Below are 144,179 nucleotides of genomic sequence, written 5' to 3'. Positions count from 1 at the left end.
ATTGCATTTGTTAAGTTAGTAACATGGTTGTAAAAGTGAATCTGGATTCCCCATTGACTTTGCTTGTCAGAGGACCGCAAAAGGGGATCACGTGACCCCGGGACATTGTGAGCATCATAAATTTGATCCAGTGGCAGAGGAGGATTAGAACCCAGGTTTCCCCATTCTTAGTTCCAAATGAATCTCATTCTAAAAAGTCACTACTTGACCCCTTTGATATTTTGGCAGTAGTTTGGTTCCTTTTTAAGACTTCAGTCACTTTCCAGAATTAAAGGTTGCAAAATGTATTTGGGGAATGTTGGAAAAACCTCCCCCTTAAATGTAACCCTTATTTCAGGGATGGGTTTCAAAAAAATTTATTACCGGTTTGGTGGCCCTGGCTTATTTGGGGGGCGTAGCTTATTTTGTGGGTGTGGCTTGGCAGTCATGCAACCAGGTGTCAACCTCTGCCTTGCTGCTGCTTCGGCTGCCATTGAAACGGGGAGGGGGGGCATGGTATTTGGGAGGGGAATCATTATGATGGAATGAAATTGAAAAAGAGTTAATATTTTGTATGAACACTAGAGGGAGCCAAGAGAGAGAGTTTTAGAAGAGAACTGTATAATCATTTAATTGGTTAAAGAAAAACAATGTTAGAAGTTGATTGGTTAAATGTCATAATTCTATATAAGGTAATAGTTAGGGCGTTACTGTCGCTGACTGGTTTGTGACCGCCCCGATCAGGCTAGCTGATATGGGAGTAGGAGGAGTTAGGGAGGGTATAACTGCTGTCTCACTTTCATTGTGGGTGTGGCTCTCCTTTGTGACTCAGGTGAAGTCAGGGTGAGACCCACCAACGCTTTGCAAACCGTTTTCAAATTAGCTTTGATTTTTGATAATAAAGAGAATTTTATTACTCTACTCCGAACCTCGTCTCCAGAATTCTTTTAAATTCTGCAAACAAATTGGGGGCTCGTGTCCGGGATCCAATCTGCGTTGGGGCTCTGAGGGGTCCCCCTCAGGTGCACCCCTTTCCTTTTTTGAGAGGAGGGGAACCACCCAGAGGACTACGTAGCTTTTGGAAGCCCGTAAAAATTGTGTCATAGACGAACAGTAGGAGGGGAGTGAATAAAATAAGAAAAAGCCTGAAGACAGACCGGATAACTCCTGCGCGCGGACCCTGGTGAGTACTGGTTTTGAAAACACCAGAGCACAAGACCCAGGGCGGTCAGGGAGTGTGTGAATGTGAGAACTGGCAGCGGGGCTGGGTATAAGTCCTTTTGAGGACGGAGTGAGTGATGGGGATATTGTGAATATCCGGAGACGGTGATGTGTGGAATTGAAAAGAGCTGCTGGGAGGGACACAGAAGCACACACTTAAGGGAGGGCTACCTACCCATATAAGAGATGGGGGGAAATACAAGTTCAGCTGAGAAAGGAACACAGTGTGTAAAGAAAATTAGAAAGAATCCTAAGCTTAAAATTGACCCGAATGGCCCATTGGGCCAAATGCTGGCTGGATGGGGGTCCCCACCTTATAATCGGGAAATTTTAAGATTAGGATTGACTAAAGAAAATATGGTAAATTTATGCTGTTTTATTTGGTGGCAAGATGATAATGTTGAGTGGCCGCGGGACGGCTCTATGAATTTCTTTAAATGCCGTAATCTATATGATTATGTGAAACAGAAAAAGTGTAAACATTTGGACAATGAGTTAGATTATGCTCTGCTCTGGAACCCGGACCTTTGGCCATCAGAACGTATTCTGATGGTGAAGCCCGGAGAGCAGGAAGAAGAGGAAGAAGCCCCAAAAAGGGATTTGTTGAAAAATATCCCTCCTCCGTATAATCCAGTTCATATCCAAAATCCCCCACACCCGGCTAATGCAGTAACTCCCCCATTATATCCTGGAATGCAGGGAGGGATAAGCCAATTTACCCCAGGGCAGTGGCCTGGTTCTCCGATGCCCGTATTAAGTCCACAGGGAGGGGAGAACCCAGTTTGGACTCCTAATTGTCACACACCCCCCATCCCGTCCTTAATGCCATACTCTCCGGGGGTTGATGAGAAAACAGGATGTTCAAAGGACAAATTGGATAGTGCAAGGAAGAATTTAATAAACCAATTGGGTGAAGAGGAACAGGTTAAGCAATTTCCTCTAAGAGAGACCCCGAATGGAGTAAATGCCCAAGGGGCCCCAATTATAACATATGTACACGAACCGCTAAGGGCAACGGAGGTTCGGGCATTTAAAAAGGAAATGAAAAACTTCATTGAGGATCCATTAACAGCTAGCGATCAATTGGATTCCCTATTAGGACCTAACATATATACTTGGGAAGAAATACAAAATATAATGGGTATTTTGTTTAGCCCCGAAGAGAGAAATTTAATCAGAGTAGCCGCCATGGCAGTGTGGGAAAGAGAAAACCCTGTGGTGGCGGGAGGGAATCAAGATAGAGGAGATACTAAATATCCCCTGGTAAAGCCAAATTGGAATAATAATGAAGCAGAGGGGAGAAGAAACATGCAAGATTTAAGATCAATAATTATAAAGGGGATGAGGGAAGCAATACCAAGAACTCAGAACATGGCTAAAGCCATGGATATAGAGCAGGGAAAGGAAGAAGCACCAGCTACATTTTTGCAACGTCTCAAGGACGGAATGCGAAAGTATGCGGGGGCGGATCCTGACGATGCCCTAAATGTACAGATAATTAAAATTCAATTTGTAACTAAAGCATGGCCAGACATTGCAAGGAAATTACAAAAGAGAGAGAATTGGGCTACAGAATCTTTAGAAGTTTTGTTAAAGGAAGCGCAGAAAATATATGTGAATAGGGAAGAGGAAAAAGTAAAAAGGGACGGACAGAGGACAAGTCGAATGATGGCTATAGCAGTAAGGGGGGCTATGCAAACACAGCCCGAGCAAGGAAGGGGGCGGGGCTGGGTGCCACACGGACGAGGGAGAGACGATACCGGACTTAGAGGGAAGCTCGGAATGAGAGGCAGAGGCGGAGTTAACCGAGGAATGATGAGAAGGGGAACAATGGGAGAAAGAGGAACTTGCTTCCATTGTGGCAAGACAGGACATTTTAAGAGAGAATGTCCCACTCTGGCCGGGGAGGAGCAAATTAACCGATTGATGGAGGAAGATGAAGATATATATTAGGGAAGTCAGGGGCCCTTCATTAGGAGTTCCCGCCGGGAGCCCTTGATAAATTTGGAGGTGGGAACCCAGGAATATACCTTCTTAGTGGACACTGGAGCATCTCGCACCTCTATGTGTGTGATGCCAAAGGAGGGAAAAATTGATGATCAAGCAAAAATAAAAGTTAGTGGGGTAAAGGGGGAAGCTTTTAATGTGAAGCAGTTAGAACCAGTGAAAATAAGATATGGGAAAAATGAGATCCGGACTCTAAAATTATTGTATGTGCCTGAAGCAGGAATTAACATCATGGGAAGAGACCTGATGTCTGCCTTGGGAATTACAATAAGCTTTGACAAAAGTGAAACAGTTTATGTTCTAACAGAAGATAAAGAACAAAAGATCGACCCTTTAGTGTGGGTGCAACCGGGAAATAGGGGCGGGTTAGAGATAGAGCCTCTAAAGATAAAATTGAAACCCAATAGTGAGGTAGTAAGCCAAAGACAGTATAATATTCCGATGGAAGGAAGAAAAGGTCTTCAACCAGTGATAGACCAACTAATAAACGACGGATTATTAGAAGGAACTATGTCACCTTACAATACCCCTATATTGCCTGTGAGAAAACCAGATGGTACTTACAGGATGGTGCAGGACCTGAGACTTTTAAATAAAATAGTAGAAACCAGACATCCGGTGGTCCCAAATCCCTATACTATCTTGAGCAAAATACCTGTAGAACACCGCTGGTTTAGTGTAATAGATTTAAAAGATGCTTTTTGGTCCTGTCCTTTAGACAAAGACAGTAGGGCTCTATTTGCATTCGAATGGGAGAACCCTTTCACTGGGAGGAAACAGCAGTATCAATGGACAGTGTTGCCTCAAGGGTTTACAGAATCTCCAAATTTGTTTGGACAAGTATTAGAACAGACCTTAGAAAAGTTTAAGTTACCAAAAGGAATAAACATGATCCAATATGTAGATGATCTTTTAGTGTCAGGCAAGAAGAAAATAGATACCGAGGAAGGAACAGTGGCTTTATTGAATTTTTTGGCCCAACAGGGTCTGAGAGTAAGTAAAGGGAAACTTCAGTTTGTAGAACCAGAAGTAAAATATTTGGGACATTTAATTAGTCAGGGCTCAAGAAAGATCAGTGCTGAAAGAATTCAAGGGATTATAGAACAACCAAAGCCTAAAACGCAAAAAGAGTTGAGAAAGTTTTTAGGATTAATTGGATATTGTAGGTTATGGATAGAAGATTATGCCAAATGGACCAAAGGATTATATGAACAGTTAACTCAAACAAAACCATTTAAAATTGGGTGGACCAAGAGGTTGGATGAGGACTTTCAGAGACTTAAGCACTTGTTAGTCAGTGCCCCAGTCTTAAGTCTTCCCAATTTAGAGAAACCATTTCACCTTTTTGCGTCAGTGGAAGGAGGGACAGCCCTGGGGATTTTGACACAAAGTTGGGCAGGGCAAAAGAAACCAGTAGCATATTTGTCCGAAAACCTTGACCCTGTAGCTCAAGGATGGCCCACATGTATTCAAGCCATAGCAGCAGTAGCGTTATTAGTAAAGAAGAGTGAGAAAATCACAATGGGAGGGGCGCTAATTGTAAGCAGCCCACATCAAGTGAGAACATTGTTGAAACAAAAAGCTGGGAGGTGGTTGACTGATTCAAGGTTGCTAAAATATGAGGGGATGTTACTGGATCATGCTGACTTAGTCCTGACAACTGACTCAGCATTGAATCCAGCCCAATTCCTCAATAAAACCAGTTCATCTGAAAGTGAAGAAATTGAACACTGGTGTAGTGAAATAGTAGATTTAGAAACAAAAATCAGGCCAGATTTACAGGATACCCCTTTGGAAAAAGGAGAAAGATGGTACATTGATGGTTCTTCACGAGTGGTAGAAGGGAAAAGACAAAATGGATACGCTATAATCCAGGAGGGCACATGGGCTCTTCTAGAAGGGGGGAGATTGCCAAACCATTGGTCTGCACAGGCAGCCGAATTGTATGCCTTGAAAAGAGCTCTCATATTGGGGGAAAAATCAAATTTAACGATTTACACCGACTCTAAATATGCGTTTGGAGTGGTGCAGACCTTTGGGAAGATTTGGAGGGAAAGGGGATATGTGACAAGTCAGGGAAAGGACCTGATCCACCAGCAATTAATCGAGAAGGTGTTATCAGCCCTTGCCCTGCCCCATAGAATTGCTGTAGTGCATTTGAGAGCACACCAAAAGGGAGATGAGGTTGAGAAGAAGGGAAACAGGTTGGCAGACCAGGAAGCTAAGGAAGCTGGTATGAATGAAGTTATTGAACAAATTAAAATTATGATTCCCCATGTATTTGAAATGAAGGAGATACCAATTTTTAATGAGAAAGAGGAAAACAAAATTAAACAGATGGGGGGAACGAAAGATGAAGATGGGAAATGGTGGTTACCAGATGGGAGACAAATTCTCAATTACCCCCTCATGAGACAAATCTTTGAAAGACTACACGAGGGGAGTCATTGGGGAACTCAAGCCTTGATTGATGAAGTATTAAAAAAATATGCAGGAGTAAAAGTCTATACGGCAGCACAACAAGTAACTCAAAAATGTATAATTTGTCAAAGGGTAAATAGAAATCAATTAAGGGAAAAACAAAAGGGAGGGAGGCCTTTAGCGCTCTATCCTTTCCAAAATATACAAATAGACTTCACCGAAATGCCACAAGTGGGAAGATATAAATATTTGTTAGTTATTATAGATCATTTGACAGGATGGGTAGAAGCCTACCCATGTTTTGATGAAACTGCTAGAACTGTTGTTAGATTATTATTAGAACATATTATACCAAGATATGGGATTGTTCAGAGAGTTGATAGTGACCAGGGAAGACACTTCACGGGGAAAATTACTCAAGGAGTGGCTAACGTATTGGGAATAAAATGGGACTTACACAGTCCATGGCATCCGCCCTCTAGTGGGAAGGTGGAAAATATGAATGGAAAGATTAAAACAATGTTGACAAAATTGTATTTGGAAACAGGAGTGAATTGGATAAAAGCGTTGCCGATAGCCTTATTTAGAATAAGAACACAACCCAGGAGGGATGTGGGAGTCTCACCTTATGAAATGTTATTTGGAATGCCACTAAGGAATGCTGGGATACGAATGGGGAATTTACCTAGTAAAGACAAAGGATTGATACAATACTTGCAAATACTGTCCCAGACTTTTGACTCTTTCAGGAAAGCGGGCTATTTAATACAGACTCCTCCATTGAGCTTCAAAGTACATTCCATTGAAGTGGGAGACCAGGTGTGGATAAAAACTTGGAAGGACGATTCCCTAAAGCCGAAGTGGGATGGACCATTCCTGGTGTTGCTGACCACAGACACTGCCATCCGGACGGAAGAAAAAGGCTGGACCCACTACACCAGAGCGAAGAGAGCCAACTTGGAGGAGTCGGAAACTTGGAAGGCCTTTCAGAAGGAGCCATTGAAGTTGGTGTTGAAAAGGCAGTAATTCTTCTAAAGGAAAAGGCCCGTGAGTTCTTGGCTTGTGACCAATGTGCTGGTTCTGTTCTTGTCCGTGTGAAGCCTGCTGCTGTTCTCATTGTCATTACTGTGTGCTTTGCACTCACTGCAGGATCCCGTGTGACATTGTGATAATTGAACAGTATCTTGAGGAATATTTTTCCTATACCAATCCTTCTCACACTGAACTCCGTATCACACCAACAGTACAACAAGCTATTGACAATCCTTTTTATAACCACTATCACCAAGGGTCTCTTGACCCCTCTTTTGATATCTAGTACTCAAGATGAAAATCCGTCCGGAACAGGTCGTTGGCCGGTCATATGTTCCCAGAGTACGTCAGCCCCGATGCCCATTTTTCAGAGGACCTTCGCCTGGACAGGAAATGGGATTTTGGGACTATTGGGCTCCTCGACCATCTTGCAAGTATTTCCTGTTGCATTTTCTAGGCATGACAATAATGATGGGTGTGTTACTTTTGGTGGTGTGGGGAGCATGTGAATATCAAAATAAGGAGGGAATAGTAGAGGATTTCTATGGACCTCCCTCTAAACAGAATCGCTCAAAAAGAGCGATCATTCCATACTTCAATGGGGAAAACTGTAATTCTCAAGGGATATGCATCTACCCTCACAATACATACGGAGAAGCCAATACACAAGTTACCTTAACTTGTTACAAAAAGGCAATCCAAAATGTGAGAGGTATTTCACACCTGAAAGAGAATGGCTGCTCTTCACATATTAGAAAAAAAACAGAAGTAACTTCAAGAGCAAGTATAAAATTTCCCCCGGTTAGTGAGTGGTTTTTAACATTATTGAGTTATCAACAAGAGATAGGAGGAGACAGCTCTCACCACCTTACAAAAAGAGAGATAAAAGAGGACATTTGCACAGCCTGTTTACAAAAAACCAAACAAGGCACAAAAATTTCCATGACATCATTGTAAAGACTGAAGCAACAAAATTGACAAATCAACCTGTAAAGTTTTTTTGGAGTTATGAGCAGGAGATTGCTAAACTTAACGATCTACCTACACCTCCAAAAGCAAAAAATATGTTTATTAATTTGGCTCAAGAAGTTGCTACAGAACTTACCAGAAATAAAAATAATCAGATTAAAAGAAATAAACCTATGGGATTTTTAAAATGTTCTAATGAGTGGGAAAATAGCACTTGGGTTTCACAAACTAATATGACCAAACCTGAAAACTCATTGCTGGAAGTAACTAAGTTACGAAAAATAGGTAACTGGAAGGATGATGAGTGGCCCCCTGAGAGAATTATTGCATATTATGATCCTGCGACGTGGGCACAAGACGGTTCGTGGGGATATAGAACGCCTATATACATGATAAATCGCATTATTAGATTACAAGCTGTATTAGAAATAATTACAAATGAAACTGCATTGGCATTAACTAAGCTTGCAAAAGAAAGTGTATTGTCAAGAACTTATATTATGCAAAATCGTTTAGCCTTAGACTATTTGCTTGCTGCCGAAGGCGGAGTGTGTGGTAAATTTAATCTTAGTAATTGTTGTATACAAATTGATGATTCTGGAATTGTGATAGAAAAAATAACTCGAACTATGATACAAACTGCACATGTTCCTGTACAAACTTGGAAAGGCATATTGGACACTGATGGTTGGCTTGGAGGTATTTTTAACAATTGGAAACAAGCATTGTTCATGGTTGGTATAATTTTTATTGGATTAATGATGCTACCATGTTTAATTCCCATAATAAGAAATGTTGTCACCTCCACGGTGGGAAGCATAATACAAGCTCAGCAACATGAAAAGTCAATGATGGTATTAAAAGAAATTGGGGATCAGATCCAATTATTGGAAAGTATGAATACATTCCCTATGGAAAGTACAATAATAGAAAGAGAAAGGTTGAAAGAAATAAGGGAAAATATTAAGAAAATTGCCATATAAGAGATGGGGGAATTGATGAAATGAAATTGAAAAAGAGTTAATATTTTGTATGAACACTAGAGGGAGCCAAGAGAGAGAGTTTTAGAAGAGAACTGTATAATCATTTAATTGGTTAAAGAAAAACAATGTTAGAAGTTGATTGGTTAAATGTCATAATTCTATATAAGGTAATAGTTAGGGCGTTACTGTCGCTGACTGGTTTGTGACCGCCCCGATCAGGCTAGCTGATATGGGAGTAGGAGGAGTTAGGGAGGGTATAACTGCTGTCTCACTTTCATTGTGGGTGTGGCTCTCCTTTGTGACTCAGGTGAAGTCAGGGTGAGACCCACCAACGCTTTGCAAACCGTTTTCAAATTAGCTTTGATTTTTGATAATAAAGAGAATTTTATTACTCTACTCCGAACCTCGTCTCCAGAATTCTTTTAAATTCTGCAAACAATTATGTGCTGGAGGAATATTCTAGAAGCTGTCCTGACCATCTCATTGCGCATGTGGAGGAAGGGAGTTTCCCGCCAAGGTTGATTGTCCAGCATTCCAACCTGATGATGGTTTTTGAAGATATCTCCCACCTGACAGTTGGGTGAATTATAATTGGACTATGGACTGGGGTGCCAAGGAGAAGTGATTGACCTATACATGATATTCTTTGCTTTCGCGCCCAATTAACCAGACTCAGCTTTGCTTCGCTACTATTCGTTTGTAATTAGTAAAAGTACACTTAATTTCAAACAAATGGAGTTGAGTGGTTTTCTTTCCTGATTATTAAATGAAGCAGCACCTGACACCAGGTGGGAGTGGCTTGGCAGTCATGTGACCAGGTGGGAGTGGCTTGGCGGTTATGTGCTGGCTGGGAGTGGCAAAGTCGATGTCACTGAATTATTTGATCCAATTAATGACCTACAAAAATAAGATATACAAAAAGGAAATTTATTATTTCGTGCACTTACTACTTAAGAATAAAATAAGTGCACAAAACAATAAAACAGCTACAAACTTACAGAAGATGACTGTCCTGCCTGTCTTCAAACATTACTAACCACACCTTGCTCCAATGAATGACCTGCACAAACAAGAGATACAGAAAGGAAGTCTTTAATTGCATGTAATTACACCTTACATAAGAATAACAGAATGAAAGAGATACACTCAAGTACTTACTTGTGTTATTGATTTTGTGGTTGAAGATGTTTCCACATCATTCTTTCATTTGCTGCCTCCTCAGTTGCACTTTTCTTACTCTTCACTTTTGGATGATTGACTATGTGATGTTGTGCGTTGAAACATTTTTTTAACGGAAGGAATTTGGTCCCATTTTTTACAGGTATGCCAATCACACTAATTATCATCAAATTGCTAAGGTTTGGAATAGTTAGATGGGTTATTTGTTCTGAACATATGAGATTCATTTTTGAGAACCCCCTTTCCACCTTTGCTGAACTCACAGCAATTGTCCTGACAATATCTCTAGCTTTTTTGATACTGTCAGGAATTGTATAGTTCTTTGAATCTTTTAGTACATTTTCCACAAAATCTCTGTAGTCATTCAAATTAATTTCATAATTAAACATTTCGCCAAATTCAATCAATTCTTCCTCTGCTTCTGGCCATGGAATGACTACATCTTCAATGTTCCAGTAATCTGGGTCCAAATAAGTGAGAAATCGTAATTGGCTCCATTTTTAGATGTTCGCACTCCATCAGCCTTTTCTTCAAATTGGTGATGATGCTTTCCAAAAGTTTTTCCCAAGGAAGTGCAACAAATCATTGATTTTCAACAAATTTTATATTTTGGAAGGCTTCTGAAGTTATCATTCCGTCAACCTTTTTTTCATATGGACCCTTTCCCTGTCTAACCATTTAAAATGCTTTAATTGATCTCAGCACCATTTTTTTTTGGCCTTGATGATGTCTGTGTTTCTCCCTTGCAGGGCATTTGACAGAAGAGAAATCTCATTTAGAACATCAATCATGAGGGCCAATTCAGTCAAAAAATATAAACTTGCAAGACGGGCCGCTATACCTGGATATTTTTCATTTCCCAGAAAAAACTGATGTAGTGCTGGATAAGCATGCCACACAGCTATGGTTGACCTTAAACTACAGGCAGCCCATCTTGGTCCCAAAACTCTGCTAATCTTCATGATTTCAATGCCCAGTTGTTCAGAGATTTGGAAAAGTTCCGTCTGGCTTTGTGAAAGATGGTGTGTATCTTGTCAATGAATATTTTGAAGTGGTTCAGTTGCTTGATCTCCTTTATGGAGTCATCCAGCACAAGTTGGAGGCAATGGTTCAAGCAGTGCCAGATTACAATGTTTGGGAACTCTTTAGCTATTCTGCTGCTGACTCCAGATTTTCTCACAAGCATAACGCTGGCACCATCGGAGCAGAATGCTATTAAATGCTTTTGCAGATATTCCATGGTAAACCCAACTTTATGTAAGCTTCCCATCACTGAAGACCATATGGTCTCCACATCTTGTTTGTCCAATTCCACCAGCTCAACAAAAATGGTTGTTGGCTCATCTGAATCCTCAACTTTTACAAAAACTATCACAACTGGTTTGCATGATAGCGTTGATGCTTCGTCAATTATCAAACCCACTTTCAGATTCTGTGCAATAATGCTTGGTAAACATGTTGGTTTTAATTTCTTTTGCAATGATATCAACTATTTTCACTGCAGGTCTCCGTGAATGCAATCCTACTCCCAGATCTACTCCAAGTGCACTTGGCAATTCTACCTGTCCCTCAATGTCTGAGAATGGTTTACATCTTTGTACCAGGCTGTGCGAGTAGTAGATAAAAGTTTTGCAGTTTACCTATCTACTGATTTTGTTATAGCATCCTGCTCCTGTTGTTTAATATTGTCTCTGCAAATGGTGTGAGACTTTGATTTTAAATGTTTCTTTATTTTTTTCCCTTGAGAGATGCTTGTTGCACCTCCTTATGTGTCCCTTCTGCCTCAATCTGGAAATGTTTCCATTCTCTGGAAACATGAACGCCTTTCTCTAATGAGTACCCATCTTTCGCGCAGTACTCACAACCTATCATTTTGTCTGAAACTTCCAGCCCATCATACTTAAGGTGACCAGATTTTCAGATTGGTAAAGAGGGACAGCTTTGACGGGGGGGGGGGGGGGGCGCTATTTACTATTATTTACAAAAATAGTATTGTAATATTTTTTTATTTCAACATAACTACAATTTACAAATATAATACGTTTATTTACATTTATATTTATTAAATATATTGAGAAAAAATATGTATAGTACAAATATAATACGTTTATTTACATTTATATTTATTAAATATATTGACAAAAATTATGTACAGAATAATTTTACTCTTTGGCATATTTCTCACTTGAGTGAATTTTTTTTAGTAGATTGCTGTCATTGTTTAAAAGGTCATGAAATTTTTCACACGAATTTGTTAAATTATATTTGACACATAAAATGGCTTTCAAAGTCTCAACACTTAATTGTGATTTTTCTGATGTCCACACTTGATTTACCGTAGAAAAAACACGTTCAGTCGCAGCATTAGTTCCTGGTAAGGACAGCGCATATTCCACAATTTTTAATACATTATTTTATGAAATATGGTTTGTTTGAAAATGATGAAATATTTCTAGCCATTTGTTCTCTATTGTCATTTTTGCAAGATTCAACCTTTTCCTTATTCATATATTGTTTTAAATATGATACCTCAGTAAAAAGATTAGTTTCAGAAATATCACTATTTGGGAAATTTTGATTAATATGCTCGAATGATTTTTGCACATCATGCCAATCAAGTTCTTTTTTTAATGCAACCCAATTAAAATGTTCAATATCATTATAATGTACCGTCCACTCTTCTAAATAATCTACGCAGTTACTATAGAACTTTTTAACATGATTCATGGTGTCTGCATGATTTATTGCACCTTGTTCTTCTAGCTGCCTATTACTATTACGGATAGTTATGGGAATAAAAATATTTTCTAACCGCTCTTGACACTGAAATTTTAAATTATTAAGTTCATTTGCTACTTCGATTACCGAAATGTTGTCACCTTCAATAAGTTTTATACTATTTTGAAAAACAGCTGCTTGATTGTGTACAAACTCTAGCCAAATTTTTGAAGATTCTTTTTCAAAAAACTCTTCTAAAATTCTAGGACTGTGATAGAAAGTAGGACTTCAAAGGATCGTATATTTGCAAAATTCTTTTGACAGCTGGCAAAAGAGCTAACCAGCGCGTTTTACTGTATCCAAGTATTTTGCGATATTCGACTTCCGCATTTTCACAAAATTCTTTAAGCATTTCAACGCGCACAGTGTATATATAGAAATAAGAATATATTTTAACTATAATATTTTCCACATCTATGGGCAACAAGTCAGCAGCTGTTTGAATGGTGTTATGTATTATGTGCGCTGCACAACCAACACCAATAATGTTTTGATTAAGCTTTTTGTTTAATTTATAAAAAATATTATTTGTACCTCTTCTCGCTTTTCCTCCAAAATTTGCATTCGTATTCTCTCCACAATATGCAATTATTTTGTGTTTTAAATTGTTTTGTTCCAAAATATTAACAATGGAACTGAAAATTATTTCAGAAGTTTCACCAGGCAAAGAAACAAAATCTAAAATTCTAATTTGTATTCCAGTTCCCGAATCAAAAAATCTAATAAGGGTTGGAAATAATTTGATATCCTTATGATTAGATGCATCAGAATATATGGATACAAAATTAATTTTCTCTAGATTTTTGTTTAATTCTGAAAATGCATATGGGGAAAGCACATTACGGACAATTGCCTCGGATTTTGTTCTAGCACAGGTAAATTTTTTGTTGAATAACTTTTTGACAACTTGTGATGTACAGTCCATAGATCTGAAGGAATGATTGTGATTAATAGCATGAAAAGACATAAGTCCTTCTGCTAATGCTAATTTCTTTTCTTCGTCTGCATATGTTGGTTTACGAAAATATTCCTGCATTCTGGAGGAAGATGCAGCAGCATTTACATATCTTTTATGTTTCTGCATCTCCAAGTGCTTTGTAATATCATGCCTCCCACCGTGCGAAATAGAAAATTCACCATTACATTGCTCACATCTTACTATGTGATCGCTTTTGGTTTTTTTAAGAAAAGGAAATTCACTTCTTAGATCATCATTGAATTTGCATCCTCTTTTCTTACTCATTATGTTAATAATCTAAAAAAAATTAAAATTATATGATTTTATACGATATAAAATTCAACGAGGGTGAAACACACTAAATCTGGCAAAGCTGCCTTGCACCAACCTGGCCTGCCCATAGAATAGCAGCCACTTTGAGACACATAAACCTGGTCTGAACATATTGCATCACAAAGAAAACTTTTGCAAAAAGGAACATTTCTTGTAGTAAATATATTTTATAAACAATTTAAAAATAAAAATCCCCCCAAAATAATAAAAAAGGTATTCTATAAATAAAAGAAATCCTTAAAAACCATTGTTAAGTATTACACCAGCAATAATTTATACTGTCACCATTTCAAACTATTCCACACAGAATAAATTGAAGTAAAATCATTTTAAAAAATTCTATACTCAATACTTTGAAATGGACTCAGGAGTCATGATTGACACTGATTGAATTTGCACTTTTAATAATCAGGAAGATACAATGGCATTGAAAAAAGTGAGTGATGACCATTTTTCACACTTAGCGACCATCAGAAATACGAATCTGTTGCCAAAGATCAACATTTTGATCGCGTGACCATGAGGATGCCACAACGGTCGCTAAGTGTGAAAATGGTCGCTAAGTGTGAAAAATTGTCATCAGTCACTTTTTTCAATGCCATTGTATCTTCCTGATTATTAAAAGTGCAAATTCACTCAGTGTCAATCATGACTCCTGAGTCCATTTCAAAGTATTGTGCATAGAAATTTTAAAAATGGCTTGTTTCAATTTATTTTGGATAGAATCTTTTTTTAAATAATCTAAGACAATTTAAAAAAAGAATCAACACAGAATAACACTATTTTAAAAAATCATATGCACAATAAATAAAATATTATTTTAAAATACATTTAAAAAAAAAAACCCGGCTCACTTACCAGCAGGCAGGCAGAGTCAGCAGATCTTCGCAGCGATGGATGATGGAAGCACACAGGGAGCCTATATACGCAACTGCAGTAACAATGACAATGATGAAGGATTGGATTGAGTTAAAGAATAAAAGAATTCTGATCTTAGAAGGCCATGACCTGCAGGCAGGCTGGCATAATTTCTTATGGAATGACAAACATAAAACGCACAAATACTTTCAAAATCATTTAATTAGGAGAACTTTACTGCAACAATGGCTCAAAATCAAAAAAATCCACTATGTGAAAACCCCAAAGTGGCTATCACCAACAGAAAGAACGACACACCCAAATTTTACAGATTGGAACAAAATTCTAAGATACAGAGATCTAATTGACAGACAGGGAAATTTAAAAACAATTGAAGAATTGGCAGATCAGAATATGAAAGGTGATTGGCTAACCTACCTCCAAATTAAAACTAAATACAATAAAGACACTAAAATATATGGTATTGAAACAGAACCACACGAATTGGACAAAATTATCCAGACAGAAAGATGATAGGGAAAATATACAAATTCCTCTTGAAGTATCAAATGGAAGAGGAAATTGTAAAAGAACCAATGATAAAATGGGCACAGAACTTTGGCTATAACATTGAACTAGACAAATGGGAAAAATTTGGGGGAATAAATTTAAGAATGACACTATCAATCCCATACAAGGAAAACCAGTACAAAATGCTTTATTATAGATGGCATCTGGCACCGTCAAGGTTGGCCAAAATTTCAACAAATACCTAGTTAAATTGCTGGAAATGTGATTCAATACATCATGGCACATATTATCATTTATGGTGGACTTGTGAAGAGGCAAAAAAATTCTGGAAAAGGATCAAAAATTGGTTGGAAGAAATAACAAAGGTTAAGTTAGATCGGAAACCTGAACTCTTTCTATTAAGAATTATACCGACGAAATACAAAAAAGAAATACAATATCTAATATTACGTATACTTACAGCAGCAAGGATAGCTTTCGCCCAGAAGTGGAAAAATAAACTAAACCTAAATGAAGAAGAAATAATAAGAAAAATTATGGACTGTGCCGAAATGGATAAATTAACTAAAGAAATACAGGGAAAAGAAAAATCAGAATTTTATTGGATATGGGATAATTGGTATATAGTTGGATGGAACAAAGGAATCACAGACAGTGGTCACATTGGTTTTGCCCCATTTTATGACCTTCCTTGCTATAGTTGTTAAGTGAATCACTGTTGTAAAGTGAATTTGGCTTCCCTATTGAGTTTGTATGTTAGAAGGTTGCAAAAGGTGAGCATATGACCCTGGGACATTGCAACCATCATAAATATGAGCCAGTTGCCAAGGGTCCAAAGTTTGATCACTTGACTGAATGGATGCCGAAATGGTCAAAAGTGTGCAAAACGGTCATAAGACATTTTTTTCACTCCCATAGTAACTGAATGGTCATTAAATGAAAGGTTGCAAGTCAAGCACTATTTGTATTTATTGGAGCTGAATTTGATCTTAATCTGGTTGTTGTAGTGTTGAAAGTGGGATGGGGGTATCAGTCTGCACCTTTCAAAGATTGTTTCTCAATTCTTATATTTGAATATTCAAATTTTCAATATTATTGAAATATGTCAATAAAGATTCTAAGTCATCCAGGTGTCTGAAAGCTGAGACAATAGCAAAAAATAAAAAAAATAAAAGTCCAGTTGCCATGATTCAACTTCCAGATATTATTGAAACATATTATTCTGATTCAGATGAGAATCCTTTTTAAAAAATACTGTATTCACTTAAATTTTTCCCTTGGGGGAATATTGAAGGTACATCTCTTACAAGATATTGCAAAAATAAATAAATCGTGGAATAGAAAGTCAGCTGGTGAAGTTTGCCATTTTATCTACTTCTGTAGAACCCCTTTCTGCCAGGGCTGCCAGGATACCTAAAAATAGGAGTTGTGACTTGTCGAAGGTGGACTAGTCTGTCATGATGGCAAAGGCAAACGGCTGTGGTGTTGGAGCTTGGACGGGGAGGAAGAGGAGGAGGAAGAAGAGGACTCGCGGCGTGGTCGCTTCCCACCACTGCACAGGAGCCGCCACGGGAGCTTCTGCTGGGCGGCAGACGCTCCGGACCCGAGTGGAAGTTCTCTGCGCGACTGAAACGGCCGCCGCCGCAGGAGAGCAAGGCGGCGGGCGGCCATTTCACCTCGCATTTAATTAGTTGGCCTTTGGGCATTTTGATTCCCTCACATGCAGTGATTTTGCCCCTTTTTATGGATACAGTGGCATATTTTTCCATGCCAAACTGCATTGAAATATCGGTGCTGAATACTCGGACTGTGTTTGTCAATGATTGGATTTCTATTTCTGACTTTCCATAGAGTTTCAAATCATCCATATATAGTAAATGCGAAATTTTTTCAGCCTCTTTGGCTGTTTGGTAGCCTAATTTCATTTTTTTTTAAGATTACTGATAGTGGGATCATTGCGATGATGAAGAGAAGAGGTGAAAGTGAATCACCCTGGAAAATTCCTCGCTTGACATTAACCATTCCGTAGATCTCATTCCCTACTGCCAACTCAGTTCTCCACTGTTTCATCGCCTTTTCAGTAAAGGATGTAATATTTTTGCTAATGCCAGTTGTTTCTAAGCATTTTATGATCCAACTATGTGGCAGTGAGTCAAATGCCTTTTTGTAATCAATCCAGACCGTATTCAAGTTCGTTTTTCTGTTCTTACAATTTTCTAATATCATTTTATCAATTAGGAGCTGATCTTTTGTGCCCCTGCTCCTTCTTTTGTTGCCTTTTTGCTCTACTGGCAAGATGTTGTTTGTTTTCAAATAATCCATAATGTTATCTGCAATAATGCCTGTGAGTAATTTGAAGGTTGTTGGCAAGCATGTTATTGGTCTGTAGTTTTCAGGTATTGTTCCTTTAGTTGCATCTTTCTGAATCAAGTATGTTTTTCCAGTTGTCAATCATTCATCAATTTGACCACTTTGTAAAATTTCATTCAGTTGCCTGGCCAACATTGCATGTAAACTGGTCAGATATTTGAGCCAGAAACCATGTAATTGGTCATTTCCAGGTGATGTCCAATTCTTTACTTTTTTTACTCGATTTTTGACCAACTCAGTTGTTATTTCTAATACTTGCATTTGTTTGTTGCCAATGCCTTTCTCAAAGTCATGTATCCACTTTGTTTCCTTATTGTAGTCCTTTGCATTTTCCCACAATTCTTTCCAGAATTCAACTGTGGCCTGCTTTTCTGGTTTTTCACTTTTGGTGTCACCATTCACATTAATACTTGGATAAAAACGCCGTTGGTCTGATCGAAATTGCTGATTTTGTTTATATTGGAAGATTCGTGCCTCATATCTGTTATCTAATAGCTGTTGCTGTTATCTGCTGTTTTACAATCTCTACAGCTTCATTGATGTTTCTTGTATCCAATCTATATCTTCTGATTAGCTGATCTATGATTTTGCTGTTTTTAAGCTGTTGCTCATGCATGTTCTTTAAGTTGCTAGCATCTGCCCTTAATTTTTTTACTTTTTGTTCTAATCGGATTTTCCACTTTGGCTTTGATGCTTTTTCCATTGTGTGACTAGATGCTTTGATTTTAATGCCTAGTTCATTAGTGACTATTACAGCTGCACTGTACATTAGCTGATTCGTTTCTACGATGGATCCTGATTCAATTGGTTTTTTTTACATATTTTTATTTCAATTTCATAACATACAATCACATGTATACTATACATAGCCAATATCATATAGTATTAAATAGTGATTACATCATTTCCTCTTGTCCTCAACGCTCCAAAAAGATTAACACCCATTATTAGCTCTTCTACTCTCCCTACACCTCTTTCTTCTACCTCTCTCTTATTTCCTATCTTCCCTCCCTCTTCCTTTCCTACTCTATTTCCCCTTCCTTTCTCCTTCTTCTCTCTCTACATTCCACTCCTCCTTATCCTCAACCTCCTCATCTTCCCCCCTTACTCTCTCTCCTATCCCTTCCTTCCCACTTTTCTTCTCCCTTCTGCTTCCCACTCTTCCTTTCGTTGGTGTATTTCCGCTTCCATACTACTCTATTTCCTCTTCCTTTCTCTTTCTACTCTCTCCCCTTACCACTCCTCCTTATACACCTCATCTTCCCCCTTCACCCTCTCTCCTATCCCTCTCTTCCTATCTTCTTCTCTCCTCTACTTCCAACTCTTCTATATCCTGACTTCCCTCCATCATTTTCTACTCTACTTCCCCTTCCTTTCTCCTTCTCTTCCTTTACCACTCCTCCTTATACACCTCATCTTCCCCCTTCACCCTCTCTCCTATCCCTCTCTTCCTATCTTCTTCTCTCCTCTACTTCCAACTCTTCTATATCCTGACTTCCCGCCATCATTTTCTACTCTACTTCCCCTTCCTTTCTCCTTCTCTTCCTTTACCACTCCTCCTTATACACCTCATCTTCCCCCTTCCCCCTCCCTCCTATCCCTCTCTTCCTATCTTTCTTCTCTCCTCTACTTCCCACTCTTCCTCTGATTCACTTAATGTGTTTTGGCATCTGAGCAAAATCCCTTTTGTGTTGATGGTATTTATAATTCCATTTCAATATACTTAAAAAAAATAACAGTATACATGTACAATCATCCAACATCCCTCCTCCAGCTCAGTAAACTCCACTCCCTCCCACCCTCCCCCCAAGCCCCTAACCTTCCCCCTCCCTGACTTCCCAGAACCAATACAAGGTATAAATCTTTAACAAAAACAGTTTAAGATATACTTAAGAGAAAACGTAGAAAGTTAATAACATCTTTGAATTCATATTAGCTCCTCCTTGCTAGGCTAACTAAAAATAATTTGTATCGTTTCTGATCTTAGTCATAAGCTATCTGAAATTTCCTAGACCCATATTTATTTTGAATATAGTCAGTCCATTTTTCCCAGCCTGGTTTATATCTCTCATTTGAGTTATCCTTGAGATATGCAACTATTTTAGCCGTCTCTGCTAAGTTTGTGATCTTCAATATCCATTCCTAACTAGTAAACAAATCTTATTTCTTCCAATATTGCGCCACCAACAATCTAGCTGCAGTTATCAAATGCAAAGTCAAGTTGATCTCTACTACTGTAGAGTCAGTAATTATACATAACAAAGAATAGGTGGATTTTTTTTGAGAGAGAGAGAGCATTTTACATAATCCATCATATTTGTGTCCAGAATACCTTAGCCTTTTTATAAATCTACCATGTAATGTTTTTTTTCCCAACCCGTAGCAAGGCATTCCCCAGAGCATGACCATTAACGTTCTCATCCACCTCTTTATTATACAGCAAACAAGCAGCCATATACCAAATCAAACCCTTCAATACTGAGCACTCCATTTCCTGCTAAATTAATCCAATCGCTTAACATTCCATATTAGGGATTTAGTTACCATCCTTAGCCCCCTGAAACTTTTTAATAGCCATCTGAACATCTTGAAATTTAACCTTTGGCCTAGCTCCTCCCACTGTTTCTGATGTAACAACTGTATGCTCCTGAACGATGGCTTGTGTTCGTTGCTTTCTTAATTCCTGTTCCATTCGTCTGGTAACCACACGGTTTTGTCTTTGTTCTTTAGCATCTTGTACCTCTGAAAGAACAAGTTGATCCTCCTTTGTTAAAACTTGAGTGGCTTGCTTTCCATCATATCCTTCTCTTTGTCTAGTTCTAGAGGAAGAGAGTTGTCCACCCATCAGTACATTGGTGTAGAAATCTTGAGCTTTCCATACTGTATTGAGGTGATGTCTTTTTCCAAGATAGCTAAATGTGATGACAGTTGGTGCGTCCCATCTAAACTGTATCTGGTGATTTTTGAGCTCTTCCACTAGAAAGGCATAATCTTTCCTCGATCTCAGCATTTTAGGTGGTATCTCCTTCAAGACAGTCACCTCCCAACCCCAGATTTGAAGCTTATTTTTGTAGGATTCCTGTAATATCGTATTTCTCGCATTTCTAGTGGCGAAGTGGATCCTGATTCAATTGTTGAAAGCACTGCATTAACCATTTTCATGATAGGGGCCAAAATTTTCTTATGGACAGTTTTTAATAATGGTAAACGTTGCCTTTCTTCATTAGACAGAAAATGCTCCATGATCTTGTCCTTCAATTCTTTTTGTTTTTGAGTTGGTTCATCAGTTGGTTCAATGATAATTGGTTCTGGTGGTAGTGTTGTTATTTCCTCTCCGATAGCTTCTTCTGGGAGTTCTACTACAATGTCTTTAGTTGTGTCTTGAGTATCAGTTATTTCTGCTTGTGATGTTGTTTTTTTAGTTTTGCAATTTGCCTGAATTTCCTCAAGTTCAACTTCACTAAACACTTTATTCCGTATAATAAATCGCTTTTGATCTGGTAGTCGTTGTTCACTCACATTTGAATCAGGATATTGTTCTTTCCATAATTCATACATTCGCTTTAAATAGCCTCTTTTTTCTGGCTCTGAGTTGTAATAGGGCCATTATGGCACGATTTTCATCTGCACTATATTTTTGTCGTTTTGTTGGCTGGTTTACTTGTAGCCCACTTGTCGACAGATGCCCAGGGACCTCAACATCCACCGTGGCCCTTGTTGACCCGCGCGACGACCGATGCAATATAGAATTTTTATTCGTTTCTTTCACCATGTTGTATGGGTTGGCGGGTTTTTTATGGGGCCAGGTTGCCAACCTGACCCCAACCCTCCTCCTTTCTCATCCGGGCTTGGGACCGGCAACGGCAGAGTTATTGTTGTTGTTTATTAATAATAATTATTGAGTATTATTTATTATTATTATTATTATTATTATTATTATTATTAATCATTATTATTAACATCCTTTATGTATAATCCAAAGGGCTTGCTAATCTTCCTTACATGGGTACCATTCAATATTCATATCCAATTATACTCATCATTACACTACACACTGTATAGATTAGTAACATTTTCAGTTATTTATTTAAGCTATATCTATTATCAATAAATTTCACTACGTTTAACTAGTTTTAAATTATATTCTTCCATCTATCAACCTGTATATTTCCAATAACAAAACAATTTCATATCTTCTGCCATTTGTGGTGCCAATCCTCTAATCATCTTCTTAATCAACTTTGTATGGACTTCTTTACCAGATCCTTGCTTGTAAGATCTCTCATATAATCTTGATGCCCTCTTTCGGTTTCCTTATTTTTACTTAACCAAGGAGCTGGAAAAGACTCCTTGCAGGGTAGGGCTGAAGAATTTGTTCAGTATCTACAGGATAAAATTGCTCAGATCTGGACAGGCTTAGACTCTGACCGGGTAGATTCGGGCGAGTCGACGGGGATGAATCTTGTGGAGACCATCTGGGATGAGTTTGATCCTGTGACCCCCGAGGGCATGGAGCTTATCTTTGATTGTCAGCAGTGTTATCAATGCTTTTGCTAATAGAATTTCTTATTTAAGTCCATAGATTCTTTAGTTTTTTCTTCTTCTATATCTTCTATATCTTGCCCTCTGGAATAAATTTCCTCTCCATTTAATTCCTCTTTCAGTATTCCATTCTTTCCATTTTCAGGAACAAACCAATTGCCATATATATCAGCAGGTTTAATCTCTTTATATTCATTTTCCACTTTGGTTTTGTTGAGTTTCAATCACCCTGTTTTGCATTTGATAAGCATCCTCAATTTTTTCATCATATTTTATTGTTATGTGCTCTAAGTATTCCAGTTTTTTCTCTATTCTTTCATATATATTTGATAATTTCTGTATTTCTAAAAGTATCTTTTGCAAATTTGAGACTTCTATTTTGTTTTGAAGTTGTGCCATTCTAACAAACACAGCTGCTCTAGCTTGGAAGGTTAATAAGATTAAAGCATAGATTCACAAAAATGTTGTTTCCACTATTTTTCTGATTAGAAATATACTTCAAAGGGACATCTGTGTGCTTCCCTTCTTATCACTCTCTGTAGCCAAGCAGTAAAACCTTGTGGTGCCAAGTCAAAACAAACCGTGAAGAAGAAAAAAAGTGTTCCATTTTGAATACCCAAAATTCTGGATTCCATCTATAATTTCTTGGCCCCTTCCTGGCCTCTGCTTCTCTCTTGGCCTCTGCTTTGGCCTCACATTGCATTTACTGAGTTTCCAGCTAATTCAGATATATGTGTTTTTTTGTGTTTTTTATTCTTTGAGTAGTTGTAATCCTAATTTAGGGTGAGAGCTTTCTGCTCCCAGGTCCCAACAAAATGGTAAATATGATCCCTCTAAATATTTGAAATTTCACAAGTCACTCAAAGGTCCATAAGACTTAATAATCAATTGCTGGGAATGGCCAAAGCCCTCTGCTTGATCAGCCCCATCTGATCTGTCAGAACCCCATTGCTAATCTCAGAACCCCCAAATAAAATCATGCTCAGCCCATCTACTTTGAGGAATAACTCTTTCAGATGACTCCTGTTCACAGGTCAAAAGCCTTCCAGATTACATAGTTATGTAAATTATGAAAATTAATGTCCCATTGAATTACAAATAATTCAAATGCACAATTGCAGCACTTTTGTCCTTTCAGTCCATTTTTTCTCTGTGGAAAATTTATGGCCCATATAAAAGAGTTGACATATGAAAAAAAGATTCCTCTATGTTTTAAAACAAGGGTCCTCAAACTATGGCCCACGGGCCGCATACAGTCTGCCAAAGCTATTAATCCAGCCCACACAGGACTACAAGGCTGCCTTGCCCATATTGCCCCACCCACCCACCAGCTCCCATTCTTCGAACGGGCGCAGGACTTACATTTGTGAGCCCCGTGGGCTGGAACTGGAAGGTAAGGCCAACATTTTTGGCCTGCAGAGACGTTCTGGAGGTGGGGAAGGTGAAAAACGGGATGCACAGATGCCTCGGGAGGCCAGGCTGTTTTAGCTCATTTTGGGCCTGCAGAACATCCAGAAGATAGACAGAGGGAGAGAAAGAGTGAGAGAATGATACACAGAGAGAGTGCGGGAGGGGGGGAGAGACAGAACGAGAGACAGAAAGAAAGACAAGAGAGAGAGAGAGAGATTTCTCAAGCTCCTTGGGGCTGAGGAAAATTGCTGCAAAACTGAGTTTGCTGAAGTGGACCACTTGACTCCTAAACAACTGAAAAAACAATCTAGTAAAAAGAAAAGTCAGCCAAAATAGCAACATGGAAACAAAAGCAAAAAAAAAAAAAAAACACTCCCAGGAGCAAAACAAATTGGTTTAATATTTGTGCTTTTTTTAATGGACTGTTAAATTGGCCATGCCCACCTAGTCACATGACCTAGTCACACCCACACATTGGAATCAATGTTCCCAGTCTTGCTTCTCATTCTCATCTCAGCTCCAATCTAGGAAACAAGGCCTTCCTGACAAAATTTCCTGACAGTGAGAGGAATTAACCAGAGGAAAGGAAGTTGCTGTCAGAATTTGTGGGTGCTCCCTCACTGAAGGTTTTCAAGAAGAATCTATAGACAGTCACTTGTCTGAATAGTATCAGAACTCCTGCTTAAACAGAGGGTGGGACCCAATGGTGGGATTCAATTTTTTTTTACTATCGGTTCTGTGGGCATGGCTTGGTGGGTGTGGCTTGGTGGGCATGACAGGGGAAGGATACTGCAAAATCCCCATTTCCTCCCGAGCAGCTGGGACTCGGAGCCATAGATAAAGGTGAGGCCAGTCAGAGGTGGTATTTACCGCTTTTCCGAACTACTCAGAATTTCCGCTACTGGTTCTCCATAATGGGTCAGAAGCTGCTGAATACCACCTCTGGTTGGACCAGAAGACCTCCAAGGTCCCGTCCAGCTCTTTTATTCTGTTGAATCTGTTAAACCTTGTCAGGGCTTTAGAAGTGTGGATCTGTTTCATTAACGTCTTACGAATGTTGAATAAAGCGATGTTGCATTCTTTAGAATTTATTACCTTGAACAAAAGTGGAGATCAGTTCAAATACATTCAACTGAGTTGGTTACCATTTTATCAGTAAATCCCATGTCCGTATGTCGTGCTAGCTGTAAAGTTGCTGTGGCATTTCTGCCTGGAGATTGTTTCAATGTCTCAGCCAAGCCTGCAGCCAGAGACATCTTAGTGACTTCTCTCAAGTACCAACCAATCTAATCTGTTTGAGATTAGCTAGTTCTGTCAAGCATAGCTTTCTATTTTATACATCAAAAGGGTGGGGAAGGGGTTACAAAATTTTGGGAATGTTAGATCTCTACTACTTACAGAACTACCTAGATGAGCAGAGTTACTCCATAGCTGCTAAGATGAAACTGTGTATGACTAAAGAATTTCAGTGCCTAGAAGACGCCATAGATTTTGAACCCTTAAATACAGTACTTTTGGTATATTTGATTTGATTTCATTTCATTTCATTTCATTTATATGCCGCCCTTTTCCCCAAGGGGACTCAGGGCGGCTCACAATTCAAATCAGGGAAGGGGGGTACAGACAAGAAATAAAAGACGGAACATAACAATACATAATTTTAAAAAACACACAGCAGTCATACCATTCGAGGCGGGGGGCAACAGCTCTTTAGCCCCAGGCCTGTCGGAACAGCCAGGTTTTAAGGGCTTTGCGGAAGGCCTGGAGGGTGGTGAGGGTTCGAATCTCCACGGGGAGCTCATTCCAGAGGGTCGGAGCAGCCACAGAGAAGGCTCTCCTTCGGGTAGTCGCCAGTCGGCATTGGCCGGCGGATGGAATTCAGAGGAGGCCTAATCTGTGGGATCTAATCGGTCTATTGGAGGTAATTGGCAGCAGGCGGTCTCTCAAGTACCCAGGTCCAATACCATGAAGGGCTTTATAAGTGACAACTAGCGCCTTGAAGCGTATCCGAAGACCAATAGGCAGCCAGTGGAGCTCGCGGAGGATAGGTGTTACGTGGGTGAACCGAGGTGCACCCACGATCGCTCGCGCGGCTGCATTCTGGACAACCTGAAGTCTCCGAATGCTCTTCAAGGGCTGCCCCATGTAGAGCACGTTGCAGTAGTCCAGTCTAGAGGTCACAAGGGCACGAGTGACTGTTGTGAGGGCCTCCCGATTCAGATAGGGACGCAACTGGTGCACCAGGCGAACCTGGGCAAATGCCCCCCTGGTCACAGCCGACAAATGGTGTTCGAAAGTCAGCTGTGGATCCAGGAGGACTCCCAAATTGTGAACCCTGTCTGAGGGGCGTACTTCCCTAAAGGTGTTTCCTTATTTGTTATTTTTATTTCTTTAGACCATTTTTATTGCTGCCTATCTAACCAAAGTGATTTTAAGTGGCTTGCAGAAGGATAAAAACAATAACACAATTGATAGAAAGCCAGAACCAATAACATAGCAAGTTGCTGGGGAATATATGATTCTACTTCTAGTCCATAAGTTTATTTATTGTATTATTTTTATTTTATTTACTGTATATTCCTTGTTTATAATTTTGCAAATAACTCAAGGCAGCAAGCATATTTAATACTTCCTCCTCCTCCTCCTGGTTTCCCCCACAACAACCCTGTGAGGTGGGTTGGGCTGAGAGAGAGCAACTGACCCAAAGTCTCCCAGTAGACTTTCATGGTGGGACTAAAACTCAGACTCACATGATGATCAACCCAAAAGTCACTCACATTTCATGACTAAGGCAACACTATGGTAGCAAAGCCACAGGACTCTAGGCCTTCCTGTCTGAAACACTTGTGGGACCTGCAGGCTTTACCATTGGTGAGAGGCAGTGATGTGCGGTGAGGTTTATGGCTGGTGAGGCAGCAATTTTTTTAGACTTGTGGATTTCAACTCCCAGAATTCCACAGTCAGGCATGCTCAGTTCCGATTTAAAGTGACAGACTAGATGGTTCTGCCCCAGGCACCTGATGGACCCTGAAAGGTTCCTGATGGAGCTTGGGACTTTTCCTGAATCCCTTGCTCACAACTTGACCAAAGCCCTAGTGGAAGCCTGGGATAGGGCGGCCACTGGGGCTTTGGATCGTGTTGTGCCTTTGCGGCCTCTGACCCGGTGTCGATCCCGGATAGCCCCCTGGTTTACCGAGGAGCTCCGGGAGATGAAACACTGGAAAAGACGCCTAGAGAGTGGTTGGAGGGCCAGCCGGTCCGAATCTGATCAAACACTAGTAAGAATTCATATTAAATCCTACTTAGTGGCGATAAAAGCGGCAAAACGACAACATTTTTCCACTCTTATCGCGTCCGCAGATAACTGCCCGGTCGCCCTGTTTAGAGTGACCCACTCCTTACTTAACCAAGGAGCTGGAAAAGACCCCTTGCAGGGTAGGGCTGAAGAATTTGTTCAGTATCTACAGGATAAAATCGCTCAGATCTGGACAGGCTTAGACTCTGACTGGGTAGATTCGGGCGAGTCGACGGGGATGAATCTTGTGGAGACCATCTGGGATGAGTTTGATCCTGTGACCCCCGAGGGCATGGACAGGATTATGGGGAGACTCAGTGCTGCCACTTGTGTGCTGGACCCGTGTCCCTCTTGGTTAGTCTCGGCTACCCGGGAGGTGACACGAGGCTGGCTCCAGGCGATTACCAATGCTTCATTGAGAGAGGGGTTCTTTCCCACCGCCTTTGGACTTTTTTACACTTTCCCAGGCCTCGCAGGAGGGAAAAGAGAGAATGAGGAACTCTCCCTCCCAAATCGTTATTGGTCCCAGCCACTTGAACTTGCGCTAACCACCTTTGCAGAATTAAGAACTGCGTTTTTAACCTGTCTGTTGAGTGCATGAATGTATGGATGAAGAGAGAATGTACCCACTTTTAAATTAACTAATTTATTATATTATTGTATTCTTTTTTTTAATGATTATGATTATGGGGTGTGTATGAGGAGTGTGTTTGTGTGGTACATATGATAGGACTGAGAGTGCGGCCTAGAGCCCCCTCCACTGAGTGCAGAAGCAGAAGGGTATGGGGGCCCAGATCTGCCTCCCATCCTAGAATGAATGGTACGTGCGGCCTGCCAGGAAGAATGGGGACCATGGGAGAGGGGGTAGTGTCTACGGGGATGGGGGAGGGTCGGAGCATTTCGGTTACGACTGATGGGAGCTGTAGGGCTAGCCATTACTGGGGAAGAAGGGCTCGCTACATAACAGCGATCCCTTGTTCTGGCCCCTCAAGCTCAACTCAAGGACCTGGTGACAGAGGAGATCAGGGCCCTGGTCTCAGGTTGCTGTTGCTAAATGCCATGTCTGTGGTAAATAAAGCTCCCCTCGTCCGGGACTTAATATTAGACGAGGGGGCAGACCTGGCATGTATTACTGAAACCTGGCTGGGCCAAGAGGGAGGAGTCCCCCTCTCAGAAATGTACCCAGAAGGGTTCCAGGTGCTCCACCAACCGCGACACCAAAAAGGGGTGGGGGAGTGGCAGTTATTATCCGAAGGTCGTTAGTTCAATTCAATTCAATTCAGTTCCTCGCAGGATCCCTGCCCCAGAGATTGTGGGGTGTGAGTCTCTCCTCTTGAAGTTGGACCTAGGGGCTCAATTGGGCTTGTTTCTGACGTACCTACCTCCCAGCTGCGTCACAACAGCCCTGCCTGCACTCCTAGAGACAGTAGCCGGGTTGGCGGTGGAGTTCCCCAGACTAATAGTACTGGGGGACTTTAACCTGCCACCTCTAGGTGAACACTCTGATGGGGCGCAGGAGTTCATGGCTTCCATGACAACCATGGACTTGACCCAAGTAGTTCAGGGTCAGACTCATAGAGCAGGACACACACTCGACCTAGTATTTCTCTCGGGGCAGTGGAGACGTGATCTTGAATTAAGGGGAATAGAGATCTCGCCCTTGTCATGGTCAGATCACTCCTTGCTGAGGCTTGACTTTGGGATACCACTCCCCCATTGCAGGGAGGTGGAGCCGATTAAGTGGTTCCGCAACTGGCGCCTGATGGACCCGTTGGGATTTCAGAAGGAGCTTGGAGAGATACCTGACTCCTTGTCCACAATCCAACAGAATCCTTAGTTGCTGCCTGGAATGCTGCGGCGGCTGAGGCACTGGATCGGATTGCCCCTTTGTGGATCCAGGAGGGCACCTTGGTTTACCGAGGAACTCTGGGAGATGAGGCGCCAAAAGAGACGCCTAGAGCGATGCTGGAGGGCTAGTAACTCCGAATCTGACCGAACACTATTAAGAGCCTTCATCAGGACTTATTTAGTGGCGATACGGGCGGCAAAATGTGTACATTTTTCCGCTCTTATTGCTTCCACGGAATCTCACCCAGCCGCCCTGTTTAGGATAACCCGCTCCCTCTTGAAAGGTGAGGATGTGGGGGAACCCCTACAGGGAAGAGCTGAGGAGTTCGTTCAGTTTCTGTCAGACAAAATCACTCAGATTCGGGCAGACCTAGACTCCACTTGGGCAGTACCAGCGGAGATGCCGAGGGAGAGTCTTGATCAAACTTCCTGGAATGAGTTAGAGCTTGTCACTCCTGAGGAAGTGGACAAGGCCATGGGAGCGATGAGTGCCTCCACCTGTTTACTGGACCCGTTTCCCTCCTGGCTGGTTTTGACCAGCAGAGAGGTAACACGAGGCTGGCTCCAGACGATTATGAACGCGTCTTTACAGGAGGGATCTTTCCCGCAACCTTTGAAGGAAGCGGTGGTAAGACCCCTCCTCAAGAAGCCTTCTCTGGACCCAGCTATTCTTAAGAACTACCGTCCTGTCTCCAACCTTCCTTTTTTGGGGAAGGTTGTCGAGAAGGTGGTGGCGCTCCAACTCCGAAGGACCTTGAATGAAGCGGATTACCTAGATTCCTTTCAGTCTGGTTTCAGGCCTGGGTACAGCACTGAAACCGCTTTGGTCGCACTGACCACACTCATGTGGTCATGTATTACTGAATGACCACACTCATGTGGTCATGTATTACACTCATGTGGCATGTATTACTGAAACCTGGCTGGGCCCAGAGGGAGGAGTCCCCCTTGTAGAACTGTGCCCAGAAGGATTTCAGGTGCTGCACCAGCCGAGAGCCCAGGGAAGGGGTGGGGGTGTGGCCGTTGTTATCCGGGAGTCGTTAGTTCCTCGTAGGGTCCCTGCTCCGGAGCTTGTTGGGTGTGAGTCTCTGCTGATAAAGTTGGACCTCAAGGGTCAAGTGGGTCTGCTGTTAACGTACCTGCCTCCCAACAGCGTTGCAGCAGCCCTCCCCTCGCTCCTCGAGTCGGTAGCCGAGCTGGCAATTGAGTTCCCTAGGTTGATGGTCCTGGGGGACTTTAATTTGCCTTCGCTCGGTGAAAACTCTGATGGGGCGCAGGAGTTCATGGCTTCCATGACAGCCATGGGCTTGACCCAAGTAATTCGGGGCCCAACCCATTCGGCGGGTCACATGCTCGACCTCGTATTCCTCTCGGAGCAGTGGATTTGTGACCTTGGTCTGAGGGGTAACGACATCATACCCCTGTCGTGGTCAGACCACTGCCTACTGAGGCTCGACTTCCGGAGACCAAACCCCCACTGTAGGGAGGAGGAACCGACCAGGTGGTTCCGCCCCAGGCGACTTATGGAACCGCTAAGGTTCCAGACGGAGCTTGGGGTCATTCCTGATACTTTCGCCCACAGTCCGGTAGAGACTCTGGTTGCTGCTTGGCATTCGGCAGCATCAGAGGCCCTCGACCGGATTGCGCCACTACGGCCCCTCCGAGGCGGCGGATCCCGGAGACCCCCTTGGTTTACCGAGGAACTCCGGGAGATGAAGCGCCGGAGGAGATGCCTAGAGCACCGATGGAGGTCCGATAAGTCCGAATCGAACCGAGCAATGGTAACCACCTGCACCAAGGAATACACCAGGGCACTTAGGGCAGCGAAAAGATCTCATATAGCCACCTTGGTTGCGTCCGCTGAGTCCCGCCCAGCCGCCCTGTTTAAGATAACCCGCTCCCTATTAAATAAAAGGGAAGCGGGGGAACCCTTGCAGGGCAGAGCTGAGGATTATGCCCAATTCTTAGCGGACAAAATTGCTCGGTTTCGGTCGGACTTGGACTCCATCCCCGCAGTTCCAGCTGAGGCACAAGAGGATCAGGTGGAACATCTCTGGGTTGAGTTTCAGGATGTTACCCCCGGGGATGTGGACAAGGCCATGAGGGCTGTAAGTGCCTCCACCTGCGTACTGGACCCGTGTCCCTCATGGCTGGTTACTAACAGCAGTGAGGTGACACGAGGCTGGATCCAGGCGGTTGTGACCGCCTCTCTTCGGGAGGGGAACTTCCCCGCCGCACTGAAAGCGGCGGTGGTGAGACCCCTCCTAAAGAAGCCATCTTTGGATCCAGCTGTTCTTAATAACTATCGCCCAGTCTCCAACCTTCCCTTCCTTGGGAAGGTTGTTGAGAAGGTGGTGGCCTTTCAGCTCCAACGGTCCTTGGAGGAAGCAAACTATCTCGACCCCTTCCAGTCAGGCTTCAGACCCGGTTACAGCACAGAAACCGCTTTGGTCGCATTGACCGATGATCTCTGGAGAGCCAGAGATGGAGGGCATTCCTCCATCCTGGTCCTCCTTGACCTCTCAGCGGCTTTCGATACCATCGACCATGGTATCCTTCTGCGACGACTGCGGGAGGTGGGAGTGGGAGGCACCGTGTTGCGGTGGTTCTCCTCCTACCTCTCGGACAGGTCGCAGTCGGTGTTAGTGGGGGGGCAGAGATCGTCCCCTAGGCCCCTAACATATGGGGTGCCTCAGGGCTCGGTCTTATCCCCCCTACTATTCAACATCTACATGAAACCGCTGGGAGAGATCATCCGCAGGCACAGGATCAGATACCACCAATATGCGGACGATACCCAGTTGTATCTGTCCGCCCCGTGCCAACTCAATGAAGTGGCAGACGTGATGAACCGAGGCCTTGAGGCCGTTATGGACTGGATGAGGGTTAACAAGCTTGTGCTCAACCCAGAAAAGACCGAGTGGCTGTTGTGCTTCCCTCCCAAAGATTCGATCAATATTCCATCACTCAGGCTGGGGGGTCAAATTCTATACCCCTCAGAGAGGGTTCGCAACTTGGGAGTCCTCCTGGATCCACAGCTATCGTTTGACCACCACTTGACGGCTGTGACCAGGGGGGCATTCGCCCAGGTTCGCCTGGTGCGCCAGTTGCGACCCTACCTGAATCGGGAGGCACTCACAACAGTCACTCGGGCCCTTGTGACCTCTAGGCTGGAATACTGCAATGTGCTCTACATGGGGCTGCCCTTGAAGAGCATCCGGCGACTTCAGTTGGTACAGAACGCGGCCGCGCGAGTGATTGTGGGTGCACCGCGGTTCACCCACATAACACCTATCCTCCGCGAGCTGCGCTGGCTACCTGTCGATCTCCGGATGCGCTTCAAGGTGCTATTAGTCACCCATAAAGCCCTGCATGGTAGTGGATCTGGATACTTGAGAGACCGCCTCCTGCCAATTACCTCCCTGCGACCAATTAGATCACATAGATTGGGCCTCCTCCGTATTCCATCGGCCAGCCAGTGCCGGCTGGCAACCACAAGGAGGAGGGCCTTCTCAGTAGTAGCCCCGACCCTTTGGAACGAACTCCCCGTGGAGATTCGTACCCTCACCACCGCCCAGGCCTTCCGCACAGCCTTGAAGAACTGGCTAGCCCGTCAGGCCTGGGGACAAGGATAGCCGCCCCTCCCGAATGATGAATGTATGTTGCTTATTACTTTTATTATATGTGTCTATGTTACTGTTTGTATTCCCTTCCCTGATTTTATGTGAGCCGCCCTGAGTCCCCTCAGGGAAAAGGGCGGCCTACAAATATTAATAAAATCTAAAATCTAAATCTAAAAATGACCGATGATCTCTGGCAGGCCAGGGATAAGGGACATTCCTCTATCCTAGTGCTCCTTGACCTCTCAGCGGCCTTCGATACCATCGACCATGGTATCCTTCTGCGATGGCTGGAAGAGGTGGGAGTGGGAGGCATCGTTTTACAGTGGTTCTTCTCTTACCTCTCCAACAGGACGCAGTCGGTGTTGGTCGGGGGGCAAAGGTCGATCCATAGGCCCCTTAAATGTGGTGTGCCACAGGGTTCGGTCTTGTCCCCCCTCCTATTTAACATCTACATGAAGCCGCTGGGTGAGATCATTCGATAGCACGGGGTTAAATACCATCAATATGTGGATGATACGCAATTGTATCTCTCTGCCCCGTGCCAGCTCAGTGTAGCGGTGGACGTGATGTGCCGATGCCTGGAAGCTGTCAGGATCTGGATGGGAGTGAACAAACTTGCACTCAACGCTGACAAGACTGAATGGCTGTGGATGCTGCCCCCGAAGGATAGTCCAGATAGTCCATCCTTGATCCTGAGGGGTGAGAATTTACACCCCTCAGAGAGGGCCCGCAACTTGGGGGTCCTCCTGGATCCACAGCTGACATTGGAACACCATCTGTCGGCTGTGACCAGGGGGGCCTTTGCCCAGGTTCGCCTGGTGCATCAGTTGCGGCCCTATTTGGATCGGGAGGCACTTCAAACGGTCACTCACGCCCTTATCACCTCAAAGCTTGACTACTGTAATGCACTCTACATGGGGCTGCCCCTGAAAAGCGTTCGGAGACTGCAACTAGTCCAGAATGCAGCCGCGCGAGCGATATTGGGTGTACCAAGGTACACCCACGTTACACCTATCCTCCGTGAGCTGCACTGGCTTCCTATTGGTCTCTGGACACAATTCAAGGTGCTGGTTATCACCTTTAAAGCCCTACATGGCTTAGGACCAGGATACCTGCGAGACCGCCTACTGCCACATACCTTCCAACGGCCGGTGAGATCCCACAGTGGGCCTCCTTCAGATGTCGGCTGGCAGCTCCCTGGAGGAGGGCCTTCTCTGTGGTTGCTCCGACCCTTTGGAATGAGCTACCACCAGAGATCCGTACCTTGCCCACTCTCATGGCCTTCCAAAAAGCTGTTAAAACCTGGCTGTTCCAGCAGGCCTGGGGCTGTTGACCTCATTGCTGGGGTCCAGCCCCAATCAGATTGGGTGCATGTGTGATGTTTTTAAATTGTTTTCCTTTATTTTTTATTAATTTCTCTTCTTTTCGCTTTGTAAGCCGCCCGGAGTCCTTCGGGATTGGGCGGCCTATAAATTTACTAACTAACTAACTAACTAACTAACTAACTAACTAACTAACTAAATAAATAAATAAATAAATTGAAGGAGGCGGTGGTGAGGCCCCTCCTTAAGAAGCCTTCCCTGGACCCAGCTTCTTTAGCCAACTATCGTTCGGTCTCCAACCTTCGCTTTGTAGCGAAGGTTGTTGAGAGTATGGTAGCACGTCAGCTTCCCCAGTCCCTGGATGAAGCTGCCTACCTGGATCTGTTTCAGTCGAGTTTCAGGCCCAGATACAGCATGGAGACGGCATTGGTCATGTTGGTCGATAATCTCTGGCGGCCCGGGACAGGGGCTGCTCCTCTGTCCTGGTCCTATTAGACCTCTCAGCAGCTTTTGATACCATCGACCATGGTATCCTACTGCAACAACTCGAGGGGTTGGGAGTGGGGGGCACTGTTTTACGGTGGTTCTCCTCCTACCTGTCGGATCGGTCGCAGTTTGTGTTGACTGGAGGGCAGGGATCGACTCCAAGCACGTCACTTATGAGGTGCCCCAGGGCTCGGTTCTCTCACCCCTCCTGTTCAACATATATATGAAACCACTGGGTGAGATCATTCGTGGTTTTGGGGTATGGTATCATCAATATGCTGATGATACCCAACTTTTCATCTCTACCCCAGACCACCCAAACGATGCCCTCGACGTGATGTCCCGATGCCTGGAGGCTGTGCGGACCTGGATGGGGAGGAACAGGCTCAAGCTCAATCCCTCCAAGATGGAGTGGCTGTGGTTTCCGTCATCCCAATTTGTGCATCTTGTTCTTTGATGATGGGGGGAGAAATTTTAGCCCACTCAGAAAGGGCCCGCAATCTGGGCGTCCTCCTGGATACGCGGCTTAGTTTAGAAGAACACCTGACGGCCGTGACCAAGAGGGCCTTTTACCAGCTTCGCCTGGTACGTCAGTTGTGCCCCTTCCTGGATCGGGATGCTCTGTGCGCAGTCACTTATGCCCTCGTCCTTTCTCGCCTGGACTACTGTAACGGTCTCTACATGGGGCTGCCCTTGAAGAGCACCCGGAAGCTTCAACTGGTCCAGAATGCAGCTGCGCGGTTATCATGGGGGCACCTAAGTGCTCCCATGTTACACCCCTTTTAGGCGGCCTGCACTGGTTGCCGGTTGTCTTCCGGGTGCGATTCAAGGTACTAATCATGACCTTTAAAGCGCTCCATGGCTTAGGCCCAGGGTACCTGCGAGACCACCTACTGCCACCGGTAGCCTCCCATCGTCCAGTGCGATCCCACAGAGTTGGCCTCCTCAGGGTGCCGTCGGCCAGACAGTGTCGGCTAGTGACCCCCAGGGGGGAGCCTTCTCTGTGGGAGCGCCTTCCCTCTGGAATGAGCTGCCCCCGGAGCTTCGTATAATCCCCGACCTCCAGTCCTTCCGACGCGCCCTAAAATGTTGGCTTTTCCAGCAAGCCAGCCTGGCCTGAACAAAATAAAATTAAGTATTAATCACTGTCAATTTTAATTCGAATTTTTTTAAAAAAAAAATGTATTGTCAATTTTAATTGGGTTTGGGATATTCCATTTAATTTTTTTTAACTTTTATATTATGTGTTTCTTTTCATTGTTGTATGCCGCCCTGAGTCCTTGAGAGAAGGGCGGCATATAAATCTAATAAATCTCAATCTCAATCTCAATTTGTTTTTTCTCCTTTGCTAAATAAGTTTCCTTCTTTCTTTTTCTTTTTCTTCTCCCTCCTTCCTCCCTCTCTCAAACACACACACACAGTTGTACCAGGATTCAGAAAATTTAGGTTGTTGAGAGTGTGGTAGCATGTCAGCTTCCCCAGTGCCTGGATGAAGCTGCCTACCTGGATCCGTTTCAGTCGAGTTTCAGGCCCAGATACAGCATGGAGACGGCATTGGTCGCGTTGGTCGATGATCTCTGGCGGGCCCGGGACAGGAGCTGCTCCTCTGTCCTGGTCCTATTAGACCTCTCAGTGGCTTTCGATACCATCGACCATGGTATCCTACTGCGACGACTCGGGGGGTTGGGAGTGGGGGGCACCGTTTTACAGTGGTTCTCCTCCTACCTGTCGGATCAGTCGCAGTTTGTGTTGACTGGAGGGCATGGATCGATCCCGAGGCGCGTCACTTGTGGGGTGCCCCAGGGCTCAGTTCTCTCACCCCTCCTGTTCAACATATATATGAAACCACTGGGTGAGATCACCCGTGGTTTTGGGGTATACACTTTCGGTGTGACTGCAGAAGTCTCCCAGCCTCTGTTTCTTTGCCAGCCACTTCCCGGAAGCAGCAGATGTCTCAAGGCCACCAAAAACTACTGGAGGTCTCGAACACGCCAAAAAAGCCACTGCTGTTGCCGCCCTGTTCTTCGCACCAGCAGCACAAGCACATCGCATTGCCTGCTACACCGTTCTGCTCGGAGTTGCCCAAGCAAGTTCCTCCGGCGTAGTCCCTCCTTGTTGAAAAAGCTTATATTATATGATCAAGCAGTGGGCGCAAATAGGCAGAGAAGTTGAAGCAGTAACAGGTTTCCCCTTCCTAGGCACAAACCTTTACAGGGATGATGACTATAGCCTTGAAATAAAGAGAAATCTCTTGCTTGAGAGAAAGGTGATGACAGATTTAAACAAAAGTGTAGAGAGACAGCCTTTTGACAACCATATACATCTTGCAAAGCAGTGACTTTCCCTCTTGTAAACTGTGACATCTGGACCCCAAAAAAGATGGGGGGAGAATTTATTTGTTTGTTTCTTTGTTTGTTTATTATTTGGTGTATGGCAAATACATGGACTTATAGTTCAAATGTTAATGCCCAGTCCACCAGCCATTCAAGGACAGGGTGGTCTCTGTTGAAAAAATCAGACTTTGGGCCTGTGTAAACTCTTGGTGGACATTCAGACACAATGTGATGGATATTTTGTCGAGGAGCACCACAGGCACACTGAGAGGTAGAGACAAGACCCCAGAAACATTGAGTCCTGGCAGACACCATGCTGCATACGGATCCTGTTCAGAGTTGACCATTGCTGGCGAGGAAGGTCAAAACCTGTGACCTTCTGTGTAGAGTCATCTACGTAACTACCTGTATCTGGGCATTCAGCAGCCCATTTGGCTTTCCACTATGTGTTGATGTCAAAGTTGTTAGACAGCTGTTGAGTGAGTGCCAGAGAGGGCTTCCTGGATTTAAGCCCTCCAGGGGGAAGAGGGAATGATCAATGCCCACTGCTCCAGGAATCCAAAATTAGTGTTCCAAGAAGATGTCAGTCATGGGTTATAAACTTCATTTTCAACACAATTAATTCCTAAACAGATTTAGGAATAACTCATTGTTTCTGGTTTCTTCATGAAATATCCCTCCCAATGTCAATAAGGCCATAATTACATCAAAAAAATAAATTATAGAAAGTTTATTTACAGTACATTTCTAAGTGTTGATAAAATTATCCTCAGGCAGCCTTTCCTTGGTGCTGTAGATCTTAACACACCACCTGGGAGGCTGCAAAAATATTAACATATATATTTTACAAAAAAATAGTTGAGGTCAATAATAATCCTGTTATGATTTTATTGGATTTAAATTCCATTGTAGTGGGATACAGTAAAGTGTTGTAATGACAAGTTGACTTTAGTTAATTTATTTTTGACTGACAAAGTCATTAGATCAATGTCATCATTCCAAGCCAAGAGAAGAGGCATTATTTCATTCAGAGCAGAGCAACAAAACTATTCTGTAAAGAGAGAGCCTTAAACAATACCTTTTAAATAACGGCTGGTCCAGTGGAGAGAAGCCAATGATCAGATCATTTGCCAACCACAGCCATTCCTCAGCATAACAGCTGTCCTAACCTTCAAAGGATTTCCTGGATAACAAGAGACACAAATGACTGACCCACCTGAAGGATTGTCACATAAAAAATAGTACAGATTTCTTTGATATTGCTTGGGAGAAAGATGATGATAGATGTTGACAAAAGTTCAGAGACAGCTTTATGAATTAGCGGGTTTAAATACAAGACCACAGAAATGTGGAGCTGGAAAGATCTTTTAATGGAACTTTTTAAAACATGAAGGAAAACCAATTAAACCATTCTGGATGAACTGTTGTCCAGATTCTTATTAAAAATCTCCAGAGATGGTGAATCTATCATTTAAGCCAGGAAATCCAGGTAACTGCAACTTGTACCCATGCAATATCTAAAAGCCACAGCACTTCCACAAATACAGTCAAAAAAATATGGATCAGATATGTAGATAACACTGTTGGAAAAAATAACCATCTGATTCAAGCCAAGGTGGCGCAGTGGTTAAATGCAGCACTGCAGGCTACTGCTAGATCAGCAGGTCAGCGGTTCAAATCTCACTGGCTCAGGGTTGACTCAGCCTTCCATCCTTCCGAGGTGGGTAAAATGAGGACCCAGATTGTTGGGGGCAATATGCTGACTCTCTGTAAACCGCTTAGAGAGGCCTGAAAGGCCTATGAAGCGGTATATAAGTCTACTGCTATTGCTATTGCTATTGATTCAGTTCCAAGTGGGGAGAAAAACACTGGAAACAGGAGGCTGATTGGAAAGATAGTTTATTGATGAATATGTTGCAAAATTGATGTTGAGACTCTAGAAAGGTGCAGAGAAGAGCAACAAAGATCATTAGGGGACTGGAGGCTAAATTGTAGGATGAAGGGTCACTGGAACCGGAAATGTCTCATGCTATGATGGCAAACCTATGGCACACATGCCACAGGTGGCACGCAGCACCCTCTCTGTAAGCATGTGAGCTGTCACTCCAGTTCAGCTCTGCCGAGCATGCATGGACACCTCCCGCCGGCCCCCTGCTGCTTGGGTCTCTACCTGGGGGCTACACAGGCATGTGTGATGGGTCATGGGGTGTGCGGGGGGCGCATGCACATGTGGGGACGCGTGTGCGGGGGGTGGGTGAGTGCATGCATGGGGGGGACGCATACACATGCCGTTGTATTTTGGGGGCTCGGGGGCACGCATGTGCTTTGGGCACTTGATCCAGAAATGGTTAGCCATCACTGGTCTAGTGTAACAAAGAGAAGGACTAGGGGAGACATGATAGCAGTGTTCCAATATTTGAGGGGCTATCACAGACAAGTGGGGCTCAACTTATTCCCCAAATCACCTGAGGGCAAAACAAGAAGTAATGGATGGAAGCTTAACAAAGAGAAATCCAACCTAGAACTAAGAAGAAATTTTCTGACAATGAGATCAATTAACCAGTGGAACAGCTTTCCTCCAGAAGTTGTGTGCTCCGTCAATGGAGGGTTTCAAGAAGAGATTGGACAGCCACTTGTCTGGAATGCTATAGGGCAGTGATGGCAAACGTTTTTGTCCATTCATGCTGAAATTGCATGTGTGTGCGCAATAGCATGCAGATTGGAATTGGACTTGGAAATTGGAATTGGAAAAGTTTATTTATAGGCCGCCCTTTTCCCTGGGGGGACTCAGGGCAGCTTACAACTCTTAGGGAAAGGGGATACAAACAATGACACATAAGCACAATACATAATTAAAAAGAACACAACATTCATACCATTCGGGAGGGGATGGATTACAATCTTTAGCCCCAGGCCTGACGGGATAGCCAGATTTTAAGGGCTGCGCGGAAGGTCTGGAGGGTGGTGAGGGTACGAATCTCCACGGGGAGATCGTTCCAAAGGGTCGGAGCTACTACCAAGAAGGCTCTCCTCCGCGTGGTTGCCAGTCGACATTGACTGGCAAATGGGATCCGGAGGAGGCCTAATCTATGTGATCTAATTGGTCGCGAGGAGGTAATTGGCAGGAGGCGGTCTCTCAAGTATCCAGATCCACTACCATGAAGGGCTTTATGGGTGGCAAGTAGCACCTTGAAGCGCACTCGGAGATCAACAGGTAGCCAGCGCAGCTGGCGGAGGATAGGTGTTATGTGGGTGAACCGAGGTGCACCCACAATCGCTCGCGCGGCCGCATTCTGGACTAGCTGAAGTCGCCGGATGCTCTTCAAGGGCAGCCCCATGTAGAGCACGTTGCAGTATTCCAGCCTAGAGGTCACAAGGGCACGAGTGACTGTTGTGAGGGCCTCCCGGTTCAGGTAGGGTCGCAACTGGCGCACCAGGCGAACCTGGGCAAATGCCCCCCTGGTCACAGCTGACAAATGGTGGTCAAAGGTCAACTGTGGGTCCAGGAGGACTCCCAAGTTGCGAAACCTGTCTGAGGGGTGTAATGTTTGACCCCCCAGCCTGAGAGATGGAACACTTGCCAAATTAGTGGGAGGGAAACACAACAGCCACTCGGTCTTATCCGGGTTGAGCACAAGCTTGTTAGCCCTCATCCAGTCCCTAACAGCTTCAAGGCCCCGGTTCATCACATCCACCGCTTCATTGAGTTGGCACGGGGCGGACAGATACAACTGGGTATCGTCCGCATATTGATGGTATCTTATCCCGTGCCACCGAATGATCTCGCCCAGCGGTTTCATGTAGATGTTAAATAGTAGGGGGGATAAGACCGAACCCTGCGGCACCCCATATGTTAGGGGCCTAGGGGTCGATCTCTGCCCTCCAACTAACACCGACTGCGACCTGTCCGAGAGGTAAGAGGAGAACCACTGCAAAACAGTGCCTCCCACCCCCACCTCCCGCAGTCGTCGCAGAAGGATACCATGGTCGATGGTATTGAAAGCCGCTGAGAGGTCAAGGAGAACCAGGATGGAGGCGTGCCCCACACCCACAACGCAATAGGGCCCGTCCATCTGCGCATGCACACCAACTACCCCCACCCCCACGAATGCGCGCAACCACCTCCCATGCATGGGGGGAGTTTTTGCTCTTCCAAGGCTCCAGGAAAGCCTCCAGAGAGATCCTCTGGCAGCCAGAAATGAATTGTTTCTGAACTTCTGGTTGGCCTGTTGGGCCCGTTTTTCGCCCTTCCCAGGCTCCAGAGGCTTTCCTGAATCCTGGAGAGGGTGAAAACGGCCTTTGCCAGCCCTGCAGAAGGCCAAAAATCAGCTGGCACATGCATGCGCACTAGAGTGGACAGCTTGTGTGCTGGCAGATATGGCTCCGCATGTCACCTGTGGCACGCATGCCATAGGTTCACCATCACAGATATAGGGTCTCCTACTTGAGCAAGGGATTGGACTAGAAGACCTCCAAGGTCCCTCCCAGCTCTGTTATACTGTATTCTAAATCAATTTTATAATGTCAGTAGCTTTCTCTTTCTTCTAAACTTTAAGAATAAAAGTTTAGCCAAAAACCGGGTCAAACTAAAATTTCTGTGGAACTCTACTGCCATCTTGTGACGTATTCTGAGGTATTTATTGTAACTTGCTAGATTGAAATGTATTGTGTATACACAATATGAAATAATTTTCAAAATATAGTGCTTAGATTTTTTTATGCTAATTTGTGCTGTTACAGCTTTTCCTGAATGCAAATTTTACAACCGCTTTTGCAGAATAAAGCATGTCTTTTAACTGGACAAACCACTAAGATGTTCTACTTAGGAAAAGCCATTCAGTACAGTAGTAACAGGGAACATTTCACCTGCAGATTCTTCTAAAACAGGGATGTCAAATTCAATTTCATTGAGTTTATAGTTGACCTCAGGGTGGGAGGTGGCCATGGTGGGCCTCACTGGTGGGTGTGGTGGGCGTGGGTACGGTGGGTATGGCCAGCTCAACATCACTCGTGACTGAGGGTGTCTGTGGTGGCCCGGATGGGGCTGGGGGGATCCATTGTCTCCAGGAAGATGAGACCAGGACAAGTGCCTGTCCACCAGAGGAGCCTTGCAATCCCTCTCAGGCCATGCGAAGGACCCCTAGATAGTGGCACAGGCTGCTGGGAGCCCTGCGCAGTGTAGGGCACATGCCTAGCCCTGCCCAGACTTCCCCAAGGGGCCGCCCGGCTGCGCTTACTTCCTCCTCGAGGCTGCTACTGCTGTGCTTGCTCTCCTTGGCCAGGCTGCTCTCAGTGTTTGCTGGAGGGCAAAGTGTTTGGGTAAAACTTCAACCTGCCTCACTGCTATAGCTTGTAAAGGCTAACAACTATATAGTGGAGCACAGGGATGTGTTGCTGCCGGCAGCGGTTTGCTTTATGTGCTTTGCGCACACCCAGGGTATGGGGCCAAGCCAGCATGGGGCCAAGGCTGGAAGGGAGAGAAATTTGTGAGGCTTTGTGAACTACGTAGGACAGAGCAGCCTCCCCTCCCATTTGTTAGAGATCCTAGCCCTATTCAGAAGTATTTATGGCTTGATACAATTAAAAATAGCAAGTTTTTCTAGACCCAAAGTGTGGGAAGTTGAGAAATTGCCAGGTGTGTGTGTAATTAATTGGCAGCAGAGTACGGGTGGGAAGTTGAAATGGCGACTGCCAGTGAAGGTTGTGTGCTTCGGCTCCTCTCCAAAGAGGGACAATGGGTTTTGACAGTGTGGAGCAAAGACTTCAAGTTGGTGGAAGTGCTATGTTGCTACTGTGTGGTTGGTCTTGCTTGTTCTGACTACTGCCGGGTGCAAAAGAGTCAGGCAGGTAACGGGCAGGTACGAAGGTTGTGTGCTTGGGGATTCGTCCCCTGGTGTAGTGAGCTCCGGCAGGCTGGATACTATTAAATCACTTCAAGTATTGTTAATAACTGGAATATTGTACATTTGAACCAGAGGTGAATCGCTCATGGTACATACCAGTACAGGCATACCGGTAGTGAAAATCAGACGTATGTTTGCATACCGTTGGCGATGACAGTCTGGCCATGACCCCATGACAGAACAATGAGGATCCCCTAGCCTGTCACTGCTTGCTCCCCGCGCACGCCCCATCACCGCTCTCTCGCCTCACCCATACGCACCATGCTCCCCCACCCACCTACTTCCTTTGCCTGCCCAGCCAGCGGGACTGCAGCCAGCAAGTCGCAAGGGTGGCAGTGGTGAGCGGTAAGTGAAGCAAGCGCCAGCCAACATCCCTGCCTCTTTCCTCCGTGAGCACTGCCAGGGAGAAATCAGGGGGAGAGAGGGAGGAGAAAGCCAAGCTTCTGCTAGGGATGGCCTTCTCCCTCTCTCCCCCTGATTTCTCCCCACTGCAAACAAGGAGATTGTCAAAGAGAAGGAAGCGCGGGGGCTTCTTCCAACTGCAAATTTTAGATTTTAGATTTTAGATTTTATTAACATTTGTAGGCCGCCCTTTTCCCTGAGGGGACTCAGGGCGGCTCACATAAAATCAGGGAGGGGAAGTACAAACAGTGACATAGACACATATAATAAAAGTAATAAGCAACATACATTCATCATTCGGGAGGGGCAACTATCCATGTCCCCAGGCCTGACGGGCTAGCCAGTTCTTGAGGGCTGTGCGGAAGGCCTGGACGGTGGTGAGGGTACGAATCTCCACGGGGAGTTCGTTCCAAAGGGTCGGGGCTACTACTGAGAAGGCCCTCCTCCTTGTGGTTGCCAGCCGGCACTGGCTGGCCGATGGAATACGGAGGAGGCCCAATCTGTGAGATCTAATTGGTCGCAGGGAGGTGATTGGCAGGAGGCGGTCTCTCAAGTATCCAGATCCACTACCATGCAGGGCTTTATGAGTGACTAATAGCACCTTGAAGCGCATCCGGAGATCGACAGGTAGCCAGCGCGGCTCGCGGAGGATAGGTGTTATGTGGGTGAACTGCGGTGCACCCACAATCACTCGCGCGGCCGCGTTCTGTACCAGCTGAAGTCGCTGGATGCTCTTCAAGGGCAGCCCCATGTAGAGCACATTGCAGTATTCCAGCCTAGAGGTCACAAGGGCCTGAGTGACTGTTGTAAGTGCCTCCCGATTCAGGTAGGGTCGCAACTGGCGCACCAGGCGAACCTGGGCGAATGCCCCCCTGGTCACAGCCGTCAGGTGGTGGTCAAACGATAGCTGTGGATCCAGGAGGACTCCCAAGTTGCGAACCCTCTCTGAGGGGTATAAAATTTGACCCCCCAGCCTGAGTGATGGAATATTGGTCGAATCTTTGGGAGGGAAACACAACAGCCACTCGGTCTTTTCTGGGTTGAGCACAAGCTTGTTAACCCTCATCCAGTCCATAACGGCCTCAAGGCCTCGGTTCATCACGTCTGCCGCTTCATTGAGTTGGCACGGGGCGGACAGATACAACTGGGTATCGTCCGCATATTGATGGTATCTGATCCCGTGCCTACGGATGATCTCTCCCAGCGGTTTCATGTAGATGTTGAATAGTAGGGGGGATAAGACCGAGCCCTGAGGCACCCCATATGTTAGGGGCCTAGGGGACGATCTCTGCCCCCCCACTAACACCGACTGCGACCTGTCCGAGAGGTAGGAAGAGAACCACCGCAACACGGTGCCTCCCACTACCACCTCCCGCAGTCGTCGCAGAAGGATACCATGGTCGATGGTATCGAAAGCCGCTGAGAGGTCAAGGAGGACCAGGATGGAGGAATGTCCTCCATCTCTGGCTCTCCAGAGATCATCGGTCAATGCGACCAAAGCGGTTTCTGTGCTGTAACCGGGTCTGAAGCCTGACTGGAAGGGGTCGAGATAGTTTGCTTCCTCCAAGGACCGTTGGAGCTGAAAGGCCACCACCTTCTCAACAACCTTCCCAAGGAAGGGAAGGTTGGAGACTGGGCGATAGTTATTAAGAACAGCTGGATCCAAAGATGGCTTCTTTAGGAGGGGTCTCACCACCGCCGCTTTCAGTGCGGCGGGGAAGTTCCCCTCCCGAAGAGAGGCGGTCACAACCGCCTGGATCCAGCCTCGTGTCACCTCACTGCTGTTAGTAACCAGCCATGAGGGACACGGGTCCAGTACGCAGGTGGAGGCACTTACAGCCCTCATGGCCTTGTCCACATCCCCGGGGGTAACATCCTGAAACTCAACCCAGAGATGTTCCACCTGATCCTCTTGTGCCTCGGCTGGAACTGCGGGGATGGAGTCCAAGTCCGACCGAAACCGAGCAATTTTGTCCGCTAAGAATTGGGCATAATCCTCAGCTCTGCCCTGCAAGGGTTCCCCCGCTTCCCTTTTATTTAATAGGGAGTGGGTTATCTTAAACAGGGCGGCTGGGCGGGACTCAGCGGACGCAACCAAGGTGGCTATATGAGATCTTTTCGCTGCCCTAAGTGCCCTGGTGTATTCCTTGGTGCAGGTGGTTACCATTGCTCGGTTCGATTCGGACTTATCGGACCTCCATCGGTGCTCTAGGCATCTCCTCCGGCGCTTCATCTCCCGGAGTTCCTCGGTGAACCAAGGGGGTCTCCGGGATCCGCCGCCTCGGAGGGGCCGTAGTGGCGCAATCCGGTCGAGGGCCTCTGATGCTGCCGAATGCCAAGCAGCAACCAGAGTCTCTACCGGACTGTGGGCGAAAGTATCAGGAATGACCCCAAGCTCCGTCTGGAACCTTAGCGGTTCCATAAGTCGCCTGGGGCGGAACCACCTGGTCGGTTCCTCCTCCCTACAGTGGGGGTTTGGTCTCCGGAAGTCGAGCCTCAGTAGGCAGTGGTCTGACCACGACAGGGGTATGATGTCGTTACCCCTCAGACCAAGGTCACAAATCCACAAACCCTACGAGGAACTAACGACTCCCGGATAACAACGGCCACACCCCCACCCCTTCCCTGGGCTCTCGGCTGGTGCAGCACCTGAAATCCTTCTGGGCACAGTTCTACAAGGGGGACTCCTCCCTCTGGGCCCAGCCAGGTTTCAGTAATACATGCCAGGTCTGCCCTCTCGTCTAAAATTAAGTCCCGGACGAGAGGAGCTTTATGTACCACAGACCTGGCATTTAGCGACAGCAGCCTGAGTCCAGGGTCCTGATTACTTGCGCCATCTGGTCTCGGAGTGGGACTCATAGGGCCGGAAGGAGGGATCTCTGTGATGTAGCGAACCCTCCTTCCCCGGTAATGGCCTGCCCTAAAGTCCCCGCCGTATCTGCCCCTCCCTGTTACGACCGTAATACCCCGACCCTCTCCCGTGTATCTAGTCCCCTCAGCCACCCCCATGGCCCCCGCTTCTCCCGGCAGGTCCTCCGAATCAGACATACTCATTCACTCACCCAAGCAGTCCCCACAGAAAAGTTAAAACACATAAAATACAATGATAATAAATGGTAAAAGTGGGATCATTCACTCAACCACATACAATCCCATGCACTCATCATACCAGATAAAAAAATTGCGCGGTTGAGCGGTTGTGCGAATTGGTGAAGGCAGGATCTTAGAAATTTGGCCTTCTCGTTAACAAAGTCTAGTGGGAGTCCAATAGAAAACTGTATATGGTCCAGAAAAGTATATGGCCAGAAAGAAGTACCAATAGTGGCCACTGGAGGGAGTCCAAGTTCTTGGCACACTGCCTCTCTGGTGTAATAGTGCTTGATGATAATAAAGGTATTTGATGGTCCAGAAAAATACCAGTAATGGCCACTAGAGGGAGTCCAATTTCCCAGCCAACACAGCACTCCTGAGGCAGTGATGATTGCAATGGTAGCAGCTGATGGTAATGGCTGCCGCAGGGAGCCCGTAATTGAGTTCTTACAGCTTTACTTCTAAGCCAAGCAGGCAGATGGTCAAGCCGTTTAAAGTCCTGCAGAACCAGCGGCGAGATCGTAGTAAAACGCCGCTTCAAAATACAGGGGGGGATATCAGCGAAGCTATAGCGGAGACAGGAAACCAGTTCCTCTGCCTCCCGGTCCCAGTCCCAGTCCAGTCCAGACATCTCTCCTGGACCTCCCACCCCCTCTTCGGGGCATAAACCAGCCCCACGATGTTGTTCAGTCAGTGAGGGGGTTCGGCACCCTTCCAAACAGCGGGGCCAAAGCCTCCGCCTCTCGCACAAAGCCGTCGCCGCCGCTTCCCAGCTGTTTAAAAAGGCCGATGCAGAAAGCCACGCCAGGGGGGATATCGTCGTTCCGGAGCTGTTCCTGGAGCCACTCAGAGGCGGCCCCCTCCCCAAACAACCACCTCCCTGGGAGGGCTGAAGGCTGGCGCCCAAAAGGAACCCCTCCGTTACCATGTTAGGGGTCCTGGGCGCCGCGGTTAGTGTCTTCTTATTCTCAGGCATTCGGAGCGGCGGAATTCGGCAGCCATTCTATTCTCACGCATGCGCACTTATTTGCCCCTGCTCCTCTTCCTTCCTCGGCTGTCAAAGAGAACAAAGCACGGGGCTTCTTCCAACTGCCGAGGCCTCAGTTCCTCTTCCTTCCTCGGCAGTTGAAAGAAGCCCCCATGCTTCATTCTATTTGACAGCTGCCTTGTTTTCAGTGGGGAGAAATCAGGGGGAGAGACGGAGGAGAAGTCCATTCCTAGCAGAAGCTCAGCTTTCTCCTCCCGCTCTCCTCTTGATTTCTCCCCACCCCACTGCAAGCAAGGTGGCTGTCAAAGAGAATGAAGCATGGGGGCCTCTTCCGAGGAAGGAAGAGGAGTGGAGGCCTCGGCTGTTGGAAGAAGCACCCGCTCTTCATTCTCTTTGAGAGCTGTCAGTGGCAGAGAAGAGGGAAATTGTCTCTGTGTGTGTGTCTGTCTGTGTGCGTGTGTGTGTCTGTGTGTGTGTGTAATGCAGGGGTGGGTTGCTCCCTGTTCGTACTGGTACGCCAGAAGGGGTTCGTCAAATTTACTGTACCTTTTAGAACTTGTTCATCCGGTAAGACAGTACCAGAATGCTCTCTCCTGCCTGCCCCCCTCGCTCGCTCACCCTGCCTGTTCCATCGCCACTTGCTCGCTCACCCTGCCCGTCTGCACCAAGCTTGCCCCACCCACCGCTCACTGATTGGCTGGCTGACCAATCGCCACACCTCTGAGAAGCAGTGAGGAGGGGCTTTCTCGCACACTTTCTTTCTTTCTCCAAAGGCGTGCGAGAAAGACCCCCTCCCCCCATTCCCCAAACGTGTAAAGGAAGGAAGCTGCAGGCTAATTTGCCTCGGCTATGCTATCTCCTTTCATTCTCTGTCGCCCTACTTCACTCGTTTGGGCTGTAGAGAACAAAAGGAGATAGCGTAGCCAAGGCAAATGAGCCTGCAGCCTCCTTCATTCCTTCCTTCCCTCAGTGCCCACCAAAGCATGTCTCCTGCTCGGTCCCCCTCTACGTGCCTGCCCGGACTCCGGCTTCAGTAGTAGCGAGCACGGGGCACGGGGCAGCTGGTGGCGGTGGCTACTGCTCCTGGACTAGCTGTGGGTTGCGCTGCTCGGCGGGCAGCGCCCTGACTCCCCCGCAGCCGCTGTGCCACCTCAGCAGCAGCACCTCCCCCTCGCAGAGCCGAGGCGGCGAAGAAGATCGAGAGACATGGAGCCACAGACTCCCCCCTTTCCCCCGCCCCACAGCTCACTTCCTTGGGTGGGACCAAGGCGCACGCAGGGTGAGTGGAGTTTGCGACCAACTTTAAAGTGAATGGGGCTGGTTGTGACTAAATGGGACAGAGAACATAGAGGGATGCAACTGGGCATAATATCTGATTCTTGCGGTGGCTGAAACTTTATTACAGACTCAGATTATAAGGCTTGCTGGCTAGGCACCTATCTACAAATTCCCCACACACTTAGTGATATGACAATGTTCAAGAAAAGTTTTAGTACCTTTCTTCCTGCTGTTTGACAGAGTATAATATACCACATGTATCTGCATGCATATTAATTTTGAGTGTCACTGAGTTTAGAATTTATTTTAAAGTTCCTGATATACATACACAATTATTTTTTTCCTGTTACATTAACCATTTGTGGTTTATAGGACTGGAAACATAAGATTGGTGTCACTTAATAATTTATATGTAGTATGTGGGAAAGTTATAAACTTTAGTCTATCCTTTTAATTGCTAAAAGCCTACTGGGTATGTTTACTACATTATATAGTCTAGTTATGTTCAGTGTTATTTACTAACTATATATAACAGGAATGGGCTGTTTCATATGTATGTGTATGTATGTATGTATGTATACATACTTACATACATACATACATACATACATACACACACACTTCCCCCACACAAGTTCAAATTATTGTTGAAGAGAATTACAATACCTCCACAGTGTAGAATACCTCATGGAACTAATTCAAAGCTATCAATTTTGGTCTATTATTAACACTGCAAAATGTGTAAAAAGAGAATGGGATGAAATGAAAGTCTACCCTACCCGCAATTTTGATAAGGATTCCTGAAAAAGAGAGATTAAGACTCAAGAAAGAAATCTGCTCATAGAATCGTATTAAGTTTTTTTTTTTAATGGGGAAATGCTAGATATCATAGCTGTGTCCTCTGCTATTTGTTATTTTATTTAATGGCTTAATGCACGTGCATTATTCTAAACCATGGGTCTCCAACCCCCAATCTGTGGACTAGCATTGGTCCATGGCATGTAAGAAACCGAGCTGTACAAACAAGCAAAGCCCCATCCACAGCACACAAAACCACACTTTCTGGTCTACGGAAAAACCTCTCTCCATGGAACTGGTCCCTGGTGCCCAAAAGGTTGGGGGCCACTGTTCTAAACCACATTGAGGAAGTTTGCAATAAAGGCAATGATTGAATACATAACGTTTAATGTAGTGTCTCTTTTTATGATTGACTGATGATGTGCCATCAAGTCAGTATTGACTCTTAGGACGAATAGGCCTTCTTTTGGATGATTTTTCCTCCATCCAAAACTCCTGTAATTGAGTCCATCTACATAGTTGCTGATTATCTTCTCTTTCCTTTCACCTTTTTCAGCATTATAGACCTCTAAAGAAAGCTAGGTAGTCACATAATGTATCCAACATGTGATAATTTTGATGGTGCAGTGATTAAAATGCAGTACTGCATGCTAACTCACTGCTCAATTCAGAAGTTCAATTCTGAGTGGCTCAAAGTTGACTCAGCCTTTCATCCTTCCGAGATTGGTAAAATGAGGACCCAGATTGTTGGGGGAAATATGCTGACTTTGTAAACCACTTAGAGAGGGCTGTAAAGCACTATGAAGTGATGTCTATGTGCTATTGCTATAATTTAAGTGTATGTCATTTGAGCCTTGAGTAAGAACTCTATAGGCATTTGTTCTACAATCTTTTTGTTCATTTTATTGGCTACCTTTGATGCTATTCAAAAGCATCAATACTCTTTTTATCTTATTTCCTCAAAGTCCAACTTTTGCTTCCATAGAGCATCACTCAGCATGATTCTGATTATTGTAAATATAGACATACAGATATCTGAATGCATTTTCCAGGGCCTTCATTTGTATCCAAGTGCTCTACTTTTCTTTTACTGTTGATAGTCAATCCTATAAAGTAGAAACTATCCAGCATCTTTACATCAAGTAGTCTATTTACTTACATTTTTATTTACTATGTACATTTTAATATTTCATACTGTTATATGTACAAGTGAAATTTTAATTGCTGAAAATGGTCATGGGTCAAAATGAAATTGGCAGCAATATTCATTTTGTGGTTCTTATTCTATCTACACTAACTCTATTAGAGCTGCCTTTGGCAGGGAATCTCATTCCCAATTTCAGTGGTGAGCCTAAATATTATGTATGTGAGTTTCACTGAAACCTGCCTTTTAAAAAAGTAATTTATTCATTTATTTAAAACTATTCATCTTTTTCATCACTTAAACAATACCAAAATATGTTTTTAGGTGGTAGGAGCCAGGATTATTTATTCATTTTTATTTATACTCTGCCCTACTTCGTCAGAATACTCAAGGTGGTTTCTAACAATCAAATGAAAATTAGAGTTAACTCTATCATTTTAATGTTTAATTAAAAAGAAAACAGTTCTAAAAATATTACAACTGAATTTAATATTCACTTTCAATAAAGTATAGAAAATATTTGTGTGTCTCTGTGTGTGTATGTTTTTAGTTTCACAATGTGAGTTAAGGCCTTCCCTTCTGTTTGACTTCTTTGTTGCACTTTTTTTCCACTATAAGTGGAATATTTTCAAAAGATGGAAAACAGGGTGCCCAGTTCTGGGGAGACTTGAGATTCTTTTCAAAAGAAGCTGTAAATTATTTAGTTGGCTCAATGTCACCAGGAATATGAGAACTATTTCTATTTGTCTACTTGGTATAACCAAATATATATTTAGATTGATAATAGACATAATATACATTGCCATGAAGAGTAGGATTACTATTTCTCTCCCACTATCCATAAATTAAAGGACATTATTTTATTAATATTATATCTATTTGGATAGATAAATAGGTCATGAGAGGTTTGATTGCTATAAAAAATTATTTCCCACAGTTTTTTCCATTATGCTATCTATTATATTGTTACAGGTATATATCAACCATTGCATGTTTACAAGAATTTTATCCTTCCAGATTTCTCTTTTACTTGAGGAAAAGAAAAAGGGAAATATATTTTTCCTTAAGGAATGGTAGACAGGGAAACCAGATATCAACCACTTCCTGCCTTTAAGAGGGCTTGCAATATTCTATGAATGGTTGACCCATGTATGATCTTGATCATGCGAAGGATTTGTTTTGGTTGTCTGCTGTAGCCAGCTACCTACTGTGAAAATTCCTATTCAAGGGAATTCTTAACACTCCTTAAAAGAACATTAATTTGTGGTAGAAGTTTTTGAAGAAAGACTTTAGCTTTATATCTAGAGAGAGAAATTGCTCTGCAAATTCATATTTCAATTTTTAGTCCTTTTTTACTGTATGGTTGAAGTGTTCTTACATTTGCTATCTAAATATATTAGTGTGTTTTAAGTAATTAGAGTAATGTAGAGTAGACCTAGGAGCATATAAGGGAATATGGAGATAATCTAGTCCAACCCCTTCCCAAAGCAGGAGTCCTTCCTTCTCTTTGAGAGCTGTCAGTGGCAGACATGAGGGAAATGGTGTGTGTGTGAGAGAGAGGGGGGGGAGAGGGAGAGGGAGAGAGAGAGAGAGAGAGAGAGAGAGAGAGAGAAAGAATGAGAAAGAGAAAGAGAAAGAAAGAAAGTTGGAGAGAGATAAGAAAAAAATAAGTGGGGGAGAGAGAGAGAGACGAAGGAAGGAAGGAAGGAAGGAAGGAAGGAAGGAAGGAAGGAAGGAAGGAAGGAAGGAAGAAAGGAAGGAAGAGAACTTATGATCACAATTGAGCCCAAAATTTTGGTTGCTAAGCAAGAGCATTGTTAAGTGAGTTTCACAACATTTTACAAGTTGGTTACACCCACCTGGTCACATGACCACCAAGCCATGCCCACAAAATAGGCCACGCCCACAGAGTAGGTTGTAAAAAAATTGAAACCCACCCCTGGTTTGAACATCTTGGATGCTACAAAATAAATAGAATGACAAGGGAATATCTTAAACTATAATTATTATCCATTAAAATCTATTGGCAATCCTACTCCAATGGATTCTGGGCACCATATAAAACTATAAAACTGCCCAGTCTTTTTTTTAATTGTTAATTTTTATCCTGACGGGGAGAGAGGGGTATGTTTGTGTGAACTCAGCAAATGTACTCAGCACTCCTATTTTCCCCACAACAACACTGTGAGGGAGCAAAACATTTGAGTCAACATGGCTTTGCCTGCATACCAATTTCAGGCCACTAATTCCATAAACATTCCTTCTACATCTTTCTGCAAAGGTGATTTACATGTTTATTCTCTGCAGTGTTTATAGGTTCAAAATAAGAAAAATGTAACAGTGCAAAAGTATGCACGTAGCAAAAAGAGAAATACACAGCACTGCTTCGCAAAAACAGTTGGTTATGCAGGCCGCAAATAAGCCTGTCTCTGAGATGGACTTCCAGATCAGGGAAGTCACATTGGTGCGAAGCGCTAAGGTCTGCCACAAACTCTGCTGCAGATTCCCAGGATCTCTGTTCTCATTGCTTGAATGCATGGCGCCAGGCAATGGCCCAGAGTCTAGGCTCAAATTTTTCCTTTAATTGTTTCTTGAGGTCTGTGTAGGCCACCGTCTCTACACTTGCCAGTACTACCAAGTTCTCCATATTGGTGGAGATAGCATCAAGGAATGGGTTGACCTGGTCTGCTTAGCTGATTGGACTAAGTCTGTCAGATCTGTGAGGACACGCCTCTGTTTCTAGGACTTCCCAGCTTTTGACTCAGTCCCTCACCGAGGACAGACATATCAAACCTTATCTGTATTTGAATAGCTGGAAAAAGATCACAATAGGACTTGAATTAATGAGTAATTGACCCAGCTGATTTCAAGGTAGAGTCGCTGGGATTTCTTCAGCTGCAAGAGCCTCTGAAGGGCCTCATCTACTTGTCAATTGGAGGCCCTGGAGCTTCACACTCCATTTTGACTACCATTTTGACTATTCTATCATTGCAGGAGCCTCACCTCCTTGGCAAACAACTTCAGTTGTTATAATGAGGAGATATGCACTCTCATTTCTCAAGACGAGGCTGTTGATAGACTGTATGAGCTTCACGCTCTTTCTTGACTGAATTGTCGCCGTTCCAAGTGACTAGGGCCTTGTGCCATTTTGACAACTGCCAATTCGGCCGTTAATAGGCCATAGGAGCTTCAAGCTCCATAGTTAACTGGGTAGAGGAGCTTTGTGTCCTATTTCTCGCAAACAAACTTTGGAATTATGGACCCTTGTGCTCATTAATGATTTACACAGGCTCTTAAATTGTTGCCTGGAGCTTCGCGCTCCAACTTTGATAGCTCGCTGCAACAGCAGCCATCTTGGGAGCTTTGTGCTCTGATTTTATTTCCTCAGAAGGTAGCGGTCATGAACATAGCTCCGCGCCGCTAACCCAGGGCTGCACTGGGCATTGGAGCTTCTGCACTCTGGACTGATCACCACACAGAGTCTGGTGAGTATGGCTGTAAGTGGAGCCTCACACTCCTGAGTCTTTCAGTTGGTGAGCCGTGCTAAGAGTAGCAGTCACAAGCATTGCTCCGTGCCACTAACCCAGTGCTGAACTGGGCATTGAAGCTCCTGTGCTCTGGAATAATCACCCACAGAGCTTGGCATGAGTGTGTGGCTGCAAGTGGAGCTTCTCGCTCCCGAGCCTAATATTGCAAACCATACTAGGGGCTTCTGCAGTGCTATCTGACAGAACCTTAGCACTCCAATTAAGACTCCAGAGCAGTTCAGCGGTGAGGGTGGAAATAGAAGCTCTTAGCTCCACCTGTGCTATATCACCCAGGAGTGCCATCTGCCACAGCAGAAGCTCCATAATCCTTCCTCCATAAACCGGTCTGATTCAAGGAAATGGAGCCTGAGGGCACCAATGCTCTGACAGTTGTGCACAGGTACCCTACCTATCCAAGGTCTTAAACTCACTCACCGGGCCTCCCTTTGAGCCTTTGAGATCGGCCACCCCGCATTTCCTTACTGTTAAGGTAGCATTCCTGGTGGTGATCACGCCAGGAGAATCTCAGAAGTGCAGGCCCTCTCTGTGAGGGAGAACCTATGTATCTTCCACCCTGAAAGGGTGGTGTTGTGACTGGACCCCTCCTTTATTCCCAAGGTGTGCACCGGGTTCCACCGGGCACAGGAGCTGATTCTTCCCAACTTCTGCCCAGGTCCTACTCAGACCCTGGAGAAGAAGTGGCACATGTCAGGAGGGCTCTCCGTGTTTATATCAAATGGACATCATCTTTCAGGAAGTCGGAGTCCCTCTTCCTGTCTTTCCAGCCATCATCTCGGGGCATGGAAATAATTTCCTCAACTATAGGACATTGGTTAAGGGCGTGCATCACCAAGGCCTATGAACTGCAGATCCTGCTGTTACCTGGGCGATTCGCCATTCACTCCACCAGGAGTGCAGCCATGACTGCGGTGTGGGCAACACAGCCCTCCATGGAGGTCTGTTGAGCAGCTACATGGTTCTCTCCCTCCCCCTTTATCAAGCCTTATAAACTGGACATCTTCACCTCGGCTGAGGCGGCCTTTGGCAGGAGGGTGTTGCAGTGTCCACAGAGAACAAGGGCCTGTAGAGCAGCACATTGCCCACCCATAAGGACAAGCCAGCTTTGGTATGTCCCATTCCTGGATGCTATCTCCACCAATATGAAGAAGGGGCGTTGGTCTTACCTGATACACTTCTTCTCATATGGTGGAGATAGCATCCAGTCCCACCCTGAAGACTGTCTGATCCTCGGTCCACAAGGGGAAGAATTTGAGCAAGAAATGTTGAGTCTGTCACTTCGTCTTTGGCAAAAGCTGGGAAGCCCTGGCAACAAAGGCATGTTATCACAACTCTGACAGACTCAGTCCAATCAGCTAAGCAGACAAGGTCAACCCATTCCTGGATGCTATCGCCACCGAATAAGAGGCGTATCAGGTAAGACCAACACCCCTTTTCAGCTATATCAAATGTGGCTTGTCCGCAGACACATAACAGGGTTGCTGCCTTCAGGCTGTCGTCCATGACCTAGTTAGCCCGGAGATAGTTGTCCACTCAGGAGACATATGAGCTCCACTGTTCCGGGTGATTAATATTAAACTAATTGAGTTTTCCCAGTTTAGCCATTTTGAGAAGGCCCCTGTGGTGCTGGTTAATGCCTGTACTGCTGTGGTTGGAGCTGGGCTGCATGTAGGAGTCCTAGGGACAGATCCCTCAGGTGTGTCTGTGCCTCCAGTGTGTCTTACTGGCAGGCAGGGAGGGAAGCGTGGTCCCACCAGGGCTCTTTACCCGGTCTGACACACAGTTATTTCAGCGTGCCTCCAGTGTGGCTTAATGGCAGGTGGGTTCTGTCGGGGCTCGATACCCAGCCTATCACGCAGTGAGTTCAGTCTCTTGGTTAGCAGCAGCTCTCTCCTCTGCAGCATCCCATCCTTGTTACCACAATTGTGTAGTGGGCTTCAGTAGGCAAGAACAGACCAGCATAGATACAACAGCATTTGTTGACTCAAAACTGGAACTGAGGAACTGCAGGCAAATCCCTGTAATTTATACTCTGGGCCTTAACACATCACAATAATTGAAAAAGACCGCCCAAATACGAATGTTCCAAGTTTCCCTCCAAAACAGTTGAAGTTAACAGTTTTGGTCATCTAAAGGTTAGCTTCACTTTAGCATGGCTTAACACAACTTATATATTCAATACATAACAAAGTGCACATGAGTTATCTGTGGGGAAGGCCATGTGGGGGCCTAGTGATGTAACAGGCGCCAAAGGCCTCCCCAAACAACTAAGATACCTCATGCTTCCCCCTCCCTGCTTCACCAGACTCACTCACCTTGTAAAGATCTGCCTCCTCTTTGTGTGAGGGAGAGGAGAGTTACTAGAAGCTCCTGGTGTGAAAATGTTTGCAGTGCCTATCTCCTGCTCCTCGGCCCTCCCCCAACTCTTTTCCACCACTAACTAGACACTTTTCGCCCAGAAAACTGATGGAGATTGGAAGCTCTATCTGCTTGCAAATGGGGTGTTTGGAAATTGAATGAATCACTTTAGTCTCCGTCAGTTCTCCATCCGGGCAAAAAGTGTTTGTGCACCTATGGGGCATTTGGAAACAGAGCAAATGAAGCTTCTGAAAAATGTTTTGGTGCCTATGGGAACCTTAATCTGCTTGCAAATGGGGCATCCAAATCCCCAATAGGTGCCCAAACACTTTTGGGAAGCTTCATCTGCTTGCAAACAACAGATGAAGCTCCCAGTCTCCAACTGGGTGAAAAGTGTCCCGGTGGTGGTGGAAAGGAGTTGGAGAAGGGAGGAGCATGTATAGACCTCAAAAATTTGAGGGCAAACTCCAGCTCTGACTTAAACATCTTCCTAGCTCCCTCTAGTGATCAGAATGTTATTTATTTATTTGCTTTTTTCTAGCCAATCAGAATTCATGATTAGGATTCTATGACTATCACTACATGTTGTATCTAATGATTTATGATGAATGTATTTTATGACTGTGATCATGATTTATCACTCACTTGTATGTACACTGAGAGTTTACATACTAGAAAAAAATTCCTTGTGTGTCCAATCACACTTGGCCAATAAAGCTATTCAATTTTATTTATTTCTATTTCTATTATCTATTTCTATTCTTGATGATGGAGTTAGCTACATGAGACTCAAACAATCCAAAACTTTTTGTTCCCAAACACAAAAGCTGTCAGGAGGAGATTCGAGATGGAATTTCTTGTTAAAAACTTGTAGGTTTTTTGCATTTTTTTTTAAATTGAGTATTTTGGGTGACTGTGTGTTTTCAATCCTTGTTTGTGGACTTATTCCAAGGCATAGCTTGGAATTGAAAGCAGGCCCATTAAAGTGAATGCCAAGCTGTCTTTGAGCTAGCAGGGGTCCCAGTCCAGACAAGTGCTGGCTAGAAGCGGGGAAGCAGAGAGACAAAGAGGAGTAGGTAGTGGCCCTTTAACTCCATTTCATTTGAACTTTCCTGTGGCTGGAAATTGGAGTTGCTGGCTGGAAAGTGGGGGGGGGGGGAAGCAGAGAGACAGAGAGGAGTAGGTAGTGGCCCGCGCCATAAACCAAAATAGTAATAATACATTCTGGATTAGTGCGCTTGAAATTGTTATTTTATTTATTTCAAAATGACCAGTTTAGTTCAATGTAATAGCTGTCTTCCACCTGTATTTTGCAGTACTCTTTTCAAATTTGGATACTATCCCCTTTGTAAACAAATTACTAGTCTACATAGACAGATTACCTATGTAGAATCTCTAATCTGTGCTCTCCAAGCAGAAATTAGCTTTCTAATTCAGCCATTCTACTCTATGGAGATGCCACGCTATCAGCCTGTCCTACCGCAAAGATCCTGCAGGAGAAGAGCTGTCAGCTTCTGCCTTGCTGTTGCTTCAGCTGCCATGAAACGGGAAGGGGGGGGCTTGTATTTGGGAGGGGTTAATTGATGTGCTGGAGGAATGTTCTAGGATGTACCAGTCGTTGGGATTGCGCATGCGTATGTGTTTCCCGCCTGCATCAACGGCCTCGACATTCCATCGTCCGGCCTGTCTTTTTGAAGTTATCTCACACCTGACATTTGAAGGACTTATGATTGGACTGGAGCTTTGATCCTAAGGGGGGGGGAACGGGTTATTCTATATATCAATTGCTTTCGCGCCATATTAATCAGACTTTGCTTTGCTACTGCTCACTTACCATTTATAATTAGTAAAAGTACTTTTGATTTCCAACCCATGGAGTCTCTTAGCCTTCTTTCCTAATTATGTAATGGAGTGGGGCTTGACAAGAAGCAAAGTCTGATTATAAAACCCCTTTCCAGGAGATTTACATCTACCGAGAAGGGAAATAATGTCTTCTCCGAGCAGAGAGGAGGAGGGGGCCGTTGGAGGGGCGGATTCCAGTGAACTAGGACCTCCCGACCTTTCTTTACACGAGCCCAGCCCGCCTGACCGATCCTTGCACGAAGATTTATTTCAACTGCAAATTTCCAGCCAGCCTGAACCTTCCCCCCCACCCCGATGGTCAACTTCGGTGGGACAAAGAGAGACAGAGACAAGCTGGAATGCTGGACTCACCCAAAGACCACCCCGACAAACTTCGCTGGAGCCGGGTGCCGTGAGAAAACCCCAGACGAGTGAGTTCCCTGACTATTGGAGCCAAAGGTACTTTGAGGAAAGAAGGGGGGGCCATGAAGGAGAATGGAGAAGCTACCAGCACCAGGGGCCCATGAGAAAACCCCAGCGGAGTGAATTACCTGATTATTGGGGTCAAACATATTTGGGGGAGAGAAGGGGGGAGGAGGAAAGAGACTGGAGAAATTGGCAACGTTACCCACGCCCGACATCTCCCCCTCCCCCTCGGCCTGCTTCGCCCCCTGCGGCTAGAGGTGTTGCTGATCAAGGAGGCCCTCCCCCCCGAAGACATCGGATGGCTAAAATCCCTCCCTTGCCTGTACGTTATAATGGTGGTTCTGCTAGCCTGCCCTCGTTTCTTATGCAGGTGTTTAACTACATGGAGATTTATGGCCGGGACTTTGAAACTGACACCATGAGAGTCAGGATGATTCTTTTGTCCTTAGATGGTGAGGCGGCTACATGGTCAACTGCGTTGCATATGTCTGCCTCTCCCCTCTTGGGGAATTTCAACCGCTTTATGGAGGCTTTCCGCCAACGTTTTGATGACCCGTTAACTGAGAAGCGGAACAAATTGAAGTTTTTAACCTTTGAACAAGACGATAAACCTGTCGCCCAATACATCCAGGAATTTCAGTGTCTTTCCCAATACATGAGAGGTTGGGGGGAGGACGCCCTTCTGGACAGATTTGCTGAAGGACTGAATGAAGACATTTATCAGCAATGTGTCAATCGTAACCTGCCGAGACGTTTAATCACTTGGTTTGAGCATGCAGCGGACGCTGAACTCGACTTAACCCGTCTCCGTTATGCTAAAGAGGAAAGAAGGAAGCGGAAAGAGAGGGCTGCCAAATCCCTCCCCCCTCCAACCACTCAATCGCTCTTCAAACGACGAGGTGAAGCAAGGGGGCCCCCTTCTGGCTTCTCCAGGCCTGTAACATGCTTTCGCTGTGGCAAACTCGGGCACATCGCCCCCGAATGTCGTGCTAAATTACCCCTCTCTGCCCAACCCCCTCCCAAACGTGAGGAAAAGTCTGCCAGAGGCCCTGAAAAGAAGAAGAAGGAGACAGCTTTCGCTGGGGAATCCAACCCCCCTCCGTTTGCCCAGCCATTAGAGGGAGACGCGGACGCTAACTCCTCTTCTTCGGAGGACTCCGATGACGACACATCGCCTCACTGGGTGAGTTCAAACAAGGGGCCCCTGCTAATCCCTATTGAATTAAAAGTTCCTCCTGAGGGGATACCTGCCACCCTCTTGGCTTTACTTGATTCAGGCTGTTCCCGGTCCATGATCAATCCAGCCATGGTGGAGAAATTAGGCCTCAAATTGCGCACTTTGAAAACCCCAATTGTATTTTGCCAAATAGACGGCTCCATTGCGGGGGGGGGCGCCCATTTTTTACGGAGCCTTTGGAAATGAGGATGGGTACCCATACTGAATTAATCTCTTTTGTGGTCGCTCCGGGCATGGACAGGCCACTCATTTTGGGCATCCCATGGCTTCGAAAGTGGAACCCTCACATAAATTGGCGGACAGGCCGCTTACGCGTTCGCTCGAAGGTGCCTCCAGTGGGGGAGGGCTCTCCGGACCAACCTGCCGTCACTGACGTTCCTGAAGTAGCCGCTAGAGGGCAGGAGAGGATTGCAGGAGAGGAGAAAATTCCGAAAGAATATCTGGATCTTCAGGAAGTCTTCAGCGAACAATCTTCGGACATTCTGCCCCCCCACAGGCCTACTGATTGCTCCATAGACATTTTACCCGGGGTTAAGCTCCCTAAACCCCGGATTTACTCCATGTCGCCCAGGGAAATGGAGGAGATGCGTTCTTTCATTGACAAAAATTTGAAACGTGGTTTCATTGAACCAGCCCGACCCAAAGTGGCTGCCCCTGTACTGTTTCGTGAAAAGAAAGATGGTTCTCTTCGCTTATGCTGTGACTTTAGAAACCTTAACGCGGTCTCTTCTCAGAACCTCTACCCACTCCCATTGATGAAAGACTTGTTGGCGCAACTAGGGAAGGGCCGCATCTTCACAAAATTGGACCTGCGAGAAGCTTACTATAGGATACGTATTAAGGAAGGGGACGAATGGAAGACTGCTTTCAACTGCCCTCTTGGTTGTTTCCAGTTTCGGGTTATGCCTTTTGGCCTCCAGGGGGCTCCTGCTGTGTTCATGCAATTTATTAATGAGGTCTTGCACGATCATCTGTACAAGGGCGTTATCGTATACCTGGACGATATCCTCATTTATACCCGCAGTTACGACCACCACGTCAATCTGGTACGCACTGTTTTGAAAAAACTCCGTGCCGCTGACCTTTATGCCAAATTGTCTAAGTGTGAGTTTCACCAAACTAAAATTGACTATCTGGGCTACCGCATCTCCCCTGATGGCATTGAAATGGACCCTGAAAAGGTGAAGGCGGTCACTGAATGGGACGCGCCCAGAACTCGTAAGCAATTGCAAAAATTTTTGGGGTTCGCCAATTTCTACCGTCAATTCATTCCCTCTTTTGCTAACATTGCTCTCCCTATTACTAATTTGCTCAAGACGAAAGGCGACCCGAAGCCTAAACCCAATAAGCCTTTGGACTGGAACATGGAATGCCAGGCGGCATTCGAGAAGCTTAAACGCCTTTTTGCCGCTGAACCAGTTCTTAAGCACCCTGATCTCGACCAGCCTTTCGTCGTCCAGGCTGATGCCAGTGATGTCGCCGTAGGGGCCGTTCTGTTGCAAGCTAACGACCAAGGTAACTTGCAGCCTTGCGCATACACTTCCCGTAAACTCACTGACACGGAGCGGCGTTGGGCAGTTTGGGAGAAGGAGGCTTTTGCGGTCCGTTGGGCCCTCGCGACTTGGCGCCATTTCCTGGAAGGCGCTAAACACCCATTTGAGGTTTGGACTGACCACAAGAACTTGGAAGCGTTGTGAACGCCTCGTCGTCTCTCCCCCAAACAGATGCGATGGGCCCAATATTTCAACCATTTCAATTTCACTCTAAAGTATATCCCGGGTGGAAAGAACTTCATGGCAGATGCTTTGTCCCGATTACCTCAATATAATTGCTCTAAACTGAGTATCGTCCAACCGCTCCTGGCAGCTCCGGTACTCACACGTCAACAGACCCACGCTCAGAAGGAAGTGCCTCAAGATCTACTTTCTGACCTTAAAAAAGCTCTTCCTCAAGACGACTGGTTTCTGGACCATCGGGACGAGTGCACCATGAGGGACGATCTACCGTGGATTGGTGCTAAATTATACGTCCCCGCTTCCCTACGACTTGTCGTCCTTCGTCGCGCTCATGACTCCAGATTGGCGGGTCATTTTGGTTTCGTAAAAACTTTGCACCTCGTGAAGAGACAGTTCTGGTGGCCCTCTTTAAAAAAGGACATTGAACTTTATGTGGCCAGTTGCCCTGTTTGCGCTACCGCCAAAAAACCGCCGGGGAAACCGCAGGGGCTTCTCCAGTCCGTCGCTCGCCCGGTTGCCCCTTGGAAGGAGATTTCTATGGACTTTATTGTTGAGCTTCCCGAGAGCCAGGGACATACCGTCATCTGGGTGGTCACTGATTTGTTTTCCAAGCAAGTTCATTTCGTGCCTTGTCACAAAATTCCTTCCGCCAAGACATTGGCTAAACTGTTCCTTTCCCACATCTACCGTTTACATGGGGTTCCCGACCGTATTATCTCCGATCGTGGGGTCCAATTCACATCTACTTTTTGGAAGGAGTTTCTCAAACGCATTGGCTCCGCCCAGGGCCTTAGCTCCGCCTACCATCCTCAGACTAATGGCGGCTGTGAACGTACTAATTCCGTCCTTGAACAATATTTACGTTGTTTCATCAATTATCAACAGGACGATTGGGTTGACTTGTTACCACATGCTGAGGTGGCCTATAACAACTCGGTTCACTCCAGCACGGGGTTTACCCCTTTTCGGGTCGTTTACGGCCAGGATTTTGTTCCTATTCCCGAATTGCCTACGGCCCAGCCTCAGGTTCCTTCAGTTGCGGACTGGAGTGAGCGTCTCAGTCGCATTTGGCCTCTGACTCTTTCCACTTTGGACGCTGCCCATAAATCCCATAAGAAGCAAGCCGATAGGAAACGCTCTCAGCCCTATGAATACCACATTGGGGATTTGGTGTATTTGTCCACAAAATTCTTGCACACTACACAGAAATCAAAGAAATTGGGACCCAAGTATGTTGGCCCTTTCCCTATTGTGAAAGTCATCAATCCTGTTTCTGTTCGTTTACAATTGCCCAAACATCTCAACCGAATCCACCCAGTGTTCCACATCAACCTCATCAAGCCGGTTCGGGTGTCCCACTTACGGCCCCCGGATGACCCTCCGCCTGCTCCGTTGCTGATTGATGGGGAACGTCATTTTGAAGTTCGTGAAATTCTTGATTCCCGCAGGCACCGTAATCGCATCCAATATCTGGTGGCTTGGAAACACTTCCCCCCATCCCACACGGAATGGGTTGATAAATCCCACGTTCGTGCTCCCCGCCTGCTACAGAAATTTTATGCTTCGTATCCCGACAAGCCTTGACTTTTCTCCCCTCCCTCTTCTTTTTGTGTTTTGTCGTTTGTCTGTTTTGTTTGTTTTTCTTCCAGGCCTGACTGCCTTTTTTCCGGGGGACGGCCGGATGTCAGCTTCTGCCTTGCTGTTGCTTCAGCTGCCATGAAACGGGAAGGGGGGGGGCTTGTATTTGGGAGGGGTTAATTGATGTGCTGGAGGAATGTTCTAGGATGTACCAGTCGTTGGGATTGCGCATGCGTATGTGTTTCCCGCCTGCATCAACGGCCTCGACATTCCATCGTCCAGCCTGTCTTTTTGAAGTTATCTCACACCTGACATTTGAAGGACTTATGATTGGACTGGAGCTTTGATCCTAAGGGGGGGGGAACGGGTTATTCTATATATCAATTGCTTTCGCGCCATATTAATCAGACTTTGCTTTGCTACTGCTCACTTACCATTTATAATTAGTAAAAGTACTTTTGATTTCCAACCCATGGAGTCTCTTAGCCTTCTTTCCTAATTATGTAATGGAGTGGGGCTTGACAAGAGCAGTCTGGACAACCATGGGATCTGGCAGGGTGAGAGCTGTGACCCATAAACACAAAGCTTTTGCTGTGACCCATAACAGATATAGCGCCCTTGCTGACCCTAATGGGGAAACTAAAGAGACAGGTCAAGGCAGAAACTTTCTATGCAGAATATTTCAGAGAAACGGCTGAGAAAACTGGAAAAGATGAATTAGTGGCACAACTACTGGAGGCACCTATAATCGAGGCTGAAAAAGTAGAAGGAGCTGTAGGCGGAATTGATAAAGAAGAAGGTGCAGTGGAGGGTGTAAGTTACAGAGAACGAGAACCCAGATCTACTAGAGCTATAAATCCTGTATATAAAGTATAAACATGGAGGAAAGAAAAATGGTTACAATCAATATTAATGGACTTAACTCAGCAATTAAAAAAAAGAAAATATTTCACAACTTAGAAAAGTTAAAACTTGACATAATCTGCCTACAAGAAGTACATATTCAAAAGAGACATGAACACCTACTAACACAATCAAAGCTTGGGAAAATGTTTACTACACTGGTGAATTGCAAGAAAAGAGGAGTGATCTTCTATATTAAAGATAATATTCCAGCTAAATTAATCTATGCAGATGAAGAGGGAAGAATTTTGATGGTGGAAATTATGGATATCAAAAAACACTTGTAATTGGAATCTATGCTCCTAATGAAAAGCAAGATGAATGTTATAAAAAATTGCATAAAAGAATCTCGGATTTGGACTATGTTGATATTTGTATGATGGGAGATTTCAATGGCATTGTAAACCAGAACATGGACTACAAAACACACAAAACAACAAAGCTAAATAAAAAACTGCTTCTGAAATCCTTCTTCAGGATGATAGATGAAATAAATTTAAAAGATATATGGAGAGAAATAAATACTAAAAAAGAACAATATACTTTGTGTTGTGACTCAGCAATTCTGCTGAGAGTTTTTTCGGGATACAAAATTCAGTGTGGTGATTCAGCAGTTCTGCTGAGAGTTTTTTCGGGATACAAAATTCAGTATGCAGCTGGGGCTTGTGGGAGGAGGTTTGGAGATAAAAGGAGAGATGCTGCCACGCCCCAATCACTGGAGTCAACGTTCCTTCGTGTGTTCCGTGTTTGGTAAAAGATTGTTTGATTACTAATCGTGATTTATGCCTGTTACACTTGGACAAGTGCTTTGGTGTTTCATGTAAACCTGATCTGTGAAGACTGCGGAAGACAGTAGCGTTTGTAAGAGCTTTTGTTTGAATTCTTATCGGAGTTTTGTGTTTATGTTATTTTCTGGGCTCGAAGACAGTTTGAACTGAAAACTGATAAAGACAGAAGTCCTTTTAAGTTTGTCTGCCTGCGTTTGTTAACAAGCCGTCAAGGGGGGGCGGGGTCAGAACAGATTGACTCCAGCCCAAACAAGCCTTAATCTCAGTAATTATGGAACAACTCATGGCGGAGAACACATTAATGGCGCAGCAGATCGCAATGTTGTCGGATCAAATTGCGCAGTTGCAGAGAGCTGCAACACCCCCCCCCCCAGCCAAGGAGGAAGTGCCCAATTGCCCTGCCAGATAAATATGATGGGCATTTGGCCATGTTTGCAGCATTCTTGGGACAATGCCAGCTGTTTATTAGCCTGAGAACGGAGGACTTTCTCACTGACCGGACAAAGGTGGGATTCATTCATTTGCTTTCAGGCACGGCTGCCCGGTGGGCCACGCCCTTGTTAGTGCAACAGAGCCCTCTGCTGGATGACTTTCAGGGCTTCTGCCAGCATTTCAAACGGATGTTTGAAGATCCGATCAAAGGGGAAACAGCTGCCAGAAGTTTGAAATCCTTGCAGCAGGGTACTGGGTCATTGCAAGAATATGTGTCTGAATTCAGGCTACGTAGCCAAGATTCCACATGGAATGAACCTGCTTTAATGGACATGTTCCAAGATGGATTGTCTGAGGCCTTGCAGGATGAACTGGCGAGGGTGGACAGGCCACCGATGTTCGATGCATTGGTCCACCTGTGCCTCCGGATAGACGCCCGGCTGCAGAGGCGAAGGCCTCACCAGGTATTCCAGGAAACCACCAGCATGCCAGTTCAGCAAGAGACTGCAGTGGACTGGGAGGAGCCCATGGAGTTGGGTGCTGTCCGACCTCGGGTGTCACAGACAGAGATGGACAGAAGACGTGCGGAGGGATTGTGTTTTTACTGCGGGGATCTTGGACACTTGGCAGGGAGCTGCCCCAAGAAGAACAGAAGGGTTGCACGGACTGAAGCCGTCCCTCAGCAACGCACGATCAAGTTGGACAACCAGCACATTGGTGCGGCCGTGTTATCGCATTCGCACAGGATAGCTTGCGTTCGGGGGGTGTGGAGTCCCAGGGAGGAGGCCCTGCCGAGTCACATAAAGAACTCCGACCCTGTGAACTCGCTTCCACCTCGGACCATTTGTCATCCTGGGAGCATGCAGTCTCTGGTACGGGATACGCAGTGGGGTGACGACTGGGTGGAGCGACAAAAGGCGGAAGTGAGGCCGGCGTCCCCATGGACTTTGGAAGGGGACCTTTTGAAGTGTCGGGGCCGGCTCTATGTTCCCGCAGGGCACATAGGTGCTCTCGCAGATTCATTGCGTGTCTGCAGCAAGACATTGGGGGTTTGTTCGGACATTGCACCTGGTCTCCCGTCAATTTTGTTGGCCCCATCTGAAAGATGATGTACAGAGGTGCGTGCAGTCCTGTGCCCAGTGTCATTGGGCCAGGTCTACCAGAACTCCACCGAGATTCCAGTCTTTGTCGACTACGGTTCCCGCAGCACTGGACTTTGTCTCTGGGTTCCCGGTGGGGTGCAGGGGTCTTGAACCATGTTCTGGGGAGGCTGTCACCAACCCTTCTGGGCCACACCCTGATCATCGAAGATGGGGGAAAGGCTCTGCAGGAGGGGATTGCGTGGTGGCTGCTGGGTCGGCCGTGCAGAGGGTGGAGGACCCTGGACAGGGTGTTAAGGCTCGGCCAAAGTCGGTAGACGTGCCAACAACCTCCGACGGAAAGAGGGCTTGTGGGTTGGCCTTGCAGAAGGTGGAGGACCCGGACAGGGTGTTCAGGTGCGGCTGAAGTCAGTAGAGCTGCCGTCAACCTCCGACGGAAAGGGGGTTGGTGGGTCGGCCTTGCAGAGAGTGGAGGACCCTGGACAGGGAGTGAAGGCTCAGCCCAAGTCGGTAGAGCTGCCGTCAACCTCCGATGGAAAGATGGTTGGTGGATTGGCCTTGCAGAGGGTAGAGGACCCAAACAGGGAGTGAAGGCTCGGCCGAAGTCGGTAGAGTTGCCGTCAACCTCCAACGGAAAGGGGGTTGGTGGATTGGCCTTGCAGAGGGTGGAGGACCCTAGACAGGGAGTGAAGGCTCGGCCACAGTCGGTAGAGCTGCCATCAACCTCCGACGGTAGGAGGGGTGGTGAGTTGGGCTTGTGGAGGGTGGATGTTCCTGGATGGGGTGTCGACGCTGGGAAGGGCGGAAGGAAACATGGTGGCCACCGGATACCAAAAGAGTTCCGATTCAAGGGGGCTATGCCTCCAGAGGTTTGGAATTCATGAAAAAGGCACCAAGGGAAATGGGTGCGGGTCATCTTGGGGACACGTCATCCCGACCATCGGACCCCGGGGAAAAGGGCCCTGCGGTGGGGGATAGTGTTGTGACTCAGCAATTCTGCTGAGAGTTTTTTCGGGATACAAAATTCAGTATGCAGCTGGGGCTTGTGGGAGGAGGTTTGGAGATAAAAGGAGAGATGCTGCCACGCCCCAGTCGCTGGAGTCAACGTTCCTTCGTGTGTTCCGTGTTTGGTAAAAGATTGTTTGATTACTAATCGTGATTTATGCCTGTTACACTTGGACAAGTGCTTTGGTGTTTCATGTAAACCTGATCTGTGAAGACTGCGGAAGACAGTAGCGTTTGTAAGAGCTTTTGTTTGAATTCTTATCGGAGTTTTGTGTTTATGTTATTTTCTGGGCTCGAAGCCAGTTTGAACTGAAAACTGATAAAGACAGAAGTCCTTTTAAGTTTGTCTGCCTGCGTTTGTTAACAAGCCGTCAAGGGGGGGTCAGAACAACTTTCTATTCAAATAGACATCCATCATTCTCCAGAACTGATATGATATGAGCCTCAGCAGAATTGATTTGCAATGTGTCAGCATCACTTCATTCAGTAATCAGGAAAGAAAACCACTGGACTCCATTTGTATTGAAATCAAGTGTACTTTTACTAATTATAAATGAACAGTTGCAAAGCTAAACTGGTTAATTAGGCGCAAAAGCTAATAATATAATGTATAATTCATTCCCCTCCCCTTGGCATCCCCGTGCACAGTCCAATCATATTTCCCCCAAATGTCAGGTGTGAGATAACTTCGAAAGGCATCACCAGGATGGAATGCTGGACCGTTGGCCTTGGCGGGAAACACCCCTCCTCCACATGCGCAGTAAGGTGGTCAGTTCAGCGACTAGAAACTTCCTCCAGCACATCAATGATTCCCCTCCCAAATACCATGCCCCCCCTCCTTGTTTCAATGGCAGCCGAAGCACTACAAAGCAGAGGCTGACACAATGTACAAGAAATTAAGATTTAAACAAGCACTTGTGCAGAACATAATCCAATTACAATTAAATGGAAAGGCCAAAGAATAAGATCTAGATGGTCACTAAATAATACTATATTGAAAGAAAAGAACTTTGTACAGAAAATGGAAAAAGAACTAGCCTTTTTATTTAAATAAAATAGAAAAGAAGATACATCAGTGCAGAATCTTTGGGATACAATGAAAGCTGTCACTAGAGGTCTAAGAATAGACTATACAAGGAAGAGGAATTCAAAGAAAAGACAAACGCATAAAGCTCTAGACAACGACTATAAAATACTTGAAAGAGAGTTACAGAGATTGCCACAAAAAAAGATGTTAAAATAAAAATGGATATAATTAAACATAAAATGGATCTATTGGAAAAGGAAGAACTGGCACAAAAAATTAGAGGTACTAAACCGAATTACTTTGAAAATGCAAATAAACCAGGCAGATGGTTGTCATATAAGCTGAAAAAAGAGAGAGAAGCAAAGAAAATATTCCAATTAAGAGATGAACAAGGACAAATTCAGTATGGAAACACTGAGGGGAAAAAAAATATATAAGACTACTATGCTAAGCTCTATGAACAAGAGAAGGTGGAAGAGGGAGGAGTTAAAAAGTATTTACAGGATGCTAATCTTCCCCAGATATCAGATGAAACTAGAACAATGTTGGAAAGTAAAATAACAATGATGGAGCTAACGGAAGCACTTAAAAAACAAAATAATGGAAAAGCCCCAGGTCCGGATGGATTACCTGTGGAATTCTACAAAACATTTGAAGAAACCTTGACTCTCCCACTCTTAGAAGTCATGAATGAAGTAATATCTGAGAATAGAATACCGAAATCATAGTCAGAAGCATGCATTGCATTGCTACCCAAGGAGGAGACTGATTTAACACAAACTAAGAATTATAGACCAATTTCTTTATTAAATTCAGATTATAAGCTATTTGCATCTATACTAGCAGAGAGACTCAAAAAATACTTAAATAGCTTTATCCACTCAGACCAAAATGGTTTTTTACCAAAGACATAAATTAAACACAATATGAGAATGATTTTGAATACTTTGGAATATTATGAGGCTCATCCCGAAAAACAAATGGCTTTGATGTTTCTTGATGCACAGAAGGCTTTTGACAACGTGAATTGGCAATTTATGTTTCTACAATTGAAACAGATGAACTTTGGTAAGAAATTTATCTAAACCATACAAATGGTATATCATAAACAAACAGCAAAGATAATGGTAAATGGAGAATTGACAGATTCTATTGAAATAACATTAGAAGTTTTAAATAGAAAGATTAGAGAAGAAAAAGAAATAAGAGGAATGAAAATTAAAAAAGAAGAATACAAACTACAAGCGTTTGCAGATGATTTGGTTTTTATTCTTGAAGATCCACTAGAAACAGCACCCAAATTGTTAGAGAGAATAGAGGAGTACGGAAAAGTAGCAGGCTTGAAAATAAACAAAGACAAAACAAAGATTTTGACAAAGAACATACCAGCAAGACAAAAGGAAGAGTTGTCAGAAGCTTTGCAGATTCAAATCACAAGCAAGGTTAAATATTTGGGGATATATTTATCATCTAGATGCAGTACTCTTAAGAACAATTATACTAGACTAAAACAACCAATTGCGACTGACTTGATGAAATGGGAAAACCTACAACTATCAATGATAGGAAGAATCTCTACAATTAAAATGAACATCTTACCTAGTATTTTATACTTGTTCCAGAAAATCCCAATCAGATTGGGTAAGGACTTTTTTCAAGATCTAAATAAAATAGTTTTGAAGTTTATTTGGCAAGGAAAAAAAGCAAGAATAAAACTCAAACTGTTACAAGATGCTAGAGCTAGAGGAGGATTGGGCTTACCTGATTGGGAGTTATATTACCAAGCAACAAATTTGATGTGGATTAAGGAGTGAATAACACTAAAAAACTCTAGATTATTGAATGTAGAAGGTGATGATTTACTGTTGGGATGGCATGCTTTTTTATGGTATAAGGGAACTAAAGCACATGGTTATTTTAGAAGACACTATATAAGGGAGGCCTTGTTATTAAATTGGGAAAAGGTTAAAAGATTACACTACTTAAAAATTCCAGTCTGGATATCAACAATTGAAGCATTTTCATATCCAATAATATATAAAAAGGAACAGTTAGATATGTTGAAATACTGAATGCAGAGTGTTAACTCAAATCTATCCAAGAGTTGAAACAAGAAGGAATAGAAATGAATTGGTACTCATATGTACAGATACAATCTAGATATAATGAAGATAGAAAATCAAAAGGTTTTTACAACAAAATGACTGAGTTAGATAAAATTCTAACAGGTACTGATGAAAAAGTAATTAAAAATTATATGGATATTTATTAGAGGTTAAATTACAAGAGGAACAAGTTAAAGAAACCATGATAGCTTGGGGGGGGGGACTTTGGGCATGGGATTGATTTAGAGAAATGGCAGAAATTGTGGTCTCAAAATTATAAAATGACCATGTCTACTGCATATAGAGAAAAATTGTATAAGATGTTTTACAGGTGGCATCTACCCCCAACAAGAATTGCAAGAATGTCCACGAATAAATCAGAAAAGTGCTGGAAATGTCATCAGATACCGGGCTCATATTAGAATTTAGAATTTACTTTATTTGTATGCCGCCCTTTTCCCTGAAAGGGACTCAGGGCGGCTCACAATTCAAGGGGGGGGGGGAACAAACAAAGTTACAAAATATAAAGACCATACACAGTTAAAAAACACAACAATCATACCATTCGAAGTGGGGCTGCAAGTCTTTAGCCCCAGGCCTGTCGGAACAGCCAGGTTTTAAGGGCTATGCAGAAGGCCTGGAGGGTGGTGAGGGTACGAATCTCCACGGGGAGTTCGTTCCACAGGGTCGGAGCAGCCACAGAGAAGGCCCTCCTCCGGGTAGTCGCCAGTCGACACTGGGCGGCTGATGGAATTCGGAGGAGGCCTAGTCTGTGGGATCTTATTGGTCTAGTGGAGGTAATTGGCAGTAGGCGGTCTCTCAAGTACCCAGATCCAATACCATGAAGGGCTTTGTAGATGACAACTAGCACCTTGAAGCGAATCCGGAGACCAACAGGCAGCCAGTGCAGCTCGCGGAGGATAGGTGTTACGTGGGTGAATCGAGGCGCACCCACGATCGCTCGCGCGGCCGCATTCTGGACAAGCTGAAGTCGCCGAATACTCTTCAAGGGCAGCCCCATGTAGAGCACGTTGCAGTACTCCAGCCTAGAGGTCACAAGGGCACGAGTGACTGTTGTGAGAGCCTCCCGGTTCAGGTAGGGGCGCAACTGGTGCACCAGGCGAACCTGGGCAAATGCCCCCCTGGTCACAGCTGACAAATGGTGTTCAAAAGTCAGCTGTGGGTCCAGGAGGACTCCCAAGTTGCGGACCCTATCTGAGGGGCGTACTATTTGACCCCCCAGCCTGAGAGATGGAACACTTGGCCAATTAGTAGGAGGGAAGCACAGCAGCCACTCGGTCTTATCTGGATTGAGTACAAGCTTAACCCCCATCCAGTCCCTAACAGCCTCGAGGCCCTGGCTCATCACATCCATCACTTCATTGAGTTGGCACGGGGCGGACAGATACAGCTGTGTATCGTCCACATACTGGTGGTATTTTATCCCGTGCCGTCGAATGATCTTGCCCAGCGGTTTCATGTAGATATTAAAAAGGAGGGGGGACACGACCGAACCCTGCGGCACCCCATACATTAGGGGCCTAGGGGTCGATCTCTGCCCCCCAACTAACACCGACTGCGACCTGTCCGAGAGGTAAGAGGAGAACCACCGTAAGACAGTGCCTCCCACCCCCACCTCCCGCAGTCGTCGCAGAAGGATACCATGGTTGATGGTATCGAAAGCCGCAGAGAGGTCAAGGAGTACTAGGATGGAGCATGACCTCCATCCCTGGCTCTCCAGAGATCATCGATCAACGCGACCACATGTGGTGGACTTGCATTGAAGCCAAAAGATACTGGACTAAAATTCACATGTGGTTGGAGAAAATGATACACAAACACATCTTAAATCAGAGATTTTTTTTATTGGGAATTATACCAGAAATCTATAACAAAGACTTAAAATATTTGATTGTGAACGTTTTAACAGCAGCTAGAATTGTATTTGCAAAAAACTGGAAAAATGAAACAATACCAAAACAGGAAGAAGTTATTCAAAAAATAATGGAGTGTGCTGAAATGAGTAAATTGACATTTGAAACTAGAGAACAAGAAGATGAACAATTTTATAAGATATGGGACTTGTTTTAACAGTGGCTGGGGGAAAAACCTAGAAATGAAAAATGTTTTACTTATGTTTTAACTGAAGGAGTTAAGTGATAATACAATTATGCTGTAAAATAGATTAACAACGATACAATGAAAGGCTGATATATATATATGAATTGAATACTTTAGAACTTTTTGTTCTAAAATGGATAAGGTTAACAATGAATTTATGTATACTTGATAGAGGATTGGTGATATAATGTATAACTCTAAGTATATATTATAAAGATATCTTCTTGTTGATAAATAATTTTAATAAGGTAATAATTAAAAATTGGTATATGTACGAAGTGACTATTTAGAATACCTTGTTGAAAAATGAAGGAATAACATCTTTGTTTGAATGTATGATGTACAAGGACAATAATGAACATAAGCATACTCGATAGATGATTGGTGGGATTATACATAATTGAAAACAGTGATATACAAATATAAATGGTTGGTAAATCTTTTTTATATCGGGATATGTGCTTATATAAAGGTATATTGTTAGTAAACAGACAATCAAGAATGTAAGGGAATTAGGTTTATTGAAAAAAAATATTAATCGTAATTGAATATATGTTGTATAATGAAAGTGAGGTATTTAGTTATATTAGATGAAAAATCTGTGATTGTAAATGTAATTGAGAATATGGATGCAAAAACACTTGTAACCAAACAACATGCTGTATCTAATGGATGAGAATTTTTTTATATTGTTTTTTTATGTTTAAAAATTAAAAAAATTGCAAAAAAAAGAGAGACAGGTCAAGGTAGTTGTGATAATGAGGACTCAAATAAGCAGGGGATCGTGGTCCAAATGAAGAACTTACTTCGGAAAGTCGAAATGAGGAACCAGGTATCACACATCAGTCGCACAAGAAGAGCAAGGTATGCAAAAAGAGAAGTCACCTTCTGGTTGGTGATTCAATCATAAGGAATGTAGCAATAGCAATAGCAGTTAGACTTATATACCGCTTCATGGGGCTTTCAGCCCTCTCTAAGCGGTTTGACAGAGTCAGCATGTCGCCCCCACAGTCTGGGTCCTCATTTCACCCACCTCGGAAGGATGGAAGGCTGAGTCAACCTTGAGCCGGTGAGATTAGAACCGCTGAACTGCAGATAACAGTCAGCTGAAGTGGCCTGCAGTACTGCACCCTAACCACTGCGCCACCTTGGCTCCTTTAGGAAAGGATATGGAGGTTTTAAAAGAGATCAGGTGTCTGCCAGGTGCTACTGCCAGCAGAGACAAGAGGCGCATTCTTAAGATAGTCAAGAACGCAAGTAAGGACTGTGATGTTGATGCTATTATACATCTTGGCACAAATGATCTGTCCCAAAAAGACATACTTTCTGTGAAGAATGTTTCCAGAGCTTGGGGTATGAACTTAGTAGTATAGGTGGTAGGCTTATCTTTTCAGAGGTTTTACCAGTATATAAGGAACAAAAAGGGAAGGGCCAGTGTGTAGCAGAGTTTAATGTGTGGCTAAAGGAGTGGTGCAAAAGGGAAAGCTTTGGTTTTATTCGTCATGATGTCTGCAGCTGGTCCAATGAAAAACTGGAGAAAAGAGATGGTTTGCACCCATCCAAGAAAGGGACTGAGTTACTTGGCATTAAATTCACAGATTTTCTGGATAAACATTTAAACTGAACAGCGTGGACAGAGAATTAATTGATACAGAACATTTCTGTCTCCAGCAATCTAAAATTCATAGGGTTATCAAGTGCATGTTACACAGATGTTTGTGCGGGTAAGATTATCACTCCCGCTGTCAAGCAAAACCAAGCATTTAATAGTGAGTGCCATACCATGTGCATGAATCATACAAGTGGCAAGAAAATAGGGGCAGTCAGGTATAACACAGATTATGTAGACAGTAAACACAGGGTCAATCAAAATGGACTCAAATGTCTATACACCAATGCACAGAGTATGAGGGTGAATTAGAAATTCAAGTAAAAGAGGGCAGATACGATATTATTGCCATTACAGAAACTTGGTGGGATGAAACTGACAAATGGAACATACAGCTAGGAGAATTTAGGAGAAATAGACCAAATAAAAGAGGAGGTGGAGTTGCACTATATATAAGAAATAATTACCTCTCTACAGAAATAGAGCACAACAATGATGAGAACTATCTTGAATGCATTTGGGTCACTATTAAAGGTTGTGGGGGGAATTACATTGCCATAGGTCTATACTACAGGCCACCCAACCAAGCAGAGGAAGTAAATGAACTTTTTGCTAGTCAGCTAACTAAGGTATGTAGGAAGCACACAATAGTAGTGGGGGATTTTAACTACCCTGACATCAACTGGGAAACAAACTCTGCACCAAGTGGAAGATCCAACAGGTTTCTAACAAACCTAGCAGACAACTTTGTTTCCCAAAAAGTAGAGAGGGGAACAAGGGGATCAGCCATATTGGACTTAATTCTCACTAACAAGAGAGGAAATGATAGAAGGTAGAAGATAGAAGATTGAAGCCACAGGAACCCCGGGGGCAAGTGACCATGCAATATTGGAATCCAACATTATGAAAACACAAGTAGTAGAACAAAGTCAAACTAGAGTCTTGGAGTTTAAGAAAGCTAATTTCAATAAACTTAGAGAGAGCTTGGGAAGAATTCCATGGATGAGAATCCTCAAGGGAAAAACAACTCAAGAAGCTTGGGAAATTTTGAAAAATGAGACTACAAAAGTCCAGTTTCGCACAATACCAATGAAGAAGAAAAATAACAGCTCTCAAAAGAAACCAGCATGGCTGCATAAAGAACTCTCTGACAAATTGAAAGACAAAAAAGATGTATATAAAATGAAAAGGAGGGGACATAACTAAGGCAGAATATCAGCAAATAGCCTGAGCATGTAAAGATGAAGTGAGGAAAGCTAAGGCTCACAATGAACAAAGGCTTGCCACAAAAGTAAAAAATAACAAAAAAAGCTTCTTCCAACATGTTAAAAACAAGAAAAAAGTTAAGGAAACAATTGGTCCATTGCTGGGAGAAAGTGTCAAGAAGGTGACAAGCAACAGGGGGAAAGCAGAACTATTTAACTCATGTTTTGCATCTGTCTTTACACAAAGGGATAAAACAGTCCCACCTATCAAAAACAGCATCATAAAAATCAGATTAGGAACACAAGTTGAAATAGGGAAGAAAATGGTAAGTGAGCACCTGTCTACCCTAGACAAGTTCAAATCACCAGGACCGGATGGATTACACCTCGGGGAACTGGCAGACGAGATCTCAGAACCACTGAACTATATCTTTCAGAGATCCTGGAGCACCGGGGAACTACCAGAGGACTGGAAAAGAGCTGATGTGGCTCCCATCTTCAAAAAAGGGAAAAAAACAGATCCAGGAAACTACAGACCTATCAGTCTGACCTCAGTACCAGGAAAGATTCTGGAAAAGATAATCAAGCAACGAATTAGTCAACACCTAGAAGCAAACAAAGTAATAGCCAAAAGCCAACATGGGTTTGTCAAAAACAGATCATGCCAGACTAATCTTATTGCATTCTTGTGACAAAATTATTGGACCAGAGGAATGCCGTCAATATAGTTTACTTGGACTTCACTAAGGCATTTGATAAGGTAGACCATAACCTACTACTAGATAAAGTAGAAGAATGTGGGTTAGACAGCATCACCACCAGATGGATTCGTAACTGGCTGACCAACTGCACTCAATGTATAGTCCTCAATGGAACTGCATCTTCATGGAGGGAAGTATGCAGTGGAGTACCCCAAAGCTCTGTTTGGGCCCAGTACTCTTCAGCATCTTCATCAATGATTTGGATGAGGGAATAAATGGGGAACTCATCAAATTTGCAGATGACACCCCAAGCTGGCAGGAATAGCCAACACTCCAGAAGATAGGCTTAAGATACAGAAGGATCGTGACAAACTTCAACATTGGGCACTATCTAATAAAATGAAATTAAATGGTGAAAAGAGTAAGGTTCTACATTTAGGCAACAAAAACGAAATGCAAAGGTACAGTATAGGTGTTACCTTGCTCAACAGTAGTAACTACGAAAGGGATCTTGGAGTCCTAGTGGACAACCATTTAAATATGAGCCAGCAGTGTGCAGCAGCTGCCAAAATAGCCAACACAGTTCTAGGCTGCATAAACAGAGGGGTAGAATCAAGACCACATGAAGTGTTAATACCATTTTATAAGGCCTTGGTAAGGCCACGCTTGGAATACTACATTCAGTTTTGGTCATCACGATGTAGAAAAGACGTGGAGACTCTAGAAAGAGTGCAGAGAAGAGCAACAAAGATGATTAGGGGACTAGAGACTAAAACATATGAAGAACGGTTGCAGGAACTGGGTATGTCTAGTTTAATAGAAAGAACTAGGGGAGACATGATAGCAGTGTTCCAATATCTCAAGGGTTGCCACAAAGAAGAGGGACTCAAACTATTTTCCAAGGCACCTGGGGGGTAGAACAAGAATCAAGGAGAGAAGTAACTTAGAACTGAGGAGGAATTTCCTGACAGTTAGAACAATTAATCAGTGGAACAGCTTGCCTCCAGAAGTTGTGAATGCCCCAACATTGGAAGTCTTTAAGATGTTGGATAGCTATTTGTCTGAAACGGTATAGGGTTTCCTGCCTAGGCAGGGGGTTGGACTAGAAGACCTCTAAGGTCCCTTCCAACTCTGCTATTGTATTGTATTGTAAATGTCAAATTGGAAAAGGAGTCACATTTTCCTCTCTGCCCCGGCTTGGGGAAAAGACGTTTTCAGGATCCACTCGTCTACCAAATCAGAACAAGGCGTAGCTTTGACTTGCCAGGAGGCTCCTTATAGAGAATGCCAAACTGCTTTTCATCCAGAAAATGTCCAGACAGGAATTGAATTAAAGAAAAAAAAAGATGCAGATATTCATCTTTTCCCTGCCCCAGGGAATCTGGAAAACTATGTGTTTTCAGGATCTGCTCCTTGTCTACAAAGTCACAAGGCATAGCTTTGACTTGCAAGCAGGCTCTTAGTGACTAAAGAACTGCCTTTCAGCCAGCAAGTGTCCTGCTCCAGCCAGGCATCAAATTGCCCGGAGAAGCTGTCTGTGGAGTCAGTCCAAGGCATAGTGTTGTATCTAACCTGGTGGGCAGCGTTGCTGGATGCCTGGTATCCCTGTACAATGCTGGGGCACGGGAACAGATACTGCAGGAAGCCCAGCTCTATGCAAAGCCGTCTTAAGTGTGAATTCCACAAGATCCTTTTACACTACCTGGGATACTGGCTTTCCAATGAAGGAATGGAGATTGATCCCAGTAAGGTGAAGGCAATACTGGAGTGGGAGCCCCCTTGGACCAGGAGGCAACTAGTTTCCTGGGGTTTGCGAACTTTTACTGCCAATTAATCCCCACCTTTGCCCAGATAGCTCTACCGATCACCAATTTGGTAAAGGCAGAGAGAGGAGTGAGAGCCAACACCTAGAGTGGTCCCTTGACTGCCAATCACTTTTGAAAAGTTGAAGTGCCTCTTCACCGTGGAGCCGATCCTGAAACACACAAACCTAGAGGAGCCATTTGTAATACAGGCCGATGCCAGCGATGTAGCAGTGGAGGCAGTCTTATTCCAAAGGAATGCCAAAGGGGAATTACAACCCTGTGTTTACACGTCTCGCAGGTTGTCCTGACACTGAAAGAGTTTGGGTAATCTGAGAGAAGGCGGCTTACACAGTCCGATGAGCTCTCCCAACATGGAGACAGTTCCTGGAGGCTAGCAAGATCCCCTTCGAGGTCTGGATGGACCATAAGAACCTAGAAGCGCTGAAAGCCCCCCTCCCTCCCAAAGCTGTCTCCTAAGCAGGTCCGTTGGGCCCAGTACTTCAACCGGTTTAACTTCACTCTCCGGTATCTGCCAGGGAGGAAAAACATCCTTGCAGATGCACTCTCCCACATTCCGCAGCACAATAGCGCCGAGACGCAATGGTGACGTCCATCATCCAATTAAAGCAGCCCGCAGCACTTGCTCTCACCCAACAAGCAATGCCTGGCTGGAGCCAACCCAAGACTTGGGGCAACCCTTAAAGATGCCCTAGTAAGAGATGAGTAGTTCCAGCAGCACCAAGATGACCTATCTGTGAGGGAGGGGCTGTTGTGGAAAGGCACAAAAATATATGTCCCAGGTAGCCAGCAGACCTGGATTGTACAGAAGATTCACGATGCCAGGGCATCAGGACATTTAGGGCTCATAAAGGCCGTGCAAGAGATGAGACAATTCTGGTGGGCAAAAATGAAAAAGGACAGAGGCTTATATGGCCAGCCGTGTACGCTTCAATAAAATGAATGCCTGGTTACTGCAGCTGGTAGCCAACCCGATGAACCCCTGGGAGGAGATCTCCATTGACTTTAGAGCACAGGATAGACTCTTGTCAAGTTTTATCCTCATTTTTCTTCCAATGCATCATTAATAAAATTATCAACAGGTTAAGGATATGATTATATATCCAATGAGTTAGTTACTAGAGTACCACCAATTTACCAGTGAAAAGTATACATATAAAATAATATCAAAAAAGTACAAATGAAGCCTTAATGCAAGATATACCTTGTAGCTCCCATCCATCTGTTCTTATATGAGATTGCTAAACAGGACACCTTTCTGTTGGTCTGTATTTATTCACACTCTATTGAGAAACCATCAATACTTTTTTTCCTGGAAGCTGGTAATCTTTTAAAATCGGGGCAACTGCATGGAGCTGAGCATTTACTGGCCAGATGCCCCTCCTGACACCTCATGGAGTTCACAGCAGATATTATTTCTTTGCACCTTAAGAGAGAAACATCTGCCGGTTTCAGCCTTCTGAATGGGAGAACTCCTTCACCACAAGGCTAACCCGCTGCTCTTTTTTCCAGATATCTGATCACCATCAGACTTGAATATTGTCAAAGAAACTATGGGGTCATCTCAAATATGGATTGCATGCAAGATCTAACAGTAATAATACTGAACTAAAAGAATTCTATGAAGAAGAGGAAGAAAAAATATCCAAAAGCAAGGATAGTTTCTCAGCTAAGTAAGGTGTTTGAAAGCTGCAGTTTCCACTGATGGGGCTATTCCAAAGTACTCGTGTTATCCTTAAAATAATACCAGGGCTTATTTTCTTTTCAGTCCCCAAATAAGCACTGGGTCTTATTTTTGGATGTCTTACCCGCTTACCTTAGGGTCACCGCAGCCATGCCCCCCATGCTGACACCTGTCACACTGCTGCCCAACTTCTGCAGCCACTTGCAGAAATGCTGCGCGGCTTGCTGTGCTGCGGCCGCCACTCAGACACCGTGAGGCTCGTCGCACCAGTGCTGCTGGTCATGGGAGGCTGTGTGGCATGTTGTGCTGTTGCGTGTGAGTGGCAGTACTGGCACGATGAGCCTTGTGGCGTTCGGCCATGAGTGGCAGCACCGGCGCAATGCACCAGGTGGCATCTGGCTGTGAGCAACTGCAGAAGTCAGCGCCACGACAGCTGTTGAGGCCTGGTAAGCAGGTATAGGATGTGTGGGGCAGCTCCATCCCCCCCCCACCCTAGCTTTTTACTCGTGCCTCAACCCACCTCGCACAACCAGATGGTGGGTAGGGCTTTTTTTGGGGTAGGTCTTATATTAGGTGCAAGTGTGACCGTCGGGCTAGGGCTTTTTTTCAGGGTAGGTCATATTTTCAGGGAAACACGGTAATATCTGAGAGTTTCCCAAGAGAATTACATTACTGTTTTTCCATAAATAGATGGTTGGTTCTGCTTACAAGTTGAAAGGAATCAAGATTAAGCAGAATTTCTGCAAGGTATTAATTAAGACCGGCAACCACCACTAATAACAACAGCTGTTGGCTCCTTGGTTAGGACTTGAACTGTTACATTTTTACCAATTCGAGACTGTGAATCCAATTAAGGATGTGTGTAACTTTAAAACTTCCCACTGGGCACTAAAGCCTGTATTTCCTTGTATTTAATTCAGAGGAGAAACACTTGTCGAGATAAAGATCTTTTATTAATGTAGCCTGGGAACATATCCGTTCCAGACAGGACCTTCTGGCAGAATGCAACCACCTGTGAAGAGTGTTAAAGCATGTTAAACCTTCAACAAACTCACACTGACATTTTGAGTTAAAGAGCAGAATCTGAGGCTCGGGAAGTGCTGTCATCATTAAGAGAATGGCATTTATCTGCCCAAACACAGATGAGCGACAGGAAGATTCACAGAAAACATTTCAACAGATGGAAAGTATTCCTATTGAAGGAAGTTTCACATGTTGTTAAAAATGAGCAAAATTGTTTGCAACTTCTAGCAACCGAAACCTGTAATTGTTCCATTCTTGTCAAAGCCGTACATATTTTTTTTTAAAATAAAATGACTCTCTATGTGATCATGCAGCCTCAAGAATGAAATACGGAATTCTAGCCATATTAGCCATGGCAGGATGAAATGGAATTATTTGTGAAGAGTGTAAACGTTTCTCCTGCTCAGTTGTGCCACACTCAAGGGGTGGTGCTAATCTCCGTTTCCTAGTTGAGGGAGCCAGCGCTGCCAAAAGAGGCTTCAGAAAAATAGTGTAAAAGAATCAGTAAAAAAAACAGTGCAAGAATAAATGCAGGAACTGATACCGAGTGACCAAAAGCTTGACAATTCAAGACATGACATTTCAAACAGTTCTGAGGACAGTTAGATCTAGAAAAGCAGATAAGCTTTCATTCCATGGGTTTGCAGAGGAGAGGTCACAGGATATATTACTTTTTTCAGGCATTACCACAAAACTGTGCGATAACTCAGGTGGAATGTGTTGAGTGTGTACTCAAATAAGTTATGAACCACGCTTGAATTTCAGGGCCTCTGGAGCACATCGCCTGCTGCTGAATCCTGAAACAAACAAGGAAGTTCCCCCTGGAGGAGAGGCTGCCTGGCTAATTACAACAAAAGGCACCACCCTGCATCTTGGCTTTCCCTTCGTCACTCCTGGTATGAGCTGTGACAAGAAGTCCCCAAGGCAGACTTCACTTGCTTCAAACAAAACGGAGGCTGCCCGTCCTCCGTGCTGCTGCTCCTGCCCTGATCCAGACCCAGAGTAGGCAAGCAAGCCCCAGGCCGTCCTGACTCAGTCCTCCTTCGGGGTGCCGTTATGAGTCAGTGCTTTCAAATTGGGAATGTTTGCTTGGTGGCCACAGGGGCGGTGAGAGGAAATGCCCACTTCAAAGACCTCATGGATGGCCTTCCGGAAGCAGTGGAAATTATAGTCTATTAGGCCTGCGAAGAAAAGGGATGGGGAGGAGAGGGAAGAGAGGCATAAGTTGGGAAGATTTCAGAAAACGAGAGGAGTAACGTGGAAGCTTTGGAGACTGAGATGCGGTGGATTCGAACTGCCCTCTCCTGAGCTCAAAAGGTATCATCTGGGATGGTAAAAATTAGTGTCCTCTTGCTGGGAAGCAGCTCATGCCAATCCTCCTTACAAAGAGACCTGCTTGAAAGCGAAAAGTGATCTCGGCCACCTGTTATGATGATGCATTCAAGCAGGCGCTCTCTTCCCAATGGACAGTTGCAAAAAAAAATCCTCAATATATCAATTTCCTTGGATTTAGGACTGAAGCTATGATTCTCTACTAAGAGAGACTGCCACTCGGTGTTGAATATTTTCATAGCAATAGCACTTAGACTTATATACTGGTCCCTAGTGCTTCACAGCACTTTTTGAGCCCTCTCTTTATACGGGATAAATCAATTAGAATAATTCCAGAATGCTGAACACAGCAAATTCTCCAGGGAAAATGTTTGAAAGTTGAGTTGGGCAAAGAAAACCAGGCTTATTAGCAGATATCCGAGGCATTTCCAAAGACAACAGAAAGATGAACTTTAAAAAAGACTCTTCAGAGATTTCTTATAGAAAAATGTGAAAAAGGCAAATAATTACATCCAAGAGAACTGCATTTCAAAGAATGTATGGTAAGCAAGCTTTTCTAGTGGCTTCCCTACCTCTTCTTTTCCTGGCTTACCAAAAATGTTCTATCAACTGTGGGGCACCTGTGTTTCCCCGAAAATATGACAGGGTCTTATTTTCTTTTTACCTACAAAATATGGCTTGAGCTTTATTAAGGGGGGAGGGTTTATTCTTTTGGGGTTGCCGGGCAGCGAGTGGGCTCCCAAAGAGCTGGGCACAGCCTCATGGGCTAATGGCTGTGTTGCGCTGTCACAGCAGCGCAACACAACAGCCATGAAGCGACCACGCTCCTGAGCAGCCACCCGGAAAACCCCACCCGAGTCTTTCGGCAGTGACCACTCTGGGCGCACGCTCTATGGTTGTGGGCTTCCAACCTGAGTCTTTCAGCAGTGGCTGCTCTGGGCGCACGCTCTATGGTTGTGGGCCAGCGTACAACCATAGAGCATGTGCCCAGAGCGGTCACTGCCGAAAGACTTGGCTGGAAGCCGCGGAAAAAGCCAGGCTGGGATGGCGGCGGAGGTGCCCTGGCTCCGTAATGAGAGCTGGGCCATGCATCGTGTGGCTGGGAGGTGGGTGAGCGAGAGCTCACGCAATCCTCTCTCCAGCCATGCAGAGAGCCCTTCACTGGCATTTGGAAGGTGCCAAGCTGCAGGAGCCGGGCGGCGGCGAACAGGCGCTCACGTGGCTTGGCGATACCTCTAGGTCAGTGAAAGTGCTGTGCCAGGCTGCAAAGGGGGTTTGCCCGGTGGCTGCTCGGGAGCGTGGTCGCTTCATGGCTGTTGTGTTGCGCTGTCACCCATGAAGCTGTGCCCGGCTCTTTGGGAGCCCACTCGCAAGAGAGCAGCCGCTCGGCAACCCGCCTCTTCAGCTGGGCACAGCGCTGCTCACCAACCTTGCGGTTGTAATGGCTCCTCTCCTAACTTGAGAAAGTAAAGACTCTTGAAACGGATTATTTCAAAAGGAACCTTTAGTCAAGCAGGATGGAAACTATTAGAAGCAAAGCAGCATCTGAAAACCTTTAGGCCATGCAAATGGGATTAAGCTGATAATGACCCCTCCCCTTTGTCCGAATGCAGATTCTGACCAATACACAAGTGTGAAGATGCTTCCTTAACTCTTCTGCCCTGGGAGTCAATAAAGCACGCGTTCCCATGGCTATCTCTAGTTAGACATCAAAGTTATATATCCCACGTGGCTACTATAAACATCCCTCCAGAGATGTTGGGACCTTCAGTCTCCCGGTGACAGGAAAACAGTTGTAAAGTTGTAAAACTCAGTTGTTTTAGATGTAGCTAATTATTTAACTCCGAGGCTCCCCTCCTCCCAATTGAATGGCAGTATCACTTTTAGGTATCTGACAGCAGTATCCCGAAGGCGCCAAGCAACGTGATCACCTTGGCCTCGCCCCCAGATTCCCGCGGCTTGGCACCTTTGGGATACTGCTATGTTGGTGAGCGGCACTCTGCCTGACCAGAGGTGGGGGGTTGTCCAGGGGACTTATATGTGGGGTGGGGCTTATATTTTTGCCCACCAGAAAAATGTGGCATGGCTGTATTATGAGGACATGTCGTAATTTCAGGGAAACATGGTACTCAACAGAAAATCTCCAAAAAGGGGTGGGAAGAGCCAAGGTTGCGACGATATGGTCATGCGGTCTTGATGCTCTGAGACCGCAGCCAATACTTTTGCTGCTGGGTGGTCCAAACGGACCTAAACCGTCCCGAAGAGATGGTGAACAGGAATACATCTTGCTGATTTCGGAGATATCGCAAAATCCCTGAAAGAAGCAAGAGAAGTTCTTCAAGCCAGCGGTAAAAAATCCAGCCAAGGCTGAGAAAGTCAGGGAGGCTCCAAAATGGAAGGCTACAGAAAGAGAAAGATGCCCTAGCATCTCCAAAGTTTCTCAACACACCCAAGAGGCCAACAAGTGCACTGCGCCTACATCGCCAAAGTCAGGCAATGCACACTAGTGGCTAACAAGTACACTGCGCCTACATTGCCAAAGTCTTGTAACACACCCTAGAGGCCAACAAGTACACTGTGCCTACATCACCAAACTCTTGCGACTCATCCTAGAGGCCAACAAGTGTACTGTGCCTACATCACCTAAGTCAAGCAACGCACCCTAGTGGCCAACAAGTACACTGCGCCTACATCTTCAAAGTATTGCAACGTACCCTAGTGGCCGACAAGTGAACTGTGGCTACATCTTCAAAGTCTTGCAACGCACGCTAGTGGCCAAAAAGGGAATTGAACTCAAAGAATTCATAACACGTTCAAGAAATTTTATGAGCTAGTCCTAGTCATATAATCTTTCTAGCAATGGCAGAAGGTTCAGACATGCCAATCCCCATGCCTGAATTCACCATAGACTCAGAATTGGATGTCCAACTATCAGAAAAGGAAGAAACACGTCAGATAGCCTATGACCTAAGACAGCATAGAAAGCTGTTGTGGCCCAGCAGGATCTGGTTGATCTGCTGATGGACTTGGATAGCGAGGAACCATATGAGTCTGTCCTGGGCGATGTGGAGGACCCTGGGCATGGTTCGGACTCAGAGTAGGGACCAGAGAGGCTGGTTGGCCCACAGGAGGCGCCTGAGGCATGGAGCAATGGGGAGGATCAAAGGCAGTTTGTCCCTGATGCTAGATTGAGAAGGGCTGAGAAACGGAAGAAGCAACTCCGTAGGCAGACTCACAGAAGATGATTAAGCACGGGTGGTTGTTGATTGGCCCCTCCCGAGAGAGATTATAGGTGAGGCGTTGGGAGGGGACATTTTCAGGAAACAATCGTTCGAATTAGTAGTTAAGAAAATCTATCCGTGTATTCTAGCCGTGTGTTTGTTTGGACTATCTGCGTTGCTGCATTTCAACTATCTGCGTTGCTGCGTTTGAACTATCTGTGTTGCTGTAGAGCAACTCTATTGAACGTGAGCTGCCTGAACTCTCAGCCGAAGGATTCGTTATCTCAGCAATTGAACAGTGGCAAACAGCCAAGCCTGTGTTCTGGTTTATTCACAGGCCAGGGGGTTAGAACAGAAAGCCTACGCACATTAAGGGGTCAAACCGCTTGGAGGAATGAGACGAGGTTTATCGAAAGCATGAGAGTCGCTGGAAGGAGTTGCAGCGTCTCTGTGACCAACCCAAAGAAGATCTAACTCCCAGACGCCTCCGGTCATTGGAAGAGGACATGAATGACATATTCTCGCAATAGACAATTTATGAAGACCGCCTCAATGACATCCAGCTACAACTAAACGATGATGAAGAACTTCAGAAGGAGATGTTGCACCTTCAGAACTTAAACAGAGAACATAACAAGAAGTTTCAACGCAGGAAAGACGTTATGAAAACCTATCTGAAGAGGGAGACTGCACCGGACAAGAAGGCCGACTTCAAAGTATCACATTGTTCGTATACAACATTTCAGCAGTCATACACAACCTCCTTCTACGTCTCCAGAAAAGCCTCATCTTTCCAACCATAGGCAACTCGCAATGTCTCGCAACAATCTTCCCACTACAGCCAAAGGCCATGGATATCCACAGCTGCAGAAGCCAAAGCTCAGGCAGGGAGGGCAACTGTGAAAGCCAAAGCTCAAGCTGCGAAAGCCAAATTTCAGGCTCAAGTGGAATATCTTCAGCGCAAGTGGGAAGCGAAAAAAAGGCTGATACGGGCCAAAGTTCTGCAGGCCGAGGCTGACAGAGCCTCCTTCATCTCCAGTCTTAGGAAGTTAGAAGTGGGAAACCCAGACAAACCCAGACCCAGCCCGTCAAAGCCTACGTAAACAGCCAACACGTGGTACAACAGGAACAAGGAGGGGAATCTCAAGTGTCGGAACTCGACCCCTCCCTTAAAATTGGAGAGCCTACCCTGACAAACCAAGAAACACGAGGTGACCAGGGTAGTCCATCGGCAACAGTGAAGGATCTTCACAGGCAAGCACACAAGCAGACGTGGTTCACAGCCTCAATGTGGAGGTGAAGAAACCCTTGGCAGACCTTCAAAGCGACTCGAGCACAGACAGAAAGATGCCTGAAAAAGAAGATGTGCCAAGGTACAGCACATCAGCCAGTTCAGCACTCGACAGCTTCATCAACATCCAAAGTAAAGAAACACACTTCATGACATTGACGTGCACCAGGTCCCAGTGCACGGCGGGGAGGAAAGTGGATAGACTCTGCATAGAAGTGTTAGATGAGAATGCACAGTTCCCACTGCCGCCATTACTAGAATGGAACAACCCACCAGATGATCGCAGTCAGATTACGACACCAGAGGTAGCAAGCACCACACCTCTCCTGAAGTACATGAGTAATCACTCTCCTGCTCTAGATCCCAAAGCTGAAATCCTGCTCTTGCCAGGAGCAGACACCTCCAACGCTTTCACCCCTCAAGAAGTGGTCAAAGGTCCAAAGGGATCCCCATTCGCCCTCAAAACAGAACTTGGAAGGGGCATATTTGGGATGGTATGTATCGATCAACCACAGGTCCCAACCCAGGCGAATGTCTTTGCAAACTCCGCTCAGTAATGGGAGAACATCCTCGACACTCAAACCAGTTTTAGGAGCAACAGTGTTCCAGACCAGCAAAGAAGACAACGACTTGACCTTGTCGATAGAGAACAAAGAATTTCTGAGGCTCTGGTCAAGGAATTCCAACAAGAGGCCACCAAGAATTGGATGGCCCCAATACCCTTTCACGTACCAAAACAACGGTTTCCAAATAACCATGAGAAATCTTTCTCTCGCCTCTTCAATCTGAGACAAATCATGAACAAGCAGCCTGAAATGAAAGCTCATTTTGTGGAGTTCCTAGACCAGATGGTCCAGAACTGACACGCAGAACTTGCTCCACCTCCGAGAATTGATGAGGAATGCTGGCATCTGCCATCCTTTAGAAAGTGCCAGCCACAAGAGCCAGGCCAGATTCGGAGGAGGAGCCAACGTCGCAACATTACATTGTGCGGATTCAACTGTCTGAATCCGCCGATGACACTTTTGCTCCTGGACGGTCTGGCAGGACCTAAACTGTCCCAAAGGGACGGTGACTGGAAAGACAAGACCTTGCTGGTCGCAGGAACATCGCAAAGTCCCTGATAAACCCAAGGGAAGCTCTTCCAACCAGCAGCAAACAGGCAGCCCACCCAGCTGACATAGTTGGAGACTCCAGAAAGACGTTCCAGGAAGAGAGAAATGAAAGTGTTTCCACCTGGTGAGGTTTTTTTTCTTTTCTTTTAGAAGATTGCCTCAAGAAACTCTTTTCTTAAGCTTAATTAGTCCATTAAGCAAGAACAAAGCGGGGTATTTAATCTCTATTGGACTGCCTTAGAAAGTTTTTTGCTCTTGTAACGATCTTTTGAGGATTGAGTGATTACAAAGCTTCCATTTTTTCAGCTTGAGGGAAGGGATCTTTTTCTCTCTATTTCCCTTTACTACTTTAACTTTTTTGGCTTAAATTAAAACTCTTTATACTTTAATAAATTTCATCTTCTACTTGTTACAATATTATATTAAAGATACTTAAGGAAAGAGGTTTTAAATTAGTCAAATCTGCCACTTGGAAGCCCAAGTCTGAAGCTTTTTTTCCTTTGCTGTTGTAACAATGTTTCCTTTGTTCACTCTTATCTGACTATACTGACTGTGCAACAGAAGGGTTTGGAATGTCTCTTTAAAACCTGATAAAGACCCAAGGTCACAAGTAGTGGTGTGTGGAAAATATTTTGGCAAGAATTGGAAAAGGAAAGAAAAACTTTAGAACCCTTCTTCTTTGAAAACCATAAAAGAACATTTGTCTAAGATTTAAAATAAAAATAGATATATTCTTCAAAATCTGTGACAGGCTAGAGTGGCAGATAGTACCAAATTCTTCCTCCTGCATTTTCTTTATATTTTTCTTTACTCTAAAAAATGGAGCAATACTCAGATGAGGAAAACTTGTTAATTCAAAACATTTTGGCTGGACTTCAAAACGTCTCAGAAGGACTTGAGAGATTTGACAAGAAATGGGACAGACTATGAGGTATCACAAAAAAAGATGATGGGGTTACAGCCCCAGAAATTAAAGAAGTGAATGAAATTACAGAAAACAAAGATAAGAACTCAGATGAACTTATAAATGGAGTAAACGTGAGTGAAGGTGGAAAGAAGGGAAGCTGGGAAAGTGACTTTGATAATTTGGTATTCCACCCCAAACTCCAAGATGTAGGAGAAAAAGAAAGGGCGAAAAAGATGGAGTTAATAAGACAAATCTATTCAGAAAGAAACCTGACAACCAAAGTTAAGCTTACATCAATAACAACTCAAGGGCAACAAAACTACATGAGAGATCGTTTAAGCTTTAAAGTGCGGAGAGAAGTCTTAAACCCTGGAAAGGTTCTGGACAGAGAATTGACACAACAACTGGCGAGTGATGAAAGACCATTTTGTTACTGGAAAGATAATGGTAAATAATGCCAATTGATGGAAAAAAGCTAGTTAATTTTTGATGATTATTAAGTAGAGATTTTAGTACCTTATAGACTGTTTTAGATTAGCATTGAATGCTTATCCATTAACATAAATTTACTATGATACTAATAGAGAAATAATAAGCCTAGTTAGGATAAATAACCAGGCCATAGAAATGCTAATGTAAATTCTGGGTGATTGTCAAGTAGAAATGTTAATATCTCTTAGATTGTCTTAGGTGTCCAATCTTCATTTTCTTAGCACGTAATTAACTAATTTGGGATTGAGGGAAAAGTCCTATAAATCTTATTAATAAATCATTGTTTAAAGACGGTTATAAAGTTATAATACTGTGTGGGTCTGGAGATGAGAGGTGAAATAATCAGTAAATAACCTTTAGTTAACTACAATAATAACAATGAAATGTTAAAGGACAATATTCAATGATACATACAGGTGTGTTACGGGGGAGGGGGGGGTGCTTAGATATCTTACTTAACCAAAGTAATTTTAGAACATGTCATAAAGGTGCAATGGTATTGGAGATCTATTGAAATGGCAAATGAACGCCAGTAGGTGGTTGTGTCTTCTAATATAAATGATTGTAGATAAAACCATGTTTAAACAATGGTAACCAAATGAGAATTATAGTGCAGGGATAGTAAAATACATAACTTTTCTTTCTTGACTTAAAATGTACAACATGATTTGAATGAAGTATATGTAAGGACTGTGGAAGAAACACACGGAATATATTTGTAACCAATCGATATGCTTTCAACAAGATGTAACGAAAGATGATTTTTTTCTTGTTTTTTTTTTAACTAAAACAATAAAAATAATTCTCAAAAAAAAAAAAAAAAAGAGCCAGGACAGATTTGAGCAGTTTTCGATGCCAGCATGCAATCCCAATGCCTCTCTCTGAACAAAGTGCTTCTCACAGGGCCTGACCTCACCAACGATCTGCTCAGCATGCTCAATCACTTCAGAAAGGAAGCCATAGCCATCCTGGAAAACGTCCAGCAGATGTTCTACTTATTCCTTGTCAGAGAAAACCATCAAAGCTACCTATGTTTCATGTGGTCCAGCGACAAACAGCACAACCAATGGAAGCAAGAATGGCAAATGTGGCATGCCTCCCTGAGTTGTCTCCAAAGTGATCCCGTCCAGCACAAGCATATCCCCATCTTGCCTATCACCACAACGAAGGCGATAGCAGCCATAGGACACATCAAGGGAGAACGACATTAACACCGGTCTCATCATGGGAATGGTGAAAATAGCATCACAACTACCCATCAACCAGTCCTAAGAACCAACTCGCTTCAAACACCTCTCCAGACGGGGGAGGAGGAGCCAACGTCCCTACGGTCTCGATGTTCTGGGGGGGGGGGACGTGCGGTTTCGATGTTCTGGCCATTGTGGGGGGGGGTTACATCGGACTTAAACTGTCCCGAAGAGACGGTGAATAGGAAGACCAGGGACAACGCAAGTCTCTGATTGATACAAGAGAAGGACTTCAAGCTGGCGACAAAAGGCAACCTAGGCTGATGAAGTGGGGACGACTAAGGAACGGAAGAAAACGGAAAGAGAAAGTGTGATCATCTCGTGGATTCTTTCTGTTTTGAAAAAAAAAAATGCCCAAAGAGCTTCTTTTATATGCTAAATTAAATCCTTAAGCAGAAGTTGCGGAATTGATCTTCAATGGATTGTTTTGGTTAGTGTGCTTTTTTTTGTAACTACACTTTGTGGATTGAAGTGCTCCTTGCAATTTTTCTCTCTCTCTCTCCCTTCTTCTTAAAGTGAACGGACCGGTTTTTCTTCTTCGGCTCTTTCCTGCTTTATTTTTCAACTTAAGGATCAAAATCTCCCTCTCTACTCTAACAAAAATTGTCTATTATTTGCTATTAAACTCCATTTAAGAACTTTGTCCCTCTTAAATCTGAGATATGAGAGTGAAGGAAAATAATTGAATTCTGCTACTCGGAGGCTAGAAGCTAGAAGTTTTTTTTTTAAACTACGCATTTGTTCCTGCTTCTCCTTTGATTTCACTGTCTTTGTACTTCAAAGCTCCGTAACAAAAAGTAGTAAGAGCCAAGGGCACAAAGTGTTTACCACAGCTGTCCTTTGAGAGCCTTATCGGCACTGGGAGAGCGGGGGGAAAACGAAGGACAGAGAATGGAAGTAGTGATCTTCCTCCCATATTTGGGCATGCCAGGGGTTGTGACTTTAAATATATACCTTTCACCCTGGCTTGGCTGATAAGGAGTGGAGCTCTGTAGCTCAGTGGTTAACATATCTACCTAAGAGGCAATACAGCACAGGTTCGATTCCCAGTAAGGGTATGGCTAGCTGATGAGAGCTAAATAGCTTGAAATAGATCTATACTAGTCTCCCTTTATTTATTTATCAGCACAAATATAACAAATGTAACAAAAAGGCAACAGTAAAAAATATTGGGTTTCTGTCTGGATGGTCTCTTGTGACGAGCCGAAGACAGAGAGTGGAAGTGTGACCTTCCTCCCATATTTGGGCATACCAGGGGTTGTGACTTTAAATATATACCTCTCACCCTGGCTGGCTGATAAGGAGTCGAGCTCTGTAGCTCAATGGTTAACACATCTGCCTAAGAGGCAATAGAGCACAGGTTCGATTCCCAACAAGGGTGTGGCTAGCTGATGAGAGCTAAATAGCTTGAAATAGATCTATACTAGTCTCCCTTTATTTATTTATCAGCATAAATATAACATATATATATATATATATATATATATATATATATATATATATATATATATATATATATATATATGTATATATATATATGTATATATATATATGTATATATATATATGTATATATATATATATATGTATATATATATATGTATATATGTATATATGTATATATATATATATAGTATTTGTGCTGATAAATAAATAAATAAATTATATATATATATATATATATATATGTGTGTGTGTGTGTGTGTGTGTGTGTGTGTTTTATTTGTGCTGATAAATATATATATATATATAGTTTCTATTAGATTTTTACAACCCCCGGTATGCCCAATTATGGGAGGAAGATCACTACTTCCATTCTCTGTCCTTCAGCTTGTATATATATGAACTTGATGCCAAATGCAGACTCTGCAAAGAAGTTGATGAAACTGTTGATCACATACTCAGCTGCTGCAAAAAAATCGCGCAGACTGATTATAAATTGCGGCACAATTCAGTAGCACAAATGATCCATTGGAATTTGTGCAAAAATTATAATATTAAAACAGCAACAAACTGGTAGGAACATCAACCTGAAAAAGTCACTGAAAATCAGATGGTCAAGATCTTGTGGGATTTCCGTATACAAAATACTGGCGCATAATACACCAGACATCACACTGGTTGAAAAAAATAAGGTCACAATTATAGACATTGCAATACCAGGTGATAGCAGGGTCGCCGAGAAGGAACATGAAAAAATCGCAAAATACCAGGACTTAAAAATCGAAATTCAACGACTATGGCACAAACCAGCAGTGGTAATTCCAGTGGTAATTGGCACACTGGGTGCTATTCCAAAAGCACTGGAATTACATTTCAAACAGTTAAAAATTGACAAAATCACCATCAGTCAAATGCGAAAAGCCGCACTGCTTGGATCTGCACGCATATTACGAAAATTCGTTACGAAGTTCTAGGCCCCTGGGTGAGGCCCGACTAGTAACCAATGCCAAATCTGACGAAACAACTGGCCGCTGTGATACAATTGTATAACAACAACAACAACAATAATAATAATAATAAAAATACGTTAGATACAATTAAAGTTTTGATTATTAGGGGGGAAATGCTATGATACAGGATATAGTCAAATAAAAGAGGGATAAGAATAACAATGCATATATAGATATGGGTATAACAAAAGGAAACTGGATCTAAACTTTAAACAGTGATTTGGAAAGGAGGATTAAAAAACTTTGTTATTAAATATTATGGATGTTTAGCTACAACAGGACATAAGGATTTAGTGTTAGTGGAGGATTTTAGAAATAGTAATTGAAAGGCCAGTATGTAGTTATGTATTTAACTTTGGTATATTTTATGATGAAGGATGTTTAAACAATTATAGTCAAATGAAAATGAAGATATAATGATGGTGACATGTGTAAATATTTGAGATAAAATACTTAAGTTAATATGAACTTGTGCGCATGTGCGAAGGAACATGTCTGCCGAGCTGATCGCTCCGGCACTCATACATTCAAAACAGCCAAAAAAGGAGAAATTGGCCTCGGAAATCGAGCTGAGAGAGGCCAGGGGACGACTGATTTCTCCGGGAGTCTAGTGCAGGCAGCGGACTGGAGAGACATTGCTCTCCGAGGCTGCCTTTTGGGAAAGACGCCGACGCCGTTCGGGAGCCGTTCGGAAGACACCGCGGCCCAGCTGATTGGTGAAGCGTTTGAAGACGCCGCTGCCCAGGTGCCGTTGGAAGGCGTTGCGACCCAGCCTGGTTAGAGTCGTTTGGGTGATACCGTTGGGGTTTTTTTTTACGATCCAGCCGGCCTGAGAGAGCTTTGACTCTTCCCCTACTGCTGGCTGAGGAAATCTCGCCCCCCCCTGCTTCCCCCTCCCCTTGGGAGAAACGTTTTGAAGACGCCGCTCGGGTGCCGTTTGGAAGGCGTCGCGATCCAGCTTGGTTGGAGACGTTGGGAAATACCGTTTGGGGGTTCTTTTGCGACCTGGCTGGCCTGAGAGAGCTTCGACTCTCTCCCATCTGCTGGCTGAGAGAATCTTCCCCCCCCCCTCCTGCTGCTATGACTGCCGCCCTGACTTTTTTTAACTACTATTATGTTGGCTGCTGCTGGCTTGCTGTTCCATGGGCTCGCCAAAGCTGCCCGGAAAACCCCCCGACTCAGCCGCCTGGTCTATTTCGTCAGCGTGGAACGGGTGAAGGGGTGGCTAGCCTGGATGGGTGAGTTAGGACTTAGTGTGATCAAGTGGCTAGCTTGTAGCCACCATTACAGCCCTCTGGAACCCTCCCCCCACCCAGCGCCTTTCAATCTACAATCCACCTTATTGGGCATGCAAGGCCCCCCCCGGTTTGCCCTCTTTTGTGGCTGGGGGGGGCTTTCTTGCTTACCATCTTTACCATCTACCTTAGCTGGCTCCTCCAATTACGTTTCACCTTTATGGACTTACCCCGCTGGACTCTTAGTTCTACATCTCTCCCCCTGGACTGTGTCTATCACCGTGCTGTTGCCCTTTGGACTTATATTTTTATGTATGGACTACTCGCGTATTTTTATCACCTTTTTATCCCTGCGCAAATTTTTCCTTGTAAGTAGTGTGGATGTGTATGACTGTAAGCGAATGACCCCACTTTTAGATTTGTGTAAATTCCCTTTTTATCATATTGTTATATTTTTAAAATTTCTTCCGGGGGTGTGAGTGAGTGATTGAGTGTTTGGATATGTAAGTGAGACTGGGATGGGAACCGGGTTCCCCCACACTGAGTGCTTCGCAGAAGTGTGGGGGGAGCTGGGCCTACTCCAATCTCAGGATGACTGATTCGAAGGGCCTGTCGGAAAATGCGGGGACTATGGGGGTGGGTGGAGGGACTACGGACACGAGAGTGGGCCGGAGCATTACGGTCTTAACAGGGAGGGGCAGATATGGCGGGGACTTTAGGGCTGGCCATTACCAGGGAAGGAGGGCTCGCTACGTTACAGAGATCCCTCCTTCCGGCCCTATGAGTCCCACTCCAAGGCCAGATGGCGCGAGTAATCAGGACCCTGGTCTCAGGCTGCTGCTAAATGCCAGGTCTGTAGTTCATAAGGCTCCTCTCGTTCGGGACTTAATTTTAGACAAGAGGGCAGACCTGGCATGTATTACTGAAACCTGTCTGGGCCCGGAGGGAGGAGTCCCCCTCGTAGAGATGTGCCCAGAGGGCTTTCAGGTGCTCCAGCAGCCGAGGGCCCAGGGAAGGGGTGGGGGTGTGGCCATTGTTATCCGAGAGTCTCTAGCACCTCGTAGGATCCCTGCTCCGGAGCTTGTCAGGTGTGAGTCCCTGCTGGTGAAGTTGGACCTCAAGGGTCAAGTGGGTGTGCTGCTAACGTACCTGCCTCCCAACTGCGTTGCAGCAGCCCTCCCCTCGCTCCTCGAGTCAATAGCCGAGCTGGCAGTTGAGTTCCCCAGACTTATGGTTCTGGGGGATTTCAACTTGCCTTCGCTCGATGAACACTCTGATGGAGCGCAGAAGTTCATGGCTTCCATGACAACCATGGGCTTGACCCAAGTAATCCGGGGACCAACCCACTCAGCGGGTCACACGCTTGACCTCGTATTTCTCTCGGAGCAGTGGAATTGTGATCTTGGTCTGAGGGGTAGCGAGATCTTGCCCCTGTCATGGTCGGACCACTACCTATTGAGGCTTGACTTTCGGAGACCAAACCCCCACTGTAGGGAGGAGGAACCGACCAGGTGGTTCCGCCCCAGGCGACTTATGGACCCTTCGGGGTTCCAGACGGAGCTTGGGGTTATTCCTGATACTCTCGCCCGCAGTCCGGTGGAGACTCTGGTTGCTGCCTGGAACTCGGCAGTGACGGAGTCCCTTAACCGGATTGCGCCTCTACGGCTGCTCCGAGGCAGTGGATCCCGGAGGGCTCCTTGGTTCACTGAGAAACTCCGGGAGATGAAGCGCCGGAAGAGACGCCTAGAGCACAATTGGAGGTCCAGTAAATCCGAATCGAGCCGAGCACTTTTAACAACCTGCATCAGAGAATACATTCGAGCAATCAGGACGTCTAAGAGATCACATATTGCCTCTCTGATTGCGTCCGCTGAGTCACGCCCAGCCGCCCTGTTTAGGATAACCCGTTCCCTCCTAAATAGCAGGGACACGGGCGATCCGCTGCAGGGCAGGGCTGAGGATTACGTCCAATTCCTCGCGGACAAGGTTGCTCGGCTCGGGGCGGACCTGGACTCCAATCCTGCAGAACCAGCCGAGGCACTAAGGGATAATCTGGTAAGCCATCGCTGGATTGATTTTCAAGCTGTTACCCCTGAGGACGTGGACAAGGCGATGAGAGCTGTTGGCGCCTCCACATGTGTGCTGGACCTGTGCCCCTCCTGGCTGGTTGTAAACAGCAGAGAGGTGACACGAGGCTGGATCCAGGCGGTTGTTACCGCCTCCCTTCGGGAGGGGATGTTTCCCCTCGCTTTAAAGGCGGCGGTGGTGAGACCCCTCCTGAAGAAACCATCCTTGGATCCAGCCATTTTAAACAACTATCGTCCAGTCTCCAACCTCCCCTTTGTGGGGAAGGTTGTTGAGAAGGTGGTGGCCTTTCAGCTCCAGCGATCCTTGGAGGAAGCCAGTTATCTCGATCCATTCCAGTCCGGCTTCAGACCTGGCTACAGCACAGAAACCGCTTTGGTCGCATTGACCGATGATCTCTGGAGAGCCAGGGATGGAGGCCATGCCTCCATCCTGGTGCTCCTTGACCTCTCGGCGGCTTTCGATACCATCGACCATGGTATCCTTCTGCGATGACTGCGGGAGGTGGGGGTGGGAGGCACTGTTTTACAGTGGTTCTCCTCTTACCTCTCGGACAGGTCGCAGTCGGTGTTAGTCGGAGGGCAGAGATCGACCCCTAGGCCCCTAACACATGGGGTGCCGCAGGGTTCGGTCCTGTCCCCCCTTCTTTTCAACATCTACATGAAACCGCTGGGTGAGATAATTCGACGGCACGGGATAAAATACCATCAATATGCGGACGATACTCAGTTGTATCTGTCCGCCCCGTGCCAACTCAATGAAGTGATGGACGTGATGACTCAGGGTCTTGAGGCTGTTAGAGACTGGATGGGGGTTAACAAGCTTGTGCTCAATCCAGAAAAGACCGAGTGGCTGTTGTGCTTCCCTCCCACGAATTGGCCAAGTGTTCCATCTCTCAGGCTGGGGGGTCAAATTGTACGCCCCTCAGATAGGGTTCGCAACTTGGGAGTCCTCCTGGACCTTCAGCTGACTTTTGAACACCATTTGTCAGCTGTAACCAGGGGGGCATTTGCCCAGGTTTGCCTGGTGCACCAGTTGCGTCCCTACCTGAACTGGGAGGCCCTCACAACAGTCACTCGTGCCCTTGTGACCTCTAGGCTGGAGTACTGCAATGTGCTCTACATGGGGCTGCCCTTGAAGAGTATTCGGCGACTTCAGCTGGTCCAGAATGCAGCCGCGCGAGCGATCGTGGGTGCAACTTGATTCACCCACATAACACCTATCCTCCGCGAGCTGCACTGGCTGCCTGTTGATCTCCGGGTGCGCTTCAAGGTGCTACTTGTCACCTACAAAGCCCTTCATGGTATTGGATCTGGGTACTTGAGAGACCGCCTACTGCCAATCACCTCCACTAGACCGATAAGATCGCATAGATTAGGCCTCCTCCGAATTCCATCAGCCAGCCAGTGTAGACTGGCAACTACTCGGAGGAGAGCCTTCTCGGTGGCTGCTCCGACCCTCTGGAACGAACTCCCCGTGGAGATCCGGACCCTCACCACCCTCCAGACCTTCCGCGCCGCACTTAAAATCTGGCTATCCTGGCTGGCCTGGGGTTAAAGACTCTAACCCCTACTCGAATTGTGTGACTGTTGAGTTCTTAAATGATGTAGTGCTTTTATGTTGTAAATTGTTTGTCCTTCACCCACCCCTTTTGAACTGTGAGCCGCCCTGAGTCCCCCCAGGGAAAAGGGCGGCATACAAATAAAGTGAAACTGAAACTAAACTATGTTTGTTGACTGTGGAAGAGATGCACAAAAGTTTCTTTTGTAATCAACTGATATACTTTCTATAGCATGTAAAGAAGGATGATCTATTTGTTTTAAATTAAAAATTAAAAATATTTTATTAAAAAAAAGTCTCCAAAAAGGTTATCAAATAATTCTCTTTAAAAAGCATTTTGGAAAACAGAATTCTGTGCAAATATTTGAAAATGTATATTAGTCTTCTAACAGACAGACTAAAAGGGGACAGATTCAGATTATATCAATCCAAGCAATTTTCAAACAGTTCCAATTGCCATAATTCAAGGACTACCTATGCTATCTGGCATTTAATGTCATTTTAGGATAATGTCCTTTTTCTGTGATTGTCATTTGTACAATGGTTCAAACACTTATTTTAGAAAATTTATCTGGCCACCTGCTCCTTCTCGGTGACTCTGAGTGGCTGACGTGTGTGTGTGTGTGTATGTCCGTGCGCACGTGTGTATTGTAATTTATCCTGTGGCTCCTTAGCTAATGTATTACAGCAGCGGTCTTTAACCTTTCTGGCACCAGGGACCAATTTCGGAAGAAAAATTGTCTTCCATGGACTAGGTGGGGATGGTTTCACGTGGAACCTAGATCCTGTCCATGCACAGATAAAGCTTTGCTCTCTCACCCACCTCTTGTATGGCCCAGTTCCTAACAGGTCGTGGACCAACACCAGTCCACGGCCCAGGAGTTGGGGATTCCTGAGTTAGAGAAATCACCCTCCCTCCCATGCTAGGATAATTATCTCATTGCCTGTTCGGGCAATGTTTAATGCAGTTTTAAAGCAATTTCTCATGATAGTTTTGTGGAACTAATAGATGAAACGGAAGGACATTACGAGAACTGAAACATTTCTACTGTTGCTCCCTATATGATACTTGGAACACTTGTAGTATATTCCAACTTTCACCTCACTAGGACACAGCCAGCTCAGACTAAATATTTCAGATGAAACTGCCCTGAGTTTGAAGCAGAGCGTATTTTCTATTTTAGAAAAAATAACAAAATCATGATTATTGTTTTTAATGGTGATATTTGTGCTGCTGTCTATGACTGTAATAAAGATTGATTGATTGACAGAACAAAATTATGAGGCGCACAAGCCCATTTGCTCACCTTTGCGTTCAAAGCTTTCTTCTCTGAGGATACACACCAAGGCTAGAAATTTTGTCACTTCTTTTAAATATAAAACAGTTGTGTTATTGAGTTTAATAATTGCCATAGATTCCTCGTCATATGCACTACCGCTGCCATCTTCTTTTAGCCTAGAATAGGTTGAAGGAGAAAGACTGTTCAGCATACCTGAGTTTTAGACTGAGCACTTAAACTTGATACAACTCAGATGCCTCATTTATATTTGAGCAACTGAACAGAAATTTACAACAAATTTACCACTTTTACAATTTATGACAACTTCAGAAATGTACATTTGCTTTTTAGCTTGATTAATCTACAAATGTTTTAATATCCTTACATTTATATAAATATAAGTTTATATTAATATAAAAGTCAGCTTACCATAATACCATATTTACCAATTACCATAATTGTTATGTTATTTATTCATTAAATTTATATGCTGCCCATCTTATTCACAAGGTAACTCTGGGCAGCAGTTACATTTTGACAGAAATACCTGTACTGTGATCATGACGTGAGACATACCAGGTTTCATAAGGACGCTTGCTCAGGATTCTAGACCAAATCAGTTTTGTTGACAAAATTATGCCAACAATAAGCAAGGCGGCATAGCATCGCCCATTTTATAAACTAAATGCTTCACAATTTTAAGATTATCCTGCATTTCTCAAAATATCCCTGAACAGTAAACAAGTCACTGGCTTCTTTCACGATTGTTGTTCTATACTTCTAGTGCATTTACTTACCCATATATGCAAGAAACATCAATGACGACGTCAATCATGTCGCAACATAGCTCATAGGACTGCATGTCAACAGGGGAACTGTCTGTTGCAATATAGATCTTGCTGACAACATCAAAAAGAAAAGCTTTCTCAATCCCAGAGTTCTTCAGAAAATGAAAAGACAGGTTTAAATTAAGATTGCATCTCACAAATGCCCACATCTGTCCCAAGATCCATTTGCTTTTATTTATTTTGCAATTCTTGATTGTATATACTTAGGAGGTAAAAATAACCACAATACAAAGGAATTATTGAACCCACCACATATTTTAATAATTCTACTAGCGTGCAATCCAAATCTTTGATATATAAAGATTACTAATTTAAAATGTCTAATATAAACCAAATAATCTGTTAAAACTCACCCAGATTAAGCAGTCTCCAACCCACCTCTGCTTTGGAGGCAAAAGTTCTTTCCAAGATCTCTTGGTGTCAATTTCACTATCTCCTAAATGAAAACCACTCACCTAATAACTTTCGCCACATTAGTCACCCTTTCAAAATGTGGAGTAATTAACTGCTACTTACTGATATAAAGATATTCAGCAAGTTTTCCAAAGTGGGCAGCTGTGGAATGAGTTTCTGCACCACCTTACTGAAGGCCTCAAATATTGAGTGATCATAGATGCTGGTCAAATAAAAGCTAAAAAAAAAAAGAACTCTATAATTAGTTACCGGAATGGTTTCAAATGTTACCTGCTGTTTTGGCCAAGCTAATACCACCACTGATATCATCCCCCAACTGGAATCTGTTGAAATTCATTTCTTTGTGTGATTCACAATTAACTAACTAACACAGTTATGATTTACTGAAACAACCAGGATCTGCATGGCACATTAAACCCTAATCTAAATACATTGGTTAGTGCTTGTCTCTTAAAAATTAGGCACTGGAAAAAAAGATTAAGAAATCTACACTAACATTTTCATTGCAATTAACCAATTAATAAACTGCTTGGTATGTAAATAAATGACCTGTTTAGAAATACTATATTTATACCAAATCAAGAAACGGACTAACAGGTGAGAGGGGAGAGAACTTTGTTCAGCATGAACCAAATTTTGGTTTTCAGAAATTCAAGAAAATGATACAGTCAGAAAAATATCAGATGAGAAAAAAGGAGACTTGTGAATTGTGACAGCAGTTGAAATTCAGAAAAAATATATTCTGGGCTTTGGCTATTCCCTTCCCCACCCAAAAAGTAGTGCTGAATCGTTAAACAAGCTTTCAGACCTTGTTAAGGCAGCAAAATGCAGCATTTTGTTGTTGGGGCACTCGGCAGTGGCATTTTCTGACCAGGGGAAAATGGCAACCACTTCTGGAATCGTGCCATGGGTACAATCAAAACAGTATTTCTTTATTGAAAGAAGCCTCCCTGCTATTCACATGTTCTGATCCCAACTTGTAATTAGTAACAGCCATTCAAAAGCATTTAAGAAACTACAGAAATTTCACTTGCCTAAGATGTAGTTTTTCTAAGCCAGCATCGGCAAGATCATCATTGGCTCTTTGATGGATGTCCCTTTGAGTTTCAATTTTATGGTCATCCGATAAGCCATCAACTTTATGAATAAAGACTTCAAAGTTCATGTCTGGATTGATTTTGTAGGCTTTGGAAACCGTAATATGGAGTCTGGTTAATGCTTCCATGTAGTCGTCCTGTAAAAGAAATGGAATATATCTGTTTTTTGCAAGATTGCTCTGAGTGTTTTTTGCAGCTCTTGGATCTTTTCAGGAATCCCAAGAACAGCTTTGACTGGGGACCATTTCTAGGCCCTTTGGAGCCCAAGAAATTGAGAGAAAAGCAGAGGAAACAATAACAAGTTAATTACCGCAAACCGTGTTTAGTTTATACTGAGCTCAGCCTTACTCTTTGTCGTCCCCCCCTCCCACCTGCGCGTCAATGACGTAAATGAGAGCTCCGGTGCCTCGGAAGATCATCTCGTAGTCAAAGGTGGGATCGAAGAAATCCATCTGGCCAGGAAAGTCCCAGATCTGGAAGTTGACGAAGGAGCTGTTGGAGACGTCGTCCTTGTAGATTTTGTTGGTGCTCTCCAGAAAGAGCGTCTCGTTGGGGGACATTTTGTGGAAGACCACCTGCCGGGCACAAACCACAGGCTGCTCAGGCCGGGCCTCTTCCCCCCCCCCGGCAGCCTCGCCAGCCCCCGCAGAGCCCGGCCTTCGCCCAAGGACACCTTCTGGATCGAGGACTTCCCGCTCCGCCGCAGCCCCATCAGCAGGATACGGGGCTGGTTGGAGGAGTCGCCCCCGCCGGCCCCCAGCCCGCCTCCGGGCCCCGCCAGGCCGATCCCGCCGCCGCCGCCTCCCGCTAGTTCGGCCCCGTCGTCCTCGCCCGCCTCGGCCTCGTCAACTTCGTAGCCGAAGTCTTTGGGGAAGACATCGGCCGCGGGCAGCTGCGCCGGCTCCTCGGCGGCGTCCGCGGCTCCGAACGGCATGGCGTCCATGACGAGGCCGGGCCGAGGCGGACGCCCAGCCGATTGGCTGGCGCCGGCGCGGCGATCACGTGACCCCTCCCCACGGCTACGCCTCCCTGCCTCCGGGCTGCTTCCGGGTCCGGGCTGCCCCCACCGACCGGCCGGTTACAAGGCAGGCAAGCGACAGCCAGCGCAGCCGAGGTCCCTCCAGACTCCGGGCACTTCGCGATCGGCGCCCCACGAAGGGAAGACCTGACTGTAATTTGGTTTTAAATTGAGTAACAACTCTATATAATTCTCCAAAAAGCCGTATAAACGAAGTTAATGCCAACCACTAGTTACATTTGTAGTTGTAAAAAGTATATTAGATTTCTATTCTATAATTTTTTGCTCTTGATTTGCCTCATTAGAAAAGTTTACCTTATTTTACACCTGTACTTTTCAGCTTTTTATCTTATTTTCCTTTATTGCCATAACCATGTACTAGGCAGATTTCATCTTTTCAACGAGTAAATAACATCTTAACACTGTAATGTGAGGAAATATTCCAGAATATTAGAACATTGTCACTGATCAATAACTTTAGTTGAGAGATATATAGCCGAAGGACAGAGAATGGAAGTAGTGATCTTCCATATTTGGGCATACCGGGGGTTGTATATATATATGCCCAAATATGGAAGATCACTACTTCCATTCTCTGTCCTTCGGCTTGTCACAAGAGACCATCCAGGCAGAAACCCAATATTTTTACTGTTGCCTTTTTGTTACATTTTGGTGTGTGTGTGTGTATATATACATATATATGTTTTCTGAGGTTTTCGCGGGTGTTAGTATGTAGGTCTCTAGTTGTTCGGGTTTTCTCCCGCGTAGAATTGGAGAATCACACTACTCCTGGAAACACCAAACCTGAAGTAGTCAGCAGCAGCCTGAAGATGACGAATGTGACTTCGTCGAAACGTCGCCAAGACATCTCCAATTCTACGCGGGAGAAAACCCGAACAACTAGAGACCTACATACATATATATACATATACATATACATATTATATATATACATATTATACATATATATATATATATATATATATATATATATATATATATATATATATATATATAATTTCAACTAAAGTTATAGATCATACCTAGACCTACAGGCAATGGTCAACTTACAGTGGCAATTGGAATGTTGTCCTTGAGTGATGCTGTCATGACTTTTTGACCTTTTCCTTAGCAATGGCAATCTTTGTAGTCCCAGGTACCACTGCTAACTGAATTCCACATTATTAGATGTGACTACTTCCTGCTGGCTTCACACAAACTTACAAGTCCAAGGACAGCAGGCAGACAAGTGGTGGCTGGCCAGTGGGAGAGGAAACAAGGGTGTGCAGATCAGGAAAGGTGCATTGGGGAGTAATACTGGTCAGGAAGCATCAGTCCAAGTAGATGGACTGAGTGAGGATGCAGTTAGGGGAAGCCAGCAGGGAAGGTTGCAAATGGAGAACATGCAATAATGAAGTGCTACAATCAGTTGTAAATGTGAAATGGTTGCCAAGTGCCCATATTATGACCACGGGTGTGCTGGGGTGGCCAGAACCCCAAGGATCAGCCTCATTGTAACTTCAAACAGTTGCAGAACAAGTTATTCAGCTTTGCACTGAAAGGGCCTACCCAAACAGCCCTCTAAGCAAAACCATGGCCACAAGAAAAAGTTGCAAGACTCCCAGACACCTGTCCTTTAAGATCTTTTATTGAGACATGTACAAGGCTTATTCTCCCCGCTTCTCTTCTTGCGGCGGTTCGTACTGGGCCAGCTGAAAAGAAGGGTGAGGTGGTTAGTCTCCCCCAGACGCAAGGAGCCCACCTGGAGGTCGATTCTCCCCAGCGAAAGGCCTAGGCCTCCCGGGAAACTGCTTTACCTTGGCTTTCAGCTTCCGATTTTCTTCCAGGAGGGCTTCATACTTCTCTTTCATCTCGGCCACCTCCAGGCGGAGGACTTCCACCTCGGGGTTCTCCGGAGCCGCGGCTCCCAGGTGGTGTTTCAGGAAGCTTTGAGGCGGCAGTCAAGGGCCGTGACGCCTCCCAAGGCCCAGCCCGGCCCTCCCACCCGCTCCGCCCGGCCAAGGATACTCGAGGGCGCAGCTGGGCTTCTCGGGCTCCTCGTACAACGCCACCAGCACTGCAGGGCGAGAAAGCGGAAGCGGCGCTGGCGACCCGGCAGGCAGAAACGAACGGCACCTCGCACCCCACCCCACCCTCAGCGCCAAGCCACCTTACCTTTGGTTAGGGTGTCCATCACGCCGGACTTCTCCAGGTAGCGCCGGAACTGCTCCCTCTTGGAGTCGGCGGCCTACACCGCAGGGCGGGAGGGAAGGAAGGAGGGAGTCAAGCGCACTCCGCCCCCGCCCCCACAAGCCCGGTCACGGTGGCGGCCCCCCCTCCCCTCACCTTGTAGCTGGCCATGGGCCCCTTCGGCTCCTCTCGCTGCTGCTGCTACTGCTACTGCTGCTGCTGCTCCCGGGCCACCCGCGCATGAAACGGGAGGACGTGTGCGCCGCCGCCCGCCTCTTTAGCGCGCCGCGGCGTCCGCGCGTCGCCATGGATACAAGCGGCACCGCCTCCATGGGCCCCTCCTCTTCCGCCGCCGGCTTCCCCTCTGCGCTTCTTTGGGCCAGAGGCGGATGAAAGGGCCGGGGCCTCCTGTGTGCGCCGTCTAGCCTCGCGGTTCTCCGGCTGAGCTCCCTCCCCGCTGGGCAGGATCCTCGCCACGGAGCCCCTTTGGGTGATTGGGAGCCGTTGGAGTTGGAGGAGCTGCGGAAGTCGGAAGTGGAGGTGAAGTCAAGAGGCCGCTCCGTGCAGCCTCCCTGAGGAGCTCCCTTTGGGAGGCTGCGGCTGAAGCTGAAGCGGCAGGGAGCCATTTACTGGGCGTGGGGAAAGAGAGCCGAGGTTGTTACAGAAACTGCCAGCTGACATGGCAGCCTCTGAATCAGAGTCGTGGGAGATGTAATTGGGACGGAAGAAATATATTCGCTTTAGACGCTTGGGATAGGCTGTGACGGCATGAGTACTAAGCCAATCAGGAGACAGTGGGAGGTACATTTGTAAGGGCAATAGAGACTATAAGTCAAACCCTGGTGGAGTTGGGGGGGGGGGCTGCAACCTTGAACACTCAGAGCCGTTTGGACCCGTTTTCCACAGAAAACACCGGGAGCTACAAAACCTGGGTGGGCGTGGTCAATTCAATGTCACTCCCACCCAGTCACATGACACACATCCCCCCTCAGCCATCCCTACCCAGCTTTAGCAGCTCCTGTTTTTTTCTGTGGGAAATGGGTATCTGTCTCTCTCCCTCTCATTTATGTTCTTCCTTTTTCTCTTTCTTTCTTTCCCTCTTCTCTCTCATTTATTTTCCTCTCTCTCATTCTCTCCCTCCAGCTCTTTCATTTCTCTGTCCTTATCCCATTCTCTCTCTCCCCCCCCCTCCCATACGGGATTCCCTTCATATCAGCTCAGGAAGAGGGAGGAGCAGCTGCCACCACCAAATGCAGGAAGGGAGGAGCTCTGGCTCTCCTGCACAGCTCAGCTAGCTACTCTGAGGATGCAGTGGTGGCAGCGGAAGGAGGAGTCCTTGATCTCAGCCCAGGAGAGGATCCTGCTTGTGTGCTTGCATCCCTCCTTCTCACCACTCCCTGGCTGGCTGTGGCGAGACCAGGAGGGTGCGCACAAGTGGGAAGATCCTCCTCAAGTCAGCGGCCGAGCTCGGCCAAAGTGCAGCAAAAGCGTGCGTGGGGTGGACAGGCGCTCGCTTGAAAAGAGTCTCCCCACTTATGCGCACTCTCCTGGGCTCCGTCACAGCAGTCAGTTCCGGCCAGGTTGGGTCAGTGTCTTGGGCCAGAGAGCAAGCGACCAAGGCACACGCAGCACGAACAAGGGCTGAAAAAGCTCCAGCAAGAGGGAGATGCTGGAAAATCAGCTGCAGCCACTACTCCATCCCCCCTCCCGGCCATTGCCCTTACTTTCTCAGGTCAGGTGAGAATGATGGGGAGGCTGAGGGGTGGGGCCAGCCAGTGGTGGAATCACCCAACAGGGAGCCATAGCAGAGGGCCCAAAGAGGCGCATGCGACCCCAGCCGCAGGTTGCCGACCAAGTTAAGGTGTGTCCACTGTATCTGCGTGTACATGGGGGTAACCTCTTTGCGAAGTAGGAAATAAAATCCCCATTGTTCTCTCTCAGAAGTTTTGGCTGGTGTTAGTTTATTTCAAAACTAGACAATGAATCCCACACGGGTTGGAGTCGAGGCTATGATGGCTTGTCCCGAGGCTCACTCACCAGAATTTCTGGGGCTCTTGTTGGGGTTGATTTGGGGGCCACCAGGTAGGCCTCGAAAGCCAGAATTGCTTCCTTGATGTGATATTGCTTGCCCCAACCCTCTGGATGCTGCCTATACTAGTAGCCACAAACACCGCACTCTGGGCCAGTTTATTTACTAAAGGGTGGAAACCAGGCAACGGCAAGTTCTAGTCCTGCCTTAACTGTGAAAGCTGGTTGGGTGACTCTGGGATCAATCCTCTTCTCTCAGCCCAAACCACCACAGAGGTGTTGTTGTTTGGAGGGAAACAGGTGAAAGAAGGAATTAGATATGCTTGCTGCCATAATAAAAATGGAATCTAAATAAAATTAGAAACAATCTTAGGGGCTAGAATTGGAATGATTCCCCCCACCCCGACATATATTAACCGATTCTGGGCTTTTTTATATGTATAAACTGTGTTAATGTTTTTCTTTGTATGCCACTTAAGAGTCACTTAAGAGTAACATGGGCAATATAAATTGTGTAAAAACAATAAGGAAATGTACAATTACAAGCCAACGTAGAATCCCACTTCTTTGTAGAGAAGAGCTGGATTCCCACAACACATAACAATCCCTCTTCTTATACTTCCCTTCCTGGCCTTGGCTCTTCTTTCTTTTTGCTGCTGCTGTTGCTACCGCTACCTGTGTCAGATGGGCCAATCAGTTATTCTCAGCCCAACTGTTGTATTTATCATGATTAAATGTCACTACTTTCAGCCATAAGCCTGTTTCCTTCTTGGATAATAACAATTGCAGTAGCTATAGCAATAGCAATAGCACTTAGACTTATATAAGGCCCCATAGTGCTTTAGAGCCCTCTAAGCGATTTAAAAAGTTAGCAAATTGCCCCAACAATCTGGATCTGTCAAGATTGAATTTGCTTATGCTTCCTGTGAATATTAGCACTTTTCAACTTGCCAAAGAATTGGTGGGAAGGAAGAGAAAGATGGAATGCAGAGGCTGCAGACTCCAACCGTGAGAATCCAGCCCCCACCAAGGACGCTTCTGCAGGTGTTGGCCAAGACATGAACTATTCTCAAAACAAAATAACAATTCATAATTGGACAATGTGACCTGTCCAGTGGGAGGAGGGGAGAACTCTATTCTTTAACTATGCAATATTGCGCTGGAAAAGTTAGAGCCGGTTTTGCTTTCTTCAGTGTCAAAATGGTGTATTTAATTAAAGTTTTGCTTTTGGGAATTCAAAATTCCTGAGAGTGCTACGTTTGTTGGGTTTGTTAATTGGACCGATGACAGAGTCCTTATTTTACCCAACCTCTGAAGGATGGAAGACTTCATCAACCTTGAGCCGCTCAGAATTGAACTCCTGGAGTAAGCAATGAGTTAACCTGCAGTACTGTATTCTAATTTAGTTTACCTATTGGAAGAACATGGAGAAAGGAAGTTGGAACTATGTTCCCTTTGCCTTATGCTTGAACACATGCAGGGGCCTTGAATACTCTTTAGGAGAAAATACCAAACACTTCCAAATACCTCTTTCCATCTCAATGGAAAGCCAATTACAGTTGCTTCCCCAAAACTTGCTGGTTGAGAATTTTGAGAATGGTAATCCAGCACATCTGTGAGGGAAGTACCAGTGACAGAAGCACTTTCCTTCCTTCATTGCTACAGTTTAAAGAGGGAGCTTGGGCAAGCTTATCTCTTCATACCAACGGAACAAGATTTATGGAATAAAAATGCTAGCATTTTCTATTCAGTCTCCCCAAACACCACACATACAATTGTTTATTTAAAGTTTTAATTTTATTTATTTAAATTGATTTATTTGGCCACCCATCTTGATTCTGGGCAGCTAATAAAGATTTAGAAATGCAACATAAATTCTGTGTGTGTGTACACATATATACACATACGTACATGATATATATATAAATCGGCCAACTAACACAAAATGGTTCCAGAAAACACCAACTTTTGCCCCCATGCCTAGGAAAGCAGGTGTTCTGGACCTTCTGCAAGGTAACATGGTCAGGACCAGCCAAACTTTGGACCGATGGGGTTTCAGGAGGCAGACACAGGTGAGAAAGCCGTTTGTTTTCTGGGAGATTGCATATATCAATCCATGATTGACAGGGCCTGGAGCACGGGTGTCAAACTTGCTGCATCGCATTATGTTTCATGACGTTTTCCCCATTCACGGAGCTGGGGTGGGCTGCGCATGATGCATCCGGCCCATGGGCCGCCAGTTTGACACCCCAGGCCTCAAGTGAGCCCTTTCTGCCTGACCTAATGCTAGGGATAAAAAATGCAGGAATAAGGCCATCCTTCAAATATCTGGCCCTGGGTCATGTAAGACTTTATAGGTAATAACAAGCCCCTGTAGTTGCACCTGGAAGCAAATTGGGAGCCAGTATAGATTGCAAGGCAAAGGTATAATATGGACATAATGAAACGCACCCATAATTGCCTCTGCTTTTGCATTCTGGACCAAGTGAAACTTGTGGAGGTTCTTCAAGGGCAGCTCCATGTAAAGTACATTGCAGTAATCCATTTTAGGAGTGATCAAAGCCCAAGTGGCCATGTACAGTGCCTCTTTACCCAGGAAAGGGAACAATTGGTATTAAATATGAAGTTGTGGAAATCCTCCACATTCTATCCTCCCGTCAACACTGAATACAACCAATTCCACAGAATGGAGAATCAGCAGCAGATTGCACCCAACTCATACATGTTCAAAAGAATACCCTGGACAGTAAGTATCGAAGGTCCCAGAGAGTAAGGTTTTTTTTTTCACCCACAAGGGCAATTGGTGCTGTTTCAGTTCCATATCCCAGCCTGAAACATCCTTTCATGAAAAATGTGTTGGCCTCCTTTCAAAATGAATGTATTTGTCCACTCAAATCAGTCTATTACCATTTATGAGGTATGAAATGATGCTGGAAGAAATGCAGGCTGATGATCTTAGGAATCCCTTCTAAAGCATTTGGACACCAGGAAGCTTTCACCTTTCTCAAGGCAGGCCATCTGCACACGATCGGCTTGTCAGTTATCAGCACGATTTTGTGCAAATGAAAGTGGCACAGCACTGCAAATAATTTGCCATGTATAGTTCAAAAGCAAGAGTCATTGGAGCAGCCCCTCAATGCTTAGAAAAATAAAGTCAAAAAGGAAGGTGACAGAAGACCTGGCAGTTATCTAGTCACTGATGCTGATGATACAAGCAGGAGCTGAAAACTCAAATCCATTACTGACAAAAAAAATTCTAGCAAAAGACTGTCAACAAAATCATAACGACTCTAAAAGTCTGAACAATTTAGCAATTAAAAAGCTTCATATTACAATATATTCATACAAAGTATAAGATGATGCCATAAAAATATGAAAACAAAATAAGATTTTTAAAAGATTTTGAAAATTATCCTTCAGAATTATACAATGTTATTGAATGTTGCATTCTACTGGTTTGCTGGTGAGAAAAACACATTGAACAGTACAGCAAGTACCACAAAGATTAAAAATGCACTTATACAAATCCAGAATCTTGGATCTTTAATGAAACTTTTATCAAAATTGCTGAATATGACATAACCTACCGACATTCCAGCAAGGCCGCCTGCAATGTGGGCCACAAAGGAAACCTTAGGGGGGGAAACACACACACACACATATTTTTAATGGCTGTATTTTTGCTTGGAGTGTCAATCTTTGGTGCAAACAGCCAAAGGACAACACAAAGATGGTTGCAGCATTAGTGAAAACCAAAACAGAAATATTGGCAAATATGCAGGATTTTGATGCTTCCAGCATTACAAAGCATGAACAAGGACAGCTCCAAAAGGATTTGCAAGAACAGCTCCCAAGTAGCAGACTCTCCTTTAACCAAACAGGGATAAAGAATGGAGATGCCACAAGAACGAAATTAGAAGATAAGGAGAAGGTTTCCAAACTTATCCCTAGAGAGCTATTGTATTCAAAGAATCAGTCTCTCTCTCTCTCTCTCTCTCCCTCCCTCCCTCCCTCCCTCCCCCTCTCAGTGTACCCAATTCTGATGAGAACGTTTGATTCGGGGCCTCTGTGAAATAATTGCTTTCCTCTTAAAAACACATCTCCAAACTGCATCTCTGAATAGGATGTTCTATTCATACGGAGAAAATGCAGTCATAGTTAGAATTTCTAGTACTGAGTTGCTAGCATGGACCTGATTAGTTCTAATCCTAATACCATTACTGGGCAAGCTGCATTGGTTACACAGATTGCCCAGTAATAAGTATAATCTTTATTGTCATTGTACTTAAATACAACAAAATTGGTATTAGGATTAGAACTAATCAGGTCCATGCTAGCAACTCAGTACTGTAAGCATTGGATGCTTACAGATCCAATTCAAGGTGTTGGTTGTTAACTTTAAAGCTCTGTATAGCATGGATGCAAGGTACCTATGGAGCCTTCTCTCCCAATGGAACTTAGCATGTTCAACTTGCACCATGGAAGAAGTCTGCTATGGATCTCGTCTGCTAAGGAATCTGGCAGGTCGGTTCAAGGAAAAGAACCTTTTCTGCTGTGGCTTCATCCCTGTGGAACACTCTACCACTGGAGGTGAGAACTATTCCCACCCTTTTGGAATTCTGGAAGGCTATTAAAACTTGACTTTATCGGTTGGCTTGGGATCCTGAGGGGCGTGTTCACTGCTGGAGATTGTTGACCAGGTAAAGACCTCACCCCCATGCTGCCCATTTCTTAATTTGGGTTTTTGTATAGTCTTTAAAATTTTAATCTGCATGTTTTTAACATTTTAATATATTTTATTTGTTTTACAACTTGCAAGCCTCCCAGAGTCACCTTATAGAGGAGGTGGGCAGCATAAAAATGTAATTAATTAATTATCCTGAGGTTTGTGCTGAAAAGGGAAAAGGAGAGAACAAATCAGCGGAATACAAGATATAGAGGGAGAAAATGCAACATTCAGATAATGTGATAAGAAAAAGTACCTGGTGTAAGTTTGCACTGAAAATTAATAAAAGAATGACAGATTATTTATCAGCTTTGGCGGCAAATTGGCAGCAAGTTAAGAGAGTGAAGGTAGTTTTTAACAGAAAATATGGACTCACCTGAATCCCAGTTGAAGGAGAGAGAAATCTTCTGTACAAAGCAAATCCTACATCTGTTCCAACTAAGAATTTAAGGCAAATGGTCAGAAACCAACTTTTCAGTGTTGCACGTTAATCGAGAGATTGTTCCCAAAAGAATAAGTAGGTAGGTATCATTTAAAAAAGCAGAGAGCTCTGGCTCTGGCCCTGGCCCTGCCGTGAAATCCAAGACTCTCCATAAAAGGCCATACAAAGCTGGAGTCGCCTTCTCTGTCCAGTCTACTTCATAATCTCTCTTCCCCCAAACACATCGTGGAGCATAGCAAGATACAAGGTTCAAGGAGCAAAGACTGGACTGGTTTCCCCATTAATACTGATAGCTTGGGTGGACTCAGGAATGGGGACTTGGGGAAAGCAGCCCCTTATTTGTGCCCTCTGCAAGGCATACCACAAAGCCTGCCTTCTTGCCTCACTTAGTCTGCAGAGTATGCTACATTAAGAAGCCATGGGAACCACTGACAGATCACACAAGATGCCAACAAAATGTTATGGATAACTATGATTTAAAAGGCATAGGTGAAGAAACCTTTGGTGTGACGGTACCTAATAACCTGATCCTAGGCTGAGAAAATGAAATTGTGCTTTTGTTTTTTAATAGAGCCTCTCCCATGAAATGCCCCTTACGATTTCTTCTAGATCATTAAGGTGAGTTTTATCCAAAATAATTCCCAATTTGCTTCTTTGGCCAGGGCATCATGATACAGCACTGTCCTTGATTGGGCAAAGCCAAAATCAGTCTCCCGCAAAGGTTTAAATATATTGCCCATTTCCCAGAAACCAAAGTTCTTAAAAGCACCCAGAACAAGTGACAGGTGATTTCTTTCCAGCTATTCTCTTTGTAATAAACATCTGGTAAAACCCAAGGATTGGTCAAAGGGGCAACAAGTGACTGATTTGGGTGGGTTGATTGCATTGGTTTTACTTGGAATACACTTGTTTTTGCACATTTTCCTTTTTCCAATAATCTTTTTTTCTATCCATAGATTGGCTTTAAATACATTATAAAAGCCTTTCCTTTCCCCTTTTCTCCTTTCATTTTTGCACATGCAAGCCTGCCCAGCCTCATGTTTCAGAATTAGTACAAGGATGATAAAGTTCTGTATTTCTGAGTTTTGTGTGGAAAGATCCAAAGTGCCCTTCTTTCCTGTTTTTTTCTAGCACTTGGTCAAATGGAGAAGTTCTGGGAAGGAAGCCTAGAAACTCCCAGCTAGCTAGGGGATGGCAGGATGTTCTTAGGCATCATTTCATAATGATCTTTTATTACAGAACCTCTGAATGAAGAAACCAGGCAAATTTCCTCTTTTTTTCACCTCTCAGTTTATATCAGCATGCAACCACCAAGTACTTGTTAAATTTACTACAAATTTTAATAGCAGATTCCTCAGACTATCATTTTTCTTTTGCAAAGCAAAAATGAACGTGAGAAGCCATTTAATGCATTGTAGTCAGTCACTACTCCAAATTTCCTTTCCAAATTCCCCACAATCCCTTCAGTTCAAAATTTGTCCCCAAAGTTACTATTAAAAATAATAGTAACAGCTCCATTGCAAATATCCCTAAGTATATTTTGTCTTCGATAAGACCCCCAAAAACCCCAGTAGCTTTTCTGATATTATACAGAACATGGCTTATTTTAAATATCCTAACATACCACCCTTATCCAAACTGTAAGAGGATGCCAAAATACAAACTCCCCTCCCCCCTGAATAACTGCATGTGAAAGAAGAATAGAAGTGTACATGTGCTTCACTAAGGACAGTCAGAAAAAGCAGAATGGCGAATTCTCCAATTTTAGCTCAGAGAAGAGAACATTAAAAAAGTTACCTATTAAGCCAATGAATAGTAGTCTTGCAATTCCAAAGAGAGGAATCATTTCTCGGAAGTTCTGAAAGAAAAAGAGACATGAACAAACTCTAAAACAATTCCATTTCAAGCTATAAGTTACTTACCAGAAAGTAAAATTATATTACCAAAGAATTAAATCAAGATCACAGAATTATAGAATATGGAGATTTGAAAGGATCTTAAAAGATTCCATAACTAGCCCAAAGCCTCCCAGCTGGCTTTCACGGCTGTCCTGAGATTACAACTCACCATCCCCTGTCGATTAACCCAAAATCACCCAGCTGCCTTTCGTGCCTAAGGCAGGATTAGAACTCATGAGTGTCCAGTTTCTAGCCTGGTGCCTCCTTCACCACTAAACCAAACTGCTCTGTTTTTATCCACAAGGAAGCACTACTTTGATGTGGTTGTGGGGCTTGTCTGCGCTGAGCAAGAGGAGAGCTATGCCAGAGTTTCAACCTCATCAGATGTGGCAGACAAAGAAGTCTCTAGCTTGGTGCTTTAACGATTAGACTAAGGAGACCAGATTTTCAGATTGGTAAAGAGGGACACCTTTGACCGGGGGGGGGGGGGAGCTGGCCGCGGCGGTTACTGCCAGCCCGCGACCTCGCTAGAGACGTCTGGTCACCTTAATTATACACATCCTCTCTCTCTCTATCCATCCATCCGTCTGTCTGTCTATCTGTCTATCTGCCTGCCTATCTGTCTATCTAGTTATGGTATGGTATCCCTCTCCCTCTTTCCCCCTTTCTTTCTCCATCCTACCTATCTCTCTCTCTTTCTCTCTATCCATCCGTCTATCTGCCTGCCTATCTGTCTATCTAGTTATGGTCTCTCTCTCTCTCCCCCCCTCCCTCATCTCATTATCATCTATCTCAGTGTTTCTCCACCTTGAAGACTTGAAAGTATGTGGACTTCAACTCCCAGAATTCTTGGAGTTGAAGTCCACACACTTTCAAGTCTCCAAGGTGGAGAAACACTGATCTATCTAATTAATATAATTATTTCTCCCTCTCTTTTTCACTCTCTCTCCAGCGCACACATGCAAATGCATAGGGCAGCCCACCTCACACACAGGTAACTCTGGGCAGCTTACAACATTATGATGCACATCTCCCCATAGGAGAGGAGATGGGGAAGCCGGGGGCCCGGAGATCACCCTGGGGATGCCGAGGATGCCCCAACTCAGCCCCTCTTCCCGCTCCAATCATGTGCCGCTACTTCCTCCGAGCGCGGCGCTTTACTCACTCCTCGGAGCGTTCGCAACTTTGCTCCTTCCAATTTCTCAGTCCTGGAGGCTCGCCGGGCTCCGCCTACCCCGGGCCCCCATTGGTCCAGCGGGCCGAAGAACGCGAGAGGGGTGCAGTTGGGAGGGGAAAGCGCTTGGCGCGAAGAAGGACTTTCTTCCAACCAGCGGAACCCCCTGGCGCAATCGGGCTGCAATCGGCGGCCCTCCTTGCTGCAATCCGCGCCGCCTGCCACATCAGCGGAATCTAATTCAAGAGATCTTAATCTTGACAGCGTTGTTGAGGTCTGCGGGTGAAGAAATTACTTTAATCGGTGGGGTAAAGTTCTTTCTTTCGCTCGCCCGAGCTCTGATGAGGGGGAAAGAGAGGACTTTCCTTACGCCCGCATCAGAGCTGGGGGGGACAGGGAGAAAGGACTTTACCCCATTGATTAAAGTAATTTCTTCACCCGCAGACCCCAACAACGCTATCAAGATTAAGATCTCTTGAATTAGATTCCGGCTGATGCGGCAGGCGCTGCGCTGGCGGGGACGGGCGGAGGGAATGGGACTTGGAGTCCTACGATCTTGGCGAGTGGGGAGTCCCATCCCCCCCGCCCGTCCCCGCCAGCGCAGCCGGGCTGCAATCGGTGGTCGTCCCTGCTGCAATCCGCGCCGCCCGCCGCATCAGCGGAATCTAATTCAAGAGATCTTAATCTTGAAAGCGTTGTTGGGATGAAGAAATTACTTTAATCAGTGGGGTAAAGTTCTTTCTTTCGCTCGCCCGAGCTCTGATGAGGGGGAAAGAGAGGACTTTCCTTACGCCCGCATCAGAGCTGGGGGGTGGAGAAAGGACTTTACCCCATTGATTAAAGTAATTTCTTTACCCGCAGACCCCAACAACGCTGTCAAGATTAAGATCTCTTGAATTAGATTCCGGCTGATGCAGCAGGGGCTGCGTTGGCGGGGACGGGTGGAGGGGATGGGACTTGGAGTCCTACGATCTTGGCGAGTGGGGAGTTCCATCCCCCCCGCCCGTCCCCGCCAGCGCAGCCGGGCTGCAATCGGTGGTCATCCCTGCTGCAATCCGCGCCGCCCGCCACATCAGCGGAATGTAATTCAAGAGATCTTAATCTTGACAGCGTTGTTGGGATGAAGAAATTACTTTAATCAGTGGTGTAAAGTCCTTTCTCCCCCCCCCCCCCAGCTCTGATGCGGGCATAAGGAAAGTCCTCTCTTTCCCCCACATCAGAGCTCGGGCAAGCAAAAGAAAGAACTTTACCCCACTGATTAAAGTAATTTCTTCACCCGCAGACCCCAACAACGCTGTCAAGATTAAGATCACTTGAATTAGATTCCGGCTGATGCGGCGGGCGGCGCGGATTGCAGCAGGGACGCCCGCCGATCACAGCCCGATTGCGCCAGGGGCTGCGCTGGTGGGGACGGGCGGAGAGGATGGGACTTGGAGTCCTACGATCTTGGCGAGTGGGGATTCCTGCGATGGGATTTGGAGTCCGATGCCCCTGGCGATTGGGGGTTCCGCTGGTTGGAAGTCCTTCTTCGCGCCAAGCGCTTTTCCCTCCCAACCACACCTGGGGGACACAGGGAAAGGCGCCCGCTCGCCAGCCCGCCCACCCTTGGGCTCCGGGGGCCACACCTTTCCAACGCCGCCGCTGCCGCGCTGGTTCCTTTGTGCCCTACGGAGTTTCTCGCACACAGGACGGGCGCGACCTGGGAGACACAGGGAAAACTCTGCAGGGTGCGAAGGAAGCAGCGCGGCAGCGGCGGAGCTGGGAAGGTGCTGCCCCCGGAGCCCAAGGGTGAGCGGGCTGGCGCGGGCTGGCGAGCAGGTGCCTTTCTCGCACACAGGACAGGCGCAACCTGGGAGACACATGGAAAGGCGCCGTCTCGCAAGTCCGCCCGCCCCCCCTTGGGCTTCTGGGGCAGCACCTCCCCAGCGCCTTCCTTCGCGCCTTGCGGAGTTTCTCGCACACAGGATGGGCACGACCTGAGAGACACAGGGAAAACTCCGCAGGGCGCGAAGGAAGCAGCGCGGCAGCGGCGGAGCTGGGAAGGTGCTGCCCCCGGAGCCCAAGGGTGAGCGGGCTGGCGCGGGCTGGCAAGCGGGCACCTTTCTCGCACACAGGGAAGGGGAGGAGGGCGGTGGCGGCGGCTGTTTCACTAACCCCGCGCCGGCTACTAAAGGCCCTCAGCAGCAGCAGACGACGACCTGGCGCGACGGTCCTTGGGGGCGCTGCGGAAGCCCTGCCAAAGCGCCCCTTTCCCAGCTCGGAGCGGGATGAGCAGCGAGCGGAGCCTCGTTTAAAACGACAGCCGTGGCCGCTCGTTCGCTCCGCCGCTCTTGCGTGGAGGTGTGAGGAGGCAGAGGGATGGGAGGGGCACGAAGAAACCAGCGCGGCGGCGCTTGGCGAGTGGGCGCCTTTCTCTCACACAGGGAAGGGGAGGAGGGCGGCGGCAGCTGTTTCACTAACCCCGCGCAGGTTACTAATTCCCGGTTTACTCACCAGTGAAGCAGCAAAACAAAGCAAACGGCCGCAAAGGCGAAAGAAATGGAGACTCCTGCGACTCATGCGGCATGCTAAGAGGACTCCAGCCAATCAGTGAGCTGGCTGGGATGGAAAACTTTAAGCACGCCATGTTTTCCATCCCAGCCAGCTCACTGATTGGCTGGAGTCCAGGCCAATCAGTGAGCGGGGTTTTTTGAGAACCGTGCGGGACGCGGGAAAAATGATGAAAAGTCGTGCCTATCCCACCAGATGCGGGACATCTGGTCACCCTAGATTAGACCCAATTGCTCTATTACAGTCTCTGTTCACAACAATGGAAGCCATAGCCGCTTGCTCTTAGCTGGAATTGGCTTTCATTTGCACTCAGTTCTTCCCAACCATATGGGATGTCATATTAGCAGAGTATATTCAGATCCAAGCAATTTGGCCTTTTGCAATTGATAAACAGAAATGTTGTCAATGCAGATTTTCTAAATGCTGTGAAAGATTTTTTTGGTGTGCTAATAACTACTGAGATTATCACAGCTCATGCCATAATCTTTCAGTTTCAATTTTCAGATCTTGATCTATTCTATTAGAATTTTATTCTCTATTTTTTCTACTATCTCTTGGCATTGCCATCTCAATTATCCATGCTTTCTCCTTTTCAACCACAGTTAAATCTAGTGTGTTCTGAGCCAAGATTTTATCAGTCTGTATTCAGGAATCCCACAATATTTTAACCTGATCATTTTTGGCAACTATTTTTCATTATCTTTCACTGTTCATTTCATTGGAAAAAATTATTTTTTCAATTTTTCGCTATGCAAACCTGTGCTATCCTCACAAGCCACTTGTTTGTGCAGCCACATAACAAACGGAGCCCGCTTGAGCAGGAGTCTCCAAACTTGGCAACTTTAATACTTGTGTTCTTCAACTCCCAGAATTCCCCAGCCAGCACTACACAATGATAAAAATGGCACCTGCTGGCAGAATTGTACCTGGTTGCCATGAGGCAGCCTCTGGAGGAAAGCCGAGCCTCGTCTTGCAAGGCATAAGCTGGGCACATCTTGCAAAAAGCAGTAAGGTAGGCTTGGTGCTGCTGAGGTTCAGAGCTGGCTGAGTCCTAGGTAGCTGGATGGGCAGCTTCCATTATGGTCCTAAGTCAAAGACTACCTATAGAAGATTTTCCATAGATCTTTCCAAAACTGGATTTATAAAAAAGAATTTCTATTGTCATTTCTATTTTGGCAGAATCTCCTCTGGTCTGATTGAAATAGCTGCTTTTGCTTAATTTGGATGATTTGTGCCTCAAAGCCTTCAATTTTCCTAGTTACTGCTGTTATTTGTTCCTTTATGATTTCCTAAGCTTTTTCAGTTTTCCTGGTGCTATTGTCAATATTTTTTATTACACTTGTCCTGATCTTTTACATTCTTTGGTTTTAAAAAAAACAACTTTCATGTTTATTTTAAAATTACTCACATCTGATCTTAATTTCTTTCTTTTTTTCTTTCTTTCTTTGGCATCCAGTCTGATCTTCCACTTTGGGACTGAATACAATTTTGCTTTTGGTTTTCTAATTTCAGTACCCAGTTGTTCTGTAACCACCACAGCTGTACTGTAGACAAGCTGATTGGTCTGTTTGGTTGATGTTATTTTAATCCTTTCAAACACCTTGTTCACATCCTTTATTATAGGTCTGTTTTGGGCATTGCTTTCAATGCCAGCAGTCTTGGGCTTTCTACTGATAATTTTAAATATGCCAAAACCTTCTCTTTTTATTATTCTTGTCAGGAGGTTGGTTCATGCACTGTTTCAGACTTGACCTGTACTGTTTCTGCTGTTATTACTTCTCCTAAGCAATGTTGTGTGTAGTTCAATCAGTTGTTTCCTTCATATTTCTAAATTGCTGTTATCTGGGTTTCATTCTACTATTGGCTTTGGGTCTTTTATTTTCATAATTTTACTGAATCTCTTCCAGTTTTACTTCCCTGAACATTTATTTCTTGTAATGAATCTCTGATCTTCTAATTGTTGTTCAGGGATATTTGAGTCTGGATAAATTATTTTACAATGTTCAAACATTCACTTTTAGTCCTAATTTGTTGGTTCCGATTTATAATTACAGTCCATGATGGTGTGATTTTGAAACACAGTTCAGTTTTTGTCTTGTCTATACTTGATGTTCTTCCAGTAATCCTACAGACTTAGGCCCTGGTTGCTCAGCCATCTTCTGAGTCCCTTAACCAACCGGCAACAGGTGCTGAGTGACTCTAACATCTGAGGTGGTCCTGATTGACCTGGGTTAAGACTGATCTGGTATAGGATACTTTTTCTGTTTTCTTATCATAATAAATGGGTTAGCAATAGGCTTAGTCTGGCTCTTCTGCTAAGACCTTTCTGAAATGGGTTGACCCTTGTAATATTGGCCAACATAGCTCTCAATCTCTCAACATTGCAAGCACCTCCCCCATGACAAGGGGATGTGCATAGAGAGTATGTTATGATATGTTATATTATGTTATTAACTTTTATTCTTTAAACATGAAACTCAATCAACTGAACATTGAAAAATGTATCACAAATATTATTGACTGGTGCTGATGATTGATACGGGTTGCTGGCAACATCCTAGGTATCAACCAAGTATCTTCTTAAGATGTATGATATTCCAAGTAGCGCAGTTTTTTGCAGTTCCGCTGCTGTTGTTGCAGGAACCTGTAATTTCTTGATGTATTTTATAAAATTCTTGGACATGGTACCAAGTGCCCTGATGACAATGTGTATCACTGTCACATTTCATCCATAATCGCGTAGTTTCGCTGGCCAGGTCACAATATTTTGTTATTTTTTCTAGTTCTTTTTCTTTGACTCTGGCATCTCCTGGTACAGCAATATCAATAAATTGTACGCTTCAGTTTTCGACAACTGTGATATCTGGCATGTTGTGTTCTAATGTCAATCTTTTTGTATTTGAAAGTCCCACAAGATCTTCACCTTCTCATTTTCGACAACTTTTCCGACTTTATGTTCCCATGACTTTTTGGATACAGGAAAGTTGTATTTTTTACATAATGACCATGGATTAATTTAGCAACTCAGTCATGTCTAGCTTTGTAATCAGTTTGCGTGATTTTGCTGCAGTCACATGTTAAATGTGAAACAATTTCAACTTTGGCATTGCAAAGTCGGCAGTTTGGATTGTCAGTGGATTTTTTTATCTTCGCTTTTATGGCATTAGCTTGTTCGTGAGCAGCCAATATTAAACCTTTCATTTCTTTCTTTATAGTTCCCATCTTAAGCCATGTCCATGTCAAATTGTCATCACGTATTCCTTCAGTATTTTTCAAGTGCTGTCCATGCAAAGCTTTGGTTTTTCCATCTATTTAATCTGTCATCCAGCTGTTTTTCCTTATATTCTGCCTTTGTTTCTGTTGTTTTTATGCTGTTCTCCATTTTCGCAGCCTGCAGCAATTTTTCTGTACTTTGGTTCACATAATCATTCAAACTTCGTTTTTCTTCTTCTACAGTTTGATGGATTTGAAATAGCCCCCTGCCCCCTATTTTCTTGGCAGGTACAACCTGTCACTTCGTGGATGTAAAGCATGGTACATATTCAAAAGTTTGTGTGTTTTCCGGTCCAGATTTTCCAGTTCAGCCAGAGTCCAGTTGATGATTCCAGTTGAGTTGCGTATTACTGGAACTGCCCATGTATTAATGGCTTTAATTATGTTTCCAGCATTCAGCTTTGATTTTAATATTTTGCGTACCCTCCTTTTGCATTGACTCTTTTGACTTTTCCATTCAAAATGTTATCTGCTTCCAATATGCCTAGGTACTTGTAACCATCATCCTTTGCTTTCACTATATTTCTATTTGCCAGTTCTATTCCTTCTGTTTATTGTTGTTGTTGTTGTTGTTGTTGTTATTACACAATTGTATCACAGCGGCCAGTTGTTTCGCCGGATTTGGCATTGGTTACTAGTCAGGCCCCACCCAGGGGCCTAGGACGTCGTAATATATTTTCGTAATATGCGTGTAGATATTTTCGTAATATGCGTGTAGATCCAAGCAGTGCGGCTTTTTGCATTTGACTGATGGTGATTTTGTCAATTTTTAACTGTTTTAAATATAATTCCAGTGCTTTTGGTATAGCACCCAGTGTGCCAATTACCACTGGAATTATCACTGCTGGTTTGTGCCATAGTCGTTGAATTTTGATTTTTAAGTCCTGGTATCTTGTGATTTTTTCATGTTCTTTCTCGGCGACCCTGCTATCACCTGGTATTGCGATGTCTATGATTGTGACCTTATTTTTCTCAACCAGTGTGATGTCTGGTGTATTATGCGCCAGTATTTTGTTGGTTTGTATGCGGAAATCCCACAAGATCTTGACCATCTGATTTTCGGTGACTTTTTCAGGCTGATGTTCCCACCAGTTTGTTGCTGTTTTAATATTATAATTTTTGCACAAATTCCAATGGATCATTTGTGCTACTGAATTGTGCCGCAATTTATAATCAGTCTGCGTGATTTTTTTACAGCAGCTGAGTATGTGATCAACAGTTTCATCAGCTTCTTTGCAAAGTCTGCATTTGGCATCATCAGAGGATTTTTCGATTTTGGCCTTAATGGCATTTGTGCGGATAGCTTGTTCTTGCGCAGCCAGGATTAGTGACTCTGTTTCTTTCTTTAATGTACCTGTTGTTAACCATAACCAAGTTTGTTCACTGTCCACTTTATCTTTTATTTTTTCCAGAAATTGGCCATGCAGTGCTTTGTTCTGCCAACTCTCCATTCTTGATTTTATCACATCTTTTCTGTATTCTTGTTTCGTCTGTTGGGCCTTCAGTAGATTTTTGTTCTTTACTTCGATTAATAGATGTTCTTGACTTTCTTTTAAATAATCAGCCAGTGCATGTTTTTCTTCTTCAACTGTTTGCTTTACTTGTAATAATCCTCTGCCACCTGATTTTCAGGGCAGATATAGTCTATCAGTATCACCACGTGGATGTAAACTGTAGTGCATTGTCATTAGTTTCCTGGTTTTTCGGTCCAAAAGGTCCAAATCAGCTTGTGTCCAGTTAACTATACCAGCTGTGTATCTTATAACTGGTATTGCCCAGGTATTTTTGGCCTTGATTGTATTTCCACCATTCAATTTAGATTTCAAAATTTTCCTAACTCTGTTGGTGTACTCTCACCTGACAATAGTTTTTACTTCTCCATGCTTGATGTTATCCAACTGCAGAATGCCTAAGTATTTGTAGGCTTCATTTTCTTTGCATTTAATTAATTGGCCATTGGGCATTTCAATTCCCTCACATGCAGTGATTTTGCCCCTTTTTATGGATACAGTGGCGCATTTTTCCATGCCAAACTGCATTGAAATATCAGTGCTGAATACTCGGACTGTGTTTGTCAATGATTGGATTTCTATTTCTGACTTTCCATAGAGTTTCAGATCATCCATATATAGTAAATGCGAAATTTTTTCAGCTTCTTTGGCTGTTTGGTAGCCTAATTTCATTTTTTTTAAGATTATTGATAGTGGGATCATTGCAATGATGAAGAGAAGAGGTGAAAGTGAATCACCCTGGAAAATTCCTCGCTTGATATTAACCATTCCGTAGATCTCATTCCCTACTGCCAACTCAGTTCTCCATTGTTTCATCGCCTTTTCAGTAAAGGATGTAATATTTTTGCTAATGCCAGTTGTTTCTAAGCATTTTATGATCCAACTATGTGGCAGTGAGTCAAATGCCTTTTTGTAATCAATCCAGACCATATTCAAGTTCGTTTTTCTGTTCTTACAATTTTCTAATATCATTTTATCAATTAGAAGCTGATCTTTTGTGCCCCTACTCCTTCTTTTGTTGCCTTTTTGCTCTACTGGCAAGATGTTGTTTGTTTCCAAATAATCCATCATGTTATCTGCAATAATGCCTGTGAGTAATTTGAAGGTTGTTGGCAAGCATGTTATTGGTCTGTAGTTTTCAGGTGTTGTTCCTTTAGTTGCATCTTTCTGAATCAAGTATGTTTTTCCAGTTGTCAACCATTCATCAATTTGGCCCTTTTGTAAAATTTCATTCAGTTGCCTGGCCAATATTGCATGTAAACTGGTCAGATATTTGAGCCAGAAACCATGTAATTGGTCCTTTCCAGGTGATGTCCAATTCTTTACCTTTTTAACTCGATTTTTGACCATCTCAGTTGTTATTTCTAATACTTGCATTTGTTTGTTGCCAATGCTTTTCTCAAAGTCATGTATCCACTTTGCTTCCTTGTTGTAGTCCTTTGCATTTTCCCGCAATTCTTTCCAGAATTCAACTGTGGCCTGTTTTTCTGGTTTTTCACTTTTGGTGTCACCATTCACATTAAGACTTTGATAAAAACGCCGTTGGTCTGATCGAAATTGCTGATTTTGTTTATATTGGATGATTCGTGCCTCATATCTTTCAATTTTTCTAGCTGTTGCTGTTATCTGCTGTTTTACAATCTCTACAGCTTCATTGATGTTTCTTGTATCCAATCTATATCTTCTGATTAGCCGATCTATGATTTTGTTGTTTTTAAGCCGTTGCTCATGCATGTTCTTTAAGTTACTAGTATCTGCCCTTAATTTTTTGATTTTTTGTTCTAAACGGATTTTCCACTTTGGCTTTGATGCTTTTTCTGTTGTGTGACTAGGTACTTTAATTTTAATGCCTAGTTCATTAATTATTATTATTATTATTATTATTATTATTATTATTCCAAACTTATCTATGATACCATGGTTATTAAATCAACAGTACTTGTGAATAGTTCTATTTAGTTCATTAAGGGTTGAACTGTGAGATCCCTGGTGCTCTTTGAGCTTTATTGTTTGCTTGCAGAGTTTCATTACCCAGCTAAGTAACATCATCAGTGCAAGCGAATGTGGAGTTTGTTCCCTTGTTAATATATACCATATTTAGTCGCCATTCAAAAGTGACATACCTAAGGAAATAAAAAGACCAGAATGTATCCTCTCCAACAGCCAACATCTAGGCAGGCAAAAATCAACATCAAACAAAGAATAAAGCAGAAAACAATGGAAACTACCAAGTACCAATGAAAACAAGGAACTATCAAGAAAAAACTATACCCTCACCAACACTCACCAACACTGGCAGGGCAAGCTATTGTATATAATAGGAAGTAAACCTCCCACTCATTCACACTGATGATATTACCCAGTTAGTTACTTAGCAAGCCAACAACCAAGCTCAGAGAGAACAAAGGAATCTACTTACCATGTTTCCCCGAAAATAAGACAGGGTCTTCTTTTCTTTTTTAAAAATATTTTTTATTTTTAAACAAACAAAAACAGACAAAAACATAAAACACATACAACTTTCTTCCATTTCATATAGTTGAGTTTATTGAGTTTATTAGTTTTGTATGCCGCCCACTCCCGAAGGACTCCGGGCGGCTTACAATAAAAGGGGAAGGGGAATAAATAAGACAATACAAAATTTAAAATACAACAACATTCACAATTAAAGTGGGGCTGGATACTTCAACAGCCCCGGGCCTGCGGGAACAGCCAGAACTTAGTAGCTTTATGGAAGGCCGGGAGGATAGTAAGGGTCCGGATCTCAACGGGGATATCGTTCCAGAGGGTCGGAGCTGCAACAGAGAAGGCCCTCCCCCGGGGGGTTGCCTGCCGGCATTGGCTGACAGATGGAATCCGGAGGAGGCCAAGCCTGTGCGATTGAATCGGTCTTTGGGAGGTAATTGGCAGGAGGCGGTCTCTCAGGTACCCAGGTCCGATGCCATGCAGGGCTTTAAAAGTAACGACTAGCACCTTGAAGCGTGTCCGGAGACCAATGGGCAGCCAGTGCAGCTCGCAGAGGATAAGTGTAACGTGGGTGTACCTAGGTGCACCCACAATCGCTCGCGCTGCTGCATTCTGGACTAACTGAAATCTTTGAACGCTCTTCAAGGGCAGCCCCATGTAGAGCGCGTTACAGTAATCCAGTCTTGAGGTGACGAGGGCATGGGTGACTATCCGAAGGGCCTCCCGGTCCAGGTAGGGTCACAATTGGTGCACCAGGCGAACCTGGGCAAAGGTCCCCCTGGTAACAGCCGACAAATGATGTTCTAACGTCAGCTGTGGATCCAGGAGGACTCCCAAATTGCGGACCCTCTCTGAGGGGTGTATGATTTCACCCCTCAGGCTAAGGGATGGAATAGCTGGACCATTTTTGGGAGCATCAATAGCCACTTGGTCTTGTCAGGATTGAGTGCAAGCTTGTTCGTTCCCATCCAGACCCTAACAGCCTCCAGGCACTGGCACATCACTTCTACCGCTTCACTGAGTTGGCACGGGGCGGACAGATACAGTTGTGTGTCATCCGCATATTGGTGGTATTTAATCCCGTGCCGTCGTATGATCTCACCCAGGGGCTTCATGTAGATGTTAAATAGGAGGGGGGACAGGACCGAACCCTGCGGCACCCCATAGTTGAGGGGCCTAGGGGTCAATCTCTGCCCTCCGACCAACACCGACTGCGACCTGTCTGAGAGGTAGGAGGAGAACCACTGTAGGACAGTGCCTCCCACTCCCACCTCGCGTAACTGGCGCAGAAGGATACCATGGTCGATGGTATCGAAGGCCGCTGAGAGGTCAAGGAGCACTAGGATAGAGGAGTGACCCCTATCCCTGGCTCGCCAGAGATCATCGATCAGCGTGACCAAAGCAGTTTCCGTGCTGTAACCAGGCCTGAAACCGGACTGAAAGGAGTCCAGATAATCCGTTTCATCCAAGGACCACCAGAGTTGAAAGGCTACCACTTTCTCAACAACCTTCCCTACGAAGGGGAGGTTGGAGACTGGATGATAGTTACTTAAAATGGCTGGGTCCAGAGAGGGCTTCTTCAGGAGGGGTCTCACCACCGCATCCTTTAGGAGGAGCGGGAAGGATCCCTCCTGGAGAGAGGTATTAACTATCCTCTGGATCCAGCCACGTGTCACCTCCCTGCTGGTCGAGATCAGCCAGGAGGGGCACGGGTCCAGTATACATGTGGAGGCACTCACCACTCCCATGGCCTTGTCCACTTCCTCAGGAGCGACAAGTTGAAACTCGCTCCATAAAATCCGCTCAAGACCTTCCCTCGGTACCTCGGCTGGTACCATGTAATTGGAGTCCAGATCTGTCCGAATCCGAGCGACTTTATCCATTAGAAACTGAACAAATTCCTCAGCTCTACCTTGTAAAGGGTCGCCCGCCTCCCTCCCTTTCAGGAGGGCGCGGTTTATTCTAAACAAGGTGGCTGGGTGCGATTCAGCGGATGCAATAAGAGTGGCAAAATGCACACATTTCGCCGCCCGTATTGCCACGAGATAGGTCCCGATATAGGCTCTCATCAGTGCTCTGTCTGACTCAGAGTTACTGGCCCTCCAGCGGGGCTCTAGGCGTCTCTTTTGGCGTTTCATCTCCTGGAGTTCCTCGGCAAACCAAGGAGCCCTCCTGGATCCGCAACCTCGGAAAGGCCGCAAAGGCGCAATCCGGTTTAGAGCCCCTGCCGCCGCTGTATTCCAGGCAGCGACTAAGGACTCCACCGGATTGTGGACGAGAGTGTCAGGTATTTCTCCAAGCGCCGACTGAAATCTCATAAGGTCCATCAGGCACCTGGGGCGGAACCACCTAATCGGTTCCCCCTCCCTACAGTGGGGGATTGGTTTCCGAACGTCAAGCCTCAGTAGGGAGTGATCAGACCATGACAAGGGCAAGATCTCAATGCCCTTCAAATCTAGATCACGTCTCCACTGCTCCGAGAGGAATACGAGGTCAAGCGTGTGACCCGCTGAGTGAGTCGGACCCCGAATTACTTGAGTCAAGTCCATGGCTGTCATGGAAGCCATGAACTCCTGCGGCCCATCAGAGTGCTCGCCGAGCGAAGGCAGGTTGAAATCCCCCAGCACCATAAGCCTGGGGAACTCTACCGCCAGCTCGACTACTGACTCGAGGAGCGAGGGGAGGGTTGTTGCAACGCTGTTGGGAGGTAGGTACGTTAACAACAAGCCCACTTGACCCGCAAGGTCCAACTTCACCAGCAGGGACTCACACCCGACAAGCTCTGGAGCAGGGATCCTACGAGGAACTAAAGACCTTGGATGATGACAACCACTCCCCCACCCCTTTCCTGGGGTTGTGGCTGATGAAGCACCTGAAACCCTTCTGGGCACATTTCAGTGAGGGGGACTCCTCCCTCCGGGCCCAGCCAGGTTTCAGTAATACATGCCAGGTCTGCCCCCTCGTCTAAAATTAGGTCCCGGACGAGGGGAGCTTTGTGAACCACAGACCTGGCATTTAGTAAAAACAGCCTGAGACCAGGGCCCTGACAACTCTCGCCATCTGGCCCTGGAGTGGAACTAACAGGGCCGGAAGGAGGGATCGCTGTGACGTAGCGAACCCTCCTTCCCCGGTAATGGCTAGCCCTGAAGTTCCCGTCATACCTGCCTCTCCCCATAATGACTGTAATGCTCCGGCCCACCCCCGTACCCGTAGACCCCATTTCCCCTCTCACAGCCTCCGCTCCTTCCGGCAGGCAATTTATATCAGTCATTCTAGGATGAGTTTATGAGTTTATGAGTTTATTATTTATAGGCCGCCCTTCTCCCTGAGGGGACTCAGGGCGGCTTACAATTTATAGGGAAGGGGGGGGTACAAGACAATGGGATGGGAGGTAGGCGTGTCGTTTGGTTACAAGATTTTGTGGGTCTTTTCCATGGTCACCACTTACAGTTATATATCGAATCACAAATTGTTCATTAGCTGAACATAAATGCATTATTGTTATATATCAATTTTTCAACTGTAATTATTATTCCTTTATTTTAAACAAGATATTCTAGATATTAAATCCATACACATCATTTTGTATCAATAGTTCGACTCCTGTTATTATTCCTACATTTTAAACAAAATATTCTATATATTGAAATCATAAATACAACATCATTCCATTACATCGTTCTAATCTGTTTAACAGTGCTAAATCCTTATGGTATTGCATATATCACTCCACTATTCTTAGAATATAAAAAAAATATCCCACTTTTTCCATTACCATGATTTTTATCTAACCATTGATAAAACAAATCCCAAACTTTGTAGAATTGTTCATCTTCTTGTTCTCTAATTTCAAATGTCAATTTACTCATTTCCGCACATTCCATATTTTTTGAATAATTTTCTCCTGCATTGGTATTTTCTCATTTTTCCATTTTTTTGCAAATACAATTCTCATTGCTGTTAAAACATTTATAATCAAATATTTCAAGTCTCTATTATATATTTCTGGTATGATTCCCAATAAAAAAAGTCTCTGGTTTAAAGTCTATATGTTTTTGTGTCATTTTCTCCAACCACCTGTGAATTTTAGTCCAATATCTTTTAGCTTTTGTGCAAGTCCACCACATGTGGTAATATGAACCCAGTGACTGATGACTGTTGTCAATCTCCTCCATTTTCTTATTTCTTTGTTCATCTTTTTCCTCAATTTTTTAGTCTATCTTCATATTTTATTGTCATTTGTTGCAAACTATCAATTTTTCCATCAGTTTCAGTTGCTTTTTGGTCCATGTTTTCCGTTCTCTTTTCAATTGTCTCTGTTCTCTTTTCAATGTTCTCTGCTCTTACTTGTAACTTCTGGATTCCCTGCATAATCATCTCCAATGTGACTCCCTTTTCCTTTTCCTGCTGCAACATCATCTGTATTGATCTTTGTCCTCCTGGTGGTGAGGAGGAAGGTGTTGTTGCAGAACCAGTGGTTATTACTTTTTTACTCCTCTTCAAATTCTTCTGTGCTCTAATCCGCTAGTATGGGAATCAATTGTCCAAGATGACCATAAAATGATCAAAAAATAAGAAATAGGAAAAAAAGAATTCAAAAAAGAGACAATAATAAAAAAGAGCTCAAAAAAGAAAAAAAAGAAGTAGAGAAGGCCAAAATGGGGGGGGGGAGGAAAAAGAAAAAACTCACACTGTAAATGACCTTATCCAATTAGATCCAATTTAAAGAAGGAGAAATATAAAAAAACAAGAAGAGTAGAGAAAAAACAATTAAAAACAATCTCCAAATAAAAGAATCACAATGTGAAAAAGCAAAAATTTTATATATATATAAAATATTTAGAATCCCCCCCTTTGTCCAATTTAATGAAGAACAAAATAGCTGGTGTCTCCCAAAAAGATGAAAGGAAATAGAAAGGAACAAAACGGAAGAAGTACAACTTTCACAACAAGGAGAAATAGACACTGCCACCAAAAAAGAAGAATGAAAGTTCCAAGGCTTTTCTGAGATACAATAAAATGAAGTGAGAGGCTTTTCCAGCTCACACCAGGCTTTCTCAAAGTTTTTTGTCTTATTCTTTCCAAACACAATTCCAGGCACTGAGGATTTCAAAGTAAACAGCTGTATAAACAATCCTGTTTTTTTCACTATCAGTTCTTCACTTAGTAGTGTGCCCTTGAAAGAAACAACTTATCTCCAAACATTTCATACAAGAATAACAACAATGTATCAAGCCTCTAGATGGCAGTGTTACTATTTTCCCACTTTCTCCTCTGTGTTTTACTTTCTACTAAAAATAAAATTAAATGTCCAATAGAGAAAAAAATACAATAATCCTTTAAGCAAAAATAAAGGTAGGGGAAATTCTTAAATGCTGTATTTTAATTGTCCAAAGAGTCAAAATAAAAAGAAAGAAAAAATAAAGACATAAGCCATATCCGTTTAAGAAATAAACTACGTTGAAAGTCCAGTCAAGCTTCCAGCAGTAAAAAGGGGAAAAAAGAGGAAACTTTCACTTTGACTAAACATTAAATTCACCGCTTACTCTCTCACCAGTCAGCTTTTTAACTTAATTTTCTTCACTTAGGGTGCTCTTTCAAATAGAAGAAAAAAGTAACGCTCTCACCAAAAATGACACGCTTCTCTCCTGCACTTTACATAGCAGGACTGTCTGCAGTTTCAGCAACCTTGTGGCTGCCTCTTAGTCTCTGGCAAAAGGAGTTTTCCCCAAAGTCTTCACTGGAGACTTTGTGGGGGGTCTCTGTGATCGACAGGATATGCCCCTTCCTGACACCGTTTCTTTGGGATGGTTTAGGTCCAGATTGGACCACCCAGTGACCAAAGTTCGGCGCCAGTCCTGGAGCGCCAGGAATGTCTGTTGTTTTACCACAACGCCAAGCACCCGGACAGGGTCTTATTTTCTTTTGACCCACAAAACATGGCTTGGGCTTTATTATGAGGAGAGGGCTACTTGTTTTGGGGTTGCCCGACAACTGCTCTCTTGTGAGCCAGCTCCCAAAGAGCCAGGCACAGCCTCAGGGTCGAACGGCTGTGTTGCGCTGTCGCAGCAGCAACCCACAGCAGCCATGAAGTGACAATGCTCACGAGGTTTGCCATCCTGGTTATACGTCTTCTAGTCCAATCCCCCCCACCCCCCGCTCAAGCAGGAGACTCTACACCATTTCTGACAAACGGCAGTCCAATCTCTTCTTGAAAGTCTCAAGTGATGAAGCTCCCACAACTTCTGAGAGCAAGCTGTTCAATTGGTTGATAGTTCTCACTGTCAGAAAGTTCGTCCTTATTTCTAGGTTGAATCTCTCCTTGTTCAGTTTCCATCCATTATTTCTTATCTGGCCTTCAGGTGCTTTGGAAAATAAGTTAACCAACTCCTCTCTGTGGCAACCCTTCAAATATTGGAACACTGCTATGATGTCTCCCTTGGTCCTTCTCTTCTGTAAACTAGCCATGCCCAGTTCCTGTAAACGTTCTTCATATGCTTTAGTCTCCAGTCCCCTAATCAACTTGCTCTCCTCTGCCCTTTTTCTAGAGTCTCAACATCTTTTTTATAGTACTGGATTCAGTACTCTAAGTGTGGTCTTACTATGGCTTTATAGAGTGGTATTAGTACCTCACTTGATCTTGATTATATCCCTCTATTAATGCAATTTAGGATTGCATTGGCTTTTTGGCTGCCACTGCACACTGTTGGCTCATATTTAGCTGGTTGTCCACTAAGATTCCAAGATCCCTCTCACAGTCACTGCTATTAAGCCTGGTTTCACCCAGTCTATATGTTTACTTTTGGTTTTACTTACCTAAGTATAGGACTTTACTTTTCTCTATATTGAATTTCATTTTGTTGCATTGCTGCCATGGGAAATCTTATTCCCCCTCCCATGTCCAAGCTGTTCAATTGGCCCCCTTACCACTAGAATATTCATGAAGTATCCTCCAATCAGAGCATAGACACCTCCTGATGCTCCCACGAGACCCAGCAGAGGATCACAGATGGAACTTGCCAAAGAACCTAAAGAGAATTAGGTCAATTAACCAAGATAATGTTGGCAGTTTGGAATGCCTAATGTCAGGCACCAAGGAACAATCTACCCCAAAGGTCTAATTAAATTGCTGTATTGCAATTGATGCCTATGCACATAAATATCAGTGGAATGGGGGCGGGGGTTGGACTTAGTCCGCTTGTGGCCACATAGAGATTCTGGGCAGATCAACCTTTTTTTTACTCCACTTCCAGGTTCTGCTACTCCTTCCCCTATAACTAAGCAGCTGTTAAGTTTGATTATTGACATGCAAGTTAAAATGTAAGATTTTTTTAAAAATTTCGACAGGCTACGCCTCTCCTGCTGTTTTGTATCGCTAAGTGGGTCAAGCCTTTTTCTGGCACAACTCACCTCCAATCACTCCTGCAAGATACACAGTTCCCACTCTGTGTCCTTTATGAACTAATTCCAGGGGGATCCCCAGGCAGAGCTGAAGAACAAGGTTCCCTATAATGTGTTCAACACTGCAGAAGGAAAGATGAATTTGAAATTAATACTTATCTTCTCCAGAAAAAAAAACACAGTACACTGAGATTATGTTAATGATAAAATGGGATACAAATTTAATGGATATATAAATATTCAGTGTTTAGCCTAATTATAAAACAAGCAACTGAAGTGACAATGAAGTAATTAAGTACAATTAGACTGCAGCGGTTCTCCAGGTTCTAGGTGTGCTCTTAGCCCAAGGCCATAAAGCAGCTTCAATCCCAGTAGAATAACAAAACCAAGCCAAAGCCTCCTTCAGCACCTGTCAAAATGAGCATAATAGACTGCTTACCCAGCATGCAGAAACATGTAAGACAAAAATCTCCAGGCTTCCTTTCGCTTCTCAGGTCTGTAAATAAGCGGACTTTCCCAGATTCCCACTTCTAGCGTTATCCATTGAATCTGGGGCTTCCAAATAGCATAATAAATGAACACTGACAGCTAGAAATAGACAAGAGAAATCCCTTCAGTCCATGCCTGTCTGAGATAACAGTCAGGTAAAGATCCAAGCAAGCGGCACCTGTTCTCTTCAGTTGGCAGGAGTAAGTCCTTCAGAAAGTTAATTGTAGGAATGGGCTTCTAGACTTCCCACAACCTATCACCATAAGCCACAATGTCTGAAACAATTAGCAGACATAGATCAATCAGATAGTATGATTTTAAGGGGAGGGGGGACATAGACTTCCCTCCTCACCATTTTAGGTAAAACTTGACATATGATATGGGCTTGCCCTATTGCAGTCCCATGTTCATTTAAGATTCTTGATCATGCAGTTTTAGGAAAAATAATAAGTTCTGGAGATGTGAAAGAGAATTTTGTATTATATACAAACAATTTGAATTTATCAATATATGCATTATGATAATACCATTTCATACCACACTAATGAGGCTATACTTGGAATACTGCATAAAGTTCTGGCCACCATAATGCACAAAAAATGTTGAAACCCTAGAAAGTATGCAGAGAAGAGCAACAAAGATAATAAAGGAGCTGTAGGCTAAATCGTATGGTGAACCGTTAAGGGAACTAGTTATGTCTAGCCAATCAAAGACAAGAATTAGAGGGGACATAATAACTATATTCCAGTAATGAAGAGGCTGTCACAGAGAAGAGGGGATTGACTTATTCTCCAAAGTACTTGAGGGCACGACAAGAAGTAATGAGTGGCAGCTTGTTGAGAGAGATCCAACCTAGAAGTAAGAAGACATTTCCTGATGGTGAGAACAATCAATGGAATAGTTTCCCTCCTGGGATTGTGGGTGCTCCATCATCACTGGAGGCTTTCAAAAATAGACTGGATAGCATTTGATCAGGATGATGTAAGATCTCCTGCTTGATCAAGGGGTTGGAAGTGACTAGGGCTGTCCCTTCCAGCCCTATGATTCAATATTCTATAAAGGACTGTAGATGTAGATGCTGTCTCCCAAAACAAGATTATACTGTAAACAAGATTATATTGTTACAGTGGAATGAATGTGCCATAATGATTTACCACTATGAATTAATGGCATAATTTCAATTCTCTGATTTGATCTGATAATGAGTAAAATGGAAAATTCACTCAATATTATCCCATTTGTTTAAGTTGTCTGTTTTAAATACAATAACATATGTTGGTACTTTTTTTCTCCCCCCCCCTTTTAAATTAGGCATATAATTTCTTTTTTGTTTCTCATAGAATCATAGATGTCTTTAATGGTCCCCTAGGCCAATCTGAAGTGCAAACCTAAAGCATTTTGAACAGGTAGTATCCATCCTGTAAAGACCTCCTTCACACGGGGAAAATATCATTTTAGAGGCAGGAAAGTTCTTTAATATTTAATCTGAGTTTACTTCCTTATCATTTTGACCCACTGGTTCTTGTTCTCTTTTAAAGTTTCCTTCTGTGTATAAAAACTATCAACATTAAACATTAAATGGACTACTGGTAGTTTAAGAAAGGAAGAGTCACATTGTTCTTTAGATGTAGTTCTAAGCAGGGATTTTTCAGTAATCTTGCACATTTTCAGCAGTGCCCATTGAGGCACTCCCTTGTCCCCTTAGATCCATGACCTTTGTGATCCCAAGAAACCTGCAATTATTTGCTTGGCATCTCACAGAAAGTTATCCTTCACAGCACTTTCCTGGAAAAGAAAAGGGATCTCTGAAATTTTCTCTCTCCCAGGAAATCTTAGTAGAGCTCAGTTTATTTACTCATTTTACTAGGTTTATAGACAATTCCAATGGTCAATCAGCTTTCAAACCTACCATCTATATGATTAAAACAGCCCAACATTAATAATATATTTAAAATACTCCTATTATGAAAACCCCACATGACTACATTTCTTCACAGGGTTTTCACTGGCGTTTTAATTGTTTCTCTTGGATGAAACAGAAAATCTTATATTTGGGGGAAAACAGGTGAGTACATTCTGTAAAATAGCTGAATCAGAACAGAAAGAAAGCCCAGGTGACGATACCTTTGGAAAGGTTCTTTCCCTGGATAAATTCATTTTAGGAATTGGTGAAACATTCAGGCTTAAAATGAGACGTAAAAGCTCCTATGAGTCCCACTCCAAGGTCAGATGGCGCGAGCAGTCAGGACCCTGGTCTCAGGCTGCTGTCGCTAAATGCCAGGTCTGTTGTTCACAAGGCTCCCCTCGTCCGGGACTTGATAACAGACGAGGGCGCAGACCTGGCATGTATTACTGAGACCTGGCTGGGCACAGAAGGAGGAGTCCCCCTCGTTGAGATGTGCCCAGACGGATTTCAGGTGCTTCATCAGCCGAGAGCCCAGGGAAGGGGTGGCGGTGTGGCTATTGTAATCCGGGAGTCTTTAGTACCTCGTAGGATCCCTGCTCCGGAGCTTGTCGGGTGTGAGTCCCTACTGGTGACGCTGGACCTCAAGGGTCAAGTGGGTTTGCTGCTCACGTACCTGCCTCCCAACTGCGTTGCAGCAGCCCTCCCCTCGCTCCTCGAGTCAGTAGCCGAGCTGGCAGTTGAGTTCCCTAGGCTTATGGTTCTGGGGGACTTCAATTTGCCTTCGCTCGGTGAACACTCTGATGGAGCGCAGGAGTTCATGGCTTCCATGACAGCCATGGGCTTGACCCAAGTAATTCGAGGCCCAACCCACTCAGCGGGTCACACGCTCGACCTCGTATTCCTCTCGGAGCAGTGGAGTTATGATCTTGGTCTGAGGGGAAATGAGACCATTCCCCTGTCGTGGTCAGACCACTGCCTACTGAGGCTAGACTTCCGGAGGCCAAACCCCCACCGTAGGGAGGAGGAACCGACCAGGTGGTTCCGCCCCAGGCGACTTATGGACCCAGTAAGGTTCCAGACGGAGCTTGGGGTTATTCCAGATGCTCTCGCCCACAGTTCGGCGGAGACTCTTGCTGCTGCCTGGCACTCGGCAGCATCAGAGTCTCTTAACCGGATTGCGCCACTACGGCCCCTCCGGGTCAGCGGCCCACGGAGGCCTCCTTGGTTTACCGAGGAGCTCCGTGAGACAAAGCGCCGGAGGAGACGCCTAGAGCACCTGTGGAGGTCTGATAGGTCCGAGTCGAGCCGGGCACTGTTGACAGCTTGCACCAAGGAGTATATTCGGGCTCTAAGAACAGCCAAAAGATCACACATTGCCTCCTTGGTAGCGTCCGCCGAGTCCCGCCCAGCCGCCCTGTTTAGGATAACCCGCTCCCTCCTAAATAGGAGGGAGACGGAGAACCCTTTACAGGGTAAGGCTGAGGAATATGTACAGTTCTTGGCGGACAAAGTTGCTCGGTTTCGATCGGACCTGGACTCCACTCTTGCAGATCCAGCCGAGACACAAGGGAATGATCTGGCAGACCATCTCTGGGTTGAGTTTCAGGATGTTGCCTCCGGGGATGTGGACAAGGCTATGCGAGCTGTGAGCGCCTCCACCTGTATACTGGACCCGTGTCCCTCCTGGCTGGTTGCCAACAGCAGTGAGGTGACACGAGGCTGGATCCAGGCGGTTGTTACCACCTCTCTTCGGGAGGGACACCTCCCCACCGCGCTGAAGGCGGCGGTGGTGAGACCCCTCCTGAAGAAACCGTCCTTGGATCCAGCAATTCTTAACAACTACCGTCCAGTCTCCAACCTCCCCTTTGTGGGGAAGGTTGTTGAGAAGGTGGTGGCCTTCCAGCTTCAGCGTACCTTGGAGGAAGCTAACTATCTTGACCCCTTCCAGTCTGGCTTCAGGCCCGGTTACAGCACAGAAACCGCTTTGGTCGCATTGACCGATGATCTCTGGAGAGCCAGAGATGGAGGCCATGCGTCCATCCTGGTTCTCCTTGACCTCTCAGCGGCTTTCGATACCATCGACCATGGTATCCTTCTGCGACGACTGCGGGAGGTGGGAGTGGGAGGCACTGTTCTGCAGTGGTTCTCCTCCTACCTCTCGGACAGGTCGCAGTCGGTGTTGGTGGGGGGGCAGAGATCGTCCCCGAGGCCCCTTACTTGTGGGGTGCCGCAGGGTTCGGTCTTATCCCCCCTACTATTTAACATATACATGAAACCGCTGGGCGAGATCATTCGGAGGCACGGGATAAAATACCACCAATATGCGGACGATACACAGTTGTATCTGTCCGCCCCGTGCCAACTCAATGAAGCGGTGGAAGTGATGAACCGGGGCCTTGAGGCTGTTAAAGACTGGATGAGAGCTAACAAACTGGTGCTCAACCCGGAAAAGACCGAGTGGCTGTTGTGTTTTCCTCCCAAAAATTTGGTTAATGTTCCATCAATCAGGCTGGGGGGACAAAATTTATACCCCTCAGACAGGGTCCGCAACTTGGGAGTCCTCCTGGACCCACAGCTGAGTTTCGACCATCATTTGTCAGCTGTGACCAGGGGGGCATTTGCTCAGGTTCGCCTGATGCGCCAGTTGCGGCCCTACCTGAACCGGGAGGCTCTCACAACAGTCACTCGAGCCCTTGTGACCTCTAGGCTGGAATACTGCAACGTGCTCTACATGGGGCTGCCCTTGAAGAGCACCCGGAGACTTCAGCTAGTCCAGAATGCGGCCGCGCGAGTGATTGTGGGCGCACCACGGTTCGCCCACATAACACCGATCCTCCGTGAGCTGCGCTGGCTACCTGTTGATCTCCGGGTGCACTTCAAGGTCCTACTTACCACTCACAAAGCGCTCCATGGTAGTGGATCTGGCTATTTGAGAGACCGCCTTCTGCCAATTACCTCCCTGCGTCCCATCAGATCGCATAGAGTTGGCCTCCTCCGTATTCCATCCGCCAGTCAGTGCCGACTGGCGACTACGCGGAGGAGAGCCTTCTCAGTTGCAGCTCCGACGCTATGGAACAATCTCCCCGTGGAGATTCGCACCCTCACCACCGCCCAGGCCTTCCGCACAGCCCTCAAGAACTGGCTAGCCCGTCAGGCCTGGGGATGAAAAATCTTAGTTCGTCCCCTCCCGAATGATGAATGAATGTTGTGCTCTATTTTTAATATTATGTATTGTCTTATGTCTTTTGTCTTTGTACCCCCTTTCCCGTGTTTTGTAAGCCGCCCTGAGTCCCCTCAGGGAAAAGGGCGGCCTATAAATTATAATAAACATTCCAAACATTCCAAACATTCCATCATGTTTTTTTTTTAAATAACACTAGTAAAAAAGGAATTAGAGCCATCGTATTTGTGACTCTATACATCGGGGGTCTCCAAACTTGGCAACTTTAAGACATATTGTTGCTGGAGGCCTGTCTTGGGGGGGCCCTACCCTGCGTTGGCTGCCTGGCTCTTCAACCGCTGCGATGCTGTTGCGGGGTTAGGGTTAGGGACAGGATTAGGGCCAGGGCCAGGGTTAGATTAGGATTAGGGCTAGATTAGGATTTGGATTAGGGTTAGTTGCAGGGTCAGGGTTAGGTCTGATAAGGGTTAGGGTCAGTGTTAGGGCTAGGGCTAGGGTTAAGTTTAGGGCTAGGGTTAGGGTAGGTGAGCTTTAGGGTTAGGGCTAGGAGTAGGGTGAGGGTGGGGGTGGGGTTACTAGCCTGATGGTCTGCTGGCTCATAGTCGCTGCTTGGGAGTGTGGCGGCTCAGTTGTGGGAGGGGTCTCCCCCCCTCTCCTTCCCCTTCTGTGGGAAAGACCGTATGTCGACTATTGCCATCCCGGCTATTCTTCAGCTATGACCGGCTTTGGGACTCTCGCTCCTAGAACTGTCCCCCCAATTGCTGCTAACGGGCTGTTTACCCCGGACTCTTGGACTTTGTTTTCCCTGAAGGAGAAGATTGGGACTTTAGCTTCCCTCCCTCATTCTAGAACATTCTTGCACGATCTCAAATTGCGCTATTGCACAACTTTTTAAATGGTATGGTGAGGGTGTGTGGCATGAATGTGATTGACTGACTGTTCCCACTTTTATTCCATATTGTTGTATCTGTGTTTTTTAAATCGTTTTGTGGGGAGTGCTTGCCTGTATGATTGTGTACGGCTGAGTAGGTTGGGACCACAACCTGGGTACCCCCTGCACTGAGTGCTCTGCAGAAGTGTCGGGGGGGGGGGGGCTAGGCCTAATCCCAACCTAGGATGTCTGATTTGAAGGGCCTGCCGAAGAATGCAGTGGCTATGGGGGAGGGTGGGGGGACCATGGACACGGGAGTGGGCCGGAACATTACGGTCGTAACAAGGAGGGCAGATATGGCGGGAACTTTAGGGCTAGCCATTACCGGGGAAGGAGGGTTCGCTACGTCACAGAGATCCCCCCTTCCGGCCCTATTAGTTCCACTCCAAGGCCAGATGGCGTGAGTAGTCAGGGCCCTGGTCTCAGGCTGCTGTTGCTAAATGCCAGGTCTGTGGTTCACAAGGCTCCCCTCATCCGGGACCTAATTTTAGACGAGGGGGCAGACCTGGCATGTATTACTGAAACCTGTCTGGGTCCGGAGGGAGGAGTCCCCCTCACTGAGATGTGCCCAGAGAGTTTTCAGGTGCTTCATCAGCCGCGACCCCAAGAAAGGGGTGGGGGAGTGGCCATTGTTATCCGAGGGTCTCTAGCTCCTCGTAGGATCCCTGCTCCGGAGCTTGTCAGGTGTGAGTCCATGCTGGTGAAGTTGGACCTTGGGGGTCAAGTGGGCTTGTTGTTAACGTACCTGCCTTCCAACAGCGTTACAACAGCCCTCCCCTCGCTCCTCGAGTCAGTAGCCGAGCTGGCAGTTGAGTTCCCCAAGCTTATGGTGCTGGGGGACTTCAATTTGCCTTCGCTCGGAGGGTACTCTGACGGAGCGCAGGAGTTCGTGGCTTCCAAGTAATTCGGGGCCCGACTCACTCAGCGGGTCACACGCTCGACCTCGTATTCCTCTCGGAGCAGTGGAGTCGTGATCTTGGTTTGAGGGGTACTGAGATCGTGCCCCTGTCATGGTTGAACCACTTCCTACTGAGGCTTGACTTTCGGAGGCCAATCCCCCACTGCAGGGAGGAGGAACTGATTAGGTGGTCCCACCCCAGGCACCTAATAGACCCTTCGGGTTTTCAGACAGTGCTTGGTGTTATACCTGATACTCTCATCCACAGTCCGGTGGAGACCCTCGTTGCTGCTTGGAACTCAGCGGTGGCGGAGGCTCTAAACTGGATTGCGCCTTTACGGCCTCTCCGAGGCAGCGGATCCAGGAGAGCTCCTTGGTTTACTGAGGAACTCCGGGAGATGAAACTCCAAAAGAGACGCCTAGAGCGCCGCTGGAGGGCCAGTAAGTCTGAGTCAGATCGAGCACTGATGAGAGCCTATATCAGAGCCTATCTCGTGGCAATACGGGCGTCAAAAAGTGCACATTTTTCCGCTCTAATTGCGTCCACTGAATCGTGCCCAGCCGCCTTGTTTAGAATAACCCACTCCCTCTTGAGAGGGAGGGATGCGGGTGACCCCTTGCAAGGTAGAGCTGAGGAGTTTGTTCAGTTTCTAGCAGATAAAGTCGCTCGGATTCGGACAGACCTGGACTCCAATTGCTCAGAGCCAGCCGAGGTACCGGGGGAGGGTCTTGAGCGGAATTTATGGATTGATTTTCAACTTGTCACGCCTGAGGAAGTGGACAAGGCCATGGGAGCGGTGAGTGCCTCCACTTGTGTACTGGACCCGTGCCCCTCCTGGCTGGTCGCGAGCAGCAGGGAGTTGACACGGGGCTGGATCCAGACGATAGTGGCCACCTCTCTTCGGGAGGGAGCCTTCCCACCCCTTTTAAAGGCGGCGGTGGTGAGACCCCTCCTGAAGAAGCCGTCTCTGGATACAGCCATTTTAAGTAACTATCGCCCAGTCTCCAACCTCCCCTTTGTTGGGAAGGTTGTTGAGAAAGTGGTGGCCTCTCAACTCCGGCGGTCCTTGGATGAAACCGATTATCTGGACTCCTTTCAGTCCGGATTCAGGCCTGGCTACAGCACGGAAACTGCTTTGGTCGCACTGATTGATGATCTCTGGAGAGCCAGGGATGGGGGCCATGCCTCCATCCTAGTGCTCCTTGACCTATCAGCGGCCTTCGATACCATCGACCATGGTATCCTTCTGCGGCGGTTACGTGAGGTGGGAGTGGGAGGCACCGTTCTTTGGTGGTTCTCCTCCTACCTCTCTGACAGGTCGCAGTCGGTGTTGGTGGGTGGGCAGAGGTCGACCCCTAGGCCCCTTAAGTATGGGATGCCGCAGGGTTCGGTCCTGTCCCCCCCTCCTGTTTAACATCTACATGAAGCCACTGGGTGAGATCATTCGTCGGCACGGGATAAAGTACCATCAATACGCGGACGATACACAGCTGTATTTGTCCGCCCCGTGCCAACTCAGTGAAGCGGTTGAAGTGATGTGTCAGTGCCTGGAGGCTGTCAGGGTCTGGATGGGTGTGAACAAGCTTGCACTCAATCCCGACAAGACCGAGTGGCTTGTGTTTTTCCCTCCCAAAGATTGGCCTTGTGTTCCATCTCTCAGGCTGGGGGGTCAAATTTTACGCCCCTCAGACAGGGTTCACAATTTGGGAGTCACCCACAGCTGACTTTAGAACATCATTTGTCGGCTGTGACCAGGGGGACATTTGCCCAGGTTCGCCTGGTGCACTAATTGTGTCCCTACCTGAACCGGGAGGCTTTCAGAACAGTCACTCATGCCCTTGTGACCTCAAGACTGGACTACTGTAACGTGCTCTACATGGGGCAGCCCTTGAAAAGCATTCGGAGACCAGCTTGTACAGAATGCAGCCGCACGAGCGATTGTGGGTGCACCTCGTTACACCCATGTTACACCTATCCTCCGCGAGCTGCACTGGCTACCTGTTGGTCTCCGGACGCACTTCAAGGTGCTAGTCGTTACTTTTAAAGCCCTACATGGTATCGGACCTGGGTACTTGAGAGACCACCTCCTGCCAATTACCTCCCTACGACCAATTAGATCCCACAGATTAGGCCTCCTCCGGATACCATCAGCTAGCCAATGTCGACTGTGGACCCCGCCGGGGGAGGGCCTTCTCTGTGGCTGCTCCAGCCCTCTGGAACGATCTCCTCTTGGAGATTTGGACCCTCACCACCCTTCAGGCTTTCCGCAAAGCCGTCAAGACCTGGCTGTTCCGGCAGGCCTGGGGCTGATGAGTTCCCAGCCCCACGTAAATGGTTGCGATTGTTGTGAAGCTTTTAATCTGTTTCTTGTATCTTGTTTTTTGTCTTGTTCATTTTTTTGTATCTCCCCCTTCCCCACTTGTTTGTTAGCCGCCCTGAGTCCCTAGGGAATAGGGCGGCATACAAGTATAATAAACATTCAAACATACATTCAAACATATGGAGTTCAACTCCCAGAATTCTCCAGCGAGCAACGCTGAGGAATTCTGACAGTTGAAGTCTACAAGTTTTATAGTTGCCAAGTTTAGAGACACAGGATCTATAGATTAAACAAGTGATTCTGGAGCATTTCAACCAAAGTAAAAATCATGAAAGACATGTAGAAATAAAGTGCACAAGTAAAAGAAAAACCTTTTTACCTCAGCTAAGCTGATAGCCAGGATGAAAATGGGTGGCGGAACGCAGCTGGCTCTTTCCAGGTAAGTTGCTCTAGCCTCACCGGGAAGCATCCATTTGGAAACGGTATTGTGGAGGCTGCTGCACTTGACCCAAGGGCAGGTGCTCTTCTCCTCCTCGTTACGCTCCTCTTCCCGCCAGGTCTCCGGCTCCTCTTCCATGTTCAATCGCTCAAGCTCCATGATGCCGGCTGCCCCTCAAGGGCCAATCACGAAGGAGCCTCTTTCTTGGCTGGGACCAGCTCTGGGCTGCCTGCAAGGCAGGATTCCGGCCACCTTCAGGGGTCTCTGTGGTGTCCCCTGGAGTTAACCCTAACCTTCCCCAACCCTCCCCAGCACCAGCAGATCAAGAAAGAGCTTCCCCTCCTTTGGCTGAAAGGAAAGATCCCCTCTAGAGCTTTGGGCACCTTCTCCGGGCTCTCCCGGAACTCAGGAGGGGCCTCAACACGGGGAGCTCTTGGCCCAGTTCTTCACTGGGGGCGGCTTTCCTTTGACTGGGCAGGTCCTGGGGGGTTCCTGAGCCTGCAGGTGAGTCGCCCTGCTTACCCAACCGGGGGTCCCCAGCCCTTCTCAGCCCCAGCCAGGATGGGGGCGGAGGCAGCCGACGGGGGCCGCGCGACCCGTCTCCGGGGCACAGGAGACCCGGGAGAGCAGGATTGCCTGAACCAGATGCCGGCTTGACGGAACCAGTCGGGAGGCCGGATTGCCAACCCCACCCGCGGACGGAGGAAGGGAGCAAAAGGCCGCTTCGCTGCCCAGGCGTCTTGCGGGCGAGCCGAAGCGGTGCCGGAGCCCCTCCCTTCCTTCCCCCATGCCCATCTCCGGGATCGAGGAACGGGCCGAGCGGCTGCTCCAAGGTGCACCGGGAAGGAAGAAGCTTCGTCGGCTCTACGCCCTGGCAGCTCGGAAGCCGCCGCCGCCGCCCGGCCAGCCCCGGTCTCCAGAGAGCCGCTCAGCCCCGACGGCCGGAGACGGCAGGCGGCGGAGGGAGTCCCGAGCGATAGGGCCGGACTAGGGAAGCCGCCACCGCCAGAAGAAGCGCTTACCGGGACGCGTCAGCCAGGAGCTCTCGCGGCGCAGCAGGGGAAAGGCAAAGCGAGGAGGGCCGGCCAAGCTCTGCGCCCCGCCCGCCCTTTGCCTTGCCTCGGCCAGGAACGCCCGTCGGAGGCGGCGAATGCCCCACGGAGCTCGCCCCGCTGGAAGGGAAGGCAGGGCGCGGGACACCCGGAGGGGCGCCTGTTCCTCGGGCAACGAAGGGAAGACTTGCGGCGGGGAAAGACAGGCTTATGGACAACCAGGATGATTAGGGGCCTGGAGACTCAAACATAGGTTGAAGGGTTGCAGGAAATGGGCCTGGCTAGTCTAGGGAAGGGCCAGGTGAGACAGGATGGCAGTCTTCCAATATGTGAGGGGGGGCAGCTAGGAGAGATTCAGCCTTTCTAGGGAGGGAGGGAGAAATTTTCTGACAGTTTAAGCAATCAACGGATGGAACAGAAGATGCCTTCAGAAGTTGTGGGAGCTTCACCATTGGAGGCTTTCAAGAAGAGACTGGACTGCCATCTGTCAGAAATAGTGCAGAGTCTCCTGTTTGGACAGGGAGTTGGACTAGATGACCTATAAGGTCCCTTCCAACTCTGTTAATCTAATCTGATGTTGCCCCTTGTAACTGTCCTGCTGGGAACAGCAACTCCCCTCAGTCATCCTGGTCTGTAGCCTCCAGCAGTTTTAAGTCGAGGGCTTGTCCATGTGGCAGCCCAGAAAGCATTGCTGGGCACGGCCTCGCTTCATTTACCAGCAGGCTTTCCCTGGGTTCAAGGACAGGAAGAGACCACGTGAGGGAAGAGCCCCAAGCTGGCCACCTATTATGAGTGGTACCAGCACCAGCTAAATTGGTGTGCTAGCTCTTCTTTCTTTTCTGAAACTACAAGTACTCCTCAACTTATGGCCATAAATGAGCTCAACATTTCTGTCGCTAAGTGAGACAGTTGTCAAGTGAGGTTTTGCCCTGTTTTATGATCTTTTTGGCCAAAGGTATTAAGCAAATCACTCCAGAAGTGAATCATGCGGTCATTAAGCGAGTCTGGCTTCCCATTGACTTTGCTTGTCAGAAGGTTCCAGACATGGGTTTCTATCGTTCGGCTGAACCGGCAGTGGTATGCTGGCCTGAGTCACAGAACTGGCAGCGACCCAGGCTAGCCACGCTCTCAGACCAGTTCCCTGGTCAGTGCCGGCACCATCTCTTTTTTTAGTTCTGAGCATGCGCAGAACAATTTTCATTGAACTGCACATGCGCGTGAGACCCGCACACGAGTGAACCAGCAGTAACACCGACTGAAACCCACCCCTGCCTGGGTCCCTGCAACCATCATAAATACAAGATGGTTGTCAAGTGCCCAAATTTTGATCACATGACCAGGGGGATGCTACATAGTCATAAATGTGGAAAATGGCCATGT

General features: G+C 45.3%; 3 protein-coding genes across 6 annotated transcripts; all 3 read right to left on the bottom strand.

Annotated features, from left to right (window-relative positions):
• Positions 1-35,954: 35,954 nt before the first annotated feature.
• Positions 35,955-101,884, bottom strand: LOC116515498 (ras-related GTP-binding protein C-like). 3 transcript variants are annotated; one of them, XM_032227579.1, is made up of 7 exons: positions 101,579-101,884; positions 101,277-101,480; positions 100,843-101,042; positions 99,911-100,025; positions 99,344-99,486; positions 98,574-98,722; positions 35,955-37,661 (listed from the first exon to the last, which is right to left on the bottom strand). In XM_032227579.1, the coding sequence occupies exons 1-7, from the start codon at positions 101,846-101,848 to the stop codon at positions 37,597-37,599; spliced, it is 1,146 nt and encodes a 381-aa protein (XP_032083470.1). In that variant the 5' UTR covers positions 101,849-101,884; the 3' UTR covers positions 35,955-37,596. The 3 variants fall into 3 exon arrangements, with proteins under 3 accessions (XP_032083470.1, XP_032083472.1, XP_032083469.1); XM_032227581.1 differs by lacking the exon at positions 35,955-37,661 and adding an exon at positions 69,661-69,719; XM_032227578.1 differs by lacking the exon at positions 35,955-37,661 and adding an exon at positions 80,241-81,510.
• Positions 101,885-103,553: 1,669 nt separating this feature from the next.
• Positions 103,554-105,192, bottom strand: MYCBP (MYC binding protein). The gene is made up of 5 exons (XM_032228058.1): positions 104,270-105,192; positions 104,099-104,171; positions 103,952-104,000; positions 103,741-103,870; positions 103,554-103,635 (listed from the first exon to the last, which is right to left on the bottom strand). Exons 1-5 carry the CDS (start codon positions 104,282-104,284, stop codon positions 103,591-103,593), a joined length of 312 nt encoding a protein of 103 aa, XP_032083949.1. The 5' UTR covers positions 104,285-105,192; the 3' UTR covers positions 103,554-103,590.
• A 2,751-nt stretch (positions 105,193-107,943) lies between these two features.
• RHBDL2 (rhomboid like 2) lies at positions 107,944-143,045 on the bottom strand. 2 transcript variants are annotated; one of them, XM_032227946.1, is made up of 8 exons: positions 142,770-143,044; positions 141,688-141,976; positions 132,022-132,170; positions 131,592-131,704; positions 131,109-131,209; positions 113,107-113,167; positions 111,244-111,305; positions 107,944-109,773 (listed from the first exon to the last, which is right to left on the bottom strand). In XM_032227946.1, the coding sequence occupies exons 2-8, from the start codon at positions 141,904-141,906 to the stop codon at positions 109,591-109,593; spliced, it is 888 nt and encodes a 295-aa protein (XP_032083837.1). In that variant the 5' UTR covers positions 141,907-141,976; positions 142,770-143,044; the 3' UTR covers positions 107,944-109,590. The 2 variants fall into 2 exon arrangements, with proteins under 2 accessions (XP_032083837.1, XP_032083838.1); XM_032227947.1 differs by lacking the exon at positions 107,944-109,773 and adding an exon at positions 109,846-111,139 and having other exon boundaries at positions 142,770-143,045.
• Positions 143,046-144,179: the final 1,134 nt, after the last annotated feature.

The sequence above is a fragment of the Thamnophis elegans genome, chromosome 12, assembly GCF_009769535.1.
Source record: "Thamnophis elegans isolate rThaEle1 chromosome 12, rThaEle1.pri, whole genome shotgun sequence".
In the NCBI taxonomy this organism is placed as follows: Eukaryota; Metazoa; Chordata; class Lepidosauria; order Squamata; family Colubridae; genus Thamnophis; species Thamnophis elegans.
Note: the sequence above shows the minus strand (reverse complement) of the source record. Positions and strands in the feature narration are given on the sequence as shown.

Coding starts and splice junctions, on each gene's coding strand:
- LOC116515498 (XM_032227578.1), bottom strand. CDS start 101,848: ATGGACGCCATGCCGTTCGGAGCCGCGGACGCCGCCGAGGAGCCGGCG. Junction 101,043..101,276: donor TTTACGTCATTGACGCGCAG/GTGGGAGGGGGG, acceptor TTTCTTTTACAG/GACGACTACATGGAAGCATT. Junction 81,511..98,573: donor AGAAAGCTTTGAACGCAAAG/GTGAGCAAATGG, acceptor TTTTCTTCGCAG/GCCTAATAGACTATAATTTC.
- MYCBP (XM_032228058.1), bottom strand. Junction 103,871..103,951: donor AAGCCCAGCTGCGCCCTCGA/GTATCCTTGGCC, acceptor GCCGCCTCAAAG/CTTCCTGAAACACCACCTGG. Junction 103,636..103,740: donor ATCGGAAGCTGAAAGCCAAG/GTAAAGCAGTTT, acceptor CCTTCTTTTCAG/CTGGCCCAGTACGAACCGCC.
- RHBDL2 (XM_032227946.1), bottom strand. CDS start 141,906: ATGGAGCTTGAGCGATTGAACATGGAAGAGGAGCCGGAGACCTGGCGG. Junction 132,171..141,687: donor TGGCTATCAGCTTAGCTGAG/GTAAAAAGGTTT, acceptor GTCTATTTCTAG/CTGTCAGTGTTCATTTATTA. Junction 131,705..132,021: donor TACATGTTTCTGCATGCTGG/GTAAGCAGTCTA, acceptor TTCCTTCTGCAG/TGTTGAACACATTATAGGGA.